We start from the raw sequence: 144,179 nt of genomic DNA, 5'->3' as shown, positions 1-144,179 counted from the left end.
GAATATGGGGTTGGAGGAAGTCCCAGGGCAAGGTAAGGGGGAGAGAAATGTCACATTCACTACTTACGGTTAGCTGACAGTGTAGTTCCCAGACAAGTTCATTACCATGTTGAGCCCTGGATGCCTCATTTGGAAAATAAGCCGGTTGGAACGTTCATTTTTTAAGTACAAGGCACAAGCTCTGGGAGATCCACCCCACCTTGTTCTAGAGCCTTGTGATTCTGAAAAGCTCCACCAAAGTTTTCAGACAAGTTCTTCCAGGCTAGTTGGGTACTACGGGTCTTGGCAGCTCCCTGGTAGCATCACCTTGAGAAAGAAAAGCATGTCCTAAGTTGATGAGGGACAGTTTTCAGGCAGGATTATTTGGAAAATGTTTATTCAGAAGAAATTGGAAGCTCCTCAAAAATGTAGATGGAAAAACTGTTGCAGCCCAGCCCAGCCTGGAGCACAGCTATACATACTGAGCTGAAATATGCTCTTTCTCCCCTGCCAGTCACACAGCCAAGTAGGAGGCCCCTTGTTTTCTTCCTCAAAGAGAAATTCCTGGACACAAGAACTGCTGCTTTATTTCAGAATGTCATCATTTCTCAGTTATTTTGTCCTGGACTGTTTATCCAACAATGGTGGGTTATTGCTGTCTCCCATGTGGCCTGGAACAGCTTCCCGCTAAGGACCCCTGGGGCTGCTGTGGGGGACTATCCTTGGCACGTGCTGGGAAGGGAAATGAGGCCCTCAGAGGTCTTCCCGCCACAGCCCCTCTTTCTGTTTTATCCTGAGCTATGGCACACATTGTGACCTCCTCGTAGGAGCTGGCAGCAGGAAAGTACCTCAAGCAGTGATCCCCGCCAAACTCCTACTCACAAGCTGGATGAGGCTGGAGTCATCAGAAAGCATCTTCTTTTAAAAAGAAGGCTTTGCAGCTTTTTGCAGGTGTTACCAAACCCAGTGTGATTCTCACCCAGTTGTGGACGTTTTTCTTTAGGACTTATTCAAATCCCCCTAGTTGCAAGGCAAGTCAGTGTCTATTGCCTTGTGTTCAGGAATGATGGTGCCAAGTTGCCCCTCCTCCTCTTCCTGTGCTATCCACAGTGGCTACAAGAGACTCTTGGGTAGGAAGATGGGGGTCAGAAGTAGATTGCATTCTAGCTGATTTATTTTATTTTTATTTTTGTTTTTGCCAGTGCTCTCCCGTGTCTATGATCAATGTTACTTACACAGCTCTGGATTTGGGTGGGTCCTATGAAAGAACAACTAGTGACTCAAATGGTTGTGGAGGCTTTCCCTGAGCGTACAGCTTAGCAGACAGCGAGCCTCACAGATCCTGGCGTGTAGAGCAGGAGGTCACAGCTTTCTAGTAGCACTCAATGCTGTTTCCCGAACTGTGTGTGCCCATCTGCAAGTTTGGAAGATAAGCCCAATTCAGAGTTTAGGTAGATAGCAGTTGCACTCACGCTGCATCCCCACTGCCCACATCCTCTGGCAATATGACTCTATAGGGGATGTATGATAATGAGGCCAGTGTGCCAGTTATCAGCTTATTACTGCTCAGCTCCAAATCCAGTGTTCGTGGCCTTGCTTGTCATATTGGAACATTTCTCCACTGCCAGCTGGCAGAGCATTGGAGGGACCCTGGGGCACCGTATCTCTGGTTCTGATGTGCTGCTTTTGGCTTGCTCCCGAGGCGTGCAGTGGCCAGCAATGCATGGACCCCCACTGGTGCTCATCCCAGCTTGCCAGTACAGGTGTGTGGTTCCCTGACAGGCAGCCTCTCAGCAGGAGGCGAGGTTTCCTTCTTGTGCTTTGCTGCCCTGCTGCCTGCTGACCCGTTCTGGCCGACGGTTTCCCTGCCATCCATGTGCTGCAGTCATGCCTTCTTCAAGGAGGTCTGAATCCCAGCCTAGGGAGCAGGGTCTCCCCTTCCAAGTTTGTTTCTTGGGTTCTTTCTCTCAGATCTAGGGTATTCTTTAGAGGTCTTTTTAAAATTCCCTTTTCTTAGCTAACTTCCCATTAATAGTTCTTTGTGATAAACCTTTGCAGTTCATATTGCTGTGTGCTTTCTGTCTCCAGATGGGATCCTGACTGCCACACCCTTTTACCAAGGTCGTCTCATTTAATCCTAACAATATCCTTGTGAGGTAGGTATTATCAGTAGCTTTATTTTACAGGTGAGTAAACTGAAGCTTAGGTGGCAGTCCTGAGCTGCTCATCCAAGTTCCTGACTTGAGAGAAAATGATGTGGAGACCAATATAGGTTCTTTCCCAGTTTCCCAAAGACATTTCCAAAAATCCCTCAGCTAGTCACCTTCTTATTGGCTTCAGTTTCTTTATATATAAAATTGGCATTTTTGTCCCCAGACAACTCCAAGGACCTTTGAGAAACCTTGCAGGAGAGCTGCAAATGGTATTTCTAAATCTGTTCATGAGACCGAGTGAAAATAAAATATTCTAGGCTGAGACACAAGGTCTTGCCAGGCTTATTGTGTCTCTTTGCTTTTCCCGCCCCCAAGGGGTCTGAGCTTTCTGACTCTTCTCTGATGACCATGTCTACCCAAATAGGCATCCATGCCTGTGAGGGGGACTCTGGAATAAAAGCCTCATGCTATAATTTTGGAATCCTGTGTTTCCTGTCTTCTCTCCATCCAGACTCAAGTGATGTTGTAGGAGCTGCTGGATTATCCTTTAATTAGGTGAGAGATCTCTGGCTTACCTCTGCCGGGGCAGGGTCTGCTGGATGGAGCTACCTCCAGCCCAGCTGGAGAAGTAGTGTTTAGGACACCTTGAGGGTACCTTGGGGAGAGCATGTTCTGTGGCTTTTGCTTGGGAGAAAGTCTAAGCAAAAGAAAACCTGAAAAAGGCAAAGGATATGGGTTAAATCCATTCTTTTGATGGAAGAGATTGATTCTTTTCTCCCAAAAGAAATGGAGCTTCTTTTGGAAGAAACGAGAGCAAGAGGTTTATTTTCCTCTTGAGGGAGGCATTTGGAAGTTCAGTATCTATGTTTTCTGCAGAGGAAGGGGAGTCCTTGAAATACTATAGTGCTAAGGCCATGAAAATGTTGTCACCATGCAGCATGGAATTTGAAAATGTGCTGGATTTGTCTTTTGATGGCACCAGAAGGAGCAAGCTTTCTCTCTTGCTGTGTGGTCTCTGGCAGCTGGGCTCCTGGGTGAGAAATAGGAGGCTGGTGCCTTAAGAGCCTCTGTGTGCCACAGCCTGTGATTGGCTTTCAGGGTGCTGACCTGGAGCAGACAAAAGGCTCAGCCTCAAATTCTTGCCCTGTCACCTACTAATCGTGTGATTCCAGGCAAGTTATTTCATGTCTTTGGGTGCTGGCTTCCTCAGGTATAACACGTGGCAATAATACCTGCCTTCAAAAGTTGCGAACATTAAGAGAGGTGGCAGGGATCATGGGGTAGCACTTCGTGGCTATTCCACTAGCCATAGTTTCCCTCCCCGTGTTCCTCTTTGTCTGAGCTTAGCTGAGGTGTGTCTTGAAGAATGGGGTTCAGTGTAGTGATTTGCCAGCAATGTTTCCCAATTAATAAAAAATGAAGGGTGGATGACTAATGAAACCATGTTATTTTCATCAACTTGGATGGAACTGGAGGTCATTAAGTGGAATAAGCCAGGAGCAAAAAGATAAACATCACATTCTTAGTAAAAATTCTGGTCACCTGGGGGTTGAGAGTGGAAAGATAGAGAACAGATACCAGGAAGGGTGGGTGTGAGGGGTTGGGGGAGGATGAAGAGAAGTGGGTTGAAGGGTATAAACATATGGCGAGATAGAAGGAATAAATTAGATGTTTAATAACAGAGTAGGGCGACTACTATAGTTAAACAAAAATGTGTTGTACTTGGGAGATGAATGCCCTAAATACCCTGTCTTGATCACTACACATTATATACATGTAACAATTTCACATGTATCCCATAAATTCGTATCAAAAAAATCTCAAAGAATGAAAATTCTAAAAATTAAAAAAAAGAGAGAAATGTTAGATTTGGCCATTAGCATGAAATGAAAAGCACAAACTTTATTCACACTATATTCAGGTCATATTCTGGTCTTACTGCTCATAATTCCTCATTAGATAGTAGCTGCTATTTTTACAAAAAAAAAATCTTCTTACCACTATAGAAACACTCAATAATTGTTAGAGATAGGCCAGATAATACTTAGATTTTCCGCTGCTCCGTCTGCTGGATACTATGTTGAGTGTTTGCTTTTTCATTGAACGAACGTATAAATATCTGTTAAACCTTTGCTACATTAATGTCTTACATAATTATATTAATAATGATACTTTGCCTTTTAAAAAAAGTGCTTTTGAATGCTTACTATGTGCCAAGCACTGTGTTAAAATTTTTACACTAATTACTTTTATTGTCTAGTAACAACTACCCTTTATTGAGGGCCTATTGTCTGCTGGGAGTAGTGTCTGATTTAGAAACACTGGCTTAGCCCTCCAAAGGTATACTTAATGATAGCTGTTGTTTATTCAACAAAGATACGTGTGGCCACTATGTCAAACTGTTTTCATACATTATAGTGGCATTGGACCACACCTGCCAACCACTTTGCTCTGTTTTCCGGTATCATCTGGTCATATTGAAATACTTTCCAATTCGTGGAGTACACCATGCTCTTCTAACCTCAGAGACTTTGCGCTCACACTTCCATCAACCCATGTGTTTGCTTGGCTGCTTCCTTCACACCATGAAGACCTCAGCCCAAGCGTCACTTTTCTAGTAAGCTCTCCTCTGACCACATTGACTCAAGTAACTACCAACCCCACCACCAAGTCATTTCTCTCTCCTGTCACCTGCATTTAAATGTTATTTTTAGCCTGGTTTTTAAAAGCAGATTTAATTTACCAAAAGCAAAGGTTTTCACAGAGAACTTACCTGCAGTCCTATTCCCAACATGTAAAGCTGAGAATATTCTGGAAAACGGTTCCTGCAAAAATGTGACAAGCTTTAATCAATTTCCAGGGAATACCTTAAAAGAATGTAATTATAATTCACTTTCTGTTGGAGTTAAGGTGGTATCAAACAAATATAATTGAATGGTTGTTTTAGAACACTCACTGGACAGCCCAAGACTGGGCTCTTTCCCAGATCCTGCCCATCTGTGTAGTTGGCAATTGATTGTCCTAGTGCCTCAGCTGCTTCATCTGCACAATGCGAGGGTTGGGTTGATTGATCACCATGGGCCGTTCCAGAACAATCTTCTAAATGTGCATATAGACACCATTTATTAAGGTTTGATTATGTGCCAGATGCTGTGTTAAGTGCTGTCCATATATTATCCGATTTAATTCTCACAGTACTTCTAAGAGGTAGCTGGTTTTAATCTCATTTTATAGATTAAAAACTGACACTCAGAGGAAATGGACCTTGCCCACCAAGGTCAGTCACACAATTAATAGGACTAAAGAACTGATGGATTTAAGCCTATATCTGTCTGACTCAAGTAGTAAGCTCTTACTTGTGTTGGAGCGTCGTCTGTCTCCGGGTTTCTGGGGGCTGAAGGTTTATCTTCTAAGTAGGAGGTTAAGTTAGTGTCAGAAGAGAGAGAGAGCTCTCTAAGGAGAAATCATGGAATTATAGTTTTTATGAGAACTAGAAGCTGAGGCAAAGCAATCAACCTGAGACTTATGTCTATTCCTCCAAAATCCCATAAGGCATTTCTTGTAAATTTGGGTCACACTGTCTCTGAAATTCAAATTTAGTATTTTCATAGCAACTTTGCAGAGTTCACATTAATTAATTAGCTAATTAATTAAGCTCTGCACTACTGTCATGGAATCTTCACTTTCAAATGCTTTTTCTGATCATATTTGCAATGTTTTCTTGGTCTTTTTCAAATAGACTATACCCTTCCCTATAACATGAACTATGTAATGTTCAGCTCTGTATATTGGGGAGGTAGAGCCCATATGTTTACAGGTTATAAGGATTCAATGATATATAATGCAGACATAGTTCAAATGTTTTTTGAGTGCTAATCTCTAAAATTAGATCAACACGCACACACATGCACACATATTTCAGCTTTGTTCCTCAGTTTCTAAACACATTGATTGGCCTAGTCTAGTGTATTCCAGAAAAAAGCTTTTTTTTATTTTTTGAGGACAAGAACTATGTCTTTGATTCTACATCTGTGCACTTAAACTACTGCTATGTGTGGAGGAATGATTAGTTTGTATTTGTTGACTCTGCAATTGAAAGGATCTCAGAATTCACTTCAATGAGTGTGGCCCAAACTTGCCTGAATGTAAGAATACAAATATCTTCTCGGGGCCTAAGTCAGAACTTTGGACTCAATCTACAGAGAAGGAGCCTGGCAATCTATATGTTTTAACGCAGCAAGTTACTTCTATCATCGTGTAGATTTGGGAAACATCTCCATGCGTACAAAGGGGTAGAAGTCTCTTCCACAGCATCATAAGTGACGTTTTTTGGTTTTAGTTCTCAGGTTTGAAGACACACAGACACACTCATTGTTGTCCATGGAAAGGTGGATTTGTTATAAGGACACAAAGCATTCTTTGGGGAATCCAGGAGTAGGCAGTGGAATACAGCCTGGCCCCATGGACTAGAACAGAGGGTCCGTGGTCTTTCATTCATGACGTCCCTGCTTTTCTCTGTGCACCAAGTTCATTTTCCTGTTTCTACTGGTCAGGCTTCCCATGCCTTCAGCTTGTCCATAGTCCGTAATAGCCCTCTGGCCCTGAGTCACCTCACCCTCAGTTCCTTCTCCAGAGCCCACCGATTCAGAGTTTCCATTGCCTGATTCAGTATTTCTAAGTGATCACTCATCAGCTCAGCTCAGCCTTCTGAGCCAGATCACCAGAGGCATCATTACTGGCAACCTGTGGATACATTTAGAAACAACAGTGCAGACGCGACTGGGGAAAGACAGCATAATTATTTTACTATTTAATTATACTGATATTGGAACTATATCTCCAGGTTGTAGTTAACATGTGTTAAGCCACATGATGAACATTTTGGACTGTCGGTGAGGTGTTTGAGACTGTTTGCGCTATGGCTTATTCAACAGTGGACAGACATGCTAGTTGTAACAGTACAGGTATACAAATGACTAAACAGCAGCAATACATTTTTTTTTTTTAAAAGAGAATTTGAATGACAACAAGGTGTTGCGTAGTCAGAGTTCCCAGAATTTTCCATTCTATTTTGACTTTCGCTTAGAGGGTTTAAGTGGCCCTTCCAGAATGCACTCGGCAGCTTTGGGAAAGGATCAGAAACGGAGGCAATGGTCAAGGTGAGACCCGCTTTTTGTAATCTTCTGCTTCAGTTAGGGTGGGTCATGTGGTTTTTCAGTTCCTAGAGATCACATTAGCAGTTAGGGACCAAGCCAGGTTTATCTTTTTTGGTCCCTATTTTCCAATCTAGGTGAGCTGCCGTCCCAAAGAAGAACAGTGTGACCTGACTCCATTTAAATCACACAGCTTTTATTACGGGACTTGAACACACAGGATATGGCTTTCCCTGACTCTCTCATTGAGCGAAAGTTTAGATCAAAATAAAATTCCCTCTGTCTGATTTCAGATTAACTGTTGTTCTGGGAAATGTCACAGAAGCAGAAGCAATGTTATTTCACTAAAAATAGTTGTGTCAGAAACTGAGTCATGTCAAAAACTTCTGGAGGTTTTAGGTCCAAGAGTCCACATGACGTCTGGTGACAAGTTTATTTCAGGCCTGCATGATAAAAAGTTAGAGGTAGAAACAAAGGACTCTGTAATCTACTTCATATGTGAATTGCCCTTCGCTTTTTTACCACGTTCTTTTTGCCTGTCCTCTTGGCTGTAGGCAGGAAAGGCTGAAGAGAGGGCTCAACAGTGTCTGATTTTCTTCTAGTTGAAAATGTTGATGGATGTTGAAGTTCAAGCCTGCCATACTGGGTTTTTGGAGTACTGAGGTTGAGTTTTAAATTATACAGGTCTGTTTTTAAGTGTGAACATAATATCCACTGTGGCATATTTGTGAAGCTCACTCGTTGCTTTATTATTGTCAGGGCTACACAAGAAGCACAGAGCCAAGCTGTGTGTCTCTATTTAGAGCCTATGTGTCCACAGGGCAATAAGCGATCATACACAAAACAAGAGGGTAACTAAGCACTGGACGAAGGACCATGGATATTCAAAGAGGGAAAATTCCGTAATGGGTGAATTTTAAAAATAATTTTGTTTTATAAAGCTTCCTGGGGGTGGGGGGTGATGATGCTATAAGGAAGTTTAACATTCTATTGTTTCTTTTATGTTACCTATTTTTGGAAATCCATTTCCAACCAGATTAGAAAATGTTTTAAATTTACATGCATATTTACATAAATATTCATTCAATTTACATACTTTACATTAAATTTAAATACATTACTTTAATTGCTTTTGCTTGTTAAAAATGTTTTTCTTTTTTTAAAAGAAACTTTTCATCTACCAGGTTTTCAAAATATAAAGCATGAGGAAAGGATCAAAGTTTTTCTTGGGAGGTGGGCTAATTGTTGCAGCACTAGATGTAAGCCTCCTGAGGGCAAGAAATGGGCCTGTCGTGCTCTCTGTTGTGTCCTGCTGTCCAGAATAGTGTGTCTTATTCTTATCTCGTGGATTGTTGCTGAATACTTGACTAAATGAATCATGTTCCTGGACAATGGCTGATTTGGTGAGGTGGAGGACAGTTTGAACAAAGGCATTGAGATGGTAAGAGCCTGACTGGAATAGACTAGGATGATAGGGATTGGTTGAAATACCATTATAGAGCCAGAGAAAGGTTAGGCCATAGAGGATTTTGAAAGAGTGTATGTTTGACAAGACAGACAAAAGAGAGAGCCATCAAGTTTCATAAATAGGAAAATAATGATGAATGCTTTTAGAAAAACATAGTTTCCAAAGTTATGCAAAAAGGAGTTGGAAGGGGCAAAGAGGCCAATTTCTTCTTTTTGAATTAATAAGGCATAGATTTAGGTTGAAATAGACCTAAAAATTGCTGATGGGACAGATGCTAGGACTTGGTGACAGGATAGAAATAAAAGGCTGAAGGAGAAGTAGGAGTAAAAAGTAGGAGACTAGAAGAGTGGAGCTGGTATGGCAGGGAGGGAGCTGCCGGGAAGGAAGCCCATTTGGATGGGTGGAAATCGGACAAAGGAAGGTGCCTGACTCAGTTCATGCTTGAAGCAATGGAAAGACATCCACCTGTAGGTGTTTGGATTTATGCAAATCCTCCTGGGAGAGGTCAGGTTTATAGATCCAAGGAAGCATTAACAAGGTGGTGCCAGATCAAGTCATGTAAGGGTGGAGAAAAATGCACAGAAGGCAGGAATCCTTGGGGCCAAAATGAGGGGAGTAGCTGGTCACCTGGATGAACTTTACCTAATGAATCCCTTAAGATTAGAAGGCATTTCTTTTTTTTTTTTTTTTTTTTTTGAGACGGAGTCTCGCTCTGTCGCCCAGGCTGGAGTGCAGTGACTGGATCTCAGCTCACTGCAAGCTCCACCTCCCGGGTTTATGCTTTCTCCTGCCTCAGCCTCCCGAGTAGCTGGGACTACAGGCGCCCACCACCACGCCCGGCTAGTTTTTTGTATTTTTTAGTAGAGATGGGGTTTCACCGTGTTAACCAGGATGGTCTCGATCTCCTGACCTCGTGATCCGCCCATCTCGGCCTCCCAAAGTGCTGGGATTACAGGCTTGAGCCACCGCGCCTGGCGGCATTTCTTATTCATCTTTGCACCCCCAGCAGGAAGTACCATGACTAGTTTACAGTAGGAATATTCAGGAAAATAATGTAATTTCTGCCTACCAACCTGAGAAACTCAAGAGGGCAAATGTCTGCAGTTCTCATTGGAGTTGTGATACTAGAGCAGGGGACACAATTTTCCTTTAGGCTACCTTAATGATTCATTTGACCTCTGTTTCCCTGTATGCCACTTTTTCTTGTTACATAAAAAAATAAGGCGTCAGCACATCTCTGATGTGTAGTGTGTTCTGGGTGTGAAAGAACAAGTCAAGCACCAGCATTCTTTTTTCTTAAACAATAAAAAGAAACAAATTCAACAGCAAACTTACGTATTTGTGGTATGCTTGGTGTTATGTGGACCTCAGTCCTGTCCTAGACAGTGTATAATCAAAGTGACAATAGGTTGCATAAAAGCCAGCTCTGACTCTGTTCCACAGGCAGCATCATTCTCTCTGTGGGTTAGCATCCTTCTTCCATCGTGGACAACAGTATTGCTTTAAACAAATCAGCCTTCTAATTCGTGGTTTTTAGGAGCGGTCATTTCATACATGAAGGTACGAGTAGCAGCATCATTCTCTCTGTGGGTTAGCATCCTTCTTCCATCGTGGACAACAGTATTGCTTTAAACAAATCAGCCTTCTAATTCGTGGTTTTTAGGAGCGGTCATTTCATACATGAAGGTACGAGTAACAATAGCCAAAGACTCTACCATAGCATTCTCCAGTAGACTAGATTCCAGTGACGTTCAAAAACCATGAGATAGTTGAAAACATTTTGGAATTTCTGTAAACACTTATTTTATGAACTCTCTATACATCCTGTCAAATAGATGTTGGCAGTGGCTTTGCTTATGGAATTCCTGAAGTCTAGGAGCTGCCAGAATATTTCCTTTGCTTTTTCCTTCTTCCTTCTTCCTTACCAGGCTTTGAGGGGAGCCCGTGAGTGTGTGTTTTGTACAACAGCCATCTTGGGTGGATGTGAAGTTTAAATGGCCCCTTTCTTTGCATGTAGGTTGGCAGACAGAATACTGCTGGCAAAATGGATGATTTCAGATTCAGCCTAGGGCAGAAAAGCCCACTTTGAATTGCTTATTCATTCTTCCTTCAGGGGCTAGTGTCTTAACACTCTACTCAGCACCCAGTGAGTTGGGGAGATTTTATTTGCTGCTTCTAGAAGAGACTTTTTTGTGAAAAGGAAAAATGAAGTTTATTTTTTCTTTCTCTTTTATCTTTCTTTTTTTTTTTTTTTTTCTGTGACAGGGCGTAGATTCAGAGCTCAAAGCCCTTTGACTTTCTCAGGCTTGGCCTCTCTCCATAGGGCCTGCTTGTCCTATCTGTCTCTGTATTTATATTACTGTGGACACCCTGGCTTTCTCCAAAACAACATGTGATGCTTTCAGTTTGGACTTGGCTGCTGGCTCCTGGAGGACTCAAAGGCTTAGAGGCTGTATTAAGAGGTGTGTTAGGGAGCTGAAAGGGAACTTCTTTCTCTTTTCTCCTTTATCCATGGCCAAATGAGCATGATAAGCATCACTGGAGCACCTACATGATTACATGATGCATAGTTGCAGTATACCAAAATTGGGGCATGGTTACAGAATTCATATAGTACCTGATGAGTTGGATGCATCTGGGAAACAAGGCTGCCTTTACAAATTCCAGTTTGAAGAATAAATTCTCTCTCTCTCTCTCTCTCTCTCTCTCTCTCTCTCTCTCTCTCTCTCTCTCTCTCTCTCCTCTCTCTCTCTCTCTCTCTGCTCTCTCTGCTCTCTCTGCTCTCTCTCTCTCTCTCTCCTCTCTCTCTCTCTCTCTCTCTCTCTCTCTCTCTCTCTCCTCTCTCTCTGCTCTCTCTCCTCTCTCTCTCGTGCAGGGAGTGGGGATAGTAGAAGGTTTCTTCAGGTTGTCGTTCGTTCATTCGTTCACTGTATGTTTACTGACTACCCACAACTGGCCTGCCACTCAGGATTCAGAATTGAAGCATGATTCCATTAGTAATATTGCATAGTAGGCAAGGGGTTAAGTAAAGACCTTGGAGTCAGAAGACCAGGGTTTGAGTCTTGGCTCTGTCATCTGTTGAGCTGGGAAAATCAGTATAAGTGCAATAGACAGTCACGGAGGAAGGGACTGGTTAATTTGGCCTGGGATGGTCAGGGAAACCATTAGAGGGGTGAGAACATTTTAGCTGGTTCTCAAAGAATGATTGGGAGTTTGTCAGGTGAGTGAGGTGAGGTGGGGGATGTATTCTAGATAAATTGAATAGTAACACAAATCACATATAATGAAAATGTGCACCATCTTCAGGGGGCAGTGAGTTACCCGGGAAGGCCCAGGGCTCCAGTGTGTGGGAAAACTGTTCAGGATATTGTTGAAATCAGGTTGTGAAGGCCCTTGAATGCTGTTAGAAGGGGTTTGGACTTCAATCTGCTGCCAGAGGTGCTCCAACTTCAGTTTTGAATCAGATGGGTCAAAAAGTCAGATTCGCATTTTACACGCTGCTGGCAGCAGCTCTGAGATGACTTCGAGGGACTGGGCCCAGAAGGGAGAGAGGAAGACAGAGGACTTTTTCCTAGTGTGGGTGTGAGATGAGACACTATTGTTTTTCCTGTCTATTTTAATAAAGAGTCATTGATACTTCTGCTGCAAGGCAAGTTTAGTGAGCATGCGTGGACAGGTAGGAGTAAGAGACTGTCCTAGATGGTAGGTGACAACTGGCTGGGTATCTGGCTGTGTCATGGGTACCTGAGAAGTTCCAGGGGAGCGGGCTGGAGAGACACCCCTGGGGTTTCTTGTGCAAGGTTTCAAAGGCCTCAGTGATGAGGGCCCAGACATCTTTCTAAGGCCGGGATGCCAGCCCCCTGGGGGAGTCCCTTGTCCAGATAGCATGACAGAGCACTCAGTTTTCTCTGTGTGTGAGCCTTTGAACCTCTTCAAAGTCAAGAGTATTTTCTCTCTGCCACAGACAGAATATTTGTCCTCATTTATGTGCTTTTGTCATTAGAATACACGAAGTATCTATTCTTATAAAAACCTCAGTTGCGCTTGGCTGGAAGCCACTGTTGTTACATTTGTTGGACATAGCTGGCACTCTATCAAGCCTGAAGAATAAAACTAGTGATAATCATGGTTCCAATCAGAGTTAATTGATGGAGAAATAATATTATTCTATATAACCTTAAAGGAAAAGACCACTGGTCTGGCCATGTGCTTTGGTAGTGAAGTGGGTATTTGTTGTAGGGTTATGTAGAGGTTGAATGGTGTCACTGGGGAGAGTGAAAGGGTCTATTGTGGTAACTAGATGGGAAAAGGAACAAAGCCAATATGATCCCCCACAAATGTATGACTTTGTATTTACATGAGAAAAAAATGACTAAGTAGAAGGAATACAGGGTCAACTGTCAGGAAATGCTCCTGTCCTACAGTTGTTATGGACTTGTTGAGTGAGTCACCCGAGCTTTTGTGCTTGAGATATCACATCTGCCATTTAGGGAGAATAGTCTCTCTTATTTCTCTACTGATAAAAATACATGGAGTGTCATTCCAATGCTTTCAGTGGTGAGGATTAGAAATAATATGAAAAATAGGCATCCATGCCAGTCCAGCCAGTGAGAGAGCACTGTTAACTTCTGTAAGTAAAAATAGCCTTGATCTGTGAAGTGGGATTAATACTTACCTTTCTGAATTGTCATGAAGATAAAGTGTGATGAGATTTGCAAAGTGACCAGCACACCTGGCATCTATCTATATCAGTATATCTAATGTGTATGTGTACACACACAAGTATAATAGTTGGATGCTTTTATTCCCACTCCAATTACATGTTCTCTTCAGTGAGCCCAGTTCCAATTCATACGTGGGTACTTGCCATTTTCATACCCACACGTTAACACTGACATTGACCTGATCTCTTTGAATTGCAAGAACTGGAACCAGGTAGGAATGTCATGGGCTGAGTAGAAAGCTATACTAGTTACAATAGAAATTACTTTGAGCTTACACATCCTATAATCCCGGATTAACTGTATCTTCCAATATGGAGAGTAATTCCAATACAAATCACTGTTATGGATTGCTAGATTGTGGATTACTACCCTTTGGAATTAAACCCAAAGGCAGGAATTCTTTAGATTATCTCTGGAAACTAACTTCCTATTATAAGGCCTAGACTCTCTACTCAGGGCTTGCCAATCAATGGTTCCCCTTGCCTACAGGTTAAAGTCCAAAGTCCTTGGCATGACATGAAAGGCTATACATGGCAGGATCCCAGCTTTTCTGCCACCCTCAGCTATCATTAATTTTAACTTCACACCCAGTACCACAGCCATATCAGACCACTTACAGTTTATCAAACATCTTAGGTAATTTTAATCTCTGCAGAAGCATGGAATATTCTCCCACCCTCTACTGGCCTTACCTTCCTACCCAACCTATCTCATATGTTACCACATCAGAGCATGACTCCACCACATCTGAATGGTAACTCTCTCTTTTATGCCTCCAGTATAGCTTGTACATATGTCCTTCATAGCAATTACCTCACTGATTTTAATCATTTGCATATTTGTTTTTCTCTGAGTTATGAGCTCTTGGAGGACAGAGACCACATCTGTAGAAATTGGCTTCATATCATCTGATTATTCTTTTAGAATTAAGTGTCATGAAATAAAAACTTTCTTTGTATCTTACCGTATTGCCCACTCTCTTCCTATTTTCTTGGCACCAGAAAACTCAGAACAAAATTTAACTGTAGTGTACAGGAATTGATGACATATATCTTGACATTGCATTCTCTCTAGGCCTTTTTGTCTCAATTTTATATTATCCATGAATATTTCCAACTTTTATTGTATATATTCAGGTAATCATCAAATCATTTGAAGAATGACTTGTAGATTACATTAAAAATGCCATCTGATCTTTCAAGTTTCCTCTAACCTTCTCAAGGTATGGAGCATCTCGCACTCTGCCTTGGTTTGTGATTTTGATTTGCATTTCCCTGATAGCTATTGATATTGATATCTTTTCAAGTGCTTATTGATTGGCCATTCATATGTCGTCTTTGGAGAAATTTCTATTTAAGTCATTTGCTCATGGAAAAAAATGGGCTGTTTGTCTTTATTGAGTTGTAAGAATTCTGTATATATTTTGTGTGTAAGTTCCTTATTAAATATACAATTTTCAAAAATTTTCTCTCAATCTGTAAGTTATCTTTTTACTTAATATCCTTTGAAGCAGAAAAATTTTTAATTTTGATGAAATCTAACATAGTCATCTTTTATCACCTGTGCTTTAGGTATCTAATCTGCAGAGTCATTCCCTAATCCAAGATCATAAAGATTGAATTTTGTAGTTTTTTTGAGACGAGTTTTGTAATTTCGCCCTTACGTTTAGATCTATAATACACTTGGAGTTAATTTTTGTGGCATTGTGAAGTCGGGGTGCAAATTCATTCTTTTGCATGTGGTATTCAGTTGTCCAGCACTATTTATTAAAGATTATTCTTTACCTATTGAATTGTCTTGCCTATTTACTGAAGATCAATTGAACATAAATGTGAGGATTTAGTGGACTCTTAATTCTATTCTGTTGATTAATATGTTTATCCTTATACCAGTACCATACCGTTATGATCACTGTCGCTTTGTGTACGTTGTGGAATTGGGAAGTGTGAATCCATCAACTTTATTCTTTTTCAAGATTGTTATAGTGATTCTGGATCCCTTGCATTTTTATATGCATGTTAGGGTCACCTTGTGAATTTCTGTGAAAATACCAGCAGATTTTTGTTAAGAATTGCATTGTTTGTACATTAATATGGGAAGTATTGCCATCTTAATGATATTAAATCCTCCAATTAATAAACATGGTGTATTTTTCCATTATTTCAATTTTCAATATCACTCAACAGTGTTTTGTAGTTTTTAGCACATATCTTTTATACTTATATTGTTAAATTTATTCCTAAAAATTTTATTCCTTTTGATGTTAATTATAAATAGTTTTCTTAATTTTATTTTGGTTTTTCATTGTTAGTATATAGAAATACAATTGATTTTTCTATACTGATCTTGTATCCAGCAAACTTGATGAACCCATTTATTAGTTGTAATAGCTTTTTGTTGTTGTTGTTGTTGATACCTTGGAATTTTCTACATAGAATATTTTGACGTCTGAGAATGAAGGAAGACCATTTGATTCTTTACAATTTAGTATGATCTTAGTTGTAAGTTTCTGATAGGTTGAGGAAGTTACTTTTTGTTCCTAGTTTGTTAAGTGTTTTCTTCTTCTTTCTTTTTTTGTTTAATCATGAAAGAGTGTTGGAGTTTATCCTTTTCTTATGCATCTATTGAAATAATTGTGATTTTTGGCCGGGCGCGGTGGCTCAAGCCTGTAATCCCAGCACTTTGGGAGGCCGAGACGGGCGGATCACGAGGTCAGGAGATCGAGACCATCCTGGCTAACACGGTGAAACCCCGTCTCTACTAAAAAAATACAAAAAACTAGCCGGGCGCGGTGGCGGGCGCCTGTAGTCCCAGCTACTCAGGAGGCTGAGGCAGGAGAATGGCGTGAACCCGGGAGGCGGAGCTTGCAGTGAGCTGAGATCGCGCCACTGCACTCCAGCCTGGGTGACACAGCGAGACTCCGTCACAAAAAAAAAAAAAAAAAAAAAAAAAAAAAAAAAAAAAAAAAAAGAAATAATTGTGATTTTTTTCTTTATTGTTGTGGTATATCATATAAATTGATTTTCAGATGTTAAACCAATCTTGAATACTTGGAAGAAATCTTTCTTAGTTGCGGTGTGCTTTATTTGTTTCGGGATTCATCCTGGAGTTTTGCATGTATATTCATAGAGGATAGGGATGCATAAATGTGTGCAGTTTCTTTTTCTCGTGATGCTTTTGTCTGGCTTTGGTATCAGGGTAATAGTGGACTCATAGAATGAGTTCCCCTTGGTTCTATTTTCTAAAAGCATTTATAAACAATTGGTATTAATTATTCTTTAAATATTTGGCAGAATTTACCAGTGGAAGCCATCTAGGCCTGAATTTTTGTGGGAAGTTTTTATTTACTAACTCAATCTTTTTACCCGTTATAGGCCTATTTAGATTTTCTATTTCTTGAGTTAGTTACAATAATTTGTGTCTTTCTAGGGATTTGTCCATATCATATAGTTTATTTAATTTGTTAGCAATAGTGTTTTTTTTTTTTTTACATTTTATCCACCTTGAACTCTTTTTTTCTTTAAAGTCCATAGTCAAGTTCCTTCTTTCTTGCCTGATGTTAGTAATTTGAATCCTCCCTCTTTTTCGCTAAAGTTTCACTAAAGATTTGTCAGTTTTGTTCAAGAACCAACTTTTGTTTTATGTATTTTTATTCTTTATTTCATTTATTTCTACTGAAATGTTTATTTTCTCCTTTTTGGTTGCTTTCAGTTTCATTTGTTCTTTTCTAGTTTCATAAATTGAAAGGTTAGATTCTTAATTTGAGATTTTTTAAAAGAAATAAGCATTTATTGCTATAAATTTAGTTCTAATGCTGCTTTAACTTCGTTCCATGGTTTTTAGTATGCTGTATTTTTATTTTCATTCATCTCAAGTTCCTTCTAACTTTCCTTGTGCTGCTGTTTCCCTTGACCTGTTTGTTATTTATGAATGTGTTGCTTAATGTCCACATATTTGCATATTCCCCACATTTCTTTTAGTCATTGATTTCTAACTCTGTGGGCATAGAGCCTAATTTACATGATTTCAGTCTTTTAAAATCTATTGTGGCTTATTTTATGGCCTAGCACATCATCTATTTCTGTAGAATGTTCCATTTGCACTTCAGAAGAATGTATTTTCTGCTGCTGTTGGGTGGAATTTTCTATAGACATTTGTTGGTTCTACTTGGTTTACAGTGTTTTTCAAGTCTCTGTATCTCTGTTGGTTTTCTGCCAGTTTTTCTATTTATTATTGGAAGTGAGGTATTCCCGTCCTCAACTATTATTGTTGAATTGTCTATCCGTCCCTTCAATTTCGTCAGTTGTTGCTTTATGTATTTTAGGATTTTGTTATTAAGTGCATATATACTTGTTATACTTTTACATCTTCCTTATGGAATAAATTGTCATCACTTCAAAATGTCCCTCTTCATCTCTGGTAAGTTTTTGTCTTACAGTCTATTTTATCTAATATTACTACAGCTGCCCCAACTCTGTATGATTGCTGTTTTCATGGTATATCTTTTTCTATTCTTTTACTTTTCTCTTAATAATTTTAAAAATTACATACAATAAAATGCAGAGATTTTAAGTGCTCAGTTCAGGGACTGTTGACAATTATACACAGCTATGTATTTACCCCCCAAAACAAGATACAAACCATATATAATATTTCATACAGTTTTCTCATGTCCCTTTCCAGTCAATCCCTATCTCCTTCCTGTAACAGGTAAGTGCTTTCTGATCATAATGATCTTTTTAAAATCATAGTATATTCATTTGTCTGTTCTAGGTTTTATAATAATGAAACCATACAGGAGGTATTCTATTGTGTCTATCTGCTTTCTTTCCATATTATGTTTTTAAGATTCATTTATATTGTTGCACTTACTTTTTATTGCTGAGCGACAGCAAATGAATATAACCTAGTGTAGTCCCAGATCAGCCCTCTTCAGAAGGACTCTGCAAAGGTTCACTCCACTTTGCAGATGATCAAATTCAGAAATCTTCAGGAGCATTAGTTCTTCTGTTACTGCCTTTGAATTAACATGTGAGAGAAGCTCTCAGAGCTTGGAGGAGGATGACTACATGATGAGTTTGGAGTGTCCTTATTCCCCCAAGCCCTCTGCTCCTTACCTCACATATCTTCCTAGTCATATACCTAGTGTTAGGTTTAGTGTAAAAAATGAGGAATTAAGAGGCAGAAAATATACTACCCTCTTCTATTTCCATCACTAGTTGAATATGTCTCATCCCTTTTCTGGATGCTTTTCTCCTTTGAGTAGTGAAGAACTTGATTTGGTCATCTCTCAGATGCCTTTCATCTCTGATATACTATTTATGTTGATCAATGACATCTAAGTATGAATTCATTTATGAAACGCTTTAAAGGCTAGTAAAAGCAATTTTAACTATGCTCATCTGCAATGTTAACCATCCTCCCAAGAGAAAAGCGACAAAAAGTGAAGTGATTCAGGAATCCTAATTATGCCCACCTCACAGTTACACACAGCACTTGGCCTCACTTATTAAGAAAAACAGAAAACAAAAGCAAAAAACAAAAACAAAAGTCTCCCCATTAGCAGGGCAGGAAAGAGGACAGTCTGTTAGGAAACCAAGAAACCAAATGACCTGACAAAGGGATTAAGATTGTCAATGTCTGCTATGCCTTTTAGGTTTGGAAGTTACAAAGTAAAGAGTTTAGACTAAACTAGAAGAGGATCAAATTTAAGGATACGTGTATATAAAAGTAGCGGGGAAAGCACTGGATATGATTGACTGTGATACAAGTTCTAGTCTGCACTTCCACCTACGAGATGTACATCCTTGCCTTGATCTCTTATTCCCTTTTGAGCCATAGTTTCATCTGTGCAAAAGGGGGGGTTGCAGGATTTTGTACATTTTGTAATTCCTATACTTACCTTGTAACCACTGTGCAATGTTTATTAACAGAAACATAGAATTGTTTAATAAGTATAAGGTCTATTTAAAAAATTTTAAGTACTTCCTCTTTTTATTTTTGTAGAGTTATGTTAATGGAAGTAAAATACTGTATTCAAACAACTTAATTAATTCACATGCCCAAATCTCTAGCTCTAGAAATAAGGGAATAGGGTAATTCAGTTGAACTAAGAAAGCAAAGCAAAGCAAACCAAAGGAAAGAAAGGAGAAGAAAAGCAAGGATGGGGGCATATTGGTTTAGGTTTTGAGGATGACGGTAGTTAGAATTGGCCAAATAATTGTGCATTAATCAATAGTATATATGTCACGCCAATAGTTTAGAAGCATACATTGCTCTCAAATTACTGATTCAGGTTCTCTTGTTCAGTAGCATTTTCATCAAATATCTTATTCATGGTCTCTCTTTGAGTAAACACTTCAAAAAATATTTTTCATTTCTATCAAGCAAACAATGGTCTTTGCATTTCTATTACCTTTGAAAATGTTTGGAAAGGATTTATTCTTTCTTGGAAAAAGTATAGACTGAAAAAGAGAAAAAAGAGGATTTGAACAAGGTGATCTGTAAGGTAGACCCTCTTTCAGTTCTAACATTGGGCTTCTATGATCATAATGTGCAAACCTGTCAGAATCTGTAAGGCAAACAAAGAGGTGCAGTGACCAATCCAAGAGCAGCCTCTAGAAAAGCAGCTGCAATGTCCAACAACACAGGCCCAGTTAAAACCATCATGGATGATTCATACAATTGACTATGTAATAGGATGGCAAAGTGGTCATGACATATTACTAACTGAAAAAGCAGACCACAAAACATCACAATGTGGCTTAACTTTAACAATGTACATGCATGTGTTACATGCACGTGTGCGCACACACACACACAATTCTGAAATAATAGACAACAAAATCTCATGTCCGAATGGGGTGTTAACAGCATATCTTCATTTTTTATGTATATGTATTAACAATAAATGTGTATATTCTTAAGTGATAAGAAAAATAAAGATTGTTTTTTAGTACGAGAAGCAGCAGCAAGGAAAAGTTTTGGGTTAATGGCTTTAGTGTTCACATGGACTTGAGTACCAAATTGGAACTGAGAGGTAAGAAAAGGTTTTAATATATGCCAAGTGCTTAGAAAGTGGAAGGGGTGTGGGGATGGACTGCCTGTGTGCGCCATCTGTTTTTAAATAGCAGGCCTCAGCAAGCACCTGAGAGAAGGGCTTCTTCCCTCCAGCCTGGTGCAGAAATGCTCTCTGAGCTAAGGGCCTTTGATTAAAGGGGATCCCAGGGCTCTTCATCTCCCTGCCTACTGGGCACTACTACACTGGCTCCATCATGGGGTTCTCACTGGCTCACCAAGAAGGAAGAGCATTGCTTGAATGGAAACATGTCCCAGACACTTTATCATTGGTGAAGAGCCGAGCTCATTGTCTAAACTTGGTTCCTTATTTTAAAAGTAAAAAACGAGTTATCAAAATGATTAACTAGTTATCCTTGAGTCTCACAGCTAGTTAATGGCAGAGCTGAGATTAGAATCCAGGTCTCCTGATTCTCTGGGCAGTGACTTTCTTCCACATCCATCTTTCTTCCTTTCACATCTGGTGCCTTACAGATCCTCAGTACAGCCAAGAACTATACCTGGGAGTGGAAAACAAAACCAATGTTTTAGAAAGCTCCTAAGAACAAATACTACATACTATTACATGTAGCAGAAATGATAAAAAATACACAGTGAACTTTGTCATTATATAGTCTTATAGTTTTTTTTTTTTTTTTTTTTAACTCTTAATTGTTCCCTTAAAAGGTATAACACTGTCATGGAAACATAAACCATTGTGAGTAAACAGCCATCAATACATGGGGAGAGTTTTCTTGTTAAGAATTCTTGTGAAAAATGGCCATTATCCCAACATCTGTTAGCCTTGCAAATAAGCTAGTAAACATTAATCTTTTCCTGGGCTATAGATATAGACAAGTGGTATTGTCCCGATCATGATAGAAAATAGTCCCATTGTACTCTGCACTGTAAGACCATACCCAGAATCTTGTCCCCAGCCATAGGCATCACATAAGACAGATATCAAGAACTTAGAGAGCCTCCAGAGGGTGCAAACCAAGATGCTAATGCATCACACATCTGTAGTCTCTACACTGAACAGTGGGAGTTTGGTGGGAATGCAGTGCGTGAGTTCAGGTAGTGGAAGCAAGAAGAGTAGAAAGGAGAAGAGAAGGCAGGATAATGGCAAATGGATGAAACTTTCTGAGAGGGAGATTTGACTCAACCAAGGAGGGCATTCCTGTTAACTGGTGGTGCTCAGCACTTCTATCATAGAAGGACTTGGAAAGACGTACGTGACTTTGGTCAAAGATACTGAAGAGCGACTTCTGGTACTGGGAGGTGAGGACTTGAACTACATCACCTTTACTCTCCCTGCCAACCATGAGAGATAATGACTCTTAACTGAGGTTGTGGGCTGAGAAGGGATTTCTAAGACAAGGTCAGAAACACTGGACCTTAGGGCCAGGAGAAAGGAAAACACTGCAGTTCGGGTTAATGAGAATGGTGGGAGAACACGAAGAGGAAAGGGTCTTGAGGTCTCTGACCTGGTTGCTTTGTGTGGATTTCTTCTCTTGCTCCTTGTTAACAAGTTAATTCCTGCATGTCTAGGTTATTTACCTTTTCACAAAAGAGGGAAAATACAATGCAGTCCAACAAACAAAGCACAATCTGAAAATATAACAGTTTATTGTAGCTGCCTGATAAACCGCTATTTTGCCTGCTATATATATATCCCATCTTTTAAACTCTAGGAGGATTTTTGATCAATGCCTGGCTCTTCAGTAATCCCTTATCAAGCACATAATATATACCTGAGAAGACTTGGTCAATACAAACCCATCAGGATAGAAGCGGGAGGAGTAGACTGATTTGCAGGGGAGGGTGTTGCAGCCTCCTCGAACTTCTCTCAGAGCTGATAGACTCCAAAGAGATTGAGACTTCAGGGACGGCTGGCCATTCTCAAATTAAACATAGTACCCACATTCGTGTATGGAAATGTTCAATATTTCTTAGGCTTTGAACTTGATCATGTAGTGGACTATCAGCCCTAGGGAATAGGGAAGAAAAGGAAGGTATATCAAATCCTTATCAGATGTAAATTCCAACTTGTATATAAAAAATTGCCCCATCGGTTGAATGGAAAAATGAGTAGAAATACGATTTCCAAACCCTATTGCTGTTGGAATTCTCTAGGGACTGATTTAATCAGGAATATCTCTGTCCTCAGGGAGTTATGTGAGCTCTTAGTTTAGATGACTGTTACGCAAAAATGTTTGCCATCCTGAAGACAACCATACAGTTATCACCAAATTCAGTGAAACAGATATTTAAATCACATGGCAGAAATGATACTAGTGAAACAAAATGTCTGCTCAGAAAACAAACAAACAAAAAATCAATCCCCAACGTTATCGGTAACAGAGTAAGAGGACTCAGGGCTCCAGAAACCATGGGTGTAGAGGCTTGGATCTTTTAATATTGCCTGGGCCTCTGGATTTGACTGGGGTTTAAATAAAGCAGGTGATGGGAAGAAGACAAAAATCATATGATGCAATAGAGCTAGTGTCATGTCTACATGTCCTACTAGTTTATTTTTGGTGAACTGGTAGAAGTTTAGAATCTATTTATGGGACTTAGTTATTACCCAGGAGAAATGGACATTTTTGCAGCAGGAACAATATAAATATCTATGGATTTAGTGAGTCATACATTTTCTTGCTGAAGGCTGGTTTTAGAGCTTCCCCGCCGGGACCTCTGTCCAGGCTAGTTAACCATTACAGGGAAATATACAACTTCCTGAGGTCCCTATTGTCACCCTCTTACCCTAACCACCAGTATTTTGGGATAGGAAAGGGAGTTATGATAATGATAATTATTATTGATGATTGCAATAATAATTGCTTTCATTTTGAGGGCTTACTGTGTGTCAAGGGCTGTTTAAAAACTTTGTAAAACTAAGAGCACTCAGCAGTTACTTTTGAGTTCATGTTTCATAATCGTGGAAGCTACTGGTGGCTCGTCTTTCCATTACAAGCTTTAATCAGGTTGTTATTTTCACACATATTGCTGACAGCTTCATAAGTTTCCATGGATAAGCCCAAGCAAGACTACACTATTTGTTCTGCCTGAACATTTTCTTGCCCGTTTATGCAGCAAATACCCTTGGAAGAAACGGGACCTCTTCAAGGTCTTGGTCCCAGCATACACTGCTCAGGAATTAAGGCCCCCAGGCAGTGCCAGCCTCCTGAAGAGGAGAGGCAGAGGGGCTTTGCATTGCTTCAGAGGAAGCCCGTAGGCGTTGGTGGAGGTCAGGCAGTGTTTGGTGTAGGTGTGTGTTGTGGGTGGGAAAGGGGGAAAAGAACTTTTCTAGCACAGCTAGCTCTTTTTCACCTGTTGGGTGGCTCCTCTACACCCCAACAATTAAATTGGAAAGGCCACAAAGGGTGTCAGCAAAAATGGAACCCAGGTTTTCTCTTTGATTTTAGAAGGTGGGAAAATTGTGGAATCCACCATGATGGCAAAGGCATAATGGTTAACAACATGAGTTTCTGCTTGAGATCCAGCTGAATATCTAAACTTTCTGATTTTCAAGTTCTTCCATAATAGCAGGAAGATGCCTTCTGCTTCATGGGTTTGTTATGTGGATTAAAGGAGATTAAATGCACTGTTCACAGCTTCGACTATTACACAGTGAACTCCTCAATCCCTTTAGATCTCTGCTAGTACGCTTCCTCAGAAGGGCTTTCCCTGCCTACTCTTCATAAAATAGACTCTCCCTGTTTGCCTATAACTTCCTAGCACCTTACTCTGCTGCTTTAGTTTTCTTTATAGTTTATATCATTACCCAAAACTTATATATCTATGTGCTTTTTTTTATTTCTCTTTCTCTTCCCCACTAGAATATGAACTTCATAAGAGCTAGTGTTTTAGCCTTGTTTGCTGCTCTATGTATAGCTCCTCGGGGAGTGCTGGCATGTAGTAGAAGCTCAATAAATGAGTTGAATGAGTAAACGGATGAATGAAATGAATGAATGTAAAATGCTTTGCCCATGATGAATACTTGATGGATTAAAATTTATGTTATCAGTTATATGTAAATGGGGCACTGGGTGGAAAGTGAAAATCTCTGAGATTGCCTTTCTCTCTAGAAGAATGATATCATTCTACTCCTCGTTGAGCCAGGCAGAATGTGCAAGGCCCAAGGACTAGTGGTCAATGCAGCAGCATCTGGAGAACTTTTTCAGACCTCTGGAAGTGTAGGGTCCAGCCAACGGGATCTGGAGGAAATTCCTCAACTCTCATCACATACAGAAATCAAGCAGTGCTTGTAGGTCACAGGGGATACTGTGAATGGATGCCCATTGCATCTAGGAGGTCACCATGGCCAAGACAACATTAGCCTGTTTCCAGGCATGTGTTATCTGCTCCCATTTTTCCTCCTGCTATGGGAGTAGGCCTTTCACTTGGTATCTCCTTTCTGGCCTAGACCTGTATAGTGGAATGTATCTATCTATCTATCTATCTATCTATCTATCTATCTATCTATCTATCTCACAGATGCAATTAATCAACTTGAACTCCTCTACAGTGCTCTCTGGCTTCCACACTTATGATAATCTTAAGAAATCTAGGGAATAATCTGAGTCTCTTCCACTTTGCCCCAGCAGACATAGTTCAACCATTCCTCCTTATGTTAGGGTCCTCCAAAGCAGATACCGAGATAATAGTAAATGTTCCAGGAGTTTATTAGGGGAAATGCCTGTGTGGAATGACACGGCAAGAGGGGTGGAGAAGGCTGGGCTAGCAGTCAGATGACTGTGTGAGCCTGACCCTGAGTGAAGGGGGACTGAAAGAAGACTGGGTGGAAGCCTAGAACACTAGACTGCCCCTCAGTGGAAGGAAGCTCCAGCAAAGCCACTGGGAAGTCTGTGTGCCAAAGTCAGCTAACAAAGGAGCCCTGCTTCTCAGAGGTGGGGGTCCCCTCACAATACCACATCATTGGCCAGCAGCAGCCCTTGGAAAATGAGGTCAAGTTACAAACACAGCAACAGACTTAAAATACAGCAGTTGGACCCTGGATCAATTCTAACTTCTATAGGAGGAGGTCTGTGTGGCATATTTTCATGGCTATCATACTCCATGAAACTAGAAGATGCGAAAAGCATCCCTGAAGCTGGTTGCTTTACAATGCAGTACCAGACTGCCAAGTGGGAGAGCTGGTGTCCAGCCTCTTACTCAGGAAAATGCAAATTAAATGGGTTAACCCTTCATGGCAACGGAGGGAGGGGTAGTAGAGCACCTTTTCTCAGCAGCCCCCTAGCCACAGTAGCTCTTCCCTATTTCCTGACCCAAGAATGCAGCTTTCAAAAGTTGGTCTGTGTTGCATTTGGTTCCCCTACATCTCCCTTCTCTAGGGAACAAGCCTGTGTCCAGTAGGGCTGGGTCAGTACCAGTCCTGATAGTTATGGCCTCAGAGAATCAGAACCACTTACTACTCATTCTCAGAGGTCCGTCTTGGTGTACGGGCCTGCCCACTAGTCCAGTCTCTTTCTACCCATGATGCTATGGTTGTTATTGTTTTAAAGAAGCCAGTAGTTCCTTCTTGTCTTGGGCCCTGGTTGGGGTCACCTAAATGTATCCTGATGACTTTCCACTAAACACTTGCCATCTCGTTCCTCTCAGAAGGCCACTGGGATCTTTATAAAAGTTTCCTTACCTCTCCTAGCACCTTAAAAGTCATGCATCAGTCATTTACCTCTGGGAGAAAGTTCTGAACACATGCCTCACTACAGCTTACTCTCCTCGCTAGCTGAGAACGGAGCAGTTGAAATAACAGCTCAGACAAATATTTTCCATAATCTGTAGAGAGTAATCAATACTTAGAAGGAACGTCACTTGGCAACTGTGTGAACATTCCATTTTCGAAAGCATTCTTGTGTGTTCAACTTCACAGGTTCATGCCTTTTTAATATTTCTTAATCCCTGGTGAATGTGAATTCTCAGAACCAAAAGGTTCTTCTTGTGTAGCTGATGTCCGCTGAGTTCCTTCTTTTTTGGTATGACAGCGCTGTGTCTAACGAAGCAAGTCAAATAAACGGCAGATTCTGTTCCCTAAAGTCCTCTTCATCCTTGGAACATTGACTGTCTAATTTGTTCATGGGAAGACCCAGCTGTTAGCAGACAGCCTGCGGGCCCCAAAGCAAAGGAGGAGAAGCCTTCCTGTGAACTTCAGAACACATGCTGGAGTGGGGGCTGTGCGGAGACACTGTTTATCACTCATTTAAAGCATGTTGCTCCCAAATAAATGGCTGTAAATGGAGATGAAGGGATAAGACTTGTGACTAATTTCTCTGGGGAGCCTAAGTATCCCCACTCCTGACCCCAGTGTGCTGCCTCCCCCATCTTCCCATTGCAAGACTCACAGCAGCTTTATGACAAGGTAGGTGTTTATGATCCAGTTCAGGATGGGGACTAACCCAGTCCTCCCTGGCGGGGACATTCTTTCCATGACGGGGCTGACGCTCTGCCAATAGGATCCCAGTGAGCTCAGGGAACAGTGTCAGGTTGATTCAGCTGAGGAAGTCATGGCCTCGATTTAGCCTTAAAAGGCTGAGGTTCCGGTGGAAGCGAGTCTGTCTCAGCATGAAAGCCCAAGGCTCTGAACATTCCCAGATGACATCTGTGATTTTTCCAACACACATTTGGCTTCTTTGGTTCCTTGCAGTGCTTTGGTTGTGCAATCACCACTTGGCAGGTTCCTCGTCCTGTGAAATCTGTACATTTTCAGCTCTGACATCTCAAAAATAATCATTGGAGCCTTTTTTTATCAGAGTGGTTTATCGTAAAACAACCACTCCCACTGACATTTCTTGTAACCAGTACTAGGAGAGTGATGGCTTAGAAGGCCTTTTGAGGAAGGTGTAGTGGAAGAAGGGTGGGTTTCAGAATTGAACACACCAGGGTTCCAATTCTAGCTTCCTTTTCTTACATGTTGCAGGACCTTAGGCCTTCAGGGACTCAGTTTCATCTTCTGTAAGGTAGAGAAAATAGTGTGTACCTTGCAATGTAGTTGTGAGGATTAGATATCATTAATGTAAGCTAAGTGTTAAGTAAATAGATGGACTCAGTACATTTTGTAGGAATATATGAGTGGTGTGTGTTGTGTAGTGTTGTTCCTAGTTTAGAGGTGAGAGTGGTTAGAAGTTTATCATATATGGAGGGAATACCAGCTCTCTTTTTAGCCCTCAATAAATCACACACAGGCGCATACACACCTCACGTGTGCATACGTTCTTGAAAACCTCGGCTTTTCTTTTTGTTCCTTGATTTTGAGATAGCTGAAGATTCCTTTCTTTAGATTTTTTTTTTTAATTTGTAGTCATTATGGATACATAATAGTTGTACATATTTATGGGGTACATGTGATATTTTGATACAAGCATACAACATGTAATGATCAAGTCAAGGTCATTGGGATATCCCTCACATCAAACATCATTTCTTTGTGTTGGAAACATTCTAATTCTTTCAGTTCTTTTGAAATATACAGTAAATTATTGTTAACTATAGTCATCCTAATGTGCTTTACTTTGATAAATAATTTGCTTCTGAGGTTGGTCCAAGACCACATGCGTGTGAGCTAGTCCTCAAACCTCCATGCTTGCACGCTGTCTGGGAATGTCTGAATTGAGTTCTCTGATGATATCCATAGGGACAGTCCTAAAGCTTTTCCTTTTCAGCCATCAACTGGCAGCATGCACAGTTAAGAGACATTGCTTCTTACTCTCACTAATGTCTAAGATCTGAAGACAGAAATAATTCTGAATCTTAGTTTTAGAGGTCTGGGAGAGAAATACTTTTCCTCCAACTCTTGGACTATTTCCCTATTACTGTAGTATTGGTGTTGTTTCTGAATAGAGTTTATGACAGAACTTCTTTGGCATAGTGAGAAAATATATTGTCCTTTCCCTTAAAAAAGATCTATGACAAAACATTGGTCACCAGCTTCTTAGCACATTAGTAAAAGGCTTGATGTCTCATAATCATAAAATGGAACCCAAGCAATATATTGAAAACAAAAACAAACAAATCCCACCTGGCACAAACTTTGTAAATCTGCCTTGTAACTTCTTTTAGCTATTGATGTGTTGAGCTTCTAGCAGTGGGGAAGATATGAAAGATTCTTTTTTTAAAGACAGGATCTTGCTCTGCCACTCAGGCTGGAAGGCAGTGACATGATCATAGCTTACTGGAGCCTCAACCTGCTGGATTCAAGGGATCCTCCTGTCTTGGCCTCTCAAAGCTAAGACTATAGGTGTACACTGCCATGCCTGCCTAATTAAAATTGTTTTTCTGGTCAAGATGGTGTCTTGCTATGTTGCCTAGGCTTGTCTTGAACTCCTGGCCTCAAGCAATCCTTCTATCTCAGCCTCTCCAAGTGCTGGGATTACAGCTTTGAGCTGTTGTCCTTGGCTATATATGAAGGGTTTAGAGTGTGTTTATGTAGGGGAAGGTCAGCAATTCATTTCTGAAAGATCAGTCTGGTGGCAATGTAGAGAATGGTTGGAGGGCCTTAAGTCTGGACACTGGGAGGAGATTTGGAGTTCATTGCCATGAATCAGTGGAGATGGTGGTGGTCTCACTTTGGCAGGGGAATAGAAAGAAGTGACGGATCAAAAATATTATTTAACAGATAGAATCAGTAGGACCTGGTAATATATTGGCTAGATAGACTGAAGAACAGAAAGAAGACAAGGATAGTGTCAATTTTTCTATTTTGACCAATTGGTTATATGGTGGTGCCATTTACTGAGGAGCATAGAAGGACAGGCAGTACAAGGAGAGGAGCAGGCTTAGGGGAAAGAATAAATTCACTCTGGACATGCTGAGCTTGAGATGGCTATGAAATCAAGTAGAGAGGTTGACTACATAGTTGAATATTCAGACTTGAAACTGCAGAAATGCCAAACCTGTAAATATAGATTTGGAAGTTACCAACATAGAGTTGGTAATTTACATCATGTGATTCACCCACCAAGAGATGAGTGAGAAGTGGAACAAGATCTCTGAGGAATGCAGCACCTCAAAGCTGGGCAAGGGGAGAGAAACAGCTGGAGGACACAGAAGAAACAACCAGAGAAGGAGAAGAATGGGGAGATGTGGAGTGCTGGATAGCGGAGAAGACAGGGTTTCAAGGATGTGTGTGTAATGCAGGATAGAGATCCAGTAGGACACTGACTGAAGTTTCCTGTGGACCCTACATATGGGGGCCATATGCATCTTGGCAGTGGTGCTTTAGGTGAAGTAGTAGTGATAGAGGTTAGATGCCAGTGGGCTGATGAGTGAGTGGGAAGTGAACCAGTAGATGAGCTTGTGAGGGTGAAAAGATAGGGCAGGAGCTATAAGGTCACACGGGAGAGCAGATTTAGAGTTATTTCCTTCTTTTCCTTAATCTATTTATTTTCTAAATTCAGGAGAACCCAAGGTATCCTCTTACCTCAGCCTCTTGAGTCACTGGGATTACAGGTGTGAGTCATCATGTTAGGTACAAGGAAAGGAGCAGGCTTAGGGGAAAGAGTAAATTCACTCTGGACATGCTGAGCTTGAGATGTCTGTGAGTTCTTAAACATATATTTTATTATTTGGAAGCCATTGAAATTTAATTGACTTTTATATTTCTTTTTTTTCATGGCTGAATTCATGTTTATTTCCTGGAAACTCTTTAGGATAAAGGGTTAATTCATTACTATGGTTCACTACAATTAGTGTTTGCTACCCCAGCCATATTCAACAGTGTGGCACTTAGACAAAAGAAAAGGGGCTATCTCTGGGGGAAACAATTTGGTTTCCATGTAAGTATCCCCTGTGGAGAAGATGGAAACCAAGGAAATGTACTACTCTGAGGAGTCCAAACCTCATTTCAATAGTATATGAAAGCATGTTGTTTAAAGATGAATTTAGAAATGGTTTCTTTGTAGGATCAGCATGACTGAGGAACTGGGAGCTAAGGAGGGACCTCATGTAAGTCTAAAATATCTAGAACGGTGTGTTCTAATTCTATATTGCCTAATTTTAGCATGCCCATGGAAATGAATCAAGTAACTCTGTAGTAACTCCCAGGTTTCAAATGTTAGCATGGCTTGAAGTCTTAAAATCTGTATGGGCTCTATAGGAAAGAACTGAGAGCCATTTCTAGTATAAAGTGATGTGAGCTTTTTTTTTTTTTTTTTTTTTTTTTTTTACAGTGAAGTAAATAAAACTAATGCATATTTTCTTATTTCTCAATACTCAATACCAGAATACATTCATCTGGTGACAGTGTGGCATCTGGAGAGGGAATCAGGGAGGACTTAAGGTCTGAGAAGCCTTCTTTGTGACTTGAATAGGTCTTGTGATAAGCATTATGCTTGAATATTCTCCCTTTGCCTTCATCCAGGCCCCATATTTCTTCAAGGCTCTTCACAGCTTTAATAAAATGGTGGTGAGAAGAAGCCTTAGTATTTTTATAGATAAGCTCTTCCAAACTGGTGGTTCCTCAGAAGAAAATCTTCATATATGGAAAGCAAGAGCTTTTCCTTGGTGGACAACTCTTTTTGTTGTTTTAAGTTCCAGATTGTTTATCTGGTCACGGAGTTATTTAGTTTCCTTTTCTTCTGTGGTATGCTTATGGTTGATTTTGTAATTTTCTCAGCCTTCATCATTCAGGGCCACATTCACATTTAAAAAAGAATGAGGTCATTTTACAGCTCTTCTAGTCTTGCCCTCTAGGATTTACAGTAATCCATTTCTCAAGCATACTTAGAGAAAGAAGACATGGCAGCTCATTAGCTCCTCTACTGCACACAACTCCAGTGCCTTTGGGAGCCTTGGACTAAATGTGGTGCAGACCAGTGCTCCTGCAAATATGATCAACTTGAAAATTCTTCCTGATGGAATGGAGATTGGGGTTTTGCACAGGAAGGGACTGCTCTCATTTTATGTATAATTCAACCTGTAGTGTCTCATGAACTGTCTCCTGGCAGCCATTCAACATTAGGGCTTTCTGTAGAAGAAAACAGGGTCAACACAAACATCTCCCAATTCATTGAGCTAGAAACCTTGGCAATTTGGACTTATGGGAGGTCTTTTAGGTTTCTCAGAGAAGGGGCCTAGTGGCTGGGGTACAAGGCAAGGTCTGAGTCACAGAGGAACTGTGGGAGCAGGCAGCAATCCAGTTACAGGAAATCCATAATTCAAGGCAAAAACGGAACTTGCAACAAGATCAACTTGTGCTGCACTGATGAACTCTTGAACTTCTCTTCTTTCCTTTGGTACATGTTTAAGGTAGATTTGACTCTACCAGTGGGGATTAAGTGGTCCAGTGGTGAAGGTCAGGAGATAAGTAAATCCATATATACCTGTAATTGAAAGGTTCTTAATCTTCTTTGTGCTGTGGACTCTCTGATGTTGGAGAGGTCTATAGTGCCCTACTTAGAAAGATTTTTAAAAACATTAAAATAACATACATAGCATTGCAAAGGATAATTTTATTGAAATACAGTTGTTGAAATTAAAAATTGTAATATGGTAATATAAGTACCTCTTCATTAATGTATAAAATAGCAAGATCTTTCAGTGCATCTTGTAACTATGCTAATTTCAAAATAATGATACAGAAACATGATGTCTGGAAATTTCTGTGGCAACTGTAATGTAATGTGAAAATACCTATGATTTTCATTGATGATAAAGTCACAAGGACTATTAATACTACTAGGGTGCACTGCCTATGCTCATCATGGAAAGAGAAATGTTAAATTTCAGGTAGACATTAGTGAGGAAAAAGGTGTAATAGATATTATTATTTTGAGACAGAGTCTCACTCTGTTGCCTAGGCTGGAGTGCAGTGGTGTGACCTCGGCTAACTGCAGCCTCCGCCTTCTAGCTTCAAGCGATTCTCCTGCCTCAGCCTCCTAGGTTCAAGTGATTTTCCTGCCTCTACCTCCCAAGTAGCTAGGACTACAGGTACACACCACCACGCCTGGCTAATTTTTGTATTTTTAGTAGAGACGGGGTTTCACCATGTAGGCCAAGCTGGTGTTGAATTCCTGACCTCAGGTGATCCGCCCACCTCAGCCTCCCAAAGTGCTGGGATTACAGGCATGAACCACCGCGCCAGGCCTAGATATTTTTTTCATCCAGGTTTGTAGCCCTCCTCAATTCCATCCATGGATCCCGTGAGGTCTGGCACTCCAGGTTAGAAATCCCTGCTCTAGTTTAAGCCTCTGGTTTGCTCCCTGATTGGGATGGCCAGCTGGTCTGCTGACCTGTGCCATGTGCATTTCTTAGGGACCAGGCTGGGGAGGGGGCTGTTGTGGGTCACATCCCCCAGCAGGGGGGCTCTGGGCGCAGGAACAGGATGGTAGAGTTAGGAGTAAAGGTGGCTTTCTGAACCAAATGTCTGGCCTGACCCCTGTTTTGGTGTGGGAAATGCCACCATTGTCATTCAATCCTTCAGGTTATGAAGGATCTTAGCTTTAGGGTCACCATTTGAATTCAGTGTTTCTATGTAGGCCAGGCCCTTCAGTCCTTCCAAAGAAGGTAGGAAAGACCAGATGGGAAGCGAGGACCTGGGACCAGGACACACAGAGGCCCAGGCCCAGGGAAGGAGACGAGAATCAGATGAGGGAAGGAAAGTAGAGAGTTTAGAATTTTGCCTGAACAGCATCTTTTTCTACTATGAAATAAAGAACTTTTGAATAAGCCCAGGATTCTTAATATTCCTGGAATCATTTTCTAGCCTCATTTTCCCAGGATTAATGATTTGAGATTCTCTTCAGAGGACCTGTTTCTTCTTTCATTCGAGGTTTATTTCTGCTGCTTCCCTAACAAAGCCCAGTTTAAAGTTCAGGCTTTACTCTGAAGACAGATTCTGGAGCAGAGAGAACGAGGCTCCTGTGGCCCTAAAACTGAGCCAGGCCTGGAAGTGGCTCTGAAAGCTGCATTGCAGAGACATGGCCCATCCAGAGCATGACTGGGCCTGACCCTTCCAGCTGCCGCTTCAGAGCGTCTGTGAGGATGGAGGCCTGAGCAGTGGCCTAAGGTCAGGGCTTCCGAATACAGTTGCAGAGATATGTGTGGGACTGCGGCCTCTTGGCCTGTGACACAGGCTGTCTCATTCAATGGGCTGGGATGTACGTGTGCTGAAAATGTTTGATAGTTTCATGCCAAATGGCTACATTTGCCATTTGGTTTCCTAATCTGGGGAGGGATTTCTTTAGTTTATGGTTTGATTTTAACAAGACATTTGGAAAAGATTAAAAATGAGAAACTAAGCCCCTTGTCATTGACAGTTAAGTGAAGATGATCTCTTCCCTTGAGAATGCTGGCTGCAGGGACACAGAGCTGAGGGTTCGAGCTCCTCTGTTCAGAGGAACCCTGATAGACAAAGTAGTTGACCCTAATATCATTTAGCAAATAATTTCTCTGGATTCTGTTCACTGAAACACATGGGTAGGCATAAAAGAGTTGGGAAAAGTAGCTCCAGCCTGCAGTGTCTTTGTGTGGCTCATGGGGAGACAAAATATGCACAGGTTAGCCACGGGGAAAAGCGAGGCAAGGCTGTTTAACACTTGCAAACAAGGGTTTGTTGACTCGAGGTTCACATGACCTGAGTTGATTGGGATTTTGAAGAGAAAGAGATGAGTGAAAGAAGAAACAGTTGGAGTAGGCCCTCCAAGCCACAGCTAGAAGGGAGTTTTGGGTGTAGCCAATGAGGAGAGGCCCAAACAAACCAGTTACCAGCCCTCTTAGACCTATAGACCATAGGAGTCAGAGGGAAAAGCTTCTAGACCCTCCAAACCAACCCCTCACCCTCCAGGAGAATACTAAGCACCAGGTAGGTGCAGTGCAGTCCCCAAGGTCACAGGCATAGAATCAGGTCTCCTGAACCTGTGCTTATTTCTATGTCAACATGGTTTTGCTGCTGTGCATATTGGGGTACTTGTAGGAAATGAGGTTAGATGATGTGGTGGTTTTAAAAAGAGCCATGTCCACAAATTCTTCAATACTGCTCCTTTCAAGAGGTGGAGTTTAGTTCCTCTCTCTTTAAATGAGGGCTGACATAATGATTTACTTCTAGTGAGTAGGATGGAAGAGATAATATATGATTCAGAGACTAGGTCATAAAAAGGTGTTGTGTCTTTGGTCCTATTTGCTTTCTGTCTCTCTCTTGTTCTCTCTCCCTCTGATCTAGAGAAGTAAGCTTCTAGAGAAGCTTGCTCTAGAGAAGTGAGCTTCAGCTATCACACTGTGAGGATACTTAAGCAGCCTATAAAGGGGGCCATGAGGGAAGGGATAGAGACCTCTTGCCATTATCCATTTGAGTGAGTTATTTTGGAAGCAGATCCTCCAGCCTCAGTCAAGCCTTCAGATGACTGCAGCCCTGGCTGACCTCTTGATTGCAACCTCTTGACAGAGAACCAAAACTGTCCAGCTAAGCTGCTCCCAGATTGCTGAATCTCAAAAACTGGGAGAAAATAAATGTTTGTTTTTTAGGCTGCCAAATTTTGGGGGTAATTTGTTACACAGCAATAGATGTCTGATACAGATAGTGAAAGGGAAGGAAGGTAAGGTAGAAGCCTGAAAACCAGCCTGCAGGGTTTAGATTTGATCTATAGGGAGACACTGGTTTTGAATAAGACATTTTAGGAAGGTTAAGCAATTAGCAAGGTTACAAGTAGTTGGAAAGGAAAAAAATTGCACTGAAGAACTATGTTCGAATCTCCTAGTGATGTTTTTTGAATCTGCATTGAATAGATAGCTTGGATGGTTGTTTAGTTCTTCCCTTTTCCTTGTCAAGAAAGGCAGCATAGAAGAACATACTTCTTAGGGAGAGGCAGTTCAGAGTACTGAATACGAAGATGAGCTCTTGGGGGCAGGGAGCTCGGGTCCTAATCTTGGCCCCCTTACTCTGTTTTGTCATCTTTAAAAGGGGGAAAATAATAGTGCCTAATTCATAGTTTTAAAAAAATGAGAATTAAAGGGTTATTATAAAGCGCCTAAGAAGAGTGCCTATACATTATAAACACTATCTGTGTTTATTAGACAAATTTCACACATCTTCTAGTTTAACTTTTCAAATTGACAAGTAAAAGTTATATATATTTATGGTGTACGACATGATGTTTTGATCTATGTACACATGGTAGAATGGCTAAATCAAGCTATTTTACATATGCCTCACCTTACATACTTACCCTTTCTTTTTGTGGTGAGAGCACTGAAAATCTAAGCAATTTTCAAGTACACAATAAGTTATTAGCTGTTGTCAACGCTGATGTACAACAGATCTCTTGAACTTTCTCCTGTCTAACAAAAATTTTATATCCGTTGGCCAGCATCTCTTAATCCCCTGAAACCGATCTTGTGGTAACCACAACTTTTCTCTCCTTTTCTGTGAATTTGACCTTTTTTTTTTTTTTTTGATTCCACATTTAGATGAGATCTGTGATATTTGTCTTTCTGTGCTTGACTTATTTCACTACTTAATGTTCTGCAGGTAAATCTATGATATGACAGGATTTCCTTCCTTTTTAAGGCTAAATAGTATTCCAATTTGTATCTGTTGCACATTTTCTTTATCCATTCATCTGCTGATGGGCGCTTGGGTTGATTCCATGTCTTGGCTATTGTGAATAGTGCTACAATGAACATGGAAGTATAGATATCTCTGACATACTAACTTCATTTCCTTTGGATATATATTCAGTGGTGGGATTGTTAGAATTTTTGAAGTCTTGAGTTCTACAGCTTTAGTCTTCTAAGAAACTGCAAGGATTGATACTATGGGCTGACTTGTGCCTGCCCTCCTGCATCAAATTCACATGTTGGAATCCTAAAAGTCTTAACCTCCAATACCTCAGAATGTAACTGTATTTGGAGATGAGGGCTGGGAGAGGTAATTACAGTAAAATGAGGTCATACGAGTAGGCCCTTATTCAATATGACCGATGTTCTTGTAGGAAGAGGAAATTGGGACCCAGAGACACACAGAGGGGAGACAGTGTGTAGATACTGGAGGAAGATGGCATCTACAAGCCAAGGAGAGAGGCCTCAGACAAAACAAACTATAATACCTTCATCTTGGACTTCTAGCCTCCGGAATTGTGAGAAAATAAATTTCTGTTGTTTAAGCCACCTAGGCTGTGGTACTTTGTTATGACAGTCTTAGCATACTGGTACAAGTATCTCCCTGGTCTCACTAGAAGCAGTCCCCAGGTCCCTCTCCTCCCCATGAAAGAGCAAGATATTCACAGAAATGACCACCTGCCTATTACAAGCATGGCTCCTTCTGGGTAGTAGTAGTGGTCTATGGATGAATGTAACTTTTTTTTTTTTTGGTATATTATTTCTTCCTTATTTTTTTTTTTCTGGAGAGAGAGTCCAGGGCTTCAAGATGCTCAAAGGGGTTAATGACTTTTCCAAAAGTTTAGAGTTGCTATTTTAGACTGTGTCTTATCATTCTGGGCCTTTCAACCTTGGCTCCAGCTGCACATAGAATATACCTTGGCACTAGGGATCATCCCTGCAGCTGAAATAGTCAGTTTATGCATTTCCTATATGTGGGGCTTTCCTCATGATCTGGAAAATATATGAAATCCAAGAGAACAAAGTGAAGGCCTTCTTTCAGCTGTAAGTGTAGACATGGGATTAGGCATAGGGAAATATAAGGATGTATAAGGTCATATTCCTAACTTCGTATTTTTAGAAAGTTTCAAACCTAGACATTTTCTTTCATGACTCATGGTGGGTCATGGCTCTTTTTGGCTGAGGCTAGACAGACAGCTCTAATGTTCCTGACCCTCTGATCTGCCATGAGCTTGCCAAGCCTACAGCCTTCCTGTGGGTCTATGGAGTCCCACCCCTTCCACAGGAGTATCTTCGGATAGGCAGCTTCATGATTGTGGCTCGTCTCGGTGAAAGGCTAGAAGACAAAAGAGAAAAAAATTTCTGACAATACCAAGAAGTGGTGAGGATGTGGAGCAACCAGAACTCTCATATATTCCTGGTAGAAATGCAAAATTATGCAGCCACTTTGAAAAAACAGGTGGTTTCTTATAAAACTAAATGTACACCGACTATATGACCTATCAATCCCAATCCTGTTTGTCCAAAAGAAATAAAAACAGATTTACATTATACTTGTATGCAAATGTTTACAGAAGCTTTTTTAATAATCACCCCCAGATGCAAAACCACCCACATATTCTATAACTTGAGAATGGATAAAGAAACTGTGGTACTTTCATACATAGCATACTATTCTGCAATAAAAAAGATGAACTAGTCATATGCAAAATGGCTTGGATGAATCTCTATTGCTTTGTGTCACATGAAAGCAACCGGACTCAAACTTCATACTGTATAATTCCATGTACATGACATTCTAGAGCAGGCAAAATTGTGGAAACAGAGAACTGGTGGTTGGCAGGGCTTCAGAGTGAGGGGAGGGTTTGACTACAAGGGGGAATCATGAGGGAGCTTTTTAGGGGTTAAGGGAATGTTCCGTATCCTGATTGTGGTGGTGGCTACCTGTCTCTAGGCATTTTCCAAAACACAACTGTACACTAAAAAGAGCTAATTTTGCTGCATGTGTATTTTAAACATAAATTCTAAAGAAATCAAACAGGAAAGAAAAAAGTGGAGCAGAGTTTATTTCAGAGCCAAGACAAGGAGCTCAAGGTCACTAGGGATGTTCCACTGGCTACTGCATGTTCCACTGGCCTTAGCCCAACCCGTGGGAAGACAGTGGGAAGAACAAGGCTCTCTTCAGGGTGCAGGAGCCCAAAGTTTTGACTCATGAAACCAGGAATAGGGATAACTCTTGGGAAAGAGCTGTTGTGTTGAAGTTGACAAATTAGTCTTCAGAATGAAGTTGGGGACAAGTATTTTGGTGTTGCCTCTTTGAGAGAGAATTATGCAGGCCAGGCTTCTTGGTATTTGGCCAAGAGATCCAGACAGCTGCTGGATGACTTCTAAAGCTTGGACTCTTCATGTCTTTCTTCTGTGCTAGCAATTCAGTAAGTAAAGGCTGTATCCGTCAAGGGAAGCCAACTCTTTGGAGCAACCAGGCTTTATAGCAGCAGTCTTTATGCATTTATGTAAGAGTTGATGAATTCTGCTTTTATCCTCAATATCAGGCAGGCAGTAAACATGGTGGAGAGAACAAAAGGTTTAGCTTATCTGGGTTACAACAGGCTGTGTAACCTTAATGGGGTCACTTACCTTCTCTATGCCTTCGTTTCCTCCTCAGGGACATACAGTTTTTGTGAGAATCAGAGATGAGGTAGAATGAACTGAGAATGAACGCATTCCTCCCCCCAACACTGTGCAAACATCTGAGATGTCAGGAGAGTCATCCTCAGCCAGTGTGCATTGGGAACAGGTTGAGAGCAAAGCCACACTCACAAGAGGAATAGCCGTTCCTTGCATAGGGCCAACACAGGGGTAAGTGGCGTCTCCAGAAAATGCAATGTCCACCATAGTGCAGCGGCATGCTTCTTAAGGTAACTAGTGAGATCACTGTAGCTCTTTCCAGCAGAGCGTTGGACGATAATGAGAGCCCCTGTTATCCCTTTATTCTTAGGAGCTGCGTCTACTCATTCGATTTTGGGTTTGGCAAAATTTGGGCAGAGGCAGGACCTCAATTTGTTTCCTGACCAAGCTTAAGGACTAGAGTCTGGAAATCCCTGTCTTGTATGGAGGGCTGCAGGCTCTCTGGATATGGATGTAGGAATGAGGGAGTGAACTAGTGGTGGTTTATGAGAGGAAGAGACGGGGTGTGTGTGTGTGTGTGTGTGTGTGTGTGTGTGTGTGTGTGTGTGTGTGTGTGTGTGTGTGTGTGAGAGAGAGAGAGAGAGACACCCTTTGTAGGCCTGAGTGTTTATAACCTCTGCATCTGTCTTCAAGCTCTCTTTCCTTTGTGTGTTATAAGGGAACTAACAAGCCAGAAAAAAGGACGTTTCTTTTACAATGACTTGCTCAGCATAGGGGTATGAGTGATCCTTCATCTCTGTTTCCACACTTCCATCACAGTTCCATGGTGTGCTGGGTCTGAGGAAGATTAATTAGGCAGAAGTACCTAGTGACAGGGACCTGAACATTGATGTACTCATCATGATCATCATAGTTAAGGTTTACTGAACACTTACTACGTGCCAGGGCTTGTTTTAAGCTCTTTAATCATTTAAATTTGTATTTAATCCTCACATGAACCCCAGCTTGGTACTTTTTAGAGATGAACAAAGGTGCTAAGTGCCTTGGCTTTGGTCACATGGTGAAACCTAGGCCATTTGGACCCAGAGCCTATGCTTGGATCACCATCCTATACACAGTGCACCCCCAGCCGCCCCTTCCCCCACATGAGAAGCCGCAAAATTCTAAGACAGGTATTCACAGGTTATCAAGGAACCTCCTTTGGCTTTGAAGCCAATGAGATGGATGTAGCAATAATTCGTGGCGTAGAAGGGTGCCCAGCACATCATCAGTGCTATTAGGGTCAGTATGGCCACTGTAGTCATCATTAGCTCTGTACTTCAGAGGGGCAGTGATGTGGCCTTTACTCCCTGTATTATTTTCGGGTTGTCTCCATGGCTATAGCATAACAAATTGCACTTTGGTTAGTTTTTGACAATACAGATGAACTTTTCATTAAAATGAATTGACTCGAAAACAAGCTGAATAAAATGAGAGCTTGTTTGATATTGGCAATTAGTGCTATGGACTGAGGGTTTACATTCCTCCCCACCCAAATTCATATGTTGAAATCCTAATCCGCAGTGTGATAGTATTTGGAGATGGGGCCTTTGGGAGATGATTAGGTTGTGAGGGTGGAGCCCTCATGAATGGGATTAGCAAAGAGATCTTAGAGAGATCCCTCAATCCTTTGGTCACGTGAGGACACAGTGAGCAGATGGCCCTATATGAACCAGAAAGTGAGTCCTTACCAGACACCTAATCTGCCAGTGTCTTGACCTTGGACCTCCCAGATTTCAGACTGTAAGAAATAAATTTCTGTTGTTTATAAGCCATCCTGTCTGTGTTATTCTGTTATGACAACCTGAACAGACTAACAGATGACATAATAATTCCACATTCAACTGTAATAATTAGTAATAAAATAGAATAAAATATCTAGGAATACAGCTAACCAGGGAGGTGAAAGATCTCTACAAGAATTATAAAACACTGCTGAAAGAAATCAGAGATGACAAAAACAAATGGAAAAACGTCCCATGCTCATGGATAGGAAGAATCAATATTGTTAAAATGGCCATACGGCTGTAAGAAATTTATAGATTCAATACTCTTCCTATCAAACTACCAGTGACATTCTTTACAGAATTAGAAAAAAGCTATTTTAAAATTTGTATGGAGCCAAAGAGACCTTGAATAGGCAACGCAGTCCTAAGCAAAAAGAACAACGCCAGAAGTATCATGTTACCCAAGTTTATACTGTAATAAAAGGCTACAGTAACCAAAACAGCATGGTACTGGTACAAAAACAGACACATAGATCAATGGAACAGGATTGAGAGCCTAGAAATAACGCTGCACTCCCACAACTATTTCATCTTCTACAAAGTTGACAACAAGCAACAGGGAAAGAACTCCCTATTCAATAAATGGTGCTGGGATAACCGGCTAGCCATGTGCAGAGGATTGAAACTGGTTTATACAAAAATATAGAAAAATCAACTGAATATGGATTAAAGGTTTAAATGTAAAACGTAAAAGTGAAAATCCTGGAAGATAACCTAGGAAATACCGTTCTGGATATAGGACCTGACAAAAATGTCATAACAAAGAAGCCAAAAACAATTGCAATGAAAACAAAAATTGTCAAATGCGACCTAATTAGAGTTTCTGCAGAGCAAAAGGAACTATCAGTAAACAGACAACCTACAGAATGGGAGGTGTCATATCCAGAGACTATAAGGAACTTAAGCCAAAAACAACCCCATTAAAAAGTGGGCAAAGGACATGAACAGATGCTTTTCAAAAGCAGATATACACATGGCCAACAAGTGTATGAGAAAATGTTCAGTATCATTAATCATTAGAGAAATTCAAAGCAAAACCACAATGAGGTAGCATCTCATACCAGTCGGGTTCCCTATTATTAAAAAGTCAAAAAATATGCTGGTGAGGTTGTGGGGAAAAAGGGAACACGTATACGCTGCTGGTGGAAATGTAAACTAGTTTTAGCCACTGTGGAAAGCAGTTTGGTAATTTCTCAAAGAACTCAACGCAGAATACCATTGGACCCAGCAGTTCCATTATTGGGCATATACCCAAAGGAATAGAAATCATTCTACCATAAAGACAAATGCATGTGTGTGTTCATTGCAGCACTATTCACAACAGCAAAAATGTGGAATCTTGCTGCCCATCAACAGTAGACCGAATAAAGAAAACATGGCACATATATACTGTGGAACACTATGCAGCCATAAAAAGGAATGAGAACATGTCCTCTGAACAAATGTGGGTGGAGTTGGAGGTCTTAATCCTAAGCAAACTGACACTGGAACAGAAAACCAAATATCATGTGTTTTCACTTATAAGTGAACCTAAACATTGAGTACACAAGGACACAAAGAGGGGAACAGCAGACACCAGGGCCTACTTGAGGGTGCATGAAGGGAGGAGGATGAGAATCTATCAACTGCCTGACATGTGCTATGCTTATTACCTGGGAGCAAAATAATCTGTACACCAAACCCTTGTGACTTACAATTTACCTACAACAGACCTGAACATGTACCCCTGAACCTAAAATAAAAGTTAAAAAAATTGCGATTACACACACACACACACACACACACACAAATATTATTCAGCCTTAAAAAATAAGGAGATTCTGTCATTTGGAACAACATGGATGAACCTGGAGGACATTATGCCAAGTGAAATTGGCCAGAAACAGATATAAAAATACTGTGTGACTGCACTTACAGGTGAGACCCCAGAAAAGCTGAATGTATAGAAAAAGAGTAGAATAGTGGTTACCATGGGCAGCAGGGAAGGGGATGGGGAGATGTAGGTTACAGTATATGAAGCTGCAGTTATGTAGGATAAAGAAGTCTAGAGAGCTAAAGTACAGCACGAAGGCTATAGTTAGTATTGTATAGTATAGTATAGTTAGCACTGGAAATTTGCTAAGAGAATAGATTTTAGGTATCACAAAAAAACTAACTATATGGGACAATAGGCATGTTAACTAATTTCACAATAGTAATGATTTCACTATGTAGATGTATATCAACATGTAAAAAATTCTGAGGAGCCTTGTTTCCTCCCATTCATAGAAAGACCTCAGTTTGTTTCTTAAGGCACACTGAGCATTACATTTCTTATTTCTTACAAAGAAAAGATTCTTGGTGGCTTTTCTTCTACTCACACACCCACTTTGTGCCTGGTGTGTGCAGAGCAGTGAGCTTGTGGGGCACAGTCCATCCCTTCGGGAAGATGCTAGAGGTAAACCGTGAAGAGTGCAACATGGATATGAGGCAGAATGTGATCAGGCTCTGGGCAAACAGGATGAAATGTAAACTGAGTGTCCAGTGGCCAGGTCAAGGCCTTCTCTTCCCAGCTGGGCCTCAAGTCCCTGCGTGGACAGCTGGTCACCACCACTCTCATATATTCAGAGCTGTGAGGATGGAAGTCCTGTTGGGTGGTTTCTGGGAGTCTGTTGATGGAGCCCTTGCCTCTGTAGCTTAAAGTAGAGTCCAAGCGTGAGCCAATCTTCCTGATGGTTAATACGTAGATGCAAATCCTTTTTTCTGAACTTACTGTCAAGTGTTATACACCAAGAACTCTTTGTCTCAGGGCTGCTTTACTAAGAATATATTAAGCCCTTAAGGACTACTGATTTATAATATTCAAAACATGATTAGGTAAGAATTCTTGATGCCATACGTATTGCAAAGTTCTCACTGGGCCTGCCAGATCAGAACTATAGTCTCTGCCAGAAAAAAACAAAAAACCAAACCACTCCCACCACTGCCACCACCACCGCCAACAACAAAACTCCAGAGTGCATGCTTGCTCTATTGCAGCGGAACAGTGCTTCAAATAAGAAGCAATGCCTTCACATAACTTCACCTTCAAAATCTGGAGATGTAGGTCCGATTATCTCTAGACTTTATTCTTGAGATGAAACATTTGAAACTCTTCACAATAGTAGTTGACTTTGCCGGGATTTAAATTCTGCCACTCTCCCATCATGTCACACTTTGGCTTGCTGACTATATCTGCCTCTCACGCTCATTATGCAGGCAATACCTTCTTCATGCTTTGCTGAAGCTATAATCTCCATGTGGGAGTGTCTACCTCGTCTTACATCTTCATGCATGTGCCTGAATGTATACACACACACATCCACATGACTCCTGACTCTGGGGAGCTTGACTATGTGGTGACAACACATACAAAGATGTAATGCAGCCTCTTATGGTCCTCTCGTATAGCTTTTACATCTGTGTGAACTTCTGGTTCAGGAGGGCTGGGTTTTTCTGATTTCCATTGTGCAATTGGACAAATCCTTACTTCTTTGTTTTCTGTAAAATGACAATAATCCCCTTCATCAGGTGAAGTTTACTAAGTATTTGTGGGAATTTGCAGATAAAAGAATTAATTTAATGGAATGAGTGTTGTGTAACTTGCCTAATGAGCCAAATATCTTCTTGCCTTTGTTTCTGATTTTTGTGTGGTACATGTGTGTAGGTGTTTGTGAGAGAAAGGCATAATGTGGAATGTATGTTGTTTCATGCTTTCCTGTGAGCTCGGCCAAATGGACTTTGTGTGATATTTACATTTCATTATGTGTGGTATAGAAAACACTGGTCAGTGACACATTTCCAACAAGTGACAGCTCTGGGAGGAACATGATTTTAGGAATGTACAAGATCACACAGGAGAGCTATAAAGTTCGATTAGTCCATACAGTACATTGTGCACTTTGCAAACAGAGACAGATGTTTGGCTCAATTTCATTTAAAAGGTATTTTCCTCAGATCTATACACTGAACCATATGACTATGTTTTTTCATAACTCTCTTCTCCTATGTGTTATCCATTACGGATTGAGAGGACTGCAAACCCCGAAGCCAGCGTGAGTCAGCAAAATTTATATGCAGATCGTACACCCATTCAGTGGGGCTTTCCCCAGTCTGTCCTGACCATCACACCCAAGATGGCCCTCCAGAATTTGGAACTAGATTCTTGTACTCTTGCATGTAAATGCTAGGCCATCAAACTGGGTCTCTTGGCTACTATTCCTTTTGGGCCTTTTAGTTACAGTCTTATGCCGGGAAGCATCCCATTATTGACCAGAAAAAGACACTTTTTACAAAAGTTTGAGATAAATTATTTATCGTTACTCAAGAAATATTTGTGCATCTCCTATGGACTAGGCACTGTGCTGGGTACAAAGGACATAAAGGTGAACAAGAAGAATCTTTGTTCTTCAAGATGTGTGGCTAACTGATGGGTGTAGGAAAGGCTCATTGAGAAGGTGACATTTGAGTTGGGTCTCGAATGGTGAGGAGTGTTTCACTGGTTCTAACCTTATAGACAGAAGCTAAAGATGATCTTGCTTCATTGCAGATAGAATAAATTGATGTCCCAAAATCTAACTTGTTTGGCAGAGGGTAAAACATGAGATTTATTGGATAGTTCCAAGGCAGTCAGTGATCAAATATCAACTACTCTCTGTGTTACAGTTATAAGCAAATATTGATAAGACATGTTTGTGTTCCTATCTAAGAATTTCCCAAAAATAGGGCAATAAAGAAGTCATAAGAGGTGTCAGGGCCCATTAAAAGGCTTCTAGCAGAATATTTCATGGTACAGGCAGCTCTCACTTTGCACAGTTCTGATATGTGTGAATTTCAGTTACCACAGTTTGCTTCAATAACACCAGTCCCTAAGAGCATGGTTCAAATTTCAGTTACCATGGTATATTAACCATGAGTGATTGCGTGAAGACGACTTTGCTGCTGCCTCTGCAGAACAAAAATCACTACCTCAATGACAGATGCCCTTCATGATCCGTCACCAATCTGTTAACTCCTTGCCACTAGTAATAAATTCATGTGACATTTTATAAAAATGAATGTTAGAAAATAGGAGTTGGCCACTAAAGATAAAAATAAAGCAAAGAACAAAATTTGATAACGATGAATGTAAAATTTGAATCAACTGTCAATGGAATTCGAAGAAATAGCTGACTGTGGAATTGGTGACCTCGCTGCTGACACTCTAAACAAGACACTCACAAACTTAGTAAAGATGGACTTAGGCACGTAAAGGAGGAGAGTGGCTGTGACGCAAAAGATGAAAATGTCCCAGAGGAAGTGATGGTCAAAAGAAATCACTTCACGTTAAAGGAACTCTTGGAGATACTTCACAACACTGAAAGCACAAAGGATAAAATGTTGGAAACTAACCCAAATTTAGAAAGAAGCATGACACTTTGCCAAGGCATAGAAGTGATGCTCACTCCTTAATTGTACTATGAGAAAAAGAAGGCAAGTCCTGTTCAAACTACTGTTGGTAACATTTTTTTGCAAAGAAATAAAATATTTCAATTCTCATTATTTCTAATATTTAAATAATGTACTAAATAAATATTAGTTTTATGTTTTCATTTATATATATGTAACCAACAGGAGGGGTTTTTTAATGCTTTGACAACATTTTTTAAAGGCTGTGGAATAATTATAATTTTCCTCATTGATTATTCAGATCACTTTATGTGGTTTCATCTTGCACAGTCATTTCTATGGCCTGTGCTGTCGTGCAAAGCAGGGACTTCCTGTATTTTGATTAAGACCAAAGACATGAAGTACCAGTAAAAGCCCATAATGGGGAAATATATGAATCTGCTTCTGTTGACAATTTCATTTGTAAAATGAAGTCTCTGTTTACATAGGGTGCCTTGCCTTTACATTTCAGAGCTCTTGCATTTCACAGAGCAGGGGACACGTCCCCGATGCAACACCAATTTTAACAAATTGTGTATACATTCCGCTGAATGGACTGTTTTAATTTGGTTTCCTAAAGACTTTCCCAGTTGCTATTTGGATCTGTTACTAGTGCTCACCTTCATGAAGGGCAGCTATATGTTCTGTCCAGGATGGAATTTGCTTTTCTAATTGCAGGTCATGTCCTTGTGGAGTCACTGTTGTAAGGGACACCTGTTCTTGCCTGTTCAGGGTCCATTTTCCAATAGGCTGGTAATAGTCACCCACTTTGGGATATGTGTTAGTCCCTGTCTGCCTCACTCTGTTTGCAAAGTACACAATGTTTCTCCATTGTTTACAGTACTGGTGGGATTCTGTCCAAGTTCCTCACACTTCCTTAGCCTTTCTGTCTGGAATTCCAATACTGAACAGATTGACCACTGTGGCTTTTTCCCAAGCAGATGTACCCTGCAATGCTATCCGTTGCTTTTGTTCCCTAGATCCCCAGAAATACCTTAATTCCCTTTCCTTCTGAATCCGTTCTTCAATTTTCCCTTAAATTTTCTAGGCTATCTTGTGTTCTACCAGTAGATTTCTATTTTTGTTTTCCCATCTTGGGAGGCTGAGGCAGGAGAATTGCTAGAACCCAGGAGGCGGAGGTTGCAGTGATCCGATATTGTGCTACTGCACTCCAGCCCGGGAGACAAAAGCGAGACTCCATCTCAAAAATAAAAGTAACCTGTGTTTTGTTCTTAAACTGGACCTAGTTAAAAAGTGAAGGCAAACCTTAAAACTTTCATATAAAATAATAAGCATGAGATATGTTTCAAAACCTTTTTTTTTTTTTTTGAGACGGAGTCTGGCTCTGTCGCCCAGGCTGGAATGCAGTGGCGTGATCTCAGCTCACTGCAAGCTCCGTCTCCCGGGTTCACGCCATTCTCCTGCCCCAGCCTCCTGAGTAGCTGGGACTACAGGCGCCGCCACCACGCCTGGTTAATCTTTTTGTATTTTTAGTAGAGACGGGGTTTCACTGTGTTAGCCAGGATGGTCTCGATCTCCTGACCACGTGATCCGCCCGCCTCAGCCTCCCAAAGTGCTGGGATTACAGGTGTGAGCCACCACATCCGGCCTGTTTCAAAATCTTAACAAATCAAAGGTCAAGAAAATATCAGAGATATCTGGCTCAGTTCAAGAGATTTCATCCTCTTTCTCCAAATGGAGAGTTTTGCTCAGGCAATAACCCCAAATTCACAAAAGTGTAACTGCATTCTGAAAAAATGCGAGCATACTGGAGATTCAGTCTTTTGTTCACTCAAGGTCCAAGTGACATTAGAAAGAAATATCCTGCCACAGATTTTACTTACTTATTAAACTTTTTGTTGAACACTTGCATGGCAGGCACTGTTCAAGGCACTCGGGAAAATTCAGTCAAGAAACCAGACAAAAATCTCTGCTCTGTGTTAGTTCCCTTTATATTTGAGTGAAAACCTAAATGGAAATTTTCTTGGTCATCATTAATTTGATCTAGAAACTAATGGGTGTAGACCAACTAAAATATAGATAAGATATAAGCCAAGTAAAATTTTACTTGAGATTTTGACTTTCACTTCCAATAGAAACCAAACCCAAACTAATAGCTTTCAGAAGTGTCAAATTCTCTTCACGTTTCTGACTTTTCCACTGATTTTTCCCTTTTATCAATCATGGCCAAAATTGGAAGACAATCATGTCTACCCCGGGTGAATTTAGAATCTCACTAAGAGATTCTACAGTGTCTGGTGCCTGGGGCTTGGCAAAAGGCCCTTCACACTTTGTTGCTCAATCAGCATTGAATGATGGATATTTCTGTTCTGAAGATGGATTTCTCAATAGTGGATACTAGTAATCCTGCCCTGGGAGGAGAAAAGGGATTTTTCCTGCTCTTCCTTCCCCAGTTTCTGGACTAAAGGGAAAATGACTATGGAAATTAATAACCAGAAGACATTTACTGGCTCAATTTCAAGATATTTAAATAAGGGATGGGTTCTTTGGCATTTAATAAGAATTCTAACATCTCTGACTGCATGTGGACAGTTAGCTCTTGCTATTAAGAGACAGCTGAATATAAACAACTTAGTTTTTCTGAAGCTGCCAAAGTCCATTATGAATACCTAAAGGTATATATTTTGAAAACAACCCATTGCCCTGCTTGTAGAATCGTGTTACTTATACCTTGTTCAGTAGAAACTGTGAAATCTGATGTAAGACACCGAAGATTGGAAGCTAGTGGGCACCTAGAATTTAGTTCTGGATTTGACAGTAATTGACTCTTTGATGTGCGGTGTGTCCTTTACATAATCTGTGTTTTAAAAACCTCCTCTGCCAAATGAATATTTTAAAAAAAATCCTACTCTCCTATTAATGTTCTTGTGATGATCACATTAAGTAATAGATAATGCTTTGAGAAAGTGCCAATAAAATGTAAGGCATTATTTTGCTATAGCTTAATGTTGTCCTATTATGGTGGAAAAAAACCACATTTTTTTATGGGAAGCAATATAAATCAACAGTACAGAATTATGTGAAGTCAGGGTGCCCAGGCAAAATGGCTGTTGCTATGAATGTGTCAGAATTCAATCTGGGTGGAGTTTGCTATACATAGACACATTCAATGAAGCCTAGTTATCTTGGAATAGATGTAACCTTCTGGGATTTTAGCTTATGTGAAGGCTGCAGAAATGAAACCTTGCGGGGCAATTTTTCAGTTCATTCAGTGGAACTTTGGAAATCTGGTTCTCACGCTATAAAGTAATCAAATCCAGTGGAGTATTTACACTATTTCTCTTTGCTTGCTTGCATTTCTTCCATCTGAGTTTCCTTTAGGAGTTTGGCCACTATGAAAAGGATTATCTTGTGGATCTATTTAAACTAGATGGTTAGACTGTTGTCATCTTGGGCTGACTGTCTGCTGTCTAGGCACATTACTTTTCCACTTAGTTTTTCTTATTGATTTGTAGAAGTTCTTTAGAGCTTACTGATATTTATATTTTATCTGTTTCTTTGTGCTGCAAATACCTATGTTGTCCATTTGATATTTTACTTTTATGTGTATGTAGGTCCCTTTTTCCAGTTTTAGTCAAATCTGCCAAGCTTGCCTTTTTTATTATCCCAAATGATCTCAGATTTGAGTTATACTTAGGAAAGCCTATTTCTTCACAAGATTATCTATGAACATTTTTTCCTACTTTTACTTGGCTCTTACTGTTTTTATATTTGTATATTGAATTCATTTGACATTTGTTTCTGTGTAGAATGTGAGGCGGTGTATTGAATGTAGCTCCTGGGCTTCGCGTATTCTCTCAGCCTCACCAGTCTCTGGGACCCCAGCCACTCCCCACCTCAGCTGTCATGGCAGTGTTTGTACCGTCTTCGAGGCTCGCATTTGGAGCCTGAGTCTCTGGCTTCTCCTTCACTCCCAGATTAGGAAAGGAGTATAACTGGTATCCCCAGAAGTTGTAGGCTTGGCCGGGGACACAACCCAGAAGCGAGGAGGGTTAACCCCCATGGGTAAGAGCAGAGAGGAGGAAGTCAGAAGATAAACTCTCCCTCCATGTGTTCTTTCAATGGGCTGATCAGAGGCACTGTTTTTTATGTAGTGGGTTTGTGGATGTCCTGCCTGGCTGTGTGACCAGCTGTGTCTCTTCATAAAGCAGTGGCCGTCTCAGTATCCATTGCCTCATGTTGGCCTTCCATCCTTCCTTATCTCACCTCTCTTCCCTTACCCTTTCCTGGAGTTGCACCTTGTAACAAATACTAGCACTTAAGCCTTGCTTCAGGTACTGTTTCTAAAATGCCCAAGCTAAGACAGAAAGTGATCCAAATCTATTTCTTTCCACATGGATAGCCATTTGTCATCAAACTATTGTTAGATAAGCCATCCTTCCTCATACATAGACCTGGTACTATTCCTGGGTTCTGTTCTGTTCCATTGATTTATTTGGCATTTTCTGAATTGTTATCAACATTTTAATACTGTGGATTTAGGGTCTGATGTCTCATTAGGTTCTCAATAATTCTTAAATTCACTATCAGCTTCTTTTCTTCACTCATGCCCTTGCATTCAGCTTTGTTTGTTTTTCTCTTTCAGCTCATTCTCTTTCTCAGCACACAGTCTGCCACCTGCTGCTCTGATCTACTGCTGGCCTTTCAGCCAGCCTCATCTCTTAATTCAAAATTCACTGTGATTTGAAAATGTATGAGAATAGCTGGTCATGTGAAAGAGATTGCTGGAAATCCTCTAATATCTATTCTCTCCTTTTTCCATGATGAGAGAGCCTCTGACTTTTGACTGGACCTGTAATCTCCAGAATGGTGATACCATTTCCTAGACTCTCTCATATCTAGGTTTGGCCAGGGAACAAAGTTTTGTTCACTGGGATTTTAAGCAGAAATGTCACATGAACGGTCCTGGTGAAATTCTTAAGAGACAACATGAGATGCCCTTTGTCTCTCACCTGTTGCCTGAAGTGTAACAGCTGCCATCTTGGATCATGAAGCCAAGGCTGTGGGGCCGTGAGCTAAAAGGGACCTAGAGCTCTGGTTTTGTGAAGAACCAGGCCAGTCTTGAACCTCTTACACAGAGACATAAGTCAACTTTTATATTATTTTAGACACTGCTATTTTTGGTTTTCTGCCATTCACAGACAAATGGAATCTGAGCTACTATGTTGGAAGAATGCAATGAAGACTGAAGGGCAGAAGGAAGGTATTGGCTGGAGCTGTGAGTTCAAATTTCCTCTCAAGTCTTGTTTAGAAATTTAGAAGAAACTTTTAGGTTTGGTCTAGTATGACCCTTGTAGACTTTGAGAAAATAATTTGATGAAACAAATGATTAGAAGACTTAGAAAGAGTCATCTAAACCTCACAATAGCCCAGAAGCTTAGAAATCTATACCTCTAACCCCACACTGAATCTAGTTATTGTTTCACAGAAGTTAAGTACCATTTTTACATGAATTCTTGACAAAGGTCAGTGAAACGGAAGTACACATTTTCTGGTTATATGATTAAAATATTCCAGAAAGCTCTGTGTGTGTTGGGGGGGAGACTGGCTGAGAATTGCTATTAGATACTTCTGTTGTTGAAGTTATTATACATGTACACTTGGCTGTTGAAAAAGAAAAAGAAAAAATACATTAATGAGGATTATCTTCTTATAAAATCAGTACTTTTTTGGTCTTTGTAAGTTATCTCAAAGATGAGCATTCTCTTCAGCCGTGATGCTTGGCTCAGTGGTGGGTCAGCACATGCTGGTGTGAGACTCCCTCTGCAAGGTTCAGGAAACCTTTTGTGACAAGTGTGAAGGGTTTTGCCTAGTGAAGGGAAAAAAGTCCTGGCTCTAGGGTCAAGGAGAGGGAGGTTTAGTTCCTTTCTTTGGAGCATATGTTTATGTGGACTCACACAAAGGCCTTGATCTTCCACACACCTGCAGATCTGGTTACACAGAAGATTCCAGGAAACCAGAGCTAAATATTTTCCTATTTATATAATGACCATCCGAGTGAAAGTACTGGATGCAGGAGAGAAAAAAGGGCCAAAGCTCCACAGCTCTGGACTCGCTGGAGAGTTCATTCAAATATCAGAATTATTCAAGTTGTGCCTGGCATAGGAAAAATGACAAGGGCCAGGAACATGGGATACATAAGAGTACCAGTTGAAATTAAAACCACCAAAAGTAAAACCAAACAACCAAATGCTTGTTTTGGTGATTTTTTTGTTCACTTTCTCTTAAAAGGCTGCTGGGCGTAAGAAGGAAGAAATCAAAATAATAGGACAGGGCTCTGCAGTCATAATGTGGCGGTTGGTGGGCGTCTGGGAAAGTCCATCCCTCCCTGATCTAGCCTTGCACCATCCCCTGCATGGAACCTCATCCATGGGATCTTTAGGTTAAGTTGTTACTCTAGAGTACTCTGTTTAAAGGTAACAATGGAAGCTGAGAGGATTATTTCATCAGTTCCCTCTCACAATGAGAGAGGAACTGGCTAGTTTAGGAGTTTGGGGCCTGTGGGAGTTGAATCTAAGATATGTTTTGAAAGGTGTTGAGGGCCAGGCCACTGCTGGGTTAAGACACGGAGGTCAGGGCAGTGCCCCTGCCAAAGGCAGGGTGAGTAGTAAGGCACAGTTTTGTATCATGGCAGCTTTATATTCAACACTTCATTGAGAAACCATATTCTAAATCCCCAGCCCTTTATTTACTAGTTTACACCTTTAAAATGATGGGCTTTGGGGATAGTGAATATCTGTTCTTTTCATTTATGGTGTTCATATTCAGAGTTTGAGAAATCAGTTGGGAAGCAAAGGAGCTGGAAAAGTTTATTTGTATGTTTGTGCATGGGGAGGTCCCAGTTTGATTTTAAGCAGTGTTCATTTCTGGAAGACAGGTGAGGACTCCTGGTGAGACAGAGTCTGCAAGGAATGTATTTGTGTGAATGCTTGATGAGGCTGCTAGGAGACAACTCATCCTAAGGGGAGAGGAAATCAGATATGCTTGATCTAGTGAAAGAGCATGCATCTTTGGCTTTCAGAGGGGAGGAGAAGGCTTTTGAATAGTTTACTCTGTATAGTACTTGGCTTTTTTTCTTGCCCAACCTTTCATGGAGTACTTCCTTAGTCCCAGGAGAATGAGACAGATGGTGAAAATGGAGTCTTTCATTCAACTCTCTGTAAGCTAACCTTACACAACGGTATTGTGTTAGTCTTCAGCTGGGCAAGGATTGTCCACAAAAGAGGTGTGGATCTCATGTCTATGTGGAACACGGTGTGGCTTTTGTGGACTGAGGACACCAGAGGATACTGGTTTGGAAACTTGAGAATTTCAATATATTGGTCCCTGCATAGGTGGTCCTCCAAGGAGGTGGCTGCAGTGCTCAATAGAAACCACAGAGGAGAAAGTAATATTCAGGAACCATGCAGGTAGAGGCTGGGTAGGAGAGAAGTGGAAGAAAAGTAGGAGATACCACATGGCAGAAGACCTGACTTGTTTGTGATCAGAAAAAGTGGTAATCTGCCCTCTTTATGTATAAAGATACAAAATCTGTCAAGTAAACATTCAAAAGCTTGTAGTCCCAAAAGTAAAATGATTTATCTGGCATACTCATCCCCCAACACACATACTCACACATTTTCATTGAACCCCTTGCTATGACAGCACCCATCTGTAAGAAGGTTACAGAAATTGGCCATGAGATCTTTTGAGACAGTTGGATCTTGTGAGCCTGAGACCCCTTGTTATTCTTGGGGAGAGGGCATCAAAGATGCTGGTGTGATGCAAAGGTCCGTAGAGCCCTGTGTGTGTGTGTGTGTGTGTGTGTGTGTGTGTGTGTGTGCACGCGCTAGAAACAAAATAAGATTTGATTTTCTTACTGGTTTTATTTAGATCAAGATAATTGATCATATTTTTCTACTGTAACATACTGTCATCAGTTACAGTTGCTCACCATGACAATGATTGTCAATTGTTGCCCATTGAAGAGTGATGGGAGAATTCCTCCTTCGGTGAGAGTGCAGCCAACTCTCTAGTGAGATGTATGTGATCAGGAGAGTCCCTGCAATACTTCTGTTAAATTTTCTGGTGTGGGTGTGTGGGGGTGTGTGTGTGTGTGTGTGTGTGTAATCTCTATCATTGATAAAGTTGCTAATTGCTTAAAGTATCTGAGATCCTTCCTAAATCCAGATTTCCAGGGATGCAAAGTCATAGAACCCATCTCCACAGTCACAGATTTCAGATAACTAGTGCTCATAATGTCTGTCTGACTCCTGCCCGATGGCAAGAGGTGCTAATGAGCACAGGGTTATGGGTTCAATTCTTGCATAGGCTCATGAGATACAACTACCTCCGTAGATCTCATGCCCCACCTCTTTAACCTTCTTACAGATGTGTGCTGTCATAGCAAGGGGACTCAGTGAGAATGCATGAGTATGTGTGTTGTGACATGGGTATGTCAGATAAATCATTCTACTTTTGGGACTACAAGTTGTTAAGTGTTTACTTGACAGATGGTGTATCTTTATACATAAAGAGGCCATGTTACCAATAATAAAACCAGTGTGCAATTTATTGAGCATCTGTATAAGTACTTCACACAGGTTGCATTATTCCTCACAAAAACCATATTACATAGGTACTAATATTATCTTCATTTTATAGATGAGGAAAGGGTAGTTTAAAGTGATTAAATAACTTGTTCCAAAATGCTCAGCTAGTCGCAGCAGAAACAGGTGTAACTGAACCCGTACTTCTAAAGTGTGTTATGTTCTTAATCTTTGTGCCATGCTACCTCATTTTTTAAAAAGAAAAATTTAATCTTTAGTTTGTTATTACAGAATCTTAAGTTAAAGTTTTTAATTAAAATTTTTATTTTTAATGCTACCTCATTTAAAGTAATTTTTAAAATTTTAAAATATTAAGCAAAACATTATCTGGTCTATAAATATGAAAATATGGACTAACGAAAGAAGAACATGATTTTTAAAAATCTTCAGTTCTACTCTCTCTCTGCATAATTTTGTGAGTGTTTGAGTTCTAATGTGCTTTGGTGAGCTACTTCATGATTTGCTTTGGTTGATAGATGGATTAACCAAAGGCCAATGTGAGGACATGAAGGATCATCACTAAAGTCACCCTTGCAGGTGATGCCAGGACAGGATTTCTTGGTTGTTCAACTACTGAGGAAATTAGATAAGACAAATAAAATTCTGCCAGGAAGCTGGGTTTGGGGCCATTTCTACCACAGCTAAGACCAGAAAACAGCAGGAATTTGAATCAATTCCATCCCTCAGAGAGCCCCAGAGAGGCAGCATTTTTCCAGTCTGCTGAGGAGTCTAAGGGACCACAGCTTAGGGACTTTTCAGTACACGAAGAAGCTGTTTACAGGCTCTCCCATCCCAGGTAATGCTACTTTTCCCTGGGTCCCAGCTTGTTGGAATCTACTTTTCTGTATCACCATTATGAATGTTTGTTCCTGGATTCTTTTTACCAGATCTTTTTCTCATTCCCTTTTGGTAAGAACTTTGCAATTGGGAGCATTCCAAGCACTGTGCAGCTCTGTAATTCTTGAGAGTGTGAGAAAAACCATATCTCAATGATGAAATGCACATGCTCTGCCATCTCCCCCAGCAGCAGGCTCTGTAAAATAGAGTCTGACGCTCCTGTTGGAATGCGTGTCCGGAGCTGGAAACAGTGCTCTGTTTCCCAGTGTCCACTGGGAAAGCAGTAAACGTCCTCTCCACTGAGACGTGAAATGTCAACATAATGGGCAGATTGGGATTAAGCTGGGCTCCTGGTAGCAACGGAGCAAAATAACTTCACTAAATAAATGGAGATAAGAGGATGAAACTGGCACCATTTCCCTGGCTGTCACTGATGGCCTTGGGGAAAAGATCTCAAAAGTTGCTGGGCTCTTACCTTTTCACCTCTTCTGAAAATTGGAATCTGGACTTCCTTAATAGGAATACTTTTGGATTAAGAGTTCTCCTAGGGCTTTCAGGGAGCTGACATGCCCACCTGTTGCCACTCCAGGCCATCAGAGAAGTATTTGTATAGGTAGCAGCACTGGTAGGAGGGTTTTTCAGAAGGTAATCTCCAGACCACCTGGACATATGTCATTGTTTCTGTAAATGAATATTCCTGGAAGATACAAGAAGAGTCTTGTATCAAATGAATCAGAGGGCTTGAGACCTGGGAATTTGTATTTCATCAAACTGTAGGTGATTCTTATGTCAATTAGAATTCGAAACCTTTGACGTATGTTCATAACACGCACCAGATGCCAGGTGCTAAGGTGTATCACGTGTATGATCTTATTTAATCGTTGAAAATCATCGTATGTGGTAAGAATTCTCATTGTCTAAATGAGAAACGATGTGCAGAAAGTTTAAGTAACTTATTCTAGATTGCACACTAGCAAGTGGTGAAGGCAGAATTGGCACCCAGATGTTTCTTCGTGCTCATGAACATAACACTGTATCATTAAAAGCCACATTGAAGAGCAGGCAGCAATGTGGGGCAGTCAGGGTGACTCTAAATATGGGGGAATGTGAAAAATGTACATAGGCATGATGAGTGTTCTGCCTTTTGAAGTGATTTTAGAAAACAGGAGGACATTACTCAGTAAGTTTCCTTCAATTGTATTAATTGCCCTAAATATTGTCTTGGTTGCATCCCATCCGTGGCTGGCCACTTGTAGAAGAATAAGTGATAATTTCAGGCCTTGGAGAGCACCAGGGAAGGGAGTGAGGGAAACTGGGGACTCCCACTAGGGTAGGTAGGGGTAACAGAGCCTTGGTTGAGTTTGATTTTATCCTACACTTCCCATGTTGTTGAATATTTAGAACCCTTTGTACCCTGTACTTTTGGGCTTTAAAGTTATTATGGACATGCTGTTGTCATGATAGTATAGTTCTAGACTCCCAGATATGAGAATTCAAGGGATAGTTGATGTTTCAGTTTTTTTTTCCAGATCCAGGTTAGCACCAACCATGTATCCTCATGGTGGGATTATTGATCACCACTCTGAGATGAGAGTCTGATCCTAGAAGACAGAATTTGCATCTAGATCTAGGATCACCTTGAGATTACTGGCTTCCTATCTTCTCTGGCCTTGTCTATTTGTTGTCATCAATATCATTTTGGAAAATAATACTTAGTTCTCAAATATTGCACATTAAGGGGAAAATGTCAAGAGGCAGCCTGTTTTCTCCTTCCTGCTTCCTGCATTCTTCCTTCTTTCCTCTCTCCATTCTTGTCCTTTATTTTTTTCCTGCCCTTCCAAAACAATGATATTAGTTACGGCTTCCCTATAGTTAATGCTATAATGTGGGGTTTAGATAAGGGGAATGATGTCAAGTTTATCGGCAATGAAATAATTTTTAGGAAAATATTTCTGACTCATCTGATAGAAATTTAAGAGCAAGTGACAAAATACCATGTTCTGAATATTGTGGAATCTTCCTCAGGTCCTGCATAGTTAGTATGAAATCAAATACTGAATAGGATAGATTTTGGTGGTCACAACTCCTTTGTCATTTGTGGGTATAGGTTGGAGACGCAGGATAACTGAGGCTTCTGGATTTCTGAAGGACTTCTAATCTCATAAGGAATCTCAAAAGTACACAGAATTCACACACCCACACCCACACCCACACCCACACCCACACACACACACACACACACACATACTCTTTACTTCAATGACCCAGGCCTTTTGGGAAAGGGAAGAAAAAAGCAGATTTAGAGATTCATATTCATCTTGACCATTCATGCTATGAAAATAAAGTCTTCATGTCACTTTGAGGAATCCTGTTTTGTTCCTGCTGCTGCTTTGTAAATATGTGAATTCTGAGTAGGATCTGCAGTGCCTTCATGCTAACCTTCTCTGTATTCTTCAACATTTGTACTCATAAGAAGGGCTCACCCTTAATCATTCCTGAAGATTATTTTGCAGTGAGAGGTGGTCAGAGTCTGTCCTATCAGGTCAGCATGTAATTGTTGCTGGCTGGGTCTCACATACCTTAGCCACAGCCTACTAGCATTTAGAAATTCCATCCAGCAGAGTGAAGGACACTGAGTTGGGAGTTCGGAGACCCATGCTACAGGTGGGTCATAGTGCCAGCCTAGGCAGGTGTATTCTTCTCTCTGGGTCTTAATTTCCTCCATTGTTTCAATGGTCCTTTCCCCCAGGATAGTTCCATGCAGCTGCCAGAGTAGCCTAAATCACATAAACTCTTTGCTTCAGAAGCTCCCCATAACCTACAACAGTGGCTTTCAACCCTGGCTGTGACCCTAAACCAATAGTGAAGCAAATCACAACTTCTGAACATGGCTCCTGGGCACCTAAATTTGCTCAGAAAGAAATCTTTTAGATCCCTGGGTGACTGCATTCCAAAGACATTCAAATCCCTCCCCAGTCTGGCAGCAGATTCCCATGCCAGCTTCCTAGCCTGCAGGGTTCCCCAATGGGTGCCAAACTCAACAGTCCCATGGCTCTCTCTTGAAAGCCACACATCCTCAGACCCTCCCTAAGCTTGGATGAGCCCTGCCACCTTTCTCCCCCAGAAAGCCCCACTCTGGCTTCATATACCAGCTTATGTGTTTCACAGGCAGAGTGGGGAGCCCCTTCCTGCAACCCTACAGCACTTCATGTTCATATTTTTATTTAATATTATAACTAATATGTACTTTATCAAGCTTTTTCATTTTTATATCTATTTCCCTTAAAAGAATGGGACTTACTTGGGAATAAAAATATCATAAACAATTGTATATGCCTTACAGCCTGCACCAGCAACACATCGTTTTAACATTCCAATTATAGGTCATCGCATGTGTAAGTCCTCCCTCATTATATGTCTTTTTTCATAATTTTTATGGTTACTTCATATATATTTTTCACTGTGAATATCATATTCATTTTTAAAAATTCAACAGCCACAGCAAAGAACAATTCAAAACAATAGGTGGGGCGTGGTGGCTCATGCCTGTAATCCCAGCACTTTAGGAGGCTGAGGCGGGCAGATCACCTAAAGTCAGGAGTTTGAGACCAGCCTGACCAGCATGGTGAAATCCCATCTGTACTAAAAATACAAAAATTAGCTGGGCATGGTGGCAGGTGCCTGTAATCCCAAATACTAGGGAGGCTGATGCAGAAGAATCGCTTGAACCCAGGAGGCGGAGGTTGCAGTGAGCAGAGGCAGCACCATTGCACTCCAGCCTGGGCAACAAGAGCAAAACTCCATCTGAAAAAACCAAACCAAAACAAAACTGAAACAATAACAAAAACAGCAGCTTGTTGGGGTTTGGATGGACTTGTGTAATATTTATTGTTCAGTTTATTAATAATGGCATGCTTTCGGTATTTTTTCATCTTGAGTATTGAGCGTTTATGCATGAGTTCAATTCTCCTTTTATTTCCTTCAGTTATTTACAGTTTCTTTTTTAATAAAAAATAGGTATTTTACATTTCTTGTTGAGTTTATTCTTAGCTAGCTTCTCTTTATTACTTTTTAAATGGATTTTTGTGTCTGATTTTTAAATTTGTTATTGCAAGTGTGTTGAGGAGGTACTGAGTTTTATTTTCTAACCGGCCTCTGTCATGAAATTGTATTCATTCTAATGGTCTTTTAATTGATTCTCATAAATTTTCCAGATGAACAATCCAATCTTCTGCGGAGAATGTTACTTTTATCTTCTTCTTTCCAATATTAATATCTCATTTGACAATTTTTATTTTCTAGCAATATATAATAGAGCTTCTGAAACAATGTATGATAATAGGTGTGGTGGCAGGCATCATTGTCTAATGTGAGACTTTGATGGGAGTGCCTCAACTATTTTAGCTTGTTGGTTTTCAGTAGATAGACTATCATTTTAAGAAATGTCTTTTTCCAACTTCACTATAATTTTTTTTTTTTTAAGACAGAGCCTCACTCCATCACCCAGGTTGGAGTGCAGAGGCATGATCTTGGCTCACTGCAACCTCCGCCGGTGGGGTTCAAGGAATTCTCCTGCCTCAGCCTCCTGGGCAGCTGGGATTACAGGTGTACACCACCACACCCAGCTCTTTTTTTTTTTTTTTTTTTTTTTTTTTTTTGTATTTTTAGTAGAGACAGGATTTCACCATGTTGGCCAGGCTGGTGTGGAACTCCTGACCTCAAGTGATCCACCCACCTCGGCCTCCCAAAGTCCTGGGATTACAGGAGTGAGCTACCATGCCCAGCCTAATTTTTTAAAATGGAGAAATGAAAGTTATGTTTTGTGAAATGTCCGTTAGGCATTTGTTGAGCTGGTCATCTGTTTTCCTTTGACCTACTAATGAATTATACAAATAGAATTCCTAACACTGAAAGATCTGTGTATCCTTGGAGTAAAACTTACTTAACCATTTTGAATTATTCTTTTAATACTTAGATTGATCACATTGAAAGATATATTTATGATCTCTATATATTATACATTATATTAATGGTGTCTATAGTATGTGGCCTGTCTGTGTGATGTGATGTGTATGTGTGTGTTGACTTTGCCAAGTTTTGAATATCAGGCTTCTTCTAATTTTTTAAGATTAATAAAAACCTTGCCATCTTTCCAAATTCTCTGAAATAATCTCAAAAGCGTAGAAATTACATACCATCTAGCCTGGTAATTTTTTATCATATTATTTTAAACTTTTTTTCCTCCAATTTCATTTAGCATATTAATGTTTCTATCTCAGTCAGTCATTTTGTCCATTTAAATGTTCTAGAAAATTTTCTAATACTTTAAAATGTGTAGAATTTAAATAATGTAGAATTATATGCATTATTGCCTTGTAATATTAATTTTTTAGTTATAGTTATATATCTCTTTTCTCTTTCTCAAAGTTATTCATAAATATTTTTCTTCTATTTTCTGCTCAGCTTATTTCAATTCTTTTTAGTTCAATATTTAAGGCATGTATAAAATCGCAACTTTTTTCTAAATAAATTTTGGTTGCAGACTATGCGTTTTGATATACAGTTTCGTAAATGTCCCTTTTTTCCCCCCCTAAAAACTCTTAAACTGCAAATTTGATTTCCTCTGTGACTCAAGAGTTATTCAGGGAAGTGTTTTTATCATCATCTTTCTAACACAGACCGTTTTTCTTCAGTAACATGAAAGGCACAGCACGTGCATTTTCATAACGGAGGATGTTGAGGGAAGTCTAGACTCAGACAGTACTGATAAGGGTTGCGTGGGCGAGGTGGTGGATAAGCAGTCTGGGATTCCTCAGAGAAGGATGCAAAACGGAGGGCAAAGGACACTGAAAGTAAACTTGAGACAATTAAAAGAAAACTCCAAGATTTCATCAAGGGCTGGCCTTGGTTCTGGCTACTCCACAGGTGCTGGGTGATAGGTGCAGTTCTCCTCCTCGACCATCTCTCTGGGCTTAGCAGCTTGGAGAGCTGCAGGGGGCATTAAGATTCATGCAGTCACATCTCTCCTTCTCAGAATGTGCAGCACCCACTTGGGAAGCCAGCATGACAGGGCCAGGTGCATTTGTCACCTGGGCAGAGGAAAACTTAACCACACCTTCCTTCTTTCCCCACTTGAGGGATCTCCTCACAGGAAATATGAAAAGGGTCTCCCCGTCAGTGGCACAATGTGGAAAAGCTGGATAACAAATTTCTTTCTCTCCCATACTTGGATTGGACCAGCAGCACCTGTGCCTGCTGCTACACAGGACGGTGCAACTCCCTTTGGCAAAGATGGATTTCATTTTTGGGTCCTGTTTTTTTTTTCTTTTCTCTTTTTGGTATGGCTGAGAAATGGACTATGTGCAGTTTGACAAGTAAACCTTCAAAATGACAAGCAGTGGCTTGGAGGAAGCCTGAAATAAATGGAATGTGGGGTCAGCCTGTACCTTTTTCTTTGCCACAGGTGTCTGAATTCATTTTTCCTTTTGTTTTTGTTTCGTCTGGCACAGGTTTGGTGAATCCTGGGTGTGGGGGGAGCAGGTCTGCCCACCTCTTTCCTGTCGTTTCCGATTTGCAGACTGGGTAGAGCTGTCCGAGCTTTGGCTGAGGCAGCACTGTGCTCTCACCCCGTGTGAATGGCTTTGGAAGTGAGCTTCCTGGTTATTCTGCCTTGCGCTGGCACTTCTGTGTCACAGACGCACAGCAGGACATCACATGATGGCTGGTAGCCCACGCCAGACACAATCTGAAGTTTAGTAGGAAGGTCATGCCCTTTGATCTGGAACCAGACTAGGGACTATATGAATTTTGGAAAAAACAAAACAAAACAAACAAACCCAAAACTGTATCAGGTAGTGTTGGTCCCAGGAGAAGTTTGGGGAAGTCTGTTGCTGGCTCATTCACCTCTTTTTTGGATATTTTCTCCAAAGATGATGGTGCCTTCATTTTCCCCTTAGAGAATTCATTATTTCTTCTCCCACTTCACATCTTTTCTCAAGAAATGATATGTTAGACTCATTCATCCTGAGGCAATATTTCTTCATTGTAGTAGAGGATGCTAGTCGTCTCCTGGTTACCAGTCCTTCAAGCACCAGATGCTTGAATTTTATCTGGGCCCATGGCTTCCTACAATAAAAGGCGACATTTGTCAGCCTCTCCTGCAGCTCCTCATCCCCAAGTGACTCAGTTCTGGCCTGTGCTGCCTCTTCCCTGCCCCACCCCTCCTGTCCCTCTGAACTGAGTGCAGACATGCTGGGGCCTTCTTGGGCCATGTGAAAGAGGACAACAAACTAAAGATGCCAGAACAATAAGATGGAAGGGGCCTGGGTCTTGCCACGGAGGGCTTCCATATCAGCCCTGTTTATGCTTAGTCTCTGGGGTTTGGGATCTGTTCCAGAGTTCATCTTGATCCTGATGAAAGTGCCTATGAGATGTGACGTATGAGTGGTGCAGCAGCTCCTGTTCTGCCAAAGGGAATCAGCGAAGGCAGTTGTCTGGCTTCACTCTGCTGCTTCAGACACTTTGTCACCTAAGCACACCTGTGTCCAGTGACCCCTTTCACACTTTACATTGATAGACTTTACTTGTAAGTTTTCTGATTCTGAGCTCCCTCCAAGTCTTACCCAACATAGCATATATTAGCAGGAGAAAGCTCACTCTCCTTTCTGAGCAAACATTTTGAGAAATATAGCTGTCCTTTAAAACTGTGTTCTGTATGCTTTTACACTGTTGGTGGGAGTGTAAATTAGTTCAACCATTGTGGAAGACAGTGTGGCGATTCCTCAAGGACCTAGAACCAGAAATACCATTTGACCCGCAGTACCAGAAGTACCATTTGACCCAGCAATCTCATTACTGGGTATATACCCAAAGGACTATAAATCATTCTGCTATAAAGACACATGCGTACATATGTTTACTGCAGCACTATTTACAATAGCAAATACTTGGAACCAACCCAAACGCTCAACAATAGACTAAAGAAAATGTGGCACATATACACCATGGAAAACTATGCAGCCATAAAAAAGAATGAGATAATGTCCTTTGCAGAGACATTGATGAAGCTGGAAGCCATCATTCTCAGCAAACTAACACAGGAACAGAATGCCAGACATCACATGTTCTCACTTATAAGTGGGAATTGAACAATGGGAATACATGGACACAGGGAGGGGAACATCACACACTGGGGCCTGTTGGGATGGGAGGCAAGGGGAAGGTGAGCATTATGACAAATACCTAATGCATACGGGGCTTAAAACCTAGATGACGGGTTGATAGATGCAGCAAACCACCATGGCACATGTATACCTATATAACAAAACTGCACGTTTTGTTATCCCAGAACTTAAAGAAAAACTATGTTCTGTGTGTTGATTTTAGAATTGGCAAGAAACTATTTTCCTTGACTATGAAGATCAAGTGTTCTGTTTCTATAAAGAGAAGTTGCGATTTTGGATACTTTCCTGGCATGAGATATATTAGGTAGAGATAAACAATTAGAGACCACTTGTTGGAAAATAAGCCTGTGAAATAATTTAGGGCAGGGGTTGGGAAACTCAACAGCCAGCTAGTCAATGCTTTAGGCCTTGTATGGGCAGTATAGTCTCTGTTGCAAATATTCAGTTCTGCCATTGTAGAGTGAAAGCCGTCATAGACTATATCCTAGTGAAACTTTGTTTACAAAAACAGGTAGCAGACTGGATTTGGCCTGTGGACCGTAGTTTGCTGACCCCTGATTTAGGGCCCTTTTAAATTATTCACTTTTTAAGGAAGTTGTATACAAGGTAATTTAAATGGTTTTGAAAAAAATACTCTGCTTGTCTTGAGTCAGAAGTATTTTGACAATTGCATCAATAATCTTCTTTAAAATATGTGAGCATTTTGTTTGGCTCTTTGCTTGGACAGCGACTGTCTTACTATTTGCAAATTAGAAGAGCTGTCTCTGACAGCCCAACTCCTCACACTGACGGCATGATATAAACACTCGTTGATAAACCAGCAAGGGAAAGGCAGAAACTTGGGTCAGGAGTCTAGGCTCCTAGATGTTTTGGAAATATTTTGGAGGAAAGTAGATTGACTGAAGACAACAAACATGAATTTTCAGATCTAGATGTTTTTTATCTTTAATGTTACTTCCAAGAGTCAACCAGAAGATACTGAGGATAGAGAAGGGTTCAGTGATTTGTGTGTGTCGTCTTTGCTTTCATAGTTAAAATTTTAGTATACGCCTTCCAAAGTGGGAAATCAAGGATTATTTCTAGGACCTTTTCCTCACAAGGGAAGAACCAGAGATGATTGGGAATTTTTGTGCTTTCTTTTACATGTAGGAAATCCTGACAGGAAAGAGGCACACCCATGAAGAATTTAGCAAAACAGAGAACCATGCCATGTAATGGAGGATTTATGTACGTGCTTCTGAGGTACTTTTGACGAGATGTTTATTTTCCTCTTGGAAACCTGTGCCCATGCTTTGATTTTAATTCCTTTAAATTCAACAAGTCTTCATTGAATACTTTTTTTTTTTTTTTTTTTTTTTGAGACGGAGTCTTGCTCTGTTGCCCAGGCTGGAGTGCAGTGGCCAGATCTCAGCTCACTGCAAGCTCCGCCTCCCGGGTTCAGGCCATTCTCCTGCCTCAGCCTCCCGAGTAGCTGGGACTACAGGTGCCCGCCGCCTCACCCGGCTAGTTTTTTGTATTTTTTAGTAGAGAAGGGGTTTCACCGTGTTAGCCAGGATGGTCTCGATCTCCTGACCTCGTGATCTGCCCGTCTCGGCCTCCCAAAGTGCTGGGATTACAGGCTTGAGCCACCGCACCCGGCCTCATTGAATACTTTCTATGTGCTCATGCCATATAGACTGGAGAGGAAAAAGAATGGGAAATCCAAGAGCTTCCTTAGAGAAAGGAGGCTCCTGTTTTTGGTTTGAAATCTTGTTTGCCTAGATCAGCATCCCAATGTAGAATAACCCTGGTGGTTTCCTCCGCTGTTATTTATCAGTAGCTGAAAAGAACATATGCAACTTTGGTCCCTCATTCCATCCAAAACGGTTAAGACTTTTCCAGGTGTCCTCTTTCTTTCACATGTGACCTGGAAGCACATGGTTTTTTTTAAAAAAAATTAATTTTGTCACAGGTGCCCTCAGAAAAGCATCTCTGTGGTAGTCAAAGGGATCCAGGCTCACTTCATCAAACTCCTGTTTCAGGCCCAGGGAAAACAAAGTGTGTGGACACAAGATAACCCCTCTGCAAACAGGGTGCCCTTTGAAAGTTAACACAGCAAATATTCGAGGCACTTTCCTTCCCGCCTTTCCTCACCTAAGCCATATATGGTAGAGGGACCCAAAGGAATAGCCTTGCTGCTTTAATAAAAGGAATTCTTTGATGTGGGAGACTGAACTGGGCTGTTTGCAGTCTGTGGTGGGAGGGAGTCAAGGAAAGGGGAATTAAAGTTCATGGAGGAAGCTGTAGTCTTAGGTCAAGCTGAGATGTGACCTTTGGAGCTTGCCAAGTCCATGAGGGAACATAAGTTGCCTTTGGACAGCTTCTCAACGGCCCCTCTGTGGCCCTGAGTCTCAGGCCCTGGTAAGACGATGCTCTCTGATCTGATCTTGGGGGATCAGCCCACTCAGCAGGGACCCGCCCTATCGACACGGGAGGCTAATCAGTGGCATCTTTTGAGCAGAGGCACAGGACTCTTACTTCAAAACTCTAGCTACTTACCTCTGATAGTTGGCTTTTTTGTTAACCAATAAAGAAGAAGAATTTTTTTTTTTTTAGTGTTTCTGTTCCTACAGAATTAACTGGGGCAAGGTAAATGATCTTTTACTACTTTATTTGGAAGCTTCCAGTCCTTCCCGAGCTCTGTCAAAATATTTCAAAATGTGTCTTGCTGATCCCAAATCTCTGAAAATGACCATTGCTTTCTCTGACCCAAACTCTTGTTTGTTTAACCCTCTTGAAAGTTGGAAGTGTTGCCAAGCCATAGTTTTTGTTTGACTTTGTTTTCTATTCTCCCAGAGACACGAGCAACATCAATTTTAAAAGGGACTGTGTTTATGGTTATTGTCTAGTTGGTTTGCCTTACTAGTTCTCAGGCACTGACCTAAGACTGTTGTGTTTGGGTTCCCAACACTACCAAGAATGTTGACATTTTAAAGTCCCTCTCAACTCTCTCTCTTGCTCTCATTCTCCCTCTCATACACACACGGGCATATACACTGAATGCTAAAGGAAAAGAGGCTTTACTTAAAATATGCACAGAAAAATAGATTTATTTTTATTTTGTCTTTGTGTCACTAGCATATTTTTAAGGCAATGTTTTCTTTTGGAATATCAAATTAGTTTCTGGAGCCTCGACGTTTGTGGTGACATGTTGGTGGCCAGTCAGAATGCCTGGGAGAAATTTTGAATCAACAACCATCGTGTTCTTCCAATTTGGTTCTTTTCCAAGTCTCTGAGTTTGGAAGCCAGGTTAGAAGTCTTCTGAGCCTTAGTATTATTTTCTCAGGAAATTTCATGGGTGAAAACAAAGACCTTGGAATCAGAAAGTCTTAGGCTAAAATCCTCCCTTACATTCTGGCTGTGTGAACTTTAAAACCTTATTTGATTTCTCTAAATCTCAGTCTCTCATGTGCAGAACACCCTGCTTCTGATCCTTCTGAAGATTAAATGCATTAATATCTACAAAACGGCCATGCCAGTGTCTGGTGAAAGTGCACAAGTGATGTTTCCTGCTCTTCCCCAACTTCCTCCATGCCTGTCTATTGGCTCCTCTGCTTGTGTGGGATGCAGAAGAAAGGCAAGCTAGCCTATCGCTCTATAGCAGCTCCCCTGAGGAAGGGAAGTCAAGACTCAGCATCTGAGGCTGCATGTCCAACTGAGGGAGGGCAGAGAGACTGCCTCCTGGAAGTACTGAAGGCAGGGAAGGCAAATTCACCTTTGCTGAGACCTCTCATGCACCAGACTCTTTAGACCTTTCATCTGTACATTCATTCATCCTAGGAATCAGTTGGGAGACTGAGCTGATGGAGAAACTGAGCATGTGGTCGGGTTTAGCTGGGTGGTGCCTGGCTGCTGGACACAGAACAAGAGTGAAGGACAGTACCTACTCCTGATGATGAGGTGATGCCTACAGAATGGACCTTGAAGGTCAGCTATGTAAGAGGCCCACCTGTTCTCTTTTGACCTTCCTTACTTGTAGGGTGTGAGAAACGATACCACACACAATGTCCTCTAGAGGCAAGAGGCCAGGTTTTAGGAACTTTGCCAGTTCCTTTTGAACATTCAACGTGATCATACTTGAGGACAGACTCTTTGGGTGTTTTCCACAGTACTGAACACATTGTTGGCATGAAAAAGATGAGTTGTGTTGAATAATGGAAAGACTAATCCCTCTTCCTAATGCTGCAATGCTGACAGCTCCTCTTACCATACACTATTAACAGGGTGGCATGCTTTCTTTTCATCTTCGTTCTCAGTCTTTCGGAGCGCAGTGTTGTAGCTAGCAAGTCATCGGCCACTGTGTTGAGTGGCCGATGACTTGCTAGCTTAATTCACAAGAAGCCAGTTTTCTGAGGTAGGTGTACTTATGTTTGCTCAAAAAAGCAACAGTGGTATTCTGAGAGAACTTTATTCATTGTATCTGGCCCCTATTTGCCCAAATTTATGGATTTTCTTTAAAATTCCTTCCATAATTCTTGACCTTTGGACTATAACTTCAAATGATTATAGACACTGGCCTGTGCTGTCTCAGCTTTCTTTTTATATATGAAAGCAAAATTAACAGTGCAGACCACAGACCCAGGTCTTAAAATAAATAAGCTCATTCAAAAGAAATCAAGCTACCATTGAGTGAAGACATTACAAATTTAAGAATATCACCATCACACTAGCAGCACATTAAGGCCACCAGTGCTCAAGGATCTTGGCTGTTCCATTGCTTTGACATTGATGTATAGGCTAAGAATGTTGACTAAATTAACAGACTTTTTAAAAAGTATATTTTAATGTAGGATGCTATCAAATACTTCCACTGAGCTTGTAAAAGATCCCCGGAGTGCTGATCCTGACAATCTATTAATGGAAATGTACACATGAAATGACTTGCTTTCTTTATGTAGATGCTTACTCAAGAAGATGTTGGACACTGGGGACGTTTTGTGACCAGGAAAATACAGTCATCTGAAAAGACTGGCAGAGAATACTGCCTGGAGGGGGATGTGCTCCTTGTGTGACTCCTTTGAAGATCAAAAAGATAGAGGGAGGATTGGGAGAGGGCTGAGCAGGAGAAAGCAGGAAGGAGACACATTGAAGTGGTACACATCATGGGATGAAGGCCAGGAGAAACCAGGCTGCAATAAGTTAGGAGTCTACAGAGAGGGAGACCCTGAGAGTCATTTTGTGAAACTTTCCCCTAAGAATCATGTTCTGTGAGGTAGACTAATAGGGGGATACCACAGGTTTAATAGGAGATCTTTCAAGGACCTCTTGACTTGGTGCACCTATTCATCTCATCAGTGATTATTCTGTGCCCAAAACACCATGGTGTCCTGGATTTACAAAAGATAGGCATGAGACTGTCTCTACTTTTGTAGAATCCACAATACCTCTGAAGGACCAAACCTACGCAGAGACATGCTCAATTTCATTTATTTAGTGATGGAACTTCTTGGAAAGATGGCTAATGCAACATAACATACACTACATGAAGCATGAAGGATGAATCAGACTTCCAAAACATAGTCTAATTCACTACTTGAAAATATTCTTTTTTCTTTTCTTTTTCTTTTTCCTGTGGCCCAGGCTGGAGTGCAGTGGTGCAATCATACTTTTGTAGTAAAGTGTCCCTGTGGTTTTAGAATGAGGAATGAGATGTTTGTTTTCCTCAAGTCACTGCAACCTCAACCTCCTGGGCTCAAGCACTCCTCAGGCATGTACCACCATGTCTAGATAATTTTCTTTTTCTTTTTTGTAGAAATGGGAGTCTCACTATGTTGTCCAGGCTAGTGTTGAACCCCTGGTCTCAAATGATCCTCATGCCTTGGCCTCCCAAAGTGCTGGAATTATAGGCATGAGCCACTGTGCCTGGCCAAAATATTTTTCTTAAACAATGAGTTCTTTTTCAAATTACCATGAATTTAAAATTTCTCTGAAATGACCAAAGACTACTTTTTGTTTTCAAAAGGTAAATATATAGTACATCCAGGGAGCTGGCTTCCAAGTTCCTTTTTTCTTTGCTCTTAAAGGCAACAGTGGAATAAGACTTCAGAGGGTCTGTGTGCTCAGGATGGCGAATGATGTAGGGAATAACTCCATACTAGGGACTCTGGGGCAACTTGAGACATTGGTACATTGCTTGTCCAGCCTAAACCAGTGGGAACTATTCTCTGGATGCTTTTCCCCTTACATTTTCCCCTTTATTGCCCTTATGGACAAAATCATGCATTGACTTATTCAGCATATATTTTGACCTCCACCTATGTGTTAGGCACAGTATCAGGCACTGGGCACCCAATTACATACAGGTCCAAGCAGTCCCTGACCTCAAGGAGTTTAATATCTAGCCAGAGAGACGTTATTTAGTTTAATAATAATTATACACATTATTTTTGTTGTGTAATATTACTGCTTAAAGATTACAATTAGCTCAATTATAAGATAATTTACAAAATGCCCAACGATTAATGAATATGGGTAGTCATTGTCCAAATAGCCATGCACACATCATCATTTAATTATAGCACTGATGAGAGCTGTGCTGGCAAAGTGCAGGGTGTGATGAGAGTGGATAATGGGGCAACCTGCCCTAGCCGCAGGGGTTGGGGAAAGCTTTCCTGAGGAAGTGGCTGTTAGCAAAAGACTTGGAGAGGGAATCAAAGTTGGCCCGGGAAGAGGAAGTAGAGAGGAAGGACAGAAAGTGGTCCAGGCAGAGGCAACAGGACAAGCAAAGGTCCTGGGGCCTTTGAAACCCAGTTCCACTCTTGATTTGCAAACCTTTTTAGGGATACTACAAACTAGTCCTCTTACACTTTTCAAACAAAGAGAGTTCACAGTGCTTTCAGTTGCCCACCTTCATATGCTGTCCGCATATTCCTAGCTCCCCCCATTTTCTTCATTTCCCTCATCCTCATTCCTCTGCCCACAGTGTTCAGTCACACAAAAGGGTCTACGTGTTTACCAGCCTTTTCCATGACCCTGATCAGCAAGCTTTGGTGGAAGACATCTGTGTCTAGACAAAAGACTGGTTAGTCTTTGTGAAAGTAAATGTTCCAGGTCTGACTCAACCTGACCAAGAGCCAAGAAAAGGATGATAAGGCTGATGGAAAAGATTTTCTTAATGAACAGCAATAAAAAACAGCCCAAAGGTGAAGGCAAGAAACAGCCTTGGTGTTTCCTGGGGCTGCTGGCCCCAGACAGGCTCTTGAAAGCACTCAAGGATAAGCGGTAGGAAGGTTATTTCATTTCCTCTCTGCCTCTTTCTATTTTAACACTTTCCTCCCTCTCGCACTAATCTCTATTCCCCACACCTCATGCACAAAACAGTCACCCTTTAGGTTTTGGGGGGTAAATATTATCCCTTTCAAGTGGAATAAAATGTCTGGAATGGAGATTATTAAAGAAAGCTAACTTTCCTGGTTGTACTTTTTTTTTTTTTTTTTTTTTTTTTTTTTTTTTTTTTTTAACTCTTTCAACCTCAGTATGTTGGAAAGTTGAGCCTATGGTATCACCATGAGGATTGAGAGTTTAAACAACAGATTACAAATTATGTGGAAAGTTGGACATTAAAGAGGAGAGTTCCATCTATTCTTCCCTGTCATATCTGAGTGGCTGTTGTCCACGGTGGACAAGTTGTCACCTTGTGTGCCATTGAGGGGCCTCCCCTCAGGAATCAGCAGTGGGATATAACCTTGCTGGTGTTTTTTGTTTGTTCCTGGAAATAAGAAACATAAGGTTTAAATTAGTAGCTAAGTAACATATTTTGCTGTCAAATTTAATGAGAAAATTTAAAAAATTAAAGCCACATCTAATTTTTAAAATACATGATTATGTACTGAGTTCTTTCAACACAGAATCATATGTAGGTCTTCTTTTGTTTTACAATGATCCTTGTGAGGTAAGTCACACAGCTGTTTATTTTACAGAAAGGAATTTGAGGCTCAAAGAAATTAAGTCTCTGGCTCAGGATTGTATAACTGGTAAGCGGCAGAACTGGGATTTGACAGGTGTTTTGATTTTAGGTCCAATGAGCTGTTTGTTACACTCACTTCCTCACCTGTGGGCTGTGAGGGACTTTGTTGCTTAAATAAGCCAGGGCTCTGAGAACCCAAGCTTCTAGGATAAATAATAACCCAACCAATGCAGAGTGTCTGCTATGATGCACCATGGTATCCTCACATATTTTGGAAGACAGCAGTATTAGAAGGACAAGATTTTTTTTTTTCCCCTCTAGGAAGGATCCTCTAGGAGGGCAACTCAGGTCCTATAAAGAAGCTCCTGATTTTCACCCAGTGGTGGGAATTTGATAGGTACCCCTAAGATCTGCAAAGGGATGAGACTGGAACTTATCTCCAGTTCTATGTCTAGAGTGGGTGGAGATCCATATTTTGGGAGAAAAATGGGAGCATAATGTAGAGGAGAGCCCCTGAAGGTTTGGGTTCCTTGTGCCGAGACCTAACATCCTACAACACCTTTCTCAACTGGGCGCACTCCTGAATGTTGAAGAACATGTGCTCCAGCTGAGCAGTCGAGGCTCAGAGGACACTCTTGCATGAGGTTGAAAGGCTGAAAGTCCTGGTCTTCCATCTCCTTGTCTCTTGACTTCTTACTGCAGGGGGAGAGATGGTGAAGTGGAAGGATAATGGATCTTGGGGTCAGACCCAGGTTCAAATTTGCGTTCTACCATTTTTTTGGTGTGTAGCCTGAACTTCAGTTTTCCTGTTTGTCGAGTGAAGCTTAATAGTACCTCCTAAGAGGATTTCTCCGAGGACTGCATGAGCGAATAAGGGTTCTACACACTTTGTCAGAGCTGGTGCTCAAACATTGTTGGTCCTCACATCTTGCACAGAGGACCTCTTCATATGTGATTATTTGTTTTATTTTACTATGACTTATTTGTTTATCGTGTGCACCCCATTAGAATGTAAGCCCTAGAAGGAGTTATATAATATTTGTTGAATAAATAATATTCAAAGTAATAAGTTCCAGGCACTGTAACAGTTGCAGCAACAGTTCCAGGCATTGTTCTAGTGCCCAGAACATGGTAGATATGAATAAATATTTGTTGAATAAATAATATTACTGCAGTAAATGCATGTGGAGAGATAGAAGCACTCAGGAAGCATAAAGAAAATTCAGCCTCTTAAAATCTGGGACACCTTGAAACCATGAGTGGCTCAGAAAGAGGCAGCAGTCTTGGGCTGTTGCTGGCTCTGCTGGGCTGCCCCCCTAGAGGTGCTAGGTTAGGACATTCTGTAATGACAGATGACACAGAGGGGACTACTGCCTGTTCTGGCTCCTTATCTAGAAGCCCTGCACCTCTACAACCCCAGGGCTGCTCTTGGAGCTGGGGCTCAGAGAGTCAGGCTAACAGCACAAGGACAGGGAAAAAGGAGGTCCTATTCTGACATTCAGAGAGGATCTGTCTTTTCTCTCCTGGGTCTCCAGGACCCTATTCTGAGCTGATGCACCTACGTTTTGAAAATGAAGATGGGTAGCTGTGCTGAGGCTCTTGCCAGCATGCAGTTGAGATACTCTTTGGCCAAAGCAGAAATTGGTTGGAATTATGGCATCCTTGACTTAGAAGAGATCCTGAGCAGGTAGATTTTCTGCTTGTGGTTGCTTATGAGAAAGCCCAGAGTCTCTGCATGAGCTTCTAAAATGCCTAATACTTCTTACACAATTCGAGTTGGAGGGCAAGCGTCAGTGGTGCAGGACCTTCAGACAGCATTTCCCAGAAAGTGTGCTGCAGATTCCGTGTCTTTGTAAGGGCGGCGGCACGTGTGCAGCTGTGATGACATATGCAGCGGGTGTTGCTAGTTGCTGAAACACAGCTAGGGGTTTGGTTAACCACAGGAAAGCTGGGGTGAGGGGCAGTCCCTCCCTGCTTGTGTTCTCTCCCTAGATGATTCAGGGTGGTCCCTAGTTCAGCCTCACACATGAAACCCAGATCTCTGCAGGCTGCCTGTTGCCAAGCGACGGGAACCATTTGGCACCAGCCATAGAGAGCGACTAGAATGGGCAGAGCAGAGAGGTGGATCCCAGAGGACTGGAAGATTCTGCCACAGCCACATGCACTCTAGCCTGATGCTAGAGGTCTGTCACTGATGATCCTAAAAGGCATGTGGTTGACAGATGCTATTTACAGTCAGGAATGAACAAACTCAAAGAAACCCAATTCTATGCCAAACAGTCAGGGAAAACAATGAACACCAGCAATTCCCATGCCATACCGTTTATACATATCTTTGTGTTTGGAATTCACTTCCTCTTGTGGGCTGGCCGGTGTAAGACATAAAAGTGAGCTCTGGGTTGCTTTGGTCTTTTTTGATTCAATTTGAGTACCTTCCACGCCATGATTGTCCTAGTCATTGGAGAGAATGTCTGTGCCCCATATCAGACGGTGAGTTCCCTGAGGATGAGACCCTTACGAATTCATTGGCGATGTCTCCCCAGCCCAGCCCATCCCATCCCACACACACAGTGCCGAGTGCACCACTTTGGGCATTTTGGCACTTGGTAAATATTTGCTGAACTGAAGAAAGAAACTTTTTTCAGTTCTCTTCTGCTGTCACTGCTAGGCATTGCGTGTCTTAACAGGTAAGTGTTTCTCCTCTTCTCCTGCTGTGTGTTGCCATAGTGCACTGAGTTGGCTTTTTGTCCAGGATGCCCCTGAGTTTGGTATTAGAAAGTGATTTCCAAAGAGAAATTATTTGACACTAGTCATGGAAGATGATGAAAATAAGGACTCTGTGATGTGGTCCTTAAATCAGCCATTCCCACCGTGTCTCCTGTCAGTCTGAGTCCAGCAGCAGCTGTCACAGGACCATCAGCACCAGAAATGGAAACAGCAGGACTGGGATTAGGACACCCAGGCCCTGGCAGGGGCCCTGCTACTGACGTTGGGCAGGTCCCATCACATCTATGGGGTTCAATATATTCATCTCTATAAGGAAGGCATGGGGTTGATGATCATGATGGTGTTTTTTAGCTGAACTATTGAGTGTGCCATCCCCCCACTCAACACTCCACCTCACCTCATATGAGTATCTGCCTACACCTCTTGGCATGATGATTTCCTATGAATAGCTCTGGTGGCTTTTAGAATCATCTAGCAAATGACTTGATTCTTTTCCTCTTGTGTCTCATGGAAAAGGGCTAAGTTTATGAATGCAGGCCTAGTGTTGGGAGAGGATCTGTGGAGGAGGAACGGGGACTTACACAGCATGATTTGCCCTTGCTGTCACTTAGCAAAAGAAGTTTTGGAATTCTCAGGGCTGTCCCCTTTCAGCTCTAGAATTTGTATATGCAGCATCTGATTGGGCCTGTCATGCCTGCATGAATCAGACTAACTTACCACAGCAAGGTAGAAACAGCAAGGTGGAGACTTTGAATCCACGTGCCTGTTTCCTTTTGTTAAGCTTGGAGAAAAAAGTCTAATGGGATTTAAAATGATACAACCCATCTCTTACCTTATAGAAAAATCAACTCAAGATGGATTAAGGACTTAAACCTATGACTTGAAACTATAAAAATTCTAGAAGATAACATTGGAAAAACCCTTCTAGACATTGACTTAGGTAAGGATTTCATGACCAAGAACACAAAAGCAAATGCAATAAAAGCAAAGATCAATAACTGGGACCTAACTGAACTAAGAGCTTTTGCACAGCAAAAGGAACAGTCAGCAGAGTCAACAGACGACCCACAAAGTGGGAGAAAATCTTCACAATCTATACATCTGACAAAGGACTAATAATCAGAATCTACAACAAACAGAAATCAGTGAAAAAAAAATCCTATCAGAAAGTGGGCTAAGGACATAAATAGACAATTCTCAAAAGAAGATTTACAAATGGCCAACAAACATATGAAAAAAAGCTCAACATCACTAATGATCAGGGAAATGCAAATCAAAACCACAATGTGATACCACTTTACTCTTTACTCCTTCAAGAATGGCTATAATCAAAAAATTAAAAAAACAGATGTTGGCGTGGATGTGGTCATAAGGGAACACTTCTACACTGCTGATGGGAGTGTAAACTAGTACAGCCACTATGGAAAATGGTGTGGAGATTCCTTAAAGAATGAAAAGTAGAATTACCATTTGATCCAACAATCCCATTACTGGATATCTACCCAGAAAAGAAGTCAATGTTTGAAAAAGATACTTGCACACACATGTTTATAGTAGCACAGTTCATAATTGCAAAATCATGGAACAAATGCCCATCAATCAATGAGTAAAGAAACTGTGGGGTGTGTGTGTGTGTGTATATATATATATGTACACACGTGTATGTGAATAGCTGTGGTGGTATATGTATATATACACTCACATACATACAATGGTATACTACACAGCCATAAAAAGCAATGAATTAACAGCATTTGCAGTGACCTGGGTGAGACTGGAGACTATTATTCTAAGTGAAGTAACTCAGGAATGGAAAACCAAGCATTGTATGTTCTCACTGATACATACATGGGAGCCAAGCTATGAGTATGCAAAGGCATAAGAATGATACAATGGACTTTGGGGATTTGGGGAAAAGGGTAGGAGGGGGCGAAGGATAAAAGACTACAAATGGGGTGCTGTGTATATTGTTCAGGTGATGGGTGCACCAAAGTATTACAAATCACCACTAAACAACTTATGTAACCAAATACCACCTGTACCCCACTAACTTATGGAAAAAATAAAAAGTATAAATAAAAATAAAATAAATGCACACTCCAACCCCATGCCAAAGAAAGAAAAAAGATACAATCCTACAGACTTAGATTCCCTAGAATTCTGTGTGTGATCATGGTTCATAGCCTTCTGATAATATGTCCATTTTAGTCCACCTGTGGTTCAGATTTCTCTAGGCGTGGATCCATCCACCCCATGCACCCACCCCTCCTTCGTGTCTGCTCTACTTGCCTTCGTTTGTCAGATGGAAACACAAGTGAGAGTGAAGACCCAGGGACAGGCAGCTTTGCTTCTCCCTGAACCTCCCTCAATTCACCGGGGAGAGAAGTAAAGAAAATTTCTTCCCTCCAACACTTTTGTTATGAGTAGTTTATACAAAATCTGCAAGGCAATTTGCTGCTATCTAGTTCTTTAATCTGCCTATTTTGACTACTAAGGACCATTGCCAAGAAGCGCCCATGATCTGAAATGTTTGAAATGTTTCAATGCCAATGCAGAAGGACTCCTCAGAGAACCTGTGGTCACGTGCGGATGGTTGGATCAGGTCCCCATGTGCAGAAAGGCTGAGTGTACATCCCACTTCTCCAGCAGTATTCTGGCTCTCCATGAGACGGAAAATGCATTGTTGCTGAATTGCCAGTGATAGGATGAGTGTGTAGTAGGGGTTCTGTCCAAAGTGGGGGTCATTCCAGGAAAACTCTGCTTTCTGACTTAAGTATTACGAAGCTTGGCATTTGATTCAACACTTCTCTTTGTTCTATTGTAACACCTGGCAGAGATATAGTGAATGATCATCTTTTTTGGAGTTTATTAATTCCATAAGCCTCTGTTTATAAATGGCTGCTTTAAATAAAGAGCAAAGAGATAAAAGTGAGAGCTGACAGATGGAGCATCAATCCTTTGATGTCATCCTTGGATCACACAGGCAAGTCCTCATGAGTAACTTTCCAAATTAGCCCAGCCAGGCTTGGTGGAGCAGGGCATTTGGGCCTTTAGGGAGGAGAGCTAGCCCTGTTTTGCAGGCCCACACCAAAGCCCAACTCATACCCACTCTCTGGGGACCTATTGAAAATACAGATTTAGCAACCTCTTGGACATAATGTTAGGGCTGTTTTAGACTCTTCTGGAAGTCAAGGTAGGTTTATTGGTGGTTTATGAACTATTAACATTTCACAGAGTTGAGAAGTTATACAAATTCATCAGACACACGCACAGACACAGACACACACACACACACACACAGAATCTAGAAGGTACGTCTAGGTTGGCAGAGAAAACTTGCTGTGTCATCTTTGAGGTGTGGTCTGCCTCGACATCTGGAGGTTTTTATCTCTTGCCAAGAATTCTCTTCAGGTCTTTGGAAAAGCCATCTGTTCATTTGTCTTGAGCCTTATCTTCCCATCAAGACTATAGCCTTCTTGAGGAACAGTGATCTTAATCTACATTCTCCAATGAAGCAAGCATAGTGCTTTGCAAAGAAGATGCTAGGTGATATAATTGAGGCATAATAAACCTGCTGTTTCTTAGTATCCCCAGTGAGTCCATGCAGATGCACCAAACATAACTCGGACATGTCTTTGACACTGTGTCAGCTGGATTCTCTGGGAAGAAAATGCTGAGATGGAGTTAGAGGTTTATGGAGTGGAGGTATATGCCTATAAAAGGGGAAGAACACTGGATTGGTCAGGGGATGTCTTCAGAGACCCATGTGAATATTATACCTGTGGAAGGAAAAGGGGAGGAAGTCGGACTAATAATCAGGAGTCTCAAACTATAATGCAGATCTGACAACATCTAGGGAAACCCAAAAGGGAGCTCCAGAGGAAATGATTACAGGAGTCCCGCCTTAGATAGAAAGGAATGGGCCCTAATATCTCTGCTGTGTGCAGTCATTGGCTAAGAGCTGCCTGGGGAAAGTGTAGCTTCAGCACAAAAGCTGAAGCAGATCCTGAAGGTGCTAATGGCTGGAGCTTATCAGCTAGCTGCACTTCTTGCAGCTGAATAGCAAGCTCTTTCTTGAAGGGACACCTGGCAGCATGCCTCCATGCACACACAGGCATCCTTCCGTATTTCCCCATCTTGCTCCGTCATACCCATTCTTATCAAATCCATGATATGAAGAAATAAACCAACTTGAAAAATGTTTTGGAGCTAAAACAACTTCATATCTTAGACTCTAGACCAAGTTACTATCCTCTCTGTCCTGGACCCATGACCAACGTGATAAGCATGTGACCAGTGCACTTGTACAGGGACCCTTACTCCAAAGGACCCTCCACTTGGGGTCTTTTGCTCTGCATGAGCTGTCTTGCACTGCTTAATGCCAATTTTATCTCTGAATTTATATTTTGTAAGAGGTGGGTGATGGGACCATGTACCTTGGCTCATACACTGTTCCATCTCCTGCTGTCTCTCCACTTACCTTGAGGGTTCTTGGCTACCCACTCCCTGGTTCCTGGTGCCCCAGGCTACATCTAACCTCCTCTTGCCCACCTCCATGGCTGCTGCCTCCTCCTGCCTCTGACAGGTACCTGGCCACAGGTGTGAGGAGTTGGGTGTGGGTTCTTGGGGCAGAACATGGTGATGACCATCCCCGCCAGGGACTGGCAATGCCATGGCACATTTGGCAGATAACTCAGCGGAGGTGTGCTTCTTGCATATCCCAGATATACATCCTAATGTGGAGGTTACAGTTCTTTGTGAGTTCCCCTCTCCTGTGGGTTGGGGAGGCAGGCCCACGGGAAGGGGAGACACCTGGCTCAACTTCCCCACTTCCAGCCGGGGCATGGGACTTCAAGCTGGTGGCTGGCCGTGGAGCAGTTGGGCCGTGTCACAGGGTGGTACTCCCTCCTGGGTGCCCGTGAGAATCTGCACTCACCCCAGGAGTATTCCTGTGCCCAAGAGAGCATAATACTAAGTAGCAACTTAAAAACAACAAAGGACCTATTAGCACAGGAGAAAGGAATAAACTTAATGTTTTCATACCTTTAAAAACACGTTTTTCCTGCTTTGTGAACAAGGGGACATTCATTTTGTTTTGCACTGGTCTTTACACATGATGCAGCTGGTCTTGCCTGTGGTAACTTCTAGCTGCCTCTTGACATCCGCCCTTCCCTCCCTCCAATCTGTTGTCCACATTGCAATGTTCCAAACCTATATCTGATCAGAATACAGCCTCACCCCAGGTAGGGTTGCTGCATAGCTCCCCATCACTCTTAGGGTGGAGTTGCCTAAGGCCTGTAGCACAGGCTGACCATGCACCAGCCTCACGACGTGTGTGCCAGTTCCCCCACATGCAGAGAGCTCCTGCCCTGGCATGCTGTCTCCCAGGAGGCACACTGAGGTCTCCAGGAGCACCCCTGAGCCTGGGGCTTGGGGATGAGTGGCCCACCTTTCTTGTCCCTCAGTGAGACAACTCTGAAGTATGTTTTACATGGGATCTCAGAAGTCCTAGCGGGATTGAGGCCCAGTTGCTCAGGTGGAAATCCACTGTTACTGTCCTCCTCTCTTCTCTCACTTTCCTCCTGCCTCACTGAGTTCTTTGAAATCATCTGCTAATTAAACTACACTTGAACCCAATCCTTGTCTCAGAGTCTGTGTCTAGTGAACCCAACTCAATCTGGCCCTATCTGCCCTCATCCTGCGCTGTTCTCCCTCTCGAGGTCCCTCTGTGTCTATTGACTGTGCCACGCTCCTTCCGGCCATGGCCTCTGCAGGCGCTGCTCATTCTTTGAGATGTTTCCCAGCTTCTGTCCCCCCAATTCTGCATTAATCATTAATTCCCAACCACCCGCAAGCCTTTCCTAATACTTTCAGAGCCTCTGTTTCTTGTGCATCAAGGAACAGCTTGTACGTTTATGGTCATTATGAGAATTTGATTAACATCTACCTTGTCCAGTAGCTGTCAGCTTCCTGAGAGGAAGGACCACATACCTTATTGCTTTCTACTTTCTCTCCAAAGCCATCACAAAGCCTGAGTCATTACTGGTGCCCAATAAATATTTACTAGAAGCTTGATGAATTGAAAGACATTTTAAAATTGTCACAGAGCCTACTCACAACTTGCAAAACTTCTGAGTCATTTAAGCTGTGTGACGTGGGGCAAGTTCCTTAAATTTTCCAAGCCTCAATTTCCTAATGTGAAAATGGGATAATAATCATACCAGTCTTTTAGGGCTCTCCTAAGAATTAGATAATGCATGTAATGGGCTTAGCAAGGTGAGTGCTAATTAAAATGCTGTTTGTTTATGTATCCAATTGGTGAAAACATTAGGGATTATATGGAAGGATGAAAATAAAGTAGAAAATAAAAGCTATGAGAAAAGATAAAAGGGAAGGAATCAGTGTGTCTGGTAAAAAAGATCAGGGACTGTGAAATGCTATCCTAAAATATATAGACTTATTCCCCAGGATTGGGGCTCTGCCCCATCTTCACTGAGTATAGGCTACAAGAAAACGTTGACAAACTGCAGCACATTAGATAAAAATTAGCTGTAAAGTTGAATTTCCACTAGGGCCCCGAGTTTACCGTTGTCTCCCAGTCAACTCTCTCTATTCTTAAATATTGTCATTATAATTTGGTCATGTTTAGCCTGCACTTTGTGTTGCAACAGGTTTGTGATGTGTCACTAGAAGCTGAAATCAGTGTTTCAGGGCAGTGTATTTGTTTCTACTCAGGCAAAACTAGCAACACATCCTGTCTTTGCGTGTTTTCTGTTTCATGTGCTCTCCAGATGAGCAATTAACATTTAAATGCTCATTTTGGCGTTCTTGTTAAAAAATGAGGAACTGTCAGACATTGGAACATACTTGTGATGTGATTCTTAGAAGTAATTGAAAATTGAGATGGCTGAACTGTTGCCCAGGACTTGAATTCCTACAGGCCAAGCCTTATTTGTGTATTTATATAATATGTCATATATTTATTTTTGTATTTACATATTTAATATTTCTATTATACTCTGTGTATTCATTTAAATATTTAGACATATAAGCAGTGTTCATTAAGCACCTTCTAGGCAGAAGTGATACAAGATTCAGAGAAGAGCTAAAGATGTTTCCAGTTCTAGAGAACTTTGATAGGAGAGTGGTGAGTTTGCAGCATAGATAAACCCTCATTTGATCAACAAGTATTCATTAGCACTTGCTATATTCCACTCTTCTAAGGTACTTCTATAGCCTTGAGCAAACAAGAGTTTTACTTTCTTAGAACCTATGGTACATAATTCCAGATAATGGTGATAAATGTCGTAAGAGAGGAATAGCAAAGCATTCTGTAAATTTAGAAGGAGCAAGGAACACATCCATCCAGGAAGCTTTCAAGGAGAAGATGGGCCTTAAAGTAAAGGCAGGGGTCAGACAGCTAAAGAAGTCTAAGGCTTCCAGGTGGAGAAGGGGGTCAAGGAGGATGTCCTAGGGTTTGAACACATAAACTATGTCTAGGTATAGGGCATTGCAAATCATCTATTAAAGAGTCAATTGAAAAAGAAAAAAACAGAAACCACAAAGGAGTGGAGAGAAGCCTGCAGAACAGGATTCTTTAGCCTCAGCAGTACTGATACGCTGGATTCAACAATTCTTTGTGGCAGGGGGATGTCTCGTGCATTGTAGGATATTTAGCAGCATCTCTGCTCTTTATTCATTAGATACCACTAATACCACTAGCATACCTGGAGTCATGACAAAAATGTACCCTGGATGCAGGCACAATGCACCTCTCCTTCCTCTTGGGGACCACCACAGTAGTGTGTGACCAGATTGTGAGGATCCTTAACTAGCACAGTGAGGAGTACTGATTTTAACTGGATGTCAAGAGTCCACCAGTAACAGCTGAAAGGTTACGCTGTTAGCTTTGTGCATCAGATTGGAGTTTGAAGATATTGAAAGGCAGAGGCGAGATTTTTGAGGGAGAACTAGTAATAAGAGATTAGTGAGAGAAAGGACAGAAAGAAGATAGTAGAAACTGTATTATTAATCTGACTTTGCCACTTGTTTCCAGGTCTCTTCCATTTATTGTTTGTGTTATTTTTCTGATTGTTGAAGTGCTCAAAGCGTAAACTTGCTCTTTGAGGGGTGATACACGGTGTTATAAAACTTCAGATCATTTATTTGTCATAGGTGAATTAAGTTCCTCAAAAGATAGTTCTCTCTGGGGGAAGTGAAGGATGTGAGGAAACTTGTAATAGTCTGAGTTGACTTTGGATTATGGAAAGTTGAAATGCAAGAGGTTTAGCTCCTTTCAGTGCTCCCTCGAGATAGTTTCAGGCTGGCAAGAACTGAAATGATACGCTCAAAGATAAGAGAAATAACTAAACCTTCAGCAAGTTTATAGAGGAAAGAGCACATTCATCCAGGAAATTTTCAAGGGGAAGACTGTGTATTTATGCACTTTTATAGACAACTTGGGAAGGGCAACTTAATGATGCCCACATTTTTCAGTAGTATGTGGGGTGTGTGCGTTTGTGTGTGTGTGAGAGAGAGTGAGAGAAAGACAGAGAGAAAGAGAATGAGAGAGAAAGCGTGAGTTCGCATGTGTGATTCCTTCCTCCTACCTTACCATCAGGGCTTGAGCTTACTCTGTGTGCCTCTTGAGGATTCTCACTCTTAGTGTAGTTTTAGGCAGGAAATGGAAACCTAGTGGTTTCCAAACTCATCGCTTTTGCTGATACACTGTGGGATGTTGGGCAAACCATTTCACCGCCCTGTGCCTCTGCTTTAGGTCATTGAGAATGAGGAAGCAAGATTCCATCAAACATTTAACTTTCAAAATCAGTTGTGGTCCAAGAGGTTGAGTGTCCTGGCTAATTGGTTTCCTCTTAGTTAATCTCCCATTTCTATGTTATGATCAAACTTTGATTGTGGTAGAGTCAATGGCTGCTCCGTGTCTGTCTGTGGTTTTAACACAAGTCTGATCTTGAGTCTGGGTATGTGCATAGGTCCAAATCTTAGCCTGTAATAAGCCCTCTCCAAATCCTTCCTGAGGCTCTGGGCTAAATATGCCCTGGAAGTGAGTAGAAAGGTACAAGATGCCAGGGCAAAAAGAAAACACCACCTGAATAATCTGGTAGGTAGAGTCAGCTCTTAAAGATAAGTTTGCCTCCCTGCTCAGACAATTGATCTCTGCAATCAAAAGCAAATAAGTCTGTCTCATACATTTTTTTTCTTTTTTTGTTTTAACTCGAAATATGTTTTGATGAAGTGCTTCCTAGGTCCGGGGAACTGGGCAATTGCAGAAAACAAAGTTCCTCTTGCCAGGGAGGTTACATTCAAGTGTAACCTGGGAGGAGACCAAAAATAGATTTTTTTTCAGGTGATTAGAAAGATAAAAAAATAAGATAGAGGAGTCAGGGTGATGGTGAGATTTTAATCTTTTAGATAGGGTGGCCAAGAGGAGCATTTCTGAAAAGGTGGTATTTAAGCAGCCATCTGAATGCAGTACAGAAAGGAATGCCACAGCCGTTTTTTGGGGGAGCACCCCAGGCGCAGGGGAGCAGCAAGTTAAAGATTGTGAGAAGAAGTGAGCCTGGAGTATCACAGAGCACAGACAGCCTTTGCTTGAGATTTAAACTGTCCAGAAATAGGCTGAGGAAGACCCGGTGGTGCTGGGATACAAGAAGAGGTATTCAGTTATTCTGTTGTACCTTTCCGCTTTTATCACTTTCAAGTCAGAAGTGCGCAACAATGCTAGTTGCCCTATAGTTTACTAGAAAAAGCTAGATTGTACTTCTGGATAAATCAACCATCTTGAAAAGAGAAATCTGCAGGGAAAAACTTGAATGAGGTAGCTCTGCACCTACTGGAATGGGAGCCAATGCAAATGGATTGTGTGATTGGGGTTGGAGCACTGGGGCCTAAAAGATGCTTGAGAATCGTAGTTACTGTCTGTGATATCAGCTCCAGGACACTGTGAGGCTTTGGAGTGTCCTCTTGACCTAGGGACTCCAGAGAAGTTTAGCAATAATTAACACGTGGCTCCAAATCCATGATATTTCATTTCCTTCCAGATGGGGACTGTGTCTTCATTTATTGGCATTCCTCATTGCAGAGAACACAGCAACAGGAAAATCATGTGCACGTAGTCAATATTTATTGAGCATGTTGTAATTGAGTCATAGACCTTGGAATCTGGTGAAACTGGGAAAATCTTGGAGGTGCTTCAGGTCCTAGCCCAGCTCCTGCTGATGAAAGTATGAGTTTCTTCAAGACCAATATGGAAAACATCTTCTAAACTCATATCAGGATGGACTTAGCAGTCATAAACTAATCACTTGCCATAAACCAGTGAGAGATATTATTCTGAAGGAGATTTGTTGCTAGAGTTGTTGTAGTCACAGGATTCTAGGCTCATATTAACAATGACTTTTTGATGGCCATATCCATAAAACATCCATATACTTGCCAAGATTGAGAAACACATTAGAGAACATGGCTTTTCCATTTGCGTAGGCTGTGAGATCTCACTAAGGTATTCTAGATAACATTCATTGGAGTTGAGTATCTCTATTTCGCATTTACCTATCTTTTTTGGAAAAATCTCGAGATTCCATAACGTCACTTGCAAATATGTAAGGAAATCCTGGCTCTTCTTTATTTCCCTTAATTACTCTTCTATCATCATTGTTGTTATTATGATTCCTACTAGTATTATTTAGCGTTTTTATTGCTTGTAGTGATCTTTTCTTTATTTTCCTTCCAGATATGTTACTGAATATCCTATGCCATGGGATAGGTTAGTAGATTCCTAGTTTTGTTTCAAAGGAGAATTAATGATTCAAGTTTTATTTATAGGGATAATAGTCCATATATACATGATACTATCATCCCACTGTCTTGCAAAAGTAACAATGCATTTGTTTGTTATTGTTTGAAATATCTTACTTGCTTTGTGATTTGGGGCATATTTCTTAGCTTCTTTAAACCTAATTTTCATATGTAAAATGAGGGAAAATTAATAGTAACCATGTTAAAGGTTGTTCTTAAAACTACCTGAGATTTTATGTATATTTATATCATTTTATCTATATTTATATCATTCTATCTATCTACCTACCTACCTACGTACCTACCTACTTATCCACCCACCCATCCATCCACCCACCCACCCTCCCACCCATGCATCCACCCACCGTCCCACCCATTCACCCATCCATCCACCCACCGTCCCACCCATTCACCCATCCATCCACCCACCGTCCCACCCATTCACCCATCCATCCACCCACCGTCCCACCCATCCATCCATCCATCCACCCACCGTCCCACCCATCCATCCACCCACCCTCCCACCCATCCACCCATCCATCCACCCACCCTCCCACCCACCCACCCATCCATCCATCCACCCACCCTCCCACCCATCCACCCATCCATCCACCCACCCTCCCACCCATCCACCCATCCATCCACCCACCCTCCCCACCCATCCACCCATCCATCCACCCATCCATCCACCCACCCTCCCACCCATCCACCCATCCATCCACCCCCCTCCCACCCATCCACCCATCCATCCACCCATCCACCTACCCTCCCACCCATCCACCCACCCATCCACCCACCCACCCATCCACCCATCCATCCACCCATCCATCCACCCACCCTCCCACCTATCCACCCATCCATCCACCCACCTTGCCACCCATCCGTCCATCCATCCTACCAAACCTTGTGTCTGGCAGAAGTTGGTTTCAGTTAGTAAGAGTTGGAATCATTAGCTATGATAATAAATAGAGCTGGAAAAAAATAGAAAGTAACTTTAAGATACAGCATGTCTACATCAATAAGCTCACTGCTTAACTTTGTATAAATTCAAAGAACTCCTAGGTAGACTAGGTTCTTCAGAAATAGGACTTATCTCCATTTGTTTGGACCAGTGTAGGTTCAGTGATTTAAACATTTTTTTCCTTCTAAACAGTCCTCATATCTGATATCCCAGTTATATATTTGTTCTTTTTTAGCATTGTCATCCAAGGTATTTAATTTTTTAAAATTTTACATAAGAAAAGATGATCTCTACAACCATGATTAGATGGTCACTTGGATAATCTAAGGGCTGCCCAACTGTGAGACTCTGTGAGCCTCAACCCTCATGTAGTACCATTGGTTGGTATATTCAATCATAGCAATTATTATACCCATTTTATAGAAAGGCACACTGAGATGTAAAGAGGTAAAGTAATACCTCACAGCACAAGTTTGAATATTTAAGTGATATTCATACTCAAGTTTACCTGGCAACAATCTCGTTTTCTTAAATACAGTACTGCCCATATCGGTGGAAATTATAAAACCCTCAAAACCTCTCAAACAGTTCAAAATAGCAATGTAATCTTAAGTCACAAAATAATAGGGATTTAGAATAACATATTTCATATAATACCTAGAGATAAGGATGTGGGGTTGGAGAGAAGTAACAAACCAAATAATATCAAGATTTTTCAATAATGTTGTCTTCTATTACTTTAGGAACAAATTGACAACTACAAATTACAAGCTAAGAAGAATAAGCAGTTCATCTTAGCATTGTCATTTAATAAAACTAACAATTTGGTCACATTAAATTATACATTACTTCTGTTGTATTTGCTTGGCCATACATTGATGGGTGTATGGTTATATTTCGTATTGCAATGGTTACATTTAGTATTACTTTTATGGAAAAAATAGAACTATTTTTCTCCTGTCATTTAGTCCACTGGTACTAATAACTTGTCTCATCATGAATAACTTTCCCTAATGCTGTGTTCTTTTTGTTATCATCACCACGTATATGATCACACTCAGATTCTAGATCTTACTCCCAGTAAGATTCGCTTGTCCTTGATCTTGGCTTTCTTTTCCTTGAGCAGGGCTGGGCTTTTTGGACCCCACCCTAATGCTTCAAGCTGCCTGGTCTTCTACTCAGTTGGAGTGTGCCCAATATTACGATGCAGGCATAATTTCAAACATTCTTTCAGTTTTTTTAGATTATGGGTTGACCATGGATCTCGTGCAGAAAACTAGAGTCACCATGCTAGACTGGGTTTAGTCCTAGAGAACTAGGTGATTAGGAACCTTAGAAGCTGAGCTTCCCTAAGGAATAATGTTGCAAGGAAAGCCCATGACCCTTTTTGAGGGAATTGGGTTGTCCTATTCTGGGATAGTGGCCCAGGAAAGGTAAAGGGCTCAGTCAGAGCAAGCCCTGCACCCTGAGCCTGGCCATGCAGTAGGAGGAAGATAGAAATAGACCAGGCACCTCCTTGTTCCTTTCAGGTAAGCATTCTGTCACTTGTTGCTGCACTCCAACCCCTAGACCACAAAGCACAGGAAAAGTTTGTATAGGAAGTTTTGGTTTAAAACCAGTTTTAGGTGTAGTGAGGTGTTAAGGGTATGAAGATTTCTCTGCCTTTCACTGAACTCTCCTGCCAGAAATCTCCCCATCTGTTTTCTATTGTCTGAAATTCCTTAGACATATGTCTTTAATTGCACAATACAAGATTAAAGACTTACACATGCAAATATGGTAAATGATGAGTCTTTTGTTGAATTTGGGAAGGAGACTGGAAAGAGAACTTTGGAGATATAGAAACAAATGCCTGACCTTTGCGATGTTCTTTGGGCTAGTACTACCTATTTTTATCTTGGTGAGAACCTCTGTGTAGCAACCCAGTTTTTTTGTAGAATGTTTCTTCACCTTCAGAACCTCTAATCACAAGTCACCATCTATCCTGATGCTCTTCTCCAACAGTGATTTCTGTTGTCATCAGTGAGTATGTCTGACACATTGTATTATTCATATGTTTTTTCTAAAGGTCCTGTTAGATGACTTGTATTATCTCTGATAGGTGACAATAGAACTTAAAGCACCAGCTAAGTAAATCTGGTAAGGGGGCAATTTGGGGTATCATCTAGGAAGTGGAGACAAAAATGAGGGAAAAGAGGGACATTGTCCTACATTATATGAACTAGCTGCAAATTTTGGGTTGAACTCAGCATTTTATTTATTTGAGTGTTCTTACACTTAAAAATACCCATTTCAGTGCCTGTTGTATTCTAGAAATTGTACTTGGTGCTAGACTTACAACAGAACAAGAAAGATGTGGTTCCTCTTTGCATAGAGCCACGGTCTAGGGGCTAGAAGTGTAGCCACAAGAGACCACAAGATCATCTAGTAAAAGCCACCTCATTTTACATATTAGAAAATGGAAGCACCAAGATGGGAAGGAAATCACCCTTCGTTACAGCTGATTAGTAGCAGAGCCAGGATTCTAACTTGGCTCTTCCCAGTCACAGCCCCAGTTACCTGGTTAAATTAACAGAGTGAATTAATGCAGGTCTGCAGATATGATAGCTACAACCCCCTCAACAGTCTCCTGTCTGTGGCCTAAAAGTCTCTGCCCTTCCGCTAGCCTCACAGATACCAGATAGGGACATAAATATCGAGGTGAATTTTAGTTGTGATGTTAAATTAGATCATGTTCCTGTATGAAGAAGAAGCAGAGTGATGGAGCATTGTTCCCTTTGGGTGAAAGTTGTCTTCTCCCTCTACCCCTCTGTGCATTTCTGGGCCTGCCTGAGCAGAGAGGTTTGGCCAACTACTGGATTTTTATTAAAACTGATAATTAAAGAGGAAGCAGGAAGGGAGTACGTTCCAATATGATCCAGAAGAGTCAGCACTTGCTCTGGATAATAAATTCTTTATACTTCAGGTTATTACTCAACCTGTATTTCAGGTTCCCTTCTGGAATCAATAAAGGGACATTCTCAATCTGTGGATTTAATGACTGACTTTTTGCTTATAGAGCTAATATGTTAGAACCACAGGAAGGTAGGTGGCAGTCTGGAATCATCCACAGTGTATATGCTCCTGCTTTTTGCAAGACTCTTGCAGGCAACTTTTAACCTTCTTTCAGGATTGTCTTTAAGAGAGATCCATATTTCTGGAATTTTCCTGGAAAATAAGAATTTTAAGAATTTATTGGGAGTTTTTAGACTTGTTTCATATGACATTGGAAATGCGTTTTAATATGGAATGCTGGGGTTGTTCCTGTAGGCCTCCCAAAGTCACCAAAAAGAAGCATCCTTCTTCAAGGTTGCTGACACATTTCACTGATGGTCTTAGCCTGTGTGTGGTGTCCACCCTATGTGAACCCAGGGCTCCTGCAGTGACTGGACTGCAGTTGCCATTTTCCTCCTTTCTCTCCCATTCAAGGAAGCATATGACCATGTTACCATGTTTCCCAAACTCTTTTCACCTGGAAACTTTTTTTTTTTTTTTCAGGGATTCCCTGTTAATAATTTATAGAACTATTCTGTAGAATAAAACTTGGGAAACAGTGACATATAGACAGGAAAATGAGTGAATGCAATGATGTTGCAGGGCAAATCTTGCCACAGTTCAATTTATAAAAGCAAAGTATGTAATTCCTCAAATTCTATACTTTAATTTTTATTGATAATCCAGCACTGGAGTTAACATAGATTTCAGGAGTGAACAGAGTGTTGGTTCTGTTCCCTTGGTTCTGACTGGAGAAGGGGCTGAAGAGAATGGTGAGCCTACTGAGCTGAGGGTAGCGTCTACTTCTGCCCCAGAGAATTTGTGCCAGGGAGAATGCACCTCAGAACAGCAGGTCTTTCTTAAGTGTGTACTTTCATTGATGCCTCATTTCTGGTCAGCATGAGGGGAAAAGCGGCAAAAAGATAGTCACTCAAGTTAGTCATGTTGGGAAACTTATCTGTTTCAGGCAGTGGTTCCTCTCAGCAAGGGGTGGAAGATACGTGGTCCCGCTTCAGGCTAAAACCATTTCCCAGTACTATCACTAATACTAGTCTTGTGCTATTTCCAGCTCGTCATTTGTCTATTGGCTTGTGAAACTACCATCTAAGAGGGCAAAAGCATTTCTACTGCCTTGAACCATTTCCTCCTGACATTCTTTACCGATGACCTCTGAAGCAGCTATGATCACTTCTTGGCATGTCTATTGGCTCTATGTCTCACCAGAAACAGGCCAGTCCCAGCTGGTCCCAGCAATATGCGTGTGGGTTAACTTCAGTGATACAGGGTCCTGGGCTGGCTCCCAGCTAGTCTGCATTTAACAAAGCAAAATTGGGGGTTGTGATGATCTGGAGGTGTTCTGAAGGGATGAACTGGTGGAATTACAAATTACTTAGTTCATTCCCTGCCCTCTAGTAGAAATGAATCTAAACGAATCCAGACTGGTAAGAAGAATAGATACATAGTATTAAAGGCCTATTGAAAAGAAGATTCTATAGCTACTTTCCTTCATTTTGGTGACCCCAAACTTTGATGTTTCTTGGTGATGGAAGAACCATGACTGTCCATCTTCCATAGAGTTTTCCTTAGGGTCCACTGAATTAATGTACACATGCATGCACAAACACACACACAGTTTACTATTACCATTACGCACTGTGGTGCATATGGCTGTGTGTGCTGAGAGAATAAAAAATGCATAATAGTCTGCCTCCAAAAAATGTATTAGATATAAAACATCTGCAAAGACGTATATGATAAGCACCGTGCGAGTATGGACCATGAGTTAGAGTTATGAGTGTGAGGTATTATGAAGGAGGTGCATCTTCAGCTGGGCATCACAGTACAACAACAACAACTACTACTACTACTACTACTACTACTACTACTACTACTTTTTAACATTTATTAAACAGTCACTACATTCCTGGTATGGTTTTAAATACACTGACACAGTCTTCTGAGTGCTTTATATATGTGTTTAATCATCACATTCCTCGAAGGAAGACAGAGGAGGAGATTGAAGCGCTTAAGTAACTTGCCCAAGGTCACACAGCTGGTTAATGGTGGAGCTAGATTTAAATCCAAAGCAGTCAGGTTGCACAGCCTTGCTCCTGTCTCCCAAATATGCTGTCAATAATTGAGGAATTTCAATATGCACAGAGAAGAGCAAAGGCTTTCCTGCTGAGAAGAGACTGGTCAGTAAAGGAGTAGGGGTAGTAACGTTTAGATGGGAGCAGCCTGGCTTGTGGGTGCTTAGTGTAATGATTGGCACAATGCCTGGAATGGAGTAAGTGCTTGTTTGTTGAATTATATGAATTTGAGTTATTGACTGAATGGCTAGAGAGAGATAATGTTAGAGAAGTAGGCTGTTATCAAATTGTGTAGGGTTTTGAATTACAGGCTAAGTGGTTCAAACTTAGTACTGTGGATGATATCTTCTCTACAATGCTGGATTTCTGAAGAGGCCAACACACTAGTCTATAAATGTGCTATTCTATACATTCTTCTTTGCATTTTCTCTTTTTCAGTGCTTTGTATACAGTTGCTAGAAAAAAATGGAAACTATGCTAATCGAGCCTATTACCAAATGCTCACTAAATTTTACTGAGTATTTAACTATAGAAGTTATATTTTAGCTCTAACTTGACAAGTCAGTCTATGCTTGTGATGCCCATAGTCCCTTCTAAATGTATTCTAATGGACAAGTCTTTAGCCCAGTTGTATATGGTGTGACCCTACTCTCTCTCTGGCTTCTGGTGGGCATCGTGACATGACAATGTACTTGCTTTTGAAATATCAAGAGTATGGAAGCATTAGCAGTGGATGTGGAAACTGAAAGATTATGCTGAAGAGAAGAGCCAAAGAGAATGCAACAAACTACATATGTAGTGAAGTTATGAGGGAGGAGAGATAATGTGTAGGGAGAAATTATTTTATGTCTCTTGAACCCAGATGTTTTGATTCCAAATTCAGTTCTGGATGCTTCCTGAAATTTTCTCTATAGTTAAAAGTCTTACCGCCCCTTTTCAATATTCATTCTCCTTGACTTCTGCTTTTTACATAATTGCTTGTTCACTTTTTTTTTTTTTTTTTTTTTTTGGAAACTCTACTGAAATGCAATATTCTGCTGGGTCTTTCCCTTCTCTACCGCACCTATTCTCTTCTTAAGCACCTCTCCTTTTGTGCTCATGCCTTTGCTGAAACACATTTCTTTTCTGGCTTTCTCTCTGCGTAATGTTATCCATGTCCAGGCTTTAAACGTTCATCACTTTTCATATGGTACCCCAAAGTATGCAGACAACAGAGGTATCTTTTCCAAGCTGTCATGAGAGGGCTTCCATTTCTAGTTCTTTGCACAGTGCCTCCAACTGGATGACACTAAATCAATTCGAGAACGCTCCATGTAGTTCCGTGGATGCGTCCTTGGTTCAATACTTTATTCCCTTTTACCTGGCATCTTTATTCCCAAAGGATTTTATATGCTGCTGCCAGATGAATCCTTAAATCACAGCTGTGATTTTGTCACTGAAGATTTTGGGTCCTAAATCTTCAGTGACTCCTGATCCACCAGAAAAAATGTGCATTCCTTAACTTCATACTTCAGTGCATCTTCAATATGGTTCCACCAGATGATGCCAGAATGTCTACATGTTTTTGCTTTTGCAAGTAGAATCCTTTCTATTCCTCCTCTAGGTTTTGAAATTCTATTGTTTTTCTCCAAATTTCCAGAGCACTGCCTCTTTCATAAAGCATCAGCCATTCTAAGTGTAATTGATATATCTTTTTTCCAAATGTCATGAGGTTATTATTATGTTGTTGTTGTTTGTAATTCAGTTAAGGCAATATTATAAGGTTATTGAATATTTATTTTACTTTCACTGTGATAGCACTAATTTGAATTTGGCTGTTATACAGTTGTCAAAGCTCTCTATGTATGGCCTGCTTGCTCTCAAACCCTGGCCTTTCCCTGCTTTGCTCTGTATGACAGGGGCCGACCCTAGGGCTAAGCTGCCCAGACTTTTGTGTCAACTGGTTTCATACTGGGTGGTAACAGTGGCAGGTGCTAGCATGAGAAACCAGGGTCTTCTCCCACTCCCCTCTGCCTTTTGGAAGCTGTGTCAATGGAGCTGAATCTCTTTTGAGACTCCACCGTGCACCTGACGGTTCCAGCCTCTAATGGTGGTCCCTGCCCTTGGGTTCTGGGAGCACAGTCTCCTGTTTTCCTGCCTAGAGATGACAGTGGTGCCTGCTCTTGTTTATTTCTGGGCTCCTTGTTCTTGCCACACATGTGTAATCAATTCCCATATATTACGTTTCTTTTATTTTGAAATACAAATGGTTTCTGCTTTTCTAGGATAGACGATGATGAATGCACTCCCCTTCTAATTTTCATACCAGATGCTGTCTTATTCTTATACATGTGCCATGGTGCCTGGTTCCATGATTTGCATAGTGTAGGTGCCAAAAAATATTCAATAAATTCATAAGTAGAGGAAGAATATTGCTGTTTAAAAATAGCTTTTAAGTTTTAGAGAAATCACTCAGAAAAATTTAAGAGGCACTAACTGTATTAGTTGCCAAGGAGAGATACCAAAAAACAAAAAATTGAAGACAACATCCCTGTCATCGAATATTTAAAAGGCTACTGGAAGACTTAAAAAGGACGTTCAATTTTGCAATAGAAAATTTAGTGGACTGGAAAATATCTACTTAAAATTTTTCTTTGTCATGTTTTCTTTTCCTGAGCATTGAGGAATGCTTGTGAAGTTACGGGCTTGAATTGTCCTTAAAATTAGCTATCCAGTGTCTTTTTCTAATCCCAAATGTCAGTATTCTCCAGTTTGGCCCTAGGAGATTAGGAAGGTGTTAAAATGGTTACTGTGTTACATATTACATTGATTTTGAGTATTTTGTTTCTTGAGGTCCTTGAGCCTACCAGAACTCATGTGTTCTCTGAGTGACTGTCATTGCCACTGCTCGGTCGGCTTCCCACTCCCAAGAGCTGCGATAACAGGGATGACTATGCAGCAATGTGTGGGTCGCAGCTGGAGTAACAAGCCAGCACTTTCAGACTCATCCTCATGGCAAAGGAAGGTAGATTTGTGCTTTAAGTTCTTAGTGGAATTCCCTACTCTGCCTTTGGACTGACTCATGGCCTTGAACCTTCTCTCCCAGTTTTAATTTCCTCACTCTTTTAAGAAAGTACACCAGTGATGGAAAGAATTCTGTGAGGAAATGACTTGATAGAATACAGGATGAGCTCCAAGGGAGGGAGAATTTAACCATTGCCATAGATAGGTGCTGCCACACAAAGTTGTTTTGAGAAGTAATTAGTTCGGCGGATCTGGGGAAGAATGTTGATTTGTTCAATCAACAATTATTTATTGGGTATCTACTACATTACCAGTGACAAAAACTTTCCCTTGACCAAAACTTTAGTCAGGCTCCTCTGAGTCCTCTGATTGACCTTGAACTCTGCCTCTGTCCTTATAGAATCCCATTTAAGCAACAATCCTCGTAAGTCAGGTTAGAAAAATTATCCACCCTTGGAATCCCTTGATGTCTTATCACCCTGACCTGCCTTCGGCCATAATCCTATCAAGTTGATTTAGCCAGAACCCCCTTATCCTTGATATTTCCTGTTCGTAATTCTATCCACTGCCCCCTGTCCACCCTGCTCCTTGGTGATAAATCCTCTCGTATATTTGTTGGAGTCAGAGTTGAGCCAGCCTCTTTCCCCTACTGCAAGACCCCACTGTGGTGGTTTCTATACTTGTAGTCATGCCCCCTGCCCCTTGAATAAAGTTTGCATTACCATCTTTAATGAGTGTTAAATGTGTGGGAGGCCATTGATTGGACTGAGGTCCTGAACCAGGCTCCAAGAGACCAACTAAAATGGAGTCACTCAAGCTAAGGTTCCATGTCACTAAACTGAAACCTAAGCTGTTCACTTGTTTGGAGAAATCAGGAGAGATTATAACCAAATCCCTAAGCAGGAAAGTTTTCTGAAAAAATAAGAGATTCACAGCAACCAATCAAAAGGAGCCCAGTCAACCTAAGCCAGTGTGATAAGGCAGTCTCTACTGCTTTAACCCATAAAGGAAAGTAACCTATAGAAAAATAAAGGAAAGTAACTTGAGGTAACCTGATGTTAACCAAGTTTTTGCATTAGGCTGTTGCCTTGTACCTGCTCAAGCTACCTTACAAAAACTGACAGTTCTGCCACCTCCGATGGAGCCCTGTCTATTTCGTAGACTGGATGCTGCCTAGTTCATGAATCACTAGTAAAAGCCAATTCGATCTTTAAAACTCAATTTGTTGAAATTGTGTTCTTTGACACAAGTGTCATAAGCCATTTTTTAAATTTAACACCAGTGCTGTGGTTGGCAGTAAGAATTCAAAAGAAGTTGCCAACAAGCTTCTGCTTTTATCATAAGAGAATAATATTATTCCTGTTGTCCTATTGTTAATCTTTGAAGACAAAAGATCAGAATAACCTTTTCTGTTTGTTCAGATTCTTGGAGTTGAAAGAAGTGGGGAAAAGCACACATTCGCCCTATTGGAGTTAGTATCTCTTACCGCTTTGCATGCAGATGTGGTTAACTTTTTATTCATGTCATAATGCATAGTGTCTAAAGTCTCCTTAAATGTCTGCCTGAATTGACTGGGAACACAGACATTTTAAAATAAGTTAGTTTCCATTTGGGAGAGGGTCCTGAGGGAGTAGAGTCAGAACCTCTAGCCTGGAAGGCTGGCCTGGTAATAATTTGTTCATTGCTGAGTGTGTCGGAAATCAGCTGGGACTTTAGTTTTAGTACAACTTTTTTCTTTTTTCTTCCAGAGGAGAATGTGTCCATGATATTCACCTTAAAGGCATATGGTTTTGATATTAGATATTTCAGAGAGTTTGCTATTCCCCACAGCAGAGAAACCTCAGCTGCCCTTATCATCATGAGAATAGTAGGCTTAGTTCAGCAGCCTGGGACCTCACACCTTGCTTGGAGTCTCTGCTTTTTCCTAGGCAACTTTGGGAAGGGTATGATTCCCTATCTAGCACAAGACACAGCTTACATGTGCTCATTTAGAATTGTTTGCTTAGAGGTTACTGGATCTTCATGGCAAACATAGCTCAAGGGAGAAGGCTGAGGGTCTCCAAGCACCTGGGCATGGCTTAGCTTTTCCTCTGCCAGATCACTCATTTATTTAAGGAACGTATCTTGAGTACCTATCATATGCCAGGCCATTGCTGCTGTTAAGAACAAATAAATGACTCAAAGATGGTGTTAGACTCAAAGAATTGTGGCTATAATATACATGGCTTTTAAATTCCAATCAGGTAATTTTATAATTTTTAACATCAGCTAGAAGATGATGGATTTTAAAACCCCCTCTACGAATACTCTTCATATGGTAAGGTCAACCTCATGGGGAGGTAACCCCATAATAGGAAGAGAATGGATGTCACTGATAAAAGATCCTATTCCCAAAAGTGACTCCCTTAGATTTCTCAAGTTCTCAGTATTTTTTCAATTTCTGTTTTGGGCTACAAAGATTTTAAATCTGCAGATATCTTTGAGTGACCAATTCATTAAGCTTATTACAATGGCAGTTCAAGTTTAACTTGAAACGATTATAAGTTAAGTTTAACTTAACTATTAAAATGTCAGTTCATCAGTTTAACTTCCTGTTAGTGCTCTAGAACTTTCCTTTCTGAGCCTGAAGAATTTTTCTTTTCCTTCTTCCTGCCCTGTGGCTCTCCTTCTCCTAGGTGCCTACTTTCTGCTAGGCAAGGGAACAGAAAAGCTCTAAGCAGGGGTGGGGGCTCCCCGAACTTGAAGTGGAGGAGGAGAGAATTGAGACAGTACCCCGTGTGGATTTGGTCACAGCGTTGTGGTGAGAATTGTGACCATCTGCTAGCGGTGAGTTAGCTGCTTAGTCAAGTGCCGAGACCAGGTTGGGGTGAAGGGGTTAGCAACATCAAGGGCCCAACCATGGCTGCAGAAAATGGAATTTGTGGTTGAGTCAGTACAATTTGGTCGTTTCTGGTACAAACAGGTAGCTGGCTTGTGTATGTGTGTGTCCATGTGTATGTGTGTGTTCAGGTTTCTGAGCACATGCTTGTGCGTGTGTGTGTGTGTGGGGTGTGTGTGTGTGTGAGAGAGAGAGAGATAGCTAGAGAACAGAAAAGGTGTAAGATGCCTGGCCATTACTTATCCAGTTGTGGGAGCCTCAAATAATGGAGCTCAAATAATGGAATGACTGAAATAATGGAACTTTCGAGTTAGAAAAGAGAGGAGGTTGTTGACTTGCCCGGCTGGCTAGGAGGTGCTTCTGGAGCAGTTGTGACTTTATGGTGCCCTGAAAATACTGCTTGAAGCCCTCTGAGAGCTGAAGATACCTGAAGATTTTCTAGATTGAAAAAGATGAGGATCATGTTGGACCATCTCAAAACCCTTGGGCCTAACGTAATGTAGGCCTCGAAGAGCTTGTCTGAGCCCAGTACATTGGAGTGATACCAGCAGAGCTGTGGTCACCATATTGCAGGCCAATTGCATGGCACACCCCAGACTAAGGCTTGTATCTACATGATTTCACTGAATCCTCTCAATAAGCTCATGAAGTAAGTATTATTAACCTTGGTTTATGGATGAAGAAGCTGAGGGTCAGAGTGATGAGATAACTGTGTAAGATCTAAAATCAGAGGGTTTTGATGTCTCTATTCTTCATTGACTTGTGATTTTGCTTTCGTGACTGGATTTATAATAATGATTCTCTATTCTGTCCTATGAGAAAAGGTCACAGGGCCTCCAGGTCTTGGAACTGAACACTCCAATATGACGCAAACTAACGGCCTGAACTTCCACATTGCTGGCTCTCCTTGCGTGTTAGATTGCTATCGTTGGTTCTGTGACGCAATGTCCATCTTCTTACTCTGCTCATAAGTTGGGTGATATCAAGGGAGGGGAGTGAAACATCTGCCCTTCAAAGACCACAAAGGAAGCTATCATGTTCTCGATGGCAGCACAAGTGGCAGTGGAGAAAGCTAGGAGCTGCCCCAGCCTGTGGAATCACAATGTTAAGTATTAGAGAGGTTAAGAATGAATTTCATTGATTTTGATATAGAAGTTGCTGGTTTTGTCAATTTTGGTTTCCCAGTTGACTTTTTATTCTATATAAAGAATTTGTCGTTTGTACAGAGCTTGCACGCGTTTTCAATTGCTGAATTTGCACACTTAGTTGATAACATTGAAAATGATCAATCTACTTAAAACAGCAAAAGTCAACCCATGTTCACATTCACAGCTGAAATTATACCTCTTCTCAAATTATGCTTATTGTCCCATCATTCATACATAATTACATGCTATTCTTTATTCTGGTATAACAGATTTTATTTCTCTTTGGGTTGTACATGTTGAAAATTGTGTTTAATGTAACAGTAATAGCTGCAGTAGCAACAATAACAATAAACTCTCTCTGGTCCCATTCTTTCATCCCTGTGTCCATCATCAATTCTTCCACCCCAGTCTTCGAACTCTCTTTCCACAAACAACTTCCAGCTCCCTGTGGTGCTGAATACCATTTATTTTTTTTTTTATTTTTTTTTTCTCCCCCCTCTCTTCTTCAGCCCCTTCCGAGTGCATGGTGCTCCCACCTATGAGTGAGAACATGCGGTGTTTGGTTTCTTGGTTTTCTAGTTTATGATATTTTATATTGGAAAAATGCCATATATAATAGTTCTGCCTTCCCACCCATTCGCACTTTAAACTCTGAATCAATTAGAGGCCTGCCACAAATAGAATTCGCTCACATGGTTGAACAGAAGAAATTTTAATGAAAACTATGCAGAATGCTTTAGTGCAGGTTTAAAGGAAGTTGAGGTAGTCAGACACTAGCAGAGTGAGCAGTCATTGGCACATGTGGGTCTGGAGGAGTAAGTGGGGAAAACGGTGTTACTGAATCTCAGAGAGGCCTGGAGCCACAGAAAATGGGCTGCTGGGCAGAAGTTGAGCTGTACCTGTGGAAAGAGGCTGTGATCATCATAGCCAGCCTCGGAGATGGAGTAAGGAGGAAATAGGAAGGGAAATGCCCCAACCTCTCTCTCTTGCTATTTCCAGCTTCTCACAGTTGCCTCCCATTGCATGAGTGGAATAGATGACCAAAAGGCAAGAATGCCTGGCTGATGCAGGGCACTTGGGCTCCTGGAGAAGGGATGAGAATGGATTTGACATGTGGGAGCAGCAAGCGGAGAATAACGAGGACAATATATTACTTGTCTTTGGATCCCTGGTGTCTAGCATGGTGCCCAGCACTGAGTAGAAAGTTAGCAAATGCTTTTGCAAAAAAACTGAACAGACAAACAGAGAGCCAAAAGGAAGGACTTCCATTCACAATTGCTCAAAGAGTTTAGGAATCCAACTTACAAGGGATTTTAAAGGACCTCTTCAAGAACTACAGAGCACTGTGAAATTAAGAGACACAATCAAATGGAAGAACATACCATGCTCATGGATAGGAAGAATCAATAGAAAATGGCCATACTGCCCAAGGTTATTTATAGATTCAACTCAAGCTACCAACGAGTTTCTTCACGGAATTGGAAAAAAACTGCTTTAAAGTTCATATGGAACCAAAAAAAGCATCTCCAAGACAATCCTAAGTCAAAAGAACAAAGCTGGAGGCATCACGCTACCTGACTTCAAACTATACTACAAAGCTACATGACCAATGGAACAGTCCTCAGAAATAATACCACACATCTACAGTGGCTAACGAGATACCCTTCTTGGTTTTCTTATGATATTTTATATTGGAAAAATGCCATATTAATAGTTCTGCCTTCCCACCCATTCGCACTTTAAACTCTGAATCAATTAGAGGCCTGCCACAAATAGAATTCGCTCACATGGTTGAACAGAAGAAATTTTAATGAAAACTATGCAGAATGCTTTAGTGCAGGTTTAAAGGAAGTTGAGGTAGTCAGACACTAGCAGAGTGAGCAGTCATTGGCACATGTGGGTCTGGAGGAGTAAGTGGGGAAAACGGTGTTACTGAATCTCAGAGAGGCCTGGAGCCACAGAAAATGGGCTGCTGGGCAGGAGCTGTACCTGTGGAAAGAGGCTGTGATCATCATAGCCAGCCTCGGAGATGGAGTAAGGAGGAAATAGGAAGGGAAATGCCCCAACCTCTCTCTCTTGCTATTTCCAGCTTCTCACAGTTGCCTCCCATTGCATGAGTGGAATAGATGACCAAAAGGCAAGAATGCCTGGCTGATGCAGGGCACTTGGGCTCCTGGAGAAGGGATGAGAATGGATTTGACATGTGGGAGCAGCAAGCGGAGAATAACGAGGACAATATATTACTTGTCTTTGGATCCCTGGTGTCTAGCATGGTGCCCAGCACTGAGTAGAAAGTTAGCAAATGCTTTTAAAACTGAACAGAATGGAAAGAGATCTCAGAGCTCAACAGGTTTAGCTCTCGTATTTTAGAGAAGAGAGCACTGGAATTAAGAGATATCAAGATGACTTACTGAAGGCCATGCTAGCAGCTAGTGGCTAAAGGATCGTGGAAGAGTCTCTGGACTTCCTCCATGCAACCTGCTATGCCATGGCCAGTGCTGGTCTCGATTATTTTCCTCATCTCATGCCTCTGCTCCTTATGTATTCATCTCAGGCTTCTTCATTCTGTGATCCTTCTTCTCACTCTGACACCTGGAACAGCTTTCCTCTCCTTCCTCTCAATCACACACATTACTGAGCACCAGATCTGAGTGTTTCAGGTAATGCACTCAGTCCTAGACTCAGAAGTGAGAAGACATGCCAGCTGCCACGCTCCGTTCACATCTCCTTTGTACCGGCCCTTCCCTGTGCTTGGAATGGATTTCGTCTCTGTGACTTCCTGGTCAACTTTTGTCCACCACTCAAGGCTCCACTGTTGGTCCATGCCTTCTGAGAAGTAGCCTTGACACCTTCTTCCCTGGCTTTGAACTCATCACAAGCTATTCTGTATGCAAGTCTTGCTCCTTTCCTTAAAGATGAGCTCTCGGACTCTAGCTTGATTCCTCTCACATAGGGAGTGACTGAATAGAGGCTGAAAGAACGGGTCCATATAGGAGCTGCATTTGAGACCGTTTCCTTCCTCTTTCGGCTGCCATTGTTACACTCTCAGAAGATCAACACATTCCATTTTTAGTGGCGTTTCTGCTGATTGTGGGGCACCTATGCCAAAAGCTGCTGTATTCCCCATTTGACAGGTACAGACGCTGAGCTGCAGAGCCAACCAGCTTGCCCCAGGTCCCATGGCCCAGGGATTTGTGCTGAAATTTGACTACAAGACTGCCTGACTCTGCACATATTAACCATGCTGCATTGTCTCATATGCTTGATGTTTATAAGAATACATTCATTTATTACCTTGTAATATTGAAATGATTAAAATGATATATGAAGAGCATTTTCTTCAACTCACACTCATCTCTTCTGCTGTAAATGTAAGCAGCTGCCTTTCATTACATTTTTTTATGGCACCTAGATGCTGACCATGCCCCTTGCTAAATTACTTTCAAACATTAAGGGAAATACCATGTTTTATATTTTCTTTAATTACATCTGGTAGCTCTATGTACACAGTGAGCAGATTTTATGATCTTGTGATATTGGCAAGAGATTGAAATCTCTGTTTTTGAAAGACAGCCAGATTGAGCTTGGTGCAATTAAGCAATCCACCCAAGGTCTCACAATGAATAGTGGCATAATTTTGACCACAACTATGAGAAAAAATTAGAAGTAAACACAATTTGTTTCTTCATCTCCTTATCTCAGTATCAGACCTTTCCAGGTTTCAGTTAAACATTGAGTGAAGCTATGAGGTGTGGTCCCTCCTAGGACAAAATGCACTTTTATGGGTATCTTTAAGACTGAAGAAAACATTAAAACTCAAAAGTGTTAAACCCTAATGGTGGAAATAGAACGACAGGTGATTCCATCAGTAATTTGGGCAGCAACCAGCTGCTGGTATTGTGGAGTGATAACACAGGCTTTCCTAATAATAAGATCCAAGTTTCTCCAATTATCTGATTTCTTACCTCCAAGGGGATGACGATGATCCCAGTTTCCACTCCTGATTCTCTTTTTCCACGTCTTTCTGGATGTACACAGGTGCTGTGGGGTGACCTCCAAAGTAAACTCAGGACTGTCCATGGCCTAACCCAAGAGACCTAGTTGGATTTGGACTTAGAGGAGATATGAAGCACAGTCCTGCAGGAGCAAACTGCAGTGTGGACAAAGTTTACTTCAATCGTTTGATCCTGATTGTGACTCATATTTTATGTGGAAGACAAACCCGGAGATAAGGTATTTGATAAGACCTTGCTTTGATGTATTCTGAAACTGTAGTTGGTTATATAATTCCAGGAAAAGCACAGAGACTCTTCAGGTTTTCCGATGTGTGTATCCTTAGAGAAAGAGAGAAAGAGAGAGAAAAGTCATTTTTGATCAGTACTCCTTTGGTCCTTAACATTGAGGTATTATATTGTCATTTTGGTGGGTCGCTGACAGCTGCATCAGACACCAAGTCAGCTGGTGCCATGCAAGGATGGTGCGTCTGTGAAAACTCACAGAGCGGGTTCCCAACCATACCTCTGGAGCAGTGGACACTCAGCATTGGTTGCTCTGTGGGGAGGATGAGGGAGTCTGATGTGGCTTGAGCAGGAAAGGGTTTATATACAGGTGTGAGCTATCACTGACTTGCTGGCCTGTTTGTTCTCTGTGGCATGTGCATATGTGTGTGTGCATTTTATCTTTCTTTCCCTTAATATTTTACGTAATTTCTTGTATATATTCTGTCCCTAAAACTGCCACAACACTAAGCTTATTTTTCCATATCTCATCTGCACTTCACATTACTAGGTATTAGAAAATAATAAAAATACAGACACTGGTGTTTCTTATTTACTCAGCTTCCTTACTGTCTTAATGCTTTTCGGGGCTTGTCCTTTATTTACATTTCCCCGCTATCATTTTATGTTGTTGTTTTAGCATCTGGCAAACTCTCCTGCACACTTGTGGGATATATATTAAGAAAATGGTAAACATGCTCTTAATTGCCATTTTCATATTTAAGTGCTGTCCCTCTATCATTGCACTACAATGGTGTATCTGCAGACTATGGCTGTGATTATCACTGGTACATGGACAGAGCAGAGATCTGTGGGCTAGAAGCCGATTTCCAACAATGTCCACACCTTCTCTGGGACTCCAGATTCCTGGAGTACAGACAGAAACTTTTGCTTCATTACATACAGCTTAAACCTCTCAGAGTACTGTTTTATTTTGGTTTGGTTTTGATTTGGGAGGTTAGAGGTAGATTCTAACTAAGATCATTATATTTTCTCAACCAACATGTAAAATGCACTTTTTAAAAGTCAAAGACATATACTACTTTGTAAAAGGTGGGTTTCAATATTTGAAGTCATGAACTAAACTTTTAGGCGTAAATGCAGGACTTTTTCATAGGCCTTGTTCAATTCTCAGATTATAATACAACATTTATTGAATGCCTCTTTTTATGCAAGGCAAGCAATTTATTTCTTATTATTTGGTATCATTTCCTGAGGAGATGAGTTCTGTCCTTATAATCCAGATTGTGGGTTATCCTCCAGATGAGGTGCTGCAGATGCATATAACCCAGATTGTAGGTTATCTTGTAGATGAGATGTGAGTCATCTTGCAGATAAGATGCTGTGACACTAGGCTGGCATCTGATAGCAGATGGGAGTATCCACTCAATGCAACGGGTCGTTCTGTGCCTGGGAGTGAAAATTTGACATGTAGGGATAAGCTGTCAGTCCAGCAGGAAACTTATTTTGAATTCTCTCTAGATTTTTAGAATTTTAAAAAACGTTTTTCAGAGAAAGGTTAACCATGTTTATCCATTCTTATTTGCTCAACGAGTATTGACTGAACAATTTAATGTACAAAACAGGAATAGAGCAATGAATAAGATGGTCATTTTCTCCTATTCTCATAGTTTACATTCTAGTAGGAAAAACAGACATTAACAGAGATCTGAATACTTACTACATTTTAATTGCAATTGTCTTAAAGGTGAAACAGTGAGTCCCATGAGAAAATATAATAGGAGACAATGTATTCACAGCATTTCATAATTCTGCAAAACTGACATTTAGACAGAAATACGGTGAGTGAAAAGAAATGAGCTAAGATGGCGGGGTGGGGATGGGGAGGAATATTGTTATTCTGACAAGGACATGACATGTGATAGGGTCCCGATGCACGCAGGTTTTAGGTGAGGGACCTAAAAGAAGGACAAAGTAGAGCTTAGTAGGTGCAAAGGAGAGTGGAGTGAGATGAGGCTGATGGGGGCAGCTGGTCATGAGTTTTAACTTTATTATTAGAACATCAGGAAACCACAGATGTTTTTGAGTTGTGGCACAACATAGTCAGACCTGTGTTTCAAAAAGAAGGGCTGGCTGCTGGTGGAAAGTGGGTTGAAAGGTGGTAAAGAATGAAGGGATAGCAGGAATGGGGCTGCTTCAACAGTCTAAGCTGGAGATGAGGTGGTAGTTTCTGTGTGATTTAATGCTTTAAATGCCTACTGTATTTGGGGTGTTGGATCAGCCCTAATTGGTACTAGCTAAGCTGTACATCTTCTGGCAGTTTCTCAGTGTTAAAGTGAGGGCACCCAGTCCTCCACACCAACTTCGTATGTCTCAATTGGGTGTGTATTTAAGGACGGTAGGTGTAACGCTGTTTCCTTAGGGCTTAGAACCCTGTAAAATTGAAGGCAGCAGCTTCTATGAGCTCTGGCTTTTGTAAAAGGCAGTGAAGATTTGACTTTTTAACAACCTTCTGGCTGCACCCATTCTTGCTCTTGTTATTTATTTATTTATTTTTGACAGTTAGCGTGCCATGCTTTGGAAATGCCGTATCTGTTGTGCAATATCAGGGTGACTAAGTGAGGCAGGGTTTCTCACATTAGGGGAAACAGTCCAGCTCGTGGGGAACATGCCAGCCAGAGGATCAGAGGCATCCCCGTCCTGTAGGTCAGGTGCCCTGTCTTCTTGATTATTTGCCAGATGCTGCTGCTAATGATATGAGCTTCACAGTTCTGCTCCCAGAAGCTGCTGCTGAAGCCGCTGATATGCCTCTCTCCAGATACAGAGGCCATCTCATAATGGGAAAGTCTTTTCACTTAGTCATTTATTACATTGCACCAGGTTTTCACACCTTTTGGTAGGCTATAAGAAACATTAAAAAGTGGAAACTTTGGAGACAGACATATCTTCATTGTACTCTGTGGAGCTCTATAGCTTTGGGCATTTTAACCTCTGTGAACCTGATTTTCCTCACCTGTGAAAAGGAGGTAATTACCACACTGGCCTTCTGAAATTCCCATGGGAACTAAATGTGATGATGTATATAAAGTGCCCTGCACACGATGGGGCTACCACACTGTAGGCATCTGATAAGTATAAGTTTCCTTCCCGATATTAACCACGTAATAACTAGCTTGTCTGATGTCACACAAGGGGTCCAGAGTCTTTCTGCAGTAACGGGACCATCACCACATCTCCATATTTTGTAGCTGGTTTAGTTGTTTCACTTGTCTGTGCTGTTTCTCTTTTCTGAGGGCAGAGATAACTAAATTTTCAGTAGAAGGATGAGAAAGGTAAGACTATAAGCTCTGAGTATACCTGACCATAACTTGTAGACAATTAGCAACATAATATATGCAGTCTGGTATTTGGTCTCAGACACATGCATGAGATGACATGGTGGTGTTCTCAAATAGTAAAGAGAATGGATCCTTCATCTATGAATTTACTGAAACCTCATTTGAACCATGGATGATCATCTACTACATCTTTGGGTTAATAGGTCCATGAATGTCTTAACTATATTCCAAGAAGTGCTTTTTCATTGTGCTTCAATTTGTCCTTTTGCTAACCTTAAATGGTGCTTCTCTGTTCTATTGTTTGAGTTGGGCAATAAATTGTTTTCACCTCAAACCCCTGTTTTTGGTTTAGGCATAGTCAAGCCTAAGTGAGCCATGGTGGAAAAGCACTGGACCGGGGCTCAGAACGTTGGTGCAGTCTCATTTCTGCCACCTGCCTCTTGGATGGATGCCATTTCTTTGAGCCTCAGTTTTCTTGTATGTGAAATGGTGATAATTGCACCCTGACCCCTTTCTGTTAGCTGTAAGGATCAAAGGGTATCATTGAAATGTTCATAACCTGTGAAGCACCATACAAACGTTCTCCTCCAGTTCTACTGAATTAGAGTCTCTGGTGATGGGACCCAGACACCGTTACTAAAAAAAAAAATTTACCCAAGTGATTCTGATGTGGAATAAAGTTCAAAATCCACTGCTCTATAAAAATATACGATGATATCCCCATTGACAAATTACAGACGTCATTTGTCTTAGATGGACTCAAATCATTTTGGTGATTTGATGAATCTGGTGTTCACTCCTTACCCCTTCAGTGATTATTTTCAGGCCTGCCATTGTCCTCACCTGTATGATCTTTCCATAACCTGGTTCTCCAGCCACATCAGACTACCTGTAGTTGCCAATCACTGAAAGTCACATGACTTCCCTGCCTTTGTGATTCTGCTCAGTGATTTCTCAGGAGAATATTCTTACTGTAGTGCAGGGACCTGGCCTTCTTGTAGCACTGATAGAGATATAGACATAGGCACATAGGAAGTGATCTTATGACCATTCAATTTATCTTCTGCTTTATAGAGGAAAACTTTGAGACCTAAAGAATGTCAGTGTTTTTCCTGAGGTTACACAGTTAATGATAGAGTCAGTATTAGAATCCAGGTCTCCTGACTCTCAAGCCAGTGCTCTTTATACTATACATCCTTCTAAAAATACTAACTGAAGCCGGGCATGGTGGTTCACGCCTGTAATCCCAGCACTTTGGGAGGCCGAGGCAGGTGGATCACTTGAGGTCAGGAGTTTGAGACCAGCCTGGCCAACATGGTGAAACCCCATCTCTGCTAAAAATACAAAAATTAGCTGGGCATTATGGTGCGCACCTGTAATCCCAGCTACTTGGAGGCTGAAGCAGGAGAATCACTTGAACCTGGGAGGTGGAGGTTGCAGTGAGCCAAGATCGGCCACTGCACTCCAGCCCAGGTGATAGAGCAAGATTCCATCTCAAAAACATAAATAAAAAATAAACATACTAATTGAGCACCTATTATACACTGGGCACTGTTGTGTAGTTGTGCTAATAAATAAATATGCAAACGCTCATGTATCCCATGCCAAATTTAAGCAAGTGCTTGTAATTTAGCACCAAATTGAAACAAGTGCTTGTAATTTAGCACTTGTGATTTTTAAAACGATCTTTTCTAGTATACTGAAACACATACTCAATCTTCAGATCTTTTCAGGACATTATACTTTCTCCTCTAGTGTGTCCTTCTACCACCCACAACCCACGCGTGTTTTCCTTGCACTCCACATCTGACCTGAGCTGCATGAAGTCAGGGCTTCCCCCAGGGATTGCGGTCACCCTCCTCCTCCAGGCTCAGCGCACCAGCAGGCTGCTTTGGGCCTATTTCCCTCATCTCAATGCTCACGTTTGGCTGCCTCACCGTGGCTCCCTTGGGTCGCCAGGGGTAGTCTTTAGATGGATCCTTTAAGTTCACGTCTGATGTCCTGACATCTGTTCCTTAGGACCGTCATTTACCTGGGATTTGTACTTGGCGTTTCACTTTGGGAGATATTTTTAAGTTGTGATCGGATACAAGGATTTTGTTAGAATTTACAAAGTACGTGCTTGGGCCAACATACCCAATCTAATCTTCAAAGTGTCCCTGTTTACAGTTAGGGAGCCAGGCAGCAATCTGATTCTCAGCTAGCTCAAATGGCACCCAAAAACTCCTACTGAATATATAAAGTGTGCAGAGGGATAAGTGCAGAAAACTGCAGTTCTCTTCTCTTCCTCCTTCTTAAATTTGATTTGAGAGCAGAGATTGGAATTGCTGATCACTAGAGAGTTCTTCCTGAAAACAAAAAGAGGGGCCCACACTTCTCTATTTCACAACCCAGTATCCGAAGGACTACATGAAGCAACATGAGCAAGGCTCATTGTCCTTTCAACATTTCCTCTGTTTCTCTGCATTTCTAAGGCCCCTTTATTTCCAGCATATCAGCAACATCAGATTAGAATACAAACAATAGTGATGGATCAGCACTCTATGTCATAAGATCAAATATTGACTGAAGTCTACAGTAGCGAAGAAAAGTTGGCAAATCTATGATCTCCCTTGTTTCTAATGCCACAGCCTATCATGTGTTGTTGAAAATAAAGTTCACTTTATGAAAACCACTAGAAATTGTAAGGAAATTATTATGTGTGAAATCTTTCAAGATCTGTATTTCCTTCTAGGGAATCAGAATTAGGCAAATATTGAATATTGTTATAAACAAAGGATATACTATCTTAAGCTATTATTTACTTTTTCTTCTGGAAAGAACTATGCATTTAGTAGACATGGATATTTTTGCTATGGACATTAGTTAATGCTTGGTCTTTAGCTACTTCTTTCTTATGTGGCTAAAGACCGCCTCCATCTCCCCTGCCTTTTAAGTCCAAAAAGCACGTACTGAGTATCTACAACACGCCAAGCATATTTCTAGGTGCTGGGGATACCATGATGAACAAATGTGTTTCTGCTAGTGCAGGAGACAAAGACTGTACCTTTCAAAACGTTTAATGGAATTGAAAAACTTTTTGAAAGAAATGATGAAGGGAGAATAGAGGGAGTAAATGAAATGAAAAGGAACTATAACCACACATTCTGCATTTATTAAAATAATACTTTGTATACCTATATACCATCAAATTAGGAAAAAACTAGATGAAATATATACACATACATTTTTAAAATATGATACTAAAACTGACTAAAGAGAGAAAAAGTCTGAATAACAATGTAACTTTTAAAGCAATTGAACTAATTATTTAAAGTCTTCCTACAGTGAAAACATCAACCCCACTAGTCTTAGAGGTGAGCTCTACCAACCATTTAAGGGACAGGTAATTTCAAACTTTCAGGTAATAAAAAAGAGGAAATACTCCCACTTATTTCATGATGTGGGTAAAAATTTGCTGTCAAAACCAGATTAGGACAGACAAAAAAGGAAATTACATAGCAGTTTGTTTTGCTTATGAACAAATATAAAAATGCTAAATGAAAATGTTAGCAAAATGAATCCACAATATATTAACAAAATATAAATTATGATCAAGTTGGATATTTTCCAAAATGCAAGGTGAGTTAATGTTAGAAAATATATTAGTGTCATTCACTATCTTAATGTGAACAAAAGTATGGTTATCTTGATAAATATAGGAAAAGTACCTATAAAGTCTAACAACCATTCACGATAAAGATTTGTAGCTACCTAAGAATCCAAATTTCCTGAGCCTGTTTGAGAGCAGCTAAAAAAGACCATCAGCAAACATGATACTTAATGGCAAAATGTTAAAAAATATTGTTTAGGATACAGAATAAGACAAAAATGCCGGGTATCACGGCCTTTATGCAAATTCTAAAGCAAGAAAAAAATAATAAAAGGTATTATAAGGATTAGGAATAAAGAACAAAAAGCCATTATTTGTGAATGATATAAATTTTTGCATAAAAATGAATAGAATCTACACAGTTTATGGTTGTATTTCAGGCATATATTAAAGTCCTTGGATTCTCAAATGTAGCCTGGTTGATGGAAAGGTTAAGGGTTAATATATGTTGAACCTTAGCAGTCATCAGGTTCAGTGCTAGATTGCTTATTTAAAATATTAATAACAATTATTATTGCAGCTACCATTTATAGAACTCCAACTTCCCTGCTGAGAACTAGATACATTTTTACAGTGAATATCTCTAATCCTCACACATACTTCAAAGTACTATTCAAGGTATCATTATCCTTCTTTCATAGATGAGAAAACAGATTCAGAGAAGTAAGATAACTTACGAAAGTTCACACAGCAAGAAACCCAGTACCTCAGAAACCAACAGGACATCCCCTCCTCCTCATTTTCCCTTCTTCTTCCAAGAACTTGCCAAGGCTTGCTGAGTGGGAGCTGTAAAACGCCTACCAAGCTGGCCATGCATTAGTCAATTCCGATAGGACAATAGAAACTTAGAAGCAGTCTCAAATTCTCAGATGGATTTGTACAATAATAAAACTTTGACATTTCACGAGAGTATTTTTAAGCCTGTGTTTTGGCATTGCAGGGGCCACAGAGAACAGAACATGGGGATAAAAACCTGCATTATCAAGCTGGACTTATCTCTCCTGCTGCCCTCCCCAATTCTTAGCCCCTCCCCATGTTCCTTTCAAAAGAGAAACAGAGCTTTCTTTTTGGAAAATAAATCTAGAGGCAACCTTGAATCCAATCCAAGGGCAGTTTCCCAAAAGAGCCAAGCCGCCATTTAGTTCCTTCCCAACCCTTCAATTTAGTGAAAATGTTGCAAGCCACCTTTACCTGATACATGGAGACTGTAGTTCTCTAGGTTACTGCTGTGGTCATCACTTGAATTGCTGTTGACTTTACATCTGGAATTGATGAACTTGTATATAGTTGCATTTTAACTGCCTTGGGATTGTACTCACAAAAAGGTTCACAAAGTGTGGGGGAATTGGGGCTGAATAATAGAGTAAGGTTAGAATAATATTATTTTCATATTATTTTCTAATCTCACATCTCTGGAATACACCCACCTTTGTCGTAATTCATTGTGTCTTTTGACTCCGGGCTAGACTCAGAATACAGCATGGCCCTGAATGTGGCAATAATACTTAAAGCATCCCAATGATATTAGAAGGGAAATAGTTACAGTTTCATTTGATGGCGAGGGCATGAAGGGCAGTTAACATTTATCAAATGTTTGCTGTATGCTTGGCACTATGCTACTAATTTTAAATTATTTTATATAAAACAACATGGTGCTGGCAACATGTATCACTAAGACGTACCACCAAACATGGTTCAAGGCTTGGAGCAAGCCACATGAAATGCAGGGTCCATGATCCACTTACATTTTCACGTCTCCCCTTTTCCCACCTTACCCACTACAATGGACTGAATGTTAGGGTCCCCCCTGTCCAAAATCCACATTTTGAAATTCTAATTCCAAGTGTGAGGATATTAGGAAGTGGGGTTCCTTGGGAGGTAATTAGGTCATGAAGGTGAAACCCTCATAATGGGATTAGTGTCTTGATGAAAGTGACTCCAGAAAGCTTTCTCACCCTCTTTCTGCCACGTGAGGATACAAGAGAAGTCAACAGTCTGCAACCCAGAAGAGGACCCTCCAGAACATGATCATGCTGGCACCCTGATGTAGGATGTCTCTTTTCTAGAACGATGAAAAATACATTTCTTTCGTTGATAAGACACAAAGTCTATGGTATTTTGTTAGAACAACCAGAGCTAAGATACCCATGTTTCTCAAAGTATTGCCTTTTGCTTGCAGAATATAATACCAAAAACTGTATCTGCCTTTTTAGTTCTGATTTACTGTTCACAATGAGGAAGCCACTTGCTTAACCTGTTTTGTTCCCTCTAACATAAGCCTCTTGACCCCCTTTCTCCCCTTCCCCACTCCCTCGGTCTTTCTTTACTGGGGATATCATGAGGATTGTGTGAACACTTTATTAACAGAACTTTTGTTCCTTGGAATTAGAGTTCTTTCAATATATAAGGAATAATAATTGTGTCTTTGAAGTTTGTTCACTCAGATATAACCTCTGAAAAGTCATTGGTTGGTATCTTTCTGTCTCTGCCAAACAGGTCACTTCTCCATGCCTCAGTTTTCCATATCTATGAACTGGGAATAATGATACTTATGCCATAGGGTTAGAGAAGATTAACAGAGGTCTCATATGTGAAGCAGTTAGAACAGAGCCTTGTGAATTTCAATGCTACATATGAGTTTGATATAATAACATATTTTTACTGCTGCTGCCAGATGTGAGACATGCAATTTAATATCACAGTGTTTGCCGCAATACACACTACAAGTGTAAGTGTGCTATCTTGGATTATAGCTTTGCAAGTAAAGATCAGATAAATATTATTAGAAAAAATTTAACTCAGTGGGGACATTTTAGGAGCACAGGCATGGTGGTCATACCTCAGTCACTCTTGAAAATAGTTCCTTAGAACAGACAGTCTTGATTATTTTTTTCTTTCCAATTTTTATTTTAGGTTCAAGGGGTACATGTACAAGTTTGTTACATGGGTACATTGTTCATTGTGGGAGTTTGGTGTACAGATTATTCATCACCTATAGGTAATCAGCATAGTACCCGATGGGTAGTTTTACAATCCTCACCCTCCTGCCACCCTCCACCCTCAGACAGGCCCCAGTGTCTATTGTTCTCTTTGTGTCCATGTATACTCAATGGTTAGCTCCCACTTCTCAGTGAGAACATGTGCTATTTGGTTTTCTGTTCCTGCATTAATTCGCTTAGGACAATGGTCTCCAGCTGCATCCATGTTGCTACAAAGGACATGATCTCATTTTCTATAGCTGCCTAGTATTCCGTGGTGTATATGTACCACATTTTCTTGATCCAGTCTACTGTTAGTGGGCATTTAGATTAATTCTATGACTTTTCTATTGTGAATAGTGCCAGGACGAACATACGCATGCATGTGTCTTTGTGGTGGAACCATTTATATTCCTTCAGGTATGTACCCAGTAATGGGATTGCTAGGTCAAATGGTAGTTCTGTTTTAAGTTCTTTGAGAAATCTTCAGATGGTTTTCCACAGTGGCTGAACTGATTTACATTCCCCCTAGCAGTGTTACGTGTTTCCTTTTCTCTGCAACCTCATCAGCCTCTGTTATTTTTTGACTTTTGGGTAATAGCCATTGTGGCTGGTGTGAGATGGTTTTTCATTGTGGTTTTGATTTGCATCTCCCTAATGCTTACTGATACTGAGCATTTCTTCATATGCTTGTTGGCTGTGTGTATGTCTTTTTTTGAGAAGTATGTTCATGTCCTTTGTACCCTCTTTTTAAATGGTTTTTTTTTTTTTTTTTTGCTTGTTGATTTGAGTTTCTTACAAATTCCAGATATTAGTCCTTTGTCAGAGGCACAATTTGCAAATATATTCTCCTATTCTGTAGGTTGTCTGTTTACTCTGTTGATAGTTACTTTTGCTGTGTAGAAGCTCTTTAGTTTAATTAGATCCCACTAGTCAATTTTTATTTTTGTTGCTATTACTTTTGGAGTCTTTGTCATGAAGTTTTTGCCTGGGACAGTGTCCAGAATGGTATTTCCCACATTTTCTTCTAGGATCTTCATAGTTTTAGGTTTTACATTTAAGCCTTTAATTCATCTTGTGTTGATTTTTGTATATGGTAAAAGGAAGGGGTACCGTTTCAGTCTTCTGCATATGTCTAGCCAGTTATTCCAGCAGCATTTATTGAATGGAGAGTCCTTTTCCCTTTGCTTGTTTCTGTCAGCTTTGTCAAAAATCAATGGTTATAGTGTACAGCATAATTTCTGTGTTCTCTATTCTGTTCCATTGGTCTATGTGTCTGTTTTTGTACCAGCACCATGCTGTTTTAGTTACTGTAGCATTGTAGTACAGTTTGGAGTCAGGTAATATGATGCCTCCAGCTTTGTTCTTTCTGCTTAGGATAGCTTTGGCTAGTTGGGCTCCTTTTTGCTTCCAAATGAATTTTATATATTTTCTTCCTAATTCTGTGAAAAATTTCATTATTAGTTTAATGAAAATAGTATTGAATCTGTAAATAGCTTTGGGTAGTATGACCATTTTTTACAATATTGATTCTTCCTATCCACAAGCATGGAATATTTTCCCATTTGTTTGTGTCGTCTCTGATTTCTTTTAGCAGTGTTTTACAATTCTCATTGTAGAGATCTTTCACCTCCCTGGTTAGCTGTATTCTTAAATATTTTATTCTTTTTGTGGCTATTGTGAATAGGATTGCATTCTTGATTTGGCTCTCAACTTGGACATTATTGGTGTATAGAAATGCTACTGATTTTTGTACATTGATTCTGTGTCTTAAAACTTTGCTGAAGTTGTTTATGAGATCTTGGAACATTTGGTCAGATACTGTGGGGTTTTCTAGGTATAATGTTATATCATCTGTGAAGAGAGATAGTTTTCCTGTTTGGATGCCTTTTATTTCTTTCTCTTGCCTGATTGCTCTGGCTAGGACTTCCAGTACTATGTTGAATAAGAGTGGTGAGAGTGGACATCCTTGATTTTATCTGGTTTTTCAAGGGGAATGCTTCTAGGTTTTGTCCATTCAGTGTAATGCTGGCTGTGGGTTTGTCATAGATGGCTGTTAGTATTTTGAGGTATGTACTTTTGATGCCTAGTTTGTTGAGGGTTTTTAACATGAAGGGGTGTTCAATTTTATCAGAAGCCTGCTCTGCATCTGTTGAGATGATCATGTGGTGTTTGTTTTTAGTTCTGTTATGTGATGAATCATGTTTAATGATTTGTGTCTGTTGAACCAATCTTGCATCTCAGAAATTTGAACCTGGTGGATTAACTTTTTTGATGTGCTGCCGGATTCCAGTTGCTAGTATTTTGTTGAGGATTTTTGCATCTATGTTCATCAGGGATATTGGTCTGAAGTTTTCTTTATTTATTGTGTCTTCGCCAGGTTTTGGCATTAGAATGATGATGACCTTTAAAAGGTGTTGTGAATTTGAAAATCACCTCTACTGATAGGCCTTCCTTGTCCACTCCCTTTAAAGAAGCCAAGCAGTATCACTCCACCAAATCATTCCATTTCATTATCTATGTAGTACTTTTCACAATCCTCTATTTTTCTTGTTTGTTACTGGATCCACTTTTGGAATGCAGTCTACCTTGTTTTCTGCTGTATCCACAGGGCCTCAACAGTGATGAACACAGAGTAAGTTTCAATGGTTATTTGTTACATGAATGTGTTTATAAAAAGGCAGACAAATGATGGTAGCCCCACTAACGGCTGACTGATTTGGATTAGATTGTGATATCTGAATCAAAGCCCTTGCTGATGGTGGCAGACATCTCAAGTTTTTCCCATGAATTCACGATGATATAAGACTGAACTTACTTCTGACTGCCATTGTAATGCACAAGGTATTATCAGCTCACTAAAATATGCTTTCATTTACCCGTAATTGAGTAGGGCACTAGCATCAGAAACAGTGCAAGGTACTGCAGAAGCGGGAGTAAACTGTTGAAAGGGCTAACATTTATGGAGCACTTATTATATGTCATGAACACTTGTGTAAATTTTTCTACTATATTTTATTGCTTGGCTATTACACAATTTATTGATCTGTTCTTTTGATGAACGTTTCCTATTTATACTGATAAACATTTTTACTCATGTCTCCTCATGCACCCGTGCAATGATTTCTCTTAGGGTATTGGTTCTTCATTTGTAGTCCTTGACAAGGAGCTTAACCTCCATTAGATTACTGAGTCAGAATCTCTGTGGATGGGACCCGGGATCTGGGTTTTAATAAGCTCTCCAGGTGATCATGATGCACATTAGAATCACCTGGAGAGATTTTAACAAAACCTAGGGTTTGAGCCCTACCCAAGACAATTACGTCATGATCTTGCAGGATGGGGTGCTGTGAGTCTTTGGTGTTGCCGGAGTTGAGAGCTATGGCTAACAGTTATGTAAGTAAAAGTTGGATTTTCAGGTCCTAGGGGATGGGGTTATTGAATTTAACTAAGTGAATTCGAATTGCTTTTCCCAAGTGGTTGTTCTGATTTATGCTCCCACCAGTTCTTGATGAGTATTCCTGTTGCTCCACGTCTTTACCAAAACTTGTATTATTTGACTTTTTAATGATTGGTGTTTTGATAGGTGTGAGATGGTATAATTTTAATTTGTTCGTTTGATGAGTAATGGGATTGAGCATCTTTTTGTATGTTTAAAGGCTACCAATACTTTTTTTCTTCAGTGAAATGCCTGTTCATGGTCTTCTGCTATTTTTTTCCTACTGAATTGTCTTCTTACTGATTTGTGGTAATTCTTTGTGTGTCCTGGATACTAATTCTTTGTTCATTATGTATGGCGGAACTATCTTCCTTTTCTACATTTTGGCTTTTTATTTTCATGAGGAGGTACTTTAACAGAAATTGTAAATTTTAAGTAACTGAATGGTTTTTTGTTCTGTTAGTGTTTGCGGCTTTCTTTTTTTTTTGTATCCTGTTTGAGAAATCTTTCCATATCCAAAGTTCAAAAGAGATTCTTCTACACTTTCTTCTAAAAGTCAGAATTTTACCTTACACATTTAGGTACTTAATCCATTAGTGGTCTGAAGTAGGTCTCTGTTTTCACTTATTTTCCTTATGAATTAACAACTGTTAACTGTTTACTAATTAAGCCATCTTTTCCTTGCCAAACTACCATGCCAACTATGTGTATGTATTTGTTTTAGATAAATGCATGTGTCTGTTTCTAAAGTATCTCTTCTATTGATCAATTTGCTTATCCAAGAGCTAGTGCTTCATTATTTTACTCAATATAAGTTATGGATTATAATCAGCCCTGAACCATGATAGAGCAAATCCAACTACTTAGTTTTTCTCCAAGAACATCTTGCATTTCTTTTTTCTTTTTCTTTTTTCAGAGACTGGGTCTTGCTCTGTCACCTAGGCTGGGGTATAGTGGTACCATCATAGCTTACTGCAGCCTTGAATTTCTAGGCTTAAGTAATCCTCCTGCCTCAACCTCCCAAATAGCTGAGATTACAGGCATGCACCACCACATCTGATTAATTTTTAAATTTTTTTTTTTTGTGAAAATGAGGTTTCGCTTTGTTGATCAGGCTGGTCTTGAACTGGCCTGAAGTGATCCTCCCACCTCAGCCTCCCAAAATGCTGAATTACAGGCATGAGTCAGCATGCCCAGTCACATCTTGCACTTCAGTGGCTTAACAATTAGCCAGTCAGGTACCGTGAAAAGTGTTGCTAGAATTCTGACTAAAAAAATGCATTGAATCTTTAGTTCAATTTGTGAATATACATCAACTCTAAAAATGTTGAACTTCCCAATTAATGAGGATAGTATGGCTCTATTTAGGAGTTCTTTAATGTCTTTTCATACAGTTTTATATTTTTCTACACATAGTCCTTCCAAAATTTCTGTTGGATTTTTCTGAATTTCTTATATTTTTGTTGTTACTGTAAATAGTATCTTTACTTTTTAGTTGCAATTTCTAACTGCTGGTATCTGTATATGAAAATGAAATCGATTTCTGAATTAATCTTATGTGTGGCAACCAACATAAATTCTTTTATTCCAATAATATTTTATAGATTGTTTAGAATTTTCTGTGCAAACAATTACATCATCTGTAAATAATTGTTTTCTTTTTAACCCTTTTACAGTGTGTATGTGTGTGTGCACGTTTTGCTTTACTACTTACTGGGGCACTAAGTTGCATAAAAGTAGCATAAATGTAGTAATAGTGAACCTTTGCCTTGTTCCTGATTTTAAAGGCACTGATGTTTTCAACATTTCATCATTGAGAAATATATTTGTGGCAGGGATTTTTGTTATTTTTTCTTCTCTTGTTCTCTCTCTGTTTTTAGCTAGTCTTGAGCAGTTTAAGAAAGTTCCCTGCTATTCCTACTTAGGTAAGAAATTTATCTTCTGTGGTTGAATTTCATCAATTGTTACTTCTGCTTGTTTTGAGATAATTATTCAAGGTTTCCCCCCACCTTTAGTCCATTAATAGATTGAATTACTTTAATACATTTTCTAATGTTGACTCAACTTTGCATTCTTAGAATACACCCCCACCTGGTCATGATTCATTTTCTCTTTTTACATTGAACAATCAGTTTTTCTAATGTTTTCATTGAGGATATTTTTACTTTATTTTCATAGGTCAGATCACCATGTAATTTTTCTGTTTTGTACTGTTCTGTCTCATGTTGGTATTAAGGCTTTCCTCACCACACAAAATATTTTAGGAGAGTAGCCCATTTCCTATTCACTGAAAAGCTGGTATGAGATGGAAATTATCGGCCGCACCCAGTGGCTCACATCTGTAATTCCAGCTCTTTGGGAGGTGGGCGGATCACCAGGTCAGGAGATCAAGACCATCCTGGCTAACATGGTGAAACCCTGTCTCTACTAAAAATGCAAAAAAATTAGCCGGGCGTGCTGGCGGTCGCCTGTAGTTCCAGCTGTTCGGGAGGCTGAGGCAGGAGAATGGCATGAATCTGGGAGGCAGAGCTTGCAGTGAGCCGAGAGCCAGCCATTGCACTCTAACCTGGGCAACAGAGCGAGACTCCGTATCAAAAAAAAAAAAAAAAAAAAAAAAAAAAAAAAAAAAAAAAAAGATGGTAATTATCTCCTTCTTAAGGTTTGCTAGGATTCTCCTCTAAAATAATGTGGGCCTGATTCTTTATTTTTATAAAGATTGTGCTTTTGCTCATTTTACTGAAGTATCACATATATCCAGAAAAGTTTAGCATTCAGTGAATTATTATAAATTGAACACACCCCTTTAGCACCCAGATGGAGAATCCAAACGCTGCCAGCACCAGAGAATTGCCCTGCCATACCCTCTTACAGTCAGTCCTTCCTCACTCATAGTTTGAAGTAACCTGAGTTTTAACACCAGGTATTTTTAGTTTCGCCTGCTTTTAAACTTTACATTAATGAAATTACATAGTTTGCATAAGTCAAGATGTTTTGAGAACTCACAAATTTCTTTAATGGCTATGGAGTTATTCTGACTTTTTCTTCTTTGTCTTTTTTGATAATGTATATTTTTGCTCACTAAGTTTTCAACTTGTGTGTACAGCTGTTCAAAGTATTTTTTAAATCAATGCATTATCAGTGGTTGTTTCCATTTTATTTCTGCCATTTATTTGAAAAGATCAGTTTTGTTAAGTTCGCCTATTTTTATTAGTCTTTTAAAAAGCCAACTTTTGACTTTCTTTGCTGTATAGTTTCTGTTACATTAAATTCTGTTTGTTATATTTTTCTTTCTACTTTCTTTAGGTTTATTCTATTGCCATTTTTGTCTCATTAATTTTAACTGTGTATTTTCTGCATAAAGATAATTTTAAAATAATGAGGTTTTCTAAATATCATTTTAGCTGCATCCAAAGGATTAAGGAGTATTTTTATTATAATTTAGTTTTGTGCTTCCCCTCCCCCATTCTTATCTCACTAATTTTAACTGTGTCTTCTTTTTTACATACTTAAAGATAATTTTAAAATGAGCTTTTCTAGATATCATTTTAGCTGCATCCAAAGGGTTTTATTAAGGAGTATTTTTATTATAATTTAGTTCTATGCTTCCCATCCCCCAAATTTCATTACATATTCTTTGACATATGATGTGTTAAGACATTTTTTTCAAAATAGAATTATCTTTTTGATTTCTAATTTTATCATGAATATATGTGGGCTGTGCAATACTGAAACTGCAAAATTTTGGGATTGCTTTGTGATCTAGAATGTATTTAATTTTTAAAAATGGTTTATGTCTACTTGTGTAGCATGTCTGTTTTCCAATTGTTGAGTGTGGTGTCCTAAATACTATATTCACTAGATTTATCTTTTTAGTTGTGTCAGTTAATCTCTCTCCTTACTGTAATAGTGAGAATGGGTTAGGTTATGCAGCAGTAACACACAAACTCACAATTAAAGTTTATTTTTGGTTCCTGTTCAATATTGTCTTTATTGAGGAACCAGCCTGACAGAGGATCCCATTCTTTGCTTTCAACAGGGAAAAGACTTCTACAGTCTCACCCCAGTCACTACATGCTTTTCTCTGGAAGCAGCACATATACTTTCTGCTCATATTTCATTGGCCAAAGCAAATCATATAGCCACAAAAGCCCCATCTGACTTCAAGAGGGAGAAAAGTATTTTCCTGTCATGTACTATGAAGGAGTAATTTTTGTGAATAACACAAGTGACTACCACACTTTCTGATTTATTGTGTTCGCTTCATCTATTGACTACTGAGAAAAGGGGTTTTAATCTCCATATCATGATGATGGAATCATCATGATATTCTTATATATTATTACTTTTTTCTTCATATAGTGTAAAATGATATTGAGTTGCTGTAAGTTAAAATTCTACAACTTTCAGGGAGAATCGTATAGTGATCATCTTTGCGTTTCAAAATGTTCTTTCTTGAAATCCATTTTGTTTGTTATTAATAGATCCCTTTGCCATTTGGGGAGCTCCATAGCTGCCTGGCATATAGTTCCCCTCTTTCTATTTTCAATGTTTTTATTTCAAGTGTATATCTTGTTAAAAAGTAATATAAAAAATAAACTATTCTTGGATTGTTTTATTGTCCTAAAAATCTCTACCCTTCAAGAGAAAGTTTATTTCATGTGCATTGACGGGTTTTGCTGGTATGTTTAGAATTTTTCTACCACCTAATTTTGTTTTCTATTTATCTAGCCATTCCTTCCTTTTCTTATTTCTGTTCTCCCTCCCTGTTCCTTCCTTCCCCTATTTTCCTCTTTGTTTTCTTTTTTCTCTTCTCCTTTCCTTCCTCCTTTCCTTCCTGACTCCCTGTCTTCTTCTTTGTTTTGGATCGATTGAGATCTTTTTGTTTTTTTTTTTAAATGCATTATCTTTTTCTCCATTAGTTTGGGACTGTATAGTATTTTAATCTTTTAGTGTTTACTGTGTTTATTTTAACATACGTATATGCTAACAAAGTATGAATTTAACAATCTTGTAACCCTACTCTTCACTAATAAAAGGATCTTAGTACCTTGATAGTCAAAATTTGAGTCATATGTATCTGGGAAGTTTATAGAGATAGACAGTTTCCACCGTAGCCCTACTGACTCAGGATCTACATTTTATCAAGATCCCCTGGTAACTTGTATGCATATTAGAGTATGAGAATGTCTGCCTTAGAATATATTAACTTCAATTGTAGTCCTTCTAATTTATATGCTTTTGGTATCTAGAATTTAACTCTATCTGGATCATTTTTCACTCTCAAATTAGACTTTATCATTTCCATTTTATACAGTTAACATTTGTTTACCACAAGTTTGCCATTTTACTTGCTCAGTATTCCTTTTTGTCACATTAGATCTTCTCAGAGACTTCCCTCCTTTCTAAGGCACATCTTTTAGTCATTCCTTTCGTAAAGTGCTATTGATATTTTAACTCAGTTTTGTTTATTGAAAATGTCTTTATTTTCTATTGTTTTAAAAGTATCTCTTACTGGATAACATTTCAAGGTCAACAGTTATTTTTTAATTTTTTTTCTCAGCATTTTGAATATTTTTTATTGTCATTTGACTTTCTTTATTGTTTAGAAGTCGGCTGACAGTCTAATTGTACTTCCTTGGTAATTAATCTCTCTCTCCCTCTTCCTGCCTTCTTTCTCTTTGCCTTCTTTGAAAACCTTTTAATACACACACACACACACACAATTTTCCAGATCTGATGAAAGATACCAATTCCAAGGTTTAAAAAACATAATAAATTGTAAATCTGAATATATATATCCATTAGGTTTCCTGAACCTAAGCATAGGTATCTTTCATTGAGTCTCAAAAGTTTCCAGTCATTGATATGGTTTAGATCTGTGTCCTACTCAAGTCCCATGTTCAACTGTAATTCCCAATGATGGAGGTGAGGCCTGGTGGGAGGTGATTGGATCATGAAGGTGGTTTCTAATAGTTTAGCACCATCCCCCTAGTGCTGTTCTCATGATAGAGTTCTCATGAGTGAGATCTGGTTGTTTAAAAGTGTGTAGCACCTTCCCCACTGCCTCTCCTGCTCTGGCCATGAAAGATGTGCCTGCCTTCCACCATGATCAAAAGTTTCCTGAGGCCTCCCCAGGAGATGAGCAGATGCCAGCATTATGCTTCCTAACAACCTGCAGAACTGGGAGCCAATTAAACCTCTTTATAAATTACCTAGTCTCAGGTATTTCTTTATAGCAGTGCGAGAATGGACTAATGCAGATAACTGGTACTGAGGAGTGGGACACTGGTACAAAGATACCTGAAAATGTGGAAGCGATTTTGGAACTGGGTAATGGGCAGAGGTTAAAAGAGTGTGGAGGGCTCAGAAGAAGACAGGAAGATAAGGGAAAATTTGGAGCTTCCTAAAAACTTGATAAATTGTTTTGGCCAAACTGCTGATAGTGATATGGACAATGAAGTCCAGGCTGAGGAGTTCTCAAATGGAAATGAGGAACTTACTGGGAATTGGGGCAAAGCTCGCTTTTATTATGTGCTAGCAAAGAGGTTGACTGCTTTGTTCCCCTGTTCCAGGAATCTGGAATTTTGAACTTGAGAGTGATGATTTAGTGTATCTGGCAGAATAAATTTCTTTTTTAAATTGTTTTTTCCTTTATTATTATTATTATTATTTTTTGAGACGGAGTCTCGCTTTGTCGCCCAGGCTGGAGTGCAGTGGCCGGATCTCAGCTCACTGCAAGCTCCGCCTCCGGGGTTTATGCCATTCTCCTGCCTCAGCCTCGCAAGTAGCTGGGACTACAGGCGCCCGCCACCTCGCCTAGCTAGTTTTTTGTATTTTTTTTTTTTTAGTAGAGATGGGGTTTTGCTGTGTTTGCCAGGATGGTCTCCATCTCCTGACATCATGATCCACCTGTCTCGGCCTCCCAAAGTGCTGGGATTACAGGCTTGAGCCACCGCGCCCGGCCTCCTTTTTTATTATTATCATACTTTAAGTTCTAGGTTACATATGCACAACGTGCAGGTTTGTTACATATGTATACATGTGCCACATTGGTGTGCTGCACCCATTAACTCATCATTTACATTAGGTATATCTCCTAATGCTATCCCTACCCCCTCCCCCTACCCCACAACAAGCCCCAGTGTGAGATGTTCCCCATCCTGTGTCCAAGTGTTTTCATTGTTCAGTTCCCACCTTTGAATGAGAACATGTGTTTGGTTTTTCTGTCCTTGTGACAGTTTGCTCAGAACGGTGATTTCCAGCTTCTTCCATGTCCCTACGAAGGACATGAACTCATCCTTTTTTATGGCTGCATAGTATTCCATGGTATATATGTGCCACATTTTCTTAATCCAGTCTATCATTGATGGACATTTGGGTTTGTTCCAAGTCTTTGCTATCATGAATAGTGCCGTGATAAACATACATGTGCATGTGTCTTTATAGCAGCATGATTTATAATCCTTTGAGTATATACCCAATAATGGGATGGCTGGGTCAAATGGTATTTCTAGTTCTAGATCCTTGAGGAACTGCCACACTGTCCTCCACAACGGTTGAACTAGTTTACAGTCCCACCAACAGTGTAAAAGTGTTCCTATTTCTCCACATCCTCTCCAGCACCTGTTGTTTCCTGACTTTTTAATGATTGACATTCTAACTGGTGTGAGATGGTAGCTCATTGAGGTTTTGATTTGCACTTCTCTGATGGCCAGTGATGATGAGCATTATTTCATGTGTCTGTTGGCTGCATAAATGTTGTCTTTTTTTTTTTTTTTTTTTTTTTTTTTTGAGACGGAGTCTGGCTTGGCCCCCCGGGCTGGAGTGCAGTGGCTGCATCTCAGCTTACTGCAAGCTCCGCCTCCCAGGTTTACGCCATTCTCCTGCCTCAGCCTCCCATGTAGCTGGGACTATAGGTGCCTGCCACCTCGCCCAGCTAGTTTTTTGTATTTTTTTTAGTAGAGACGAGGTTTCACCATGTTAGCCAGGATGGTCTCGATCTCCTGACCTCGTGATATGCCCGTCTCGGCCTCCCAAAGTGCTGGGATTACAGGCTTGAGCCACCGTGCCCGGCCATAAATGTCTTCTTTTGAGAATTGTCTGTTCATACCCTTTGCCCACTTTTTGATGGGGTTTTTTGATTTTTTCTTGTAAATTTAAGTTCTTTGTAGATTCTGGATATTAGCCCTTTGTCAGATGGGTAGACTACAAAAATTTTCTTCATTCTGTAGGTTGCCTGTTCACTCTGATGTTAGTTTCTTTTGCTGTGCAGAAGCTCTTTAGTTTAATTAGATCCCATTTGTCAATTTTGGCTTTTGTTGCCATTGCTTTTGGTGTTTTAGACAGGAAGTCCTTGCCCATGCCTATGTCCTGAATGGTATTGCCTAGGTTTTCTTCTAGAGTTTTTGTGGTTTGGGGTCTAACATTTAAGTCTTTAATCCATCTTGAATTAGTTTTTGTGTAAGGTGTAGGGAAGGGATCCAGCTTTAGCTTTCTACATATGGCTAGCCAGTTTTCCCAGCACCATTTATTAAATAGGGAATCCTTTCCCCATTTCTTATTTTTGTCAGGTTTGTCAAAGATCAGATGGTTGTAGATGTGTGGTGCTATTTCTGAGGCCTCTGTTCTGTTCCATTGGTCTATATCTCTGTTTTGGTACCAGTACCATGCTGTTTTGGTTACTGTAGCCTTGTAGTATAGTTTGAAGTCAGGTAGTGTGATGCCTCCAGCTTTGTTCTTTAGGCTTAGGATTGTCTTGGCAGTGTGGGCTCTTTTTTGGTTCATGTGAACTTTAAAGTAGTTTTTTTTCCAATTCTGTGAAGGTCATTGGTAGCTTGATGGGGATGGCATTGAATCTATAAATAACCTTGGGCAGTATGGCCATTTTCACAATATTGATTCTTCCTATCCATGAGCATGGAATGTTCTTCCATTTGTTTGTGTCCTCTTTTATTTCGTTGAGCAGTGGTTTGTAATTCTCCTTGAAGAGGTCCTTCACATCCCTTGTAAGTTGGAATCCTAGGTATTTTATTCTCTTTGAAGCAATTGTGAATGGGAGTTCACTCATGATTTGGCTCTCTGTCTGTTATTGATGTATAGGAATGCTTGTGATTTTTGCACATTGATTTTGTATCCTGAGACTTTGCTGAAGTTGTTTATCAGTTTAAGGAGATTTTGGGCTGAGACGATGGGGTTTTCTAAATATACAATCATGTCATCTGCAAACAGGGACAATTTGACTTCCTCTTATCCTAATTGGATACCCTTTATTTCTTTCTCCTGCCTGATTGCCCTGGCCAGAACTTCCAACACTATGTTGCATAGGAGTGGTGAGAGAGGGCATCCCTGTCTTGTGCCAGATTTCAAAGGGAATGCTTCCAGTTTTTGCCCATTCAGTATGATATTGGCTGTGGGTTTGTCATATATAGCTCTTATTATTTTGAGATACGTCCCATCAAAACCTAATTTATTGAGTTTTTAGCATGAAGGGCTGTTGAATTTTGTTGAAGGCCTTTTCTGCATCTATTGAGATAATCATATGGTTTTTGTCTTTGGTTCTGTTTATACGATGGATTGCATTTATTAATTTGCATATGTTGAACCAGCCTTGCATCCCAGGGATGAAGCCAACTGCCCATCAAAAAGCTGGCAGAGTAAATTTCTAAGCAGCAAAGCACTCAAGATGTGGCCTGGCTGCTTTGAACATCCTATAATCATATGTATGAGCAAAGAAATGACCTGAAATTGAAACATATATTTAAAAGAGAAGTAGAACATAAAAGTTTGGGAAATTTGCAGTCTAGTCATGAGGTAGAATAGAAAAACCCATTTTCTGGGAATGAATTCAAGCTGGCTATGGAAATTTGCATAAATAAAGAGGAGCCAAATCTTAATAGCCAAGACAAGAGGGAAAAGGCCTCTAAACCACTTTAGAAACTTTCACAGCAGCCCCTCCCATCACAGGCCTAGAGACCTAGGAGGAAAGAATGGTTTTATGGTCCGGGGCCAGGGTGCTGCTGCCTGTACAACCTCAGGACACTATTGCTTGCATCCCAGCCGCTCCAACTGCAGTTGTGGCTCAAAGAGGCCCAGATACAGTTTGGGCCACTGCTTCAGAGAATGCAAGCCATAAACTTTGGTGACTTTCACGTGGTGTTAAGCTTGTGAGTGCACAGAGTGTAAGAGTTGAGGCTTGATAGCCTCTGACTAGATTTCAGAGGATATATGGAAAAGCCTGGATGTCCAGGTAGAACCCTGCTGCAGGGGCAGAGCCCTCATGGAGAACCTCTTCTAGGACAGTGTGCAGGGGAAATGTAGGGTTGGAGCCCCCACACAGAGTCCCCACAGGGACACTGCGTAGTGGAGCTGTGGGAAGACGGCCAACATTCTCCAGGTTCCGGAATGGTAGATCCACCAATGGCTTGTACCATGTGTCTGGAAAAGCTGCAGCCACTCAAGGCCAGCCTGTGAAAGCAGCTGTGGGTGCTGTACCCTGCAAAGCTTCAGGGGCAGAGCTGCCCAAGGCTTCAGGAGCCCACCCCTTGTACTGGTGTGCCCTGGATGTGAAACATGAAATCAAAGGAGATCACTTTGGAGCTTTAAGATTTAATGACTTCCCTGCTGGGTTTCTGACTTGCATGGGACCTGTAGCCCCTTTCTTTTGGCTGGTGTCTCTCTCTTGGAATGGGAGTATTTACCCAATGTCTATACCCCCACTGTATTTTGGAAGTAAACAACTTGTTGTTGATTTTACAGGCTCATAGGCAGAAGGGACTAGCCTTGTCTTAGATGAGACTTTGGAATTTGGACTTTTGAGCTAATACTGAAATGAGTTAAAACTTTGGGGGACTGTTGGGAAGGCATTATTGTATTTTGCAATGTGAGGAGAAGGGGTAAGGGGTAAAATGATATGGTTTGAATCTGTCTTCCCACTCAAATCTCATGTTTAATTGTAATCCCCAATGTTGGAGATGGGGCATGGTGGGAGGTGATTGGATCATGAAGGTGGTTTCTAATGGTTTAATACCATTCCCCCAGTGCTGTTCTCATGATAGAGTTCTCCCAAGATTTGATTGTTTAAAAGTGTGTAGCACCTTCCTTGTCCCACTCTCTTGCACCAGCCATGTAAGACATACCTTCTTCCCCCTTTGCCTTCTGCCATGATTGAAAGTTTCCTGAGGTCTTCCCAGCAGGTGAGCAGATGCCAGTATCATGCTTCCTCACAGCCTGTGGAACTGTGAGCCAATTAAACCTCTTTTCTTTATAAATTACCCAGTCTCAGGTGTTTTTTAGAGCAGTGTGTGAACAGACTAATACAGTCATTATGTCTTTGAATGTTGTCTTTCCCCCATTTTTTCTCTTTTCTCCTTCTAAAATTCTCATTATGTGATTGTTGACTCTTCTACTCTAGTTGCCATGTCTCTTACTTGTATAGTTTCCATCTCTTTGTGTGTAGCTGACCTCTGGGTTATAGCTCATATCTGTCTTTCAGTTTACTAATTCTCTCTTCACCCATATCTTCTGAATACAGCCTGTAGCCCCACTCAAATGTGCAGGTACTCTCAAAGAATATGTCAGCCCTAGCCTTGACATATTCTCTAATCTCTATTTCATGTCACTTTGGGGCAATATTTTCCCTTTATTTTATGTCCCAGTTAACCATGACTTTGAGAAATGTTTATTATATTTTATCCAGTATTTTTATGTTCTGTACTAGATTTTTCTACAAATCTATTTCACCATATTTTTATATATGAAAATTTAAATTTTTCTTGTCACTTATTCTATTATAGCTAGTATATTAATTTGCTTTTTGAGACAGGGTCTCACTCTGTCATCCAGGCTAGAGTGCAGTGGCATGATCACAGCTCACTGCAGCCTTGACCCTTTGGGCTCAGGTGATTCACCCACTTCAGCTTACCAAGTAGCTGGGACTACAGATGCATGCCACCATGCCTGGTTAATTTTTTGTATTTTTTTTTTTGTAGAGACTGGGTTTTGCCATATTGCCCAGGTTGGTCTTGAGCTCCTGGGCGCAAGTAATCCACCTGCCTTGGCCTCCCAAAGTGCTGGGATTACAGGCATGAGCCACCATGCCCAGCCTATTCATTATTTTTATACTGTGATTTATCATTTTTGTTCAGTTTTATCTCCTTGTTGGCAAATTCCTATCTGATTCATTTTGAGGTTCCCAAGTTAATTTACTTAAACAATATTTGTTAAATGAATGATGACAATAGTTGATTGAATCTTATTATATTATCTAAGACTTCATTGTGGGGAAGTACTCAAAAAGGTAGTCCCATAAATTTAACCATTAAGGACTCAAGCAGATAGCCAGTATGGTAGGAGGAAATGCCAGTTCAAGTCCTAACTTTTTTCATCTCCTGTTGGACATCTTCCTAGATTGCAGAAAATTAGAAAAACAAGATATTTTCTCTAGATGCTTCCAGAATTGTAGAAAGATTGTGTTCCATGAATTTTTTGTCTTGAATTCTTTTAAAGAACTATTGAAATTATGTTCAAGTTCCAGACCACAAGAATGAAAATGCAAATAAATAATGTGATTGAAGAAGACACTGAAGGATAGATGGCAAACAGTCTCAGAAAATTATCCTCTCTCTCTTACCGCTCTTATCACATAGCAGCTGTTGGTCATATAAATTCTAGTTGAATATGGGCTTTCCAGTTTTTCCACATTTAATCAATTAAAGAATAAAAACTAGACATGTAATATTTGAGCCAAATATGAAAATTTATTATGGTCAAAAGGACAACTTATTAACATTATCCAAAGATGACTAAGTCACTAAAAAGACTAGGTGCATCTGTCTCCTCATTCCATGATTTAGAGGCTTAGATAAGTCTTAGTTCAAAGTGAATATCCACCCTCAATCTCCAAAGACCACCACACTTGAAGGTCATTTCCATGCATGAGGAAACAATAACATTTTCAAGGCTACAGTTATGGCAAAAATAAAAATTATATACAATCCTTAAGATTGGAAGGGTTTTTACCCAGTTTAAGGATGAATCCTTGATCTAAATGAACACAAGGTAAAGCATTTATTAAGACTGAAAAGACATCAAAATAACATTGATGAGTCTGTCAGTAATGATATTTATGTTTCTATGTATTTCCTTCTGGCTAATTAGATTTTAGGATGCTTTGCAAAGTGAAGTTTAGCACTCCACTGACAATATTGAACCTTTGATCTCTCCTTCTATTCAGTTTCTGCAGTATCTGACAATACTGGTGAAGACCAGCTCATCAAAGATACTCACTTCTTTCCTGGTTTCTATGTTGGTAAACTCCCCTGGCTCTCCTCCAGTCTTTCTGTTTGCATCTTCCCCCTCCTCCCACTCTCCACACCCCATTCCCAGCCTTTAAATTTTGGGATAATATGAAATTTTGAAGTTGGCCATGAGTCATTTCATTGGATATCACACTCGAATTAATTCCAAATATTTACCTCTATATATTATCTCTTTCGTTTCTCTAGGTCCACGTTTTTAATAGTCTACTTAATACTTCCAGCAGGACATCCCACAGATAACCTTAATTCACTGCACAAAACAGAAACCATAATTTTCTCATTTCAAACCTATTTGCCCCATCTAGAAATCTTAGCTTTCTTGAAGTCTCACCTAATGTTCCTTACCATTCACATATAATTATGAATAAAATCTACTTAAATATACAACCAACAGTTGTATTTCTCTGTTTTGCTTATGATATTTCTTCCTTTTCATACTTTAATAAAAATCCAGCTTATTGTTCAAGAGTTAACCCCAAAACTGATAGTTCTGTAAGTCTCTCTTAATATCCCTCAATGGAATTAATCACTTATTTTTAGCTTTCCTGTTTTTTTTTTTTTAAAACATATTCCTCTGAAGTAAAATATAATTGACACACTTTAGGTATGCAAGCACATATAAATCCTTTCGGATGAATTGTAAGATTAAAGGCTGTCTTTTATTTGTTTGTGGTATGTAGTATTAGGATTTCAATAAATATTTTTTAGGATGAAAAAAGTTATGCATGGTTATATATTTTTTTTCTATTTCAACCTCAACTAGAAAAATCTCTCCTGAAAAAATAGAAGACAGGTCTTAATGGGAATTACTGTGTGACTGCTGCTTTTAAAAATGCCTTCATTTATTACAGGCTCTAAAGTAAATAGAAAAAGCATGTTTAATGTGTATCAGCTCTTAAACAGTGATGAAGCAAAGCAGGTAGAAACCAAAACACCGCTCACTGCGCCCCCAACCCCCCCACTCTTAGTTTGGCCAGTGCAAGACAGACCAGTATCAATTTCAGTTCAATGTAACATCTGTTTAGCATTTGTTATTTACAAGGCATAAAGGCAGAAAGTACAAATGAGACACTTTTTGAAAGAGTTCTTTTTGTACTTTTTGCTTTACCATTTTTTTTTCTTAAACTCAGAATGACTCTTGTCCATAACCAAGCAAATTTTGACATGACATTATTGGCTACTGACAAGATTTTCATTGATAATGTTACTGGCTACTTGCAATATAGTTGCATTTTCACAGAGACAAGCTTGAAGGTACCGTTGAAACAGAATGTATAAGGACAGAAATCATATGGATAGTTCTGATAACCTTAGGAATGTTTCAAGATAATACAGAGTGATAAAGATTCATTTATTATTCATAAAAGTATCCCAAATAACAAACTTAATTGAACTTGAATACTTTTAAAGTAACTTGTCCAAAAGAAGTAAGCCACAAGCTTTCTTTAATGACTCCTAAAGCATGGGCACAATAATCATAAAGTTCTCATAAATTCTCATAAAATTCTCATAAAATTCTAAGTTACATACAAAATCAGAAATAAAAATAATCCTTTTAAATTTACTGTTTGTATTTGCTACCTACTTTCAGGATCTAACAACATAACACACTTTTATTGCCTCTGTGAACCACAGTGCACAGGCCGTACTGTCTACCTCCAACAGGAAAAAACTACTTCTTGACACATGCAATTTAACAGTAATTTCAGGGACCATTCATGTCTGACTCCTAGAACTGGAATTTCCTGCATTATGGATAATTCTTGTTGGAAATGTTGCTAGTTTGGCAGAGTAAAAAATAGACAGCTTTGGCTCTGTTGGGAACTAACACCCTGAACGGGATCACTGTGACATTCTAGAGGTTTAACCTCCAAATTTGGTGAACTGAATTCTGGAAGATGAGAATCTTTGGTAGATATCTGTAGATGTGCTATAAAAGAAAGTTATAAATTGGCTGTACATTTTTAAATGCTTCTTGGGAAAAAAAATGAAAAAAGCATCTAAGCTATTATGTAACAATGTATCTTACATGATGGTGGTATCAGTAGTTGTCCAAGAAGAGACAGCTATGTCACATGTTATGTCTATCAATAATCAAATAATTCAGTCAAATACTTGTGATATGATGAGCCTGTGCTAGGGATGAGAACACAGTGTCCAATAAGACAAAGTGCAGTGCTCCAAGAGATGATACACGAGTGAGTTTAGCCTCAGCAAATCTTTCAATAGTCATCAAGTTAGATATTACTTGTGAAGGTGGGTTGTATTCTAATTTAAAAGATAATTGAGCTCCTAAACTTGCATAACAGTGTGGCAACTTCTACTTGGCAGATATTTAGAACTAAGGTGATCATATAAGTTATCATCTAAACTGGGGTAGTTTTGGATAGAAAGGAGGGGCTACTCATAATTATTCTGGGGTAGGAGGCATAAACCAGGAAAGTACCAGCTTACATATGGTCACCCTATCTAAAACCAGAGATCTTTGTTTAACTAATAATATACACTACTCAATTTGAAACTTTCAACAGGCAGGGAAACACCAATTTATCTGTTTTCCTTAGTGACTGGCCATCAGAAGTGACATTTGATAGAAGTATGATACTCATTCTTCTAGGTGTCTCAAGTTCATCATTTCCCGATGATCAGGAAAGATCAGAAATCCACATAAATGAATCACATTAGCTGTCTTCTTAGATGATACTTTCCTGCTTGGAGCTTGTATTAAATGTCAGTATGAGAGAACGGTGCAACCATGTGACTTTGCATCTCTGTTTGTGATAAAAATATTGTTGAAGATTTTTCCCATTGTGTCATTTAATGGCACTTAAAAGAGTCCACATGATTTCTCCTAGAACATTTGTTCTCTTTTCAAGAATAAATGAGCTTCTTTCTGTCAGATAATGATTTATGTAGGCTTCCCGTTTGTCCTTTAATGCCTGGCTCCCGGTGGGCAGTCATAAGAATCCATCGCTGAGGTGAAGCATTCCTTTTTTGCTAATCTGTGTTTGGCTCTCTCTTTTTTTTTATGGGTCATTGTGTTTCTTCTGAATTAGTTACATTCCTGAAGCTTGACCTTTAGTATTTAATGTTGCTTCATCATCAAATAAAGTTTGAACTTTTTGACCTGGTACTCATGGTCCCATGTGTCTGATCCCAAACTCCCGGTCATTCTTATTTGCTACTGCTGCTCCTTATGTGCCCTTTCTCCAACTGAACTATTTGCTCTCCCCAGCACCTGCCTATATTTTCTTGCCTTCCTGCTGATGTTCATGTTATTGGGGACCTGAGGAAAATTGAAAAGTGTATTAACAGCTACAGCCGGGTGTAGAGCAGAAGGTTTGCTGGGGAAGAATAAGATTGTCCATCAGAACATTTGGAACCCATTGGAAGAGAAAATGTGTAACACCCTGAGTCCTTCTTTACTGCACATGCTGTGGCATGATGCCATTATCCTTTCCATGTGGGAAGACTTGTCTTTGAAAATTCACCTTTTGAGTGTGCAGAGACTCATTTTTGTTCTTATTTGTCTGGGGTGTGGGAGAAAGGGAGCGGCACAGAGATGGTGTTGAGAGGGCAGGAGTCATACATCACGTGTTGGGCACAGGTCTGCTAAAGCCATTTGCTTCTCTTTGGATAGTCATTCAAAACCTTTTAGGCATTTGCCACCCCACACCCCACCTCCCAAAGCCAAAAGCTTGGGCATATGCCCCAAGGAATAGGATCACAGGAATTTACCTCATGTGCATAATCCTATAATCTTCTTGGGTGGGGAGGAGAGAATGGGAAGCCATTGGAGTTATTCCTGAATATGATCAGGCATTTGGGGCCTGAATGTTTTTGAGAAGTCATGAGAGAAAAATGTAAAAAGAAAATATGTATGGGGCAATATTCACAAACCCTAATTTTTTCCATGACCCCTTCTTTATTTATTTCCTCCCTTTTTGTTTTTCTTGTGCATTTTGTAGGATAGGATCTTGGCTCTATTTCAAGCACATTGCAGAGGAATGGTGGAAAGGGATTGCGGTTAGCTAGGTTATCCTGAAAAACAACAAAGAAATTGAATACTCAACTTGGCAGTGGCCCAGACGTCTTCCAGTGGATACTGGTCTGCTATAAGCACAAAAGACCCACGCACAGGGGCTTGAAAATGTGGTTAGGCCTATTTACTTTCCAGCACAGAAGGAAATTAGAAACAGAAGTTTGGATTGCCACTGAGAGGCAATTTTGAGTTAATTAATCAAGTGAGGGAATCCAATGGCAGTAACAGAGTCAGTTTTCCACTTTGGACTTGGAAGCAGGACCTCAAGTGATTCTAGTAATCTGAATCTTGTGTGGCTGCCCAGGGGGCTGTCTGCCATTTCAACACACCTGGTTGCAAGATTGTAGAATGCAGACCTCCTTACCTGTTTTTGCATTGTGCTGTCACTAGTGGTTAGAAAATATTTTGCGAAGGTAGCTGTACAGTGACAATGGCACTAAGAAATATTTACATGTTAATTATGATGACAGCAGTTAGGGTAATGGTTAAATGTTAGAAGTCATAAGACCAAGACTGTGAAATAAGATGACAATATTGATACCAAGAGATAAATCTTAATCTTTCTACTAGTTTGGCAAGTTCACTGTAGATAGAGGTCACGTCCTGCTCAGCTTTGAGCCGACAGTGCCTAGCGCCCTGAAAGCATGAATAAATCATTGAAACTCTTCTCATTCATCTCCTGGTCCTTGAATTGTCCTTTTACAGGTGTGCATCTAGTGGTTAAACTACCTATTTTTTTTTCTTAAAGACAGTCTTTGTCACCCAGGCTGGAGTGTAGTGGCACTATCTCGGCTCACTGCAACCTCTGCCTCCCAGATTCAAGCGATTCTCCTGCCTCAGCCTCACTAGTAGCTGCCACCACGCCCGGCTAATTTTTTTTGTGTGTTTAGTAGAGACGGGGTTTTACTGTATTGGCCAGGCTGGTCTCGAACCCCTGACCTCGTGATCTGCCTGCCTCGGCCTCCCAAAGTGCTGGGGTTACAGGCATGAGCCACCACGCCCGGCCCGGTTAAAACATCTTAAAAATATCTTTGAGAGAATATTTTATAGCCAACTCAGTAACTTCTACTCCCAATGCTTATATTCTTAAAGCATTCATTTTGCATTTTAACCTACATCCTACCTGCCGTTATTCAAAACTTTTGTTTTGTTCTGTCCTTCATGAAACTGAATGTCTCCATCTTCCACATAAAGTGGTCTCCTAAGGAAGTAAATGGTCCAAGTGAGCCACTGCTGTCCTCAGACAGTGAGAAGACCCACTATACATGAGTCACAAAACCACATTAATGACACACAGACACATACACATATGCACAGCGTATTCTAGAGAAGTAACAATGAAAAACACATACATGACTATGTGGATATTTCCTTGACCAGTGTATTTTCCTGTTGATGCTTTGCTTCTAAATAATACTGAGCTCCTAACCTTGCATATAGCAACCTTTTAACTTTGAAAAGTTAGTTTTTAATTTTCTTGTACCTTTTTAATTTGAAAAATGTCAAACTTAAAAGAGGAAATCCCTATATACTCTTCCTCTCCCCAGGTTATCACCATTTCATTTGAGTTTGTTCTCTCTTGTCTCTGTCTCTTTCTCTGCCTGTGTTTTTCAATCTCTTTTTTTCATTATTGCTCCCTCAAGGAGGCATTTTAGACTTTTTTTGCCTAATTACCCCATGGAAGTTGAAGACCACAGACATATTGTGTATCTGTTTGTACAGTATGGCCTTTTGGGGAGCCACAAACCATTGTAATATCTAAGAAATTTCTGCCCCACAGAGCCAGTGTTTACCCTCTAATTTTTCTGTATCACTTGAGAGTAAGTTGGAGACATAATGTACTTTCCCCTAAATATTTCAGTATTTATTTTCTAAGAACAAGAGCTGCTGCTTACATAACCAAAATACAAATATCAAAATCAAATTGAACAGGGACATAGTATTGACACAGTATTATTATTGAACCCACAGTCCATATTCAAATTCTGTCCGTTATCCCAATAATGCCCTTTATGGCTATGTTTTTCTCAGCCAGGATTCAATCCAGGATGCATACGGCAGTGAGTAGTTGTTGTGTGTCTTTAGTCTCTTTTATTGTAGAATATTTCGTCAGTCTTTCTTGATCTTGACATTTTAAAAGAGTACAGAATATTCTGTAGAATGCCCCTCAATTTGGGTTTGTCTAGCATTTTGTCTGGATTAGATTCAGGTTATACACTTTTGGTGAAAATGCCATTAAAATGATGTTATGTCTTTCTCGGCACATCGGGAGACACATGATGTCAGTGTGTCCTGTTACTGGTGATGTTGACTTTGATCATGTGCTTAAGGTGGTGTCTGCCAGTTTTCTCCGCTGCAAAGTTACTATCTTCCCCTGTAATTAATAAGTAATTTGTGGGGGAGATACTTTGATACTGTGTAAATATCCTGTTTCTCATAAAACTTTGCCTGCTGGGTTTAGCATCTATGAATGATCTTTCAACCCCGCCATCCTTCTATAGTTTTTAGGTGGAATTCTGCTGGAGGAAAGAACTTTTTCTTTGCCCTGCTTATCTATTGGACTCCTGAATTCTAATTTTATTCATTAATTCATGACCTGGAACAGAAACCTATAGTAGTGAACCGAGGCTAAAGGCAGTTAGCTCATAAGAAACACACAGAACATATCCACACACACTTACTAAATGTGTGTACACACAGGACATATACATACACATATACTAAGCGTGCACACACACACACACACACACACACACTCAAAAACATTGGAGACGGCTTCTAAGACCATTTGCTGATGAAGGCGTTGCTTATTCCACAAAAGGCAGAACACCTGTGAAGGACTTCTCAGAGAAAGCTGAAGTCAGTGTTCACAGCTTCTAACAGTAAATTGAACATGAAAAGCTTCACTCACTACCCATTATTGGGCCTGATTGCTTGTGGTTCTGGGATGGAGAAGAGACATCTGCACAGGAATCGGAGCCAGGCCCTGCTGCATGCAGCCACCAGCCTCAATGTGGCACTGTCAGTGTTGGCTGGGAATAAGACACTACATCTTGGCTTGGGGACACAAACCTGGAGTGCCAGGGTAAGGCAACCAACCCAAAGGCGACTTGACAGGGAGGGGAGTCTACCAAAAAGACACAAAACTCCCAAACAAGGGAAGCTTTCAAGAAAAATTACAACGCACACAAGAATATTTTCTGGCATGAGGATAGTCAACAGACCTAAGAATCTGTGGACTACATGCATGAAGAACCAGACATAATGGTGCAATATAAAAAAAGGTTAAAATAAGAATTCTTGAATCATCAAATAAGTAAAAGAGGGAAAGGGAACAAAGAATTCTTAAGAATAGATAGGGATTAATATACAGAAACCTTGGAAGTTAAAAGTGTAGTCATTGAAATAGAAATTGTAAGTGATAAGGTGAACTGTAGACTAGACATCTGGGCCAGTCTAGGGTGAGGCAAGGAAGGTATCCAGGGTGCAAAATGTAAGAAGGCACTCACTGTCGCTGCCAACCCTGAACTAGCGCAAGCCCAACAGTGAGTGACTTCTTACATTGTATACTCTGAGTACCTTGCTTGTCTTACCCTTGTACCAGCACTGGTTGACATGGTGGAAGGGAAAATTATAAACTGAAGATAAAACTAAAGGAATGACTAGGATAGCAGATAAAGAGGTTTAAAAATGAAAAGAGCAGCTGAGAGATCTGGAAGAAAGCTCCAAATTATATTTTTAAAATCCCAGAGAAGAGAAAAATAAAGAGTAAAAATGTATTGAGAGATAACCTGAAAAGTTTCTAGAAGTAAAGAAAGAGGTTAATCCTTTGATTGGAAAATTGCATCCTTATAAGTGAAACTTTAAACGATTCATGATTCATTGCTGAAAATATGAAGGGCCCAAATTCCTAATGATCCCCTGACCCTGGCCTGTTTAATTGGGTTGGGTAAATTATATTTAATCTCAGGGCATTGGCTTATTAAAGAGAATTATGTATGGTACAAAGATTATATTCTCAGTTCTACTTGTCTGGTTGGTAAACAGTCCGTGACTGGTTTTCAGTACTCAGCCACTTCCTAGCAGCAGTGGCTCTATAGTGACTCGACTGTATCACCACTCGCTGAGGGGAGGTAAAAGCCTTTTGTTGGCAGCTGTAATTGGGAGTTAGGCTAGATGCGTGTTTGAAACCACCCACCTCCAGGTCTTTCCTCCTTGCTACTGTGTGTGAAATGTTTTCAGCTTCCTGTGCGTCTGCTCTGGTAATAGGCCTCCTCTGGCAAGGGAAATGTGTTTTGCTTATCAGACTGCAACACTAACAGCACAAATCATTCAGTAGAAAGTATGCTTTAGTCCTTGAAGCTGTTTGGTTTTCTTTGCTCCTTATCACAACTAACTATGTAGCTACAGGCAGGAAGCCTGACCATTTGGGCCAAGTCAGTGCACACTTAGCCAAAGAGATGGGTCATTGCTTATTTCTGGGTTCTCTTGAGTCCTCAGGCCAATTTAGGACTAGAAATGGATGCAAAGTTTACCTCCCCATTTTTATGGGATTTTTATCACATGGGTGGTAAACAAAGGCTCACTTCATGAAGAACTTTAGGGCAGGTGGAAATCCTTAGGTATAGGGGAGGGAAAATTTTGAAAGAACAATTTGAGTAACCCTTGTAAGGCTCCCTGTTTACTTCAAGATAATTAAAATGTCCTGGTTGAAGGAGAAAAATATGCTTTGAGAATTACTCATTTGGTGTTTTTAAATTAAAGGTTTGGCATCTCTTTCCACCAGTGAGTAATTTCTTTTGCTGTGAGTGTCTGTGTACAGATAACACACCAACCAAAATAATACAGAGCCTGCAGTTGAAACGTGCCTGGGAAGAAGTGCAGGGTGTCACATGTGAATTGTGGCTCAGATGCTAAGTCAAAAATCTCACTGGAAGGCTTAGGATCTAAATTATGACACTGAAGGATTGGATCAGGGTGTCTGTGTGTGTGTGTGTGTGTGTGTTTGCATAACAGAAAAACAAACAGAGGAAGAGAGACTGAGAAACCGACAGACAGGGAGACCAAAAAACAAGAGATGGGAATAAAAACAGATTACTCTTGAGAATTCAGTTAAAAATTAGAAGACTGAACTAGGTGAGAGAAAAATTGCCTGGTCATCATCGAAGTACAAATATAAACCTAAAATAGAGATCATCCATGTGTCAGCTGTACTAAAAATGTAGACATTATACAAAGGGCTGTCCCCTGTTCTAAGCAAGTGGAATGGGGTGTGGAGAGAAGTAAGGTTTGTTGTGGTTGTGTAATACACAGGATTACAGGGAAACGACCTTTTCTAGTGAGATCCTGAGATCTTACTTATGAAGTCTCAGGTACCCATTGTGTGCAGCTTCACTGAGTGTCATCTTAATGCAATGGTGTGGTCTGGAGAGCCTCAAAAGAATTCAGAGACAAACACTATTTAAATGTTCACCTTCCTAACTTATCCCATCTCAAATAGAAAATGGATATATGCCAACTACGCAGTATATTCATTTGGACTCGATACAAATAGGATATTAGGATAAAGTTTTTACATTTCAAAAGTTGCTTTCACTTCTGGTATCTTCTTACATTTTTAAAACAAGTCTGTGCTGGGGAGGTATTAACCTTTCTCAGACAAAGAAACTGAAGCACAGAGATGGAAAGTTCCTTGTGTAAAGCCACAGAGCTAGAAAATGGCCAAGCAGGCCTTGAATCTAAGTTCACTGTTCTACTGTGCCATGCGTCTGATTGCCTGCTATGTGAAATGTTATTTGTGGTTCTGCATTTTGTTCAATTTTCCATTACAACTGTGTTAACAAAAGAATGTTAACGTCCAGGTTTATAGAAAATTACCATATCCAAATCCTCTGCTGGAAGTTGAGGGAGATCCCTAATTAATTTTTCTTCTGCTACACCTGTGGCTAGGGGGCAAAGAGTATGCATTTGGGAGGAATTTTCTCAGTGTTCTAGGCTGAATGAGTAAATTCTAAGGTTTGGTGACCTTACATGTTGAAAATCATTGCTCGATTAATTATGTAAATTTAGTAGGTTTTAGGGGGCGTCTTCTGAGATTCATTTAAGATTGTTTCTTGTCAGTTTTGTGAGAATTAATTTGACTTTCTGTTAAACTTCATCCAACCGTGACAGAGTGGCCAGTTCCTGGCTAAGCAGAGTGGTCAGGCTGGGTTTAGCTCATCTCTGGCTTGTTGGTATAGTTGGAGGGAACACAGCTCAGAACGGAATGTGAGAAGAGAGCTCCACATGATTCCACTTCGAGAAGGTTTATTTGGGGATTAGAACGAGCCTCATTCCATGATACACTCCCTAGCTCCATAATCTCAAAGTCCATTTGAAACTCAGAAATAGACTCAGAAACAGATATTTTTGAGGATCGGAAGAGGCTTAATGGAGATATAATCATCTTCAATTTGGCCTAGCACATCTTAAATATGGAAGTAATAGATGAATGACTGGGTGATTAAAAACTAATGTTGGCCTATTGTGTGGTATTACAAATGAAATTTCCCAAATACTTATTCCATGGGCTATGGTTTCATTCTGATGGATACTGATGATAAATATTATTGGACAATTATTTTTCTTTTTGATCCAGTAGCTGATTTTGGATAAATGGCTCTCACAGAAACAGGGAAGAAGAAGCAATCTTTTTTTCAAATTTCCTGTGTTTAAAGCTTTGGTAGAGTCGTCACCAACCCTGACATTCAAGTCCTCTAAAATCATTTTGCTTGCTATGGGGTACTTTTTAGAAGACAAGGTTTCAGAAGGCTCACAAATTGGTTCCATGTATCCGAGGAGTCTGCATTCATATTTTTAAGAGGGTTGTACAAATGTTAAGGCATCTCAGAGTTGTCTTGCCAGAGAGCTGCTCAGGAGGAGTAAGTTAATGCTTTTCAATTCAGTAAACAGTAATTCCGTATCAGTTATATGTCTGGATCTCTGTTAGGTGATTTGATATTTCATTTTCTCATTTCTTGTTGGTATTTTGAATGATATCACTGCTTCCATTTCATAGAGTAAGAATGTATTAGGCCGTTCTTGTGTTGCTATAAAGAAATACCTGAGACTGGGTAATTTATACAGAAAAGAGGTTTAATTAGTTCACAGTTCTGCAGGCTGTACAAGCCTGGCACCAACATTGCTAGACTTTTGGGGAGGCCTCCAGGAACTTTTACTTGTGGCAAAAGGCATAGCAGGAACAGGCATGTCACATGGTGAAAGCAGGAGCAAGAGAGAGAGTTGGGGAGGTGCCATGTACTTTTAAGCAAGCAGATCTTCTGAGAACTCCCTCACTACTGTGAAGACCGCAGTAAGTCATGAGGGATCCACCCCCATGATTCAAACACCTCCCACCAGGCCCCACCTCTGGCACTGGGAATTACATTTCAACATGAGATTTGGGCGGGGACAATAAACTATATCAAAGAGCAAAGAGGCTCAGTGATGAGTCCTTCCTGGCATAGGTTGTAAGTGGCAGAGGCAGGATTCAAATCCAGCCTTCAGACATGAAGTCATCTATACTCTCTGTTACAGCCCTATGGGCACACAGGTCAGGGGACTCTACAAGGTCTCAGGCCACATGAGCTCTAAGTCACTAGAGAATCCTTATTTCTTCCACATTTATTTTTCCAGGCTGGAGAATAAGTATCGCTAGCATTTGTGCATCATGACATTCTTTTTCTATAAAACAGACTTCTGATGCAAGGCCTGGGAAACAGGTTTACAGGTCTTTACCTTTATAATCAGGGGAATTCAAGTTGCCGCCAAGTATGATCTTAAATGCTCCCCAAGGGATGCTTGTAGAGAAAAAATAGAATCAATAGTTTATTTAATTTATCCAAGCAGAAAATGATGTTGAGAAGCAGTTTACAAAACAGTTTTAGGGTATAGGAAGACTTTGTATGTGATTCAAATAGCCAAATAAGGTGGGGGGAAAGAGTTAATTCTGGGAGGGGAAGTCTAAGAAATCAAAAAGCTCAAAAAAGCTCACCAGTGAACTATGTTTACATGGTCATAATAATAATGATGATAAAACTCTATTAGGAAGATGTGTGTAGAAACGAAGGTGGGGAGATGACACTTGGGTCCCTGAAGTGGCTGCTTTTATCCAAAGGACTTGCTCTATGAGTATGGTTTTTGGGCAAAATGTCACCCCCAAAGAGTCAGCAGCCTAGTCTCTACATGGCTCAGGAGAATTCTTCTCTTTTATTTTGTAATACTCTTCAAGGCCATTTAATCCTTAGAAAAGGATCTATAATTTTTAACTTATACTCCGAAGCTAGAAAAATGCCTCTAATGTAATTTCTCTACAACTTCCATTTTCAAAAACTAACCAGAGATCTTTCTATAAAGTTTGTTATTTGTTTATAAAATAATACTAGATCTTTAATTATTAAAATGGGTACAAACTCCAATTTTACAAATGTGCTGGTTCTGATGAACTTTTCTGATGGAAATTTGAACCATGAAGTAGCCAGGACAGTGATGGGAGACATGGCCTCTGCACAGGCAGGTCACGTCCTCTTTCCTGGACTAATTTCCTCATCGGAGGAGCAGAGGAGCTGAATTGAAAAACTTTACAGATCTTTCCAGCATCACAATTTATGGTGGTGGAAATGGAGACCCCTCCCCCGCTACCCCGCTCCATGTTTCTGCAGGTCCGGTTCCCTGAGCGCCCCCTTAGTATACTTCTGTGGGGAGTACACTCTGGTCTTGGCAGCTCCCAGCCAGCAGGACGGATTCCTCTGAGGGCCTGTGAGGAGGAGGTATCCCATGAAAGTGGAGCTGGATTCCTACCACAGATATGACTGTTGTCTGAAGGATGCTTGTGTCCTAGCAGGCCAGCCTCTGGGGCAGTACTTTTCTGGAGAACAGTCTTCCTTGTTATCAGGAAAAAGAGGCTAATGATATCCTCATGTGTTCATACTTGGCCTCCATCTGGATAAGTGATCCAGCTTGCTGAGAGTGTTTACAGTCCACTGAGACAAAAGAGTCTTTTGGAGCCTGAGGTGAACACAAAATGGCAAAAGGCAAAGCTTTTCAGAATTGCATTGTCAAATCTGGGGCTAACAGATGCAGCCAGGAATGCTTCCACCTGCCAAGCTGAGGATCTCACAGTCTCTCAGCTCAATTCTTTTGACCGCTTGCATCCCAGCAAAGGCTCAAAGTGACCTATTGGTATCGAAGACTCTGGTGCTGTGCTGGTCCCAAGGCCCCCGAGCCCGCCATCATTTGAACTCTTCTGCTAATTTTGTTACTGCTTTCAAACGGTTTAACTAGAGGAGAGGGCTCCCTCCAGTGCTCTCTCCTGAGGCCTTGGAGAGCTGAGTCCCTCTGGGTTGTGGTGCTGATTTTCTAAAAGTGATTGAGAGCTGGTGTTTTGATTTGCAGGGTCATTCCTCAGAGATGGGAGAAGGCAGTGGGAGCCAGGGAGGCCATTCCTACCTGTGGTTCTAGAAGCAACCATCCTGATGAAGGACTCTATTTAACTTTCCTTCTTTGCTTTCGTTTTTTTTTTTTTTTTTTTTTTTTTTTTTTTTTTTTTTTTTTTTTTGAGACAGAGTCTCGCTCTGTCGCCCGGGCTGGAGTGCAGTGGCCGCATCTCAGCTCACTGCAAGCTCCGCCTTCCGGGTTCACGCCATTCTCCTGCCTCAGCCTCCCGAGTAGCTGGGACTACAGGCGCCCACCACCGCGCCCGGCTAATTTTTTGTATTTTTTAGTAGAGACGGGGTTTCACCGTGTTAACCAGGATGGTCTCTATCTCCTGACCTCGTGATCCGCCCGTCTCGGCCTCCCAAAGTGCTGGGATTACAGGCTTGAGCCACCGCGCCCGGCCTTTAACTTTCCTTCTTATCTTTCACATCCGCCATCTTCCTCTCCCTATCCTTTCTGTGCGTGCTTCATTAAAACAGGATGACTTCCTGTCCCCAAATTCCCTTGGCATTTCCCACGTTAGAACCTTTGCTTAGGGTAGCCTCTGTGCCTGGAATGCCTGGAATTTCTTCCTCTGCTTTCAAAGTCTCTGATTCCCTCCAAATTTTAACTCTTTCTTTGTTTTTTATTTTTTTGTTTTGAGATGGAGTCTCGCGCTGTCACCCAGACCGGAGTGCAGTGGCACGATCTCGGCTCACTGTAACCTCCAACTCCTGGGTTCAAGCGATTCTTCTAACTCAGCCTCCCAAGTAGCTCCCAATTACAGGCATGTGCCACCATGCCCAGCTAATTTTTGTATTTTTAGTAGAGAGGGGTTTCACCATGCTGGCTAGGTTGGTCTTGAACTCCTGACCTCAGGTGATCTGCCCACCTTGGCCTCCCAAAGTGCTAGGATTACAGACGTGAACCACTGTGCCCGGCCAAAATATTAACTTTTCATGGAGGTTTAGTGCTTCAGGCTATTGGAGCTTGTGTCAAGCAGCTGGCCTAATGTCTTTCGCCTCTCTGCTTGGGCCCTATGCTGTCTTCTAGCAGTCCCGCAAAAGAACCACATTAATTCCTACCTTTTGTGACAGGTCCTTTATTTTATACATGGTGTTCTCCCTGCCTGAACGCCCTACCCTCACCATTCCCACCATACTCCTTTTGCCTGGGAAATGATGGCTTGTCCTTCACTTCTCAGTGTCAAGGTGACTTTCTCAGGGAAGTCTCCTCTGAAGTCCCATCCTCCAGCTCTGTGCTTTCATAGGACCCTGTACTTCCCTTCATTGCATTTATCAGTATTTTAATGAATTACTTAATTTTGTGCCTGGTTGCTTGGTGACTATGTCCCAGACTAGATTAAACTTCATAAAGACAGTAGTGTATATTTTCATGGTCTTCCCTGAATTCTCAGTGTTTAACATGTATTAGATGGGCAGTAAGTTCTCCCCGAATTAATGAACGTTAAATTGTGTTTCTCCTGTTT

The 144,179-nt window shown here is 40.6% G+C and overlaps 1 long non-coding RNA gene across 1 annotated transcript; it reads right to left on the bottom strand.

The window, feature by feature from the left end:
• Positions 1 to 58,748: 58,748 nt before the first annotated feature.
• Positions 58,749 to 110,428, bottom strand: LOC126958111 (uncharacterized). Its single transcript, XR_007727106.1, has 3 exons — positions 110,140 to 110,428; positions 102,200 to 102,568; positions 58,749 to 62,573 (listed from the first exon to the last, which is right to left on the bottom strand). It is a non-coding gene; the product is annotated as an uncharacterized LOC126958111 (long non-coding RNA).
• Positions 110,429 to 144,179: the final 33,751 nt, after the last annotated feature.

The sequence above is a fragment of the Macaca thibetana genome, chromosome 7, assembly GCF_024542745.1.
Source record: "Macaca thibetana thibetana isolate TM-01 chromosome 7, ASM2454274v1, whole genome shotgun sequence".
NCBI lineage: Eukaryota > Metazoa > Chordata > Mammalia > Primates > Cercopithecidae > Macaca > Macaca thibetana.
Note: the sequence above shows the minus strand (reverse complement) of the source record. Positions and strands in the feature narration are given on the sequence as shown.